Below are 121896 nucleotides of genomic sequence, written 5' to 3'. Positions count from 1 at the left end.
AGCCCAGATGAGCTCCAACAGGCCCACACCCACCTGTCAGGGTGACGGGTTTATGATGGAGAGCCCTCTCTCCTGATGGTAAACATATTGGGCTGCTGTCAGCTGAAACAGGAGTCTGAGCTTCTTCTGCTGCAGCAGTTAGGAGACCACTATGTTCTGTATGTGAGACACTTGACCCCCCCTCCCCTCCCTGTATCAGATTGTACTAGTACAAACATGAAGTGCGCACATGGAGCTGCATGAGGGAGGAGCTCTGCAGAGGCTATAAAGGTCTGCAGGAGGGAGCAAGAAGTTTGGACTGAGGAACAGGATGTCCATTGTTCCTCTGAAAGTGTCTCAGGGAGACACAGGCCGTCCTTTCCCGGTGATGCCGTGGCTGTCCTCCCCCCGGTGCCCCCCCCTGTCTCCGTGTCAGCGGGAGTGTGAGCGGACCGCCTTCTCCTTCTACTGCGCGGTTCGGGAACAGCTCCCGGTCTGGCTGCTGGAGGAGATGCGCAGCATGGAGGTGTTCTGCTGGGACAACGGGGGCCCCAGGGCCTTCCTGCCGTCTGAGGCGCTGCTCTACGCTATAGTGCACGACCACCATGACTATGCGCGCTACCTGCTCAACAGGTACTCCGTGGGCGCGCTCAGGGCGCCGAGCTGCAGCTTCTGCTGCTGCCCGGGCGGCGGCGCGCCGCACCTCACCGTGGCGGTGCGCTACAACCGGGTGGAGATCCTCAGCATGATGACGGAGGCGCTGAAGGACGGCGGCGGCCTGTGGAAGCGGACCGACTACCTGGACGGCTGCGCCGGCTGCGGCCACGCCGCGGACGCGGGAAAGACTGCGGTGCAGCTGGCCGTGGAGCTTTCCCACCCGGACTGCCTGCTGCAGCTGCTGATCCACGGCGCGCGGCCGGACGGCCTGGAGACGGCGCTGCAGCGGCTAGTGTCCTGCGCGCCTCCGGAGCGCCAGCAAGCGCAGCGCTGCTTGGACCTCCTGCTGCTCTTCCTGTCCGAGCCGCCGCGGCTGCCGTGGCTGCGGGCCGAGCCGCAGCGCTGGCAGGCGGTCCTGGGCAGCCGGGTGTTCAGCTGGCTCTGCGGCAGGGCCCCCTCCCCGCTGCTGCTGCAGGCGCTCAGGTGTCTGGCCCAGTCCGGGTCCGACCGCATCACTTCGCTGCCGGACTTCCTGCAGCCGCGCAGCTGACAGTGACGTCAGCTCCACAGGACTACTGCGATTGGACAGTTTGGATGTGACGTAAAAAACCTGTAAATATTCTGTAAATCTGTATATTGAAGTGAAAACTGTTTGGGTCCTGGTTGGGCTTTAACCCGGATCTAGTTATCTGATTGGTTGGAGGAAGATGGACTGGAACTCCTCACCTCTGGCCCATTCAGCCCCTTTACTCTGGTGCTCCCCAATAAACCACCTCAGATGTCACCTAACATCAGAGTCCAGATGGGATGAGTGATTCTGAATGCAGATGTTCGGTTCTGAGACCAACCAGCATCATGAAGTCCAGAGAAGCCTGCAGAGCCCTGATTGGTCAGGCTTCTGGACAGAGAGAGGTTGGACCACCTGTAGAACTAGAGCACCTAGAGAGCATGAATAGGACTAGGGCTGCAACTAACGATTCTTTTGCAATGCGATTAATCTGTCGATTATTTTTTTGATTAGTTGATTAATAATCGAATACCCAAAGGTTCCTTAAAGAAGACTTTTTATGAAATCTAACCAGGTGAAGCTAAAAATTTTCGACTTATCTGAAAAGAACAGATTGACAGAAAAATATTTATTTTCTTAAATGCAAAATGTTAATATTTTTTTAATTACAATTTTTATATAATTGCTGACCTAAGTGGGTCGCTCTGTTACCTAAATAATAATTAAATAAATATAATTGATTCCTAAATTAGTTGACGATTATTTCAATAATTGATTCATCTGATTGTTTCCGCCCTGATCAGGAAGTTCTGGCAGGATGACTCATCGACTGTCTGAATGAACGTAGCCGCTGTCTGTAAACCTGCTGTGTGAGCGCTTTAATCTGGGTCAGGTCCTTCACTGTGAACAATCCTGCTCCAATAAAGCTGATTGTAAAAGAAAGCCAGGAGAAGTCCTGTTTAGTGTGATTCATTTACTCAGCAGCTGAACACCACGCTTTGGTCTGGAACATGGAAACCCTCTAAAGCACATTCCAAAAGTTAAAGTTAAACAATCCACTGGACTTTGTTTTCCAAGTGTGATGATGTTTCGCTTCCACCCAGGAAGCTTTTTTAATTCAAAATGTCTGGATTAGTGTTTGAGTTCCAGGCTTTTATAGAGTAGCCCAACAAAGCCTTGTAATGGCCCGGGGGGTGGGGGTTTTATCTTTAGGATGCACTGAGTGGGGATGCTGAGCCTTTTGGATAGAAATGTTTCAAGTGTCAGAATAGTGGGAATAAACTAGTCAAAGTGAAGATTTCAGCTCAGAGATGCTCCAACAACAGATGTTCTGCACTCAGAACTGGAAGCTAAAGGCACCGTTGTCCGAAATGTGTTTACAATCAAATCAATTCAGCATTTCCAAAAAAGTTAAAAGACAATTCACTGGACTTTGTTTCCAAGTTTGAAGACGTTTCTCTTCCCATCCAGGAAGTTTTTTCAATCCAAAATATCAGAAATAGCGAATTGTGAACCTTCTGGTCCTGTTTTGGACAAAGAAGACAGGTGGTTTGAGAGGCGTGTGAAGGAAGCCATCTATGTTAGGAAAAACCAACCTTAAACACAGGGGTTGGACTGAGATTTCAGCTTTCAAAAACCTACAATGCAGCGAAAAATCTGATTCCTTCCCGTTATCATCGTAACCTCCAACCCCTTTACAGGAGAGCAGAAGACCTCGCCTGTTCAGCCGGGCCAACAATTCCCTTTAACGACCCCTTTCAGAGACATAGACAAGTATGGGGCATTGCAGGCTAACAAAGAACCCAAATAACCCCCATTCCAAAGGGGGGGGGACCCGTTCATCTGTTTCTATTTGCATGTTTTCTAAACAAAAATAAGGCTTTGTTGGGCTACTGTATAAAACCTGTAACTCAACACTATTGCTGACATTTTGAATTGAAAAAGCTTCCTGGGGCGTGCAGGTGGCGCAGTGGTTAGCTCTCACGACCTATGTATGGTGGCTTTAGTACTCGATGCGGCCGACTCGGCTTTGAATCCAACCTATGGTCCTTTGCCACATGTCTCTTCCCCTCTCTCATACCTGCTTTCCTGTCAGCCTACTGTCGAAAAAACAAGCCACTAGTGCCGTTAAAAAAATAAATAAAAATACAAATCTCCCTGGATGGGAAGAGAATTCAGTACCATCCCATTTTGCAAGAAATGATTGGCGGAGAACCATCAGATCAATACTGACTGTTCGTCTCCTTTACTTGAAGCCACAAACAAGAGGATTAAGGAGGAGTTTTCCCTGTAGTTGATTTAGTTGTAACAGTTTTCATCCTATAATACAGTTTTAATTTGTTTTATGAATGGATAGGCCAGTTTTTATTAGTTATTATCATTTTAATAATGCTGAGTTTCGGTGTAGTTATTTTTCCACTTTAATTCATTTTAAGGCCAGAATTCAAAAACCTTTGTTTTATTTATAAAATTATGTTTGAATAAATTCAACACAAGATACTGTTTTAAGAAACGTGTTCAATTTCTGCTGACTAACTCTTTTAAGCCATGTGTAAAGAAAACCTCTTTTCACAGCAGTATATATACACTATATTGCCAAAAGTATTTGCTCACCTGCCTTGACTCACATATGAGCTTAAGTGACATCCCGTTCCTAATCCATAGGGTTCAATATGACGTCGGTCCACCCTTTGCAGCTAGAACAGCTTCAACTCTTCTGGGAAGGCTGTCCACAAGGTTTAGGAGTGTGTTTATGGGAATTTTTGACCATTCTTCCAGAAGCGCATTTGTGAGGTCGCACACTGATGTTGGACGAGAAGGCCTGGCTCTCAGTCTCCGCTCTAATTCATCCCAAAGGTGTTCTATCGGGTTGAGGTCAGGACTCTGTGCAGGCCAGTCAAGTTCATCCACACCAGACTCTGTCATCCATGTCTTTATGGACCTTGCTTTGTGCACTGGTGCACAGTCATGTTGGAAGAGGAAGGGGCCAGCTCCAAACTGTTCCCACAAAGTTGGGAGCATGGAATTGTCCAAAATGTCTTGGTATGCTGAAGCATTCAGAGTTCCTTTCACTGGAACTAAGGGGCCAAGCCCAGCTCCTGAAAAACAACCCCACACCATAATCCCCCCTCCACCAAACTTTACACTTGGCACAATGCAGTCAGACAAGTACCGTTCTCCTGGCAACCGCCAAACCCAGACCCGTCCATCAGATTGCCAGATGGAGAAGCGCGATTCGTCACTCCAGAGAACGCGTCTCCACTGCTCTAGAGTCCAGTGGCGGCGTGCTTTACACCACCGCATCCGACGCTTTGCATTGCACTTGGTGATGTATGGCTTGGATGCAGCTGCTCGACCATGGAAACCCATTCCATGAAGCTCTCTGCGCACTGTTCTTGAGCTAATCTGAAGGCCACATGAAGTTTGGAGGTCTGTAGTGATTGACTCTGCAGAAAGTTGGCGACCTCTTCGCACTATGCGCGTCAGCATCCGCTGACCCCGCTCCGTCAGTTTACGTGGCCTACCACTTCGTGGCTGAGTTGCTGTCGTTCCCAAACACTTCCATTTTCTTATAATACAGCTGACAGTTGACTGTGGAATATTTAGGAGCGAGGAAATTTCACGACTGGATTTGTTGCACAGGTGGCATCCTATCACAGTTCCACGCTGGAATTCACTGAGCTCCTGAGAGCGACCCATTCTTTCACAAATGTTTGTAAAAACAGTCTGCATGCCTAGGTGCTTGAATTTATACACCTGTGGCCATGGAAGTGATTGGAACACCTGATTCCAATAATTTGGATGGGTGAGCAAATACTTTTGGCAATATAGTGTATATATATATATATATATATATATATATATATATATATATATATATATATATATATAGTTTTATCTTTTGGTTCTGGATAGTCTTGGTTTTTTGTTAGTTTTAGTGAACTATAATAACCCCACTCAGGGTGTCAGCATGAAAACCCCAGAATGTTAATGAATCTTAAAAGAGGACCTACATGAAGATCAAACTAAGAGGAACTTGATCTTTAATACTATTACTATCTACAGCAACCCGTTTAACAGAAACACTTATTTTCCCTTGGGATCAATAAAGTCGTTTTGAACAGAGATGCACATTCGTGGTGTATGTAAACTTCAGAGCGGTGCTGTAGGTACAGTGAGGAAAATAAGTATTTGAACACCTCTCTATCAGCTAATTCTGACCCTCACAGACCTGTTAGTCTGTCTTCAAAATGTCCACCTCCATTCCATTTATTATCCTGAGTTAGTTGCACCTGTTTGAGGTGGTTAGCTGCAGAGACACCTGTTCACCCCATACAATCAGGAAGAATCCTCCTGCCTAAACCAGCACACGTCAAGGCCCGTCTTTAGTTTGCCAATGACCATCTGGATGATCCCGAGGAGTCATGGGAGAAAGTCGTGTGATCAGATGAGACCTTTTTGTTCATAATTAGGGCTGGGTATTTTCATCCTGAATCGATTGGATTTTGATTCATACAGTTCTAAATCGATTAATTTTGATTCGATCAGTTTTTACAATAATGAAAGTGGTTCAACTGTGTTTCAAAACCCTCATGTATGAAACATGTCATATTAAACACAAAGTGCAAACTTGTAAATCGGACAGTTTAAACTTGAGACGTGAACAAAACTGTCTCAAAAGTGCAAACTTGTTTGTGAAAAGTGAAAAAGCCTCAATCGAGCAAGCAGACGTGACACAGTGGGGAAACAGCAGATATGCATGAGCTACATTATCTCCACTGCACAAACCATATTTGTAGCGTTGTCTGTAACAACTACAGGGTGTTTGCTGGTCAGCCTCCATTTGATAATGTCTTTAATCACCCTATTAGCTATATTTGCAGCTGTCTGGCTTGAAGTATTTGAATGCACCTTTCCTGCTCATCTGAATGTGAACGTCACGCAGGTCACTATAAAACGAATCGATCTAATTTCATAGACATTGATTTTGCAAAAATGTAAAGGAATCGATTCAAAATCAATTAAATCAATTTTTTACCTAGCCCTATTCATAATTCCACTAACTGAGTTTGGAAGAAGAAGAATGATGAGAACCATCCCAAGAACACCATCCCTACTGTGAAGCATGGGGGTGGTAGCATCATGCTTTGGGGCTGTTTTTCTGTACATTGAACAGGGCGACTGCACTGTATAAAGGAGAGGATGACTGGGGCCATGTATTGCCAACTTCTGGGGAACAACTTCCTTCCCTCAGTTAGAGCATTGAAAATGGGTGGAGGCTGGGTCTTCCAGCATCACAATGAGCCGAAACACACAGCCAGGATAACCAAGGAGCGGCTCTGGAAGAAGGTTCTGGTGTGGCCTAGCCAGTCTCCAGACCTAAACCCAATAGAGAATCTTTGGAGGGAGCTCAAACTCTGTGTTTCTCAGCCCAAAAACCTGACTGATATAAAGAAGATCTGTGTGGAGGAGTGGGCCAAAATCCCTCTTGCAGTGTGTGCAAAACCCGGTGAAAAACTACAGGAAATGTTTTTGACCGCTGGAACTGCAAACAAAAGCTACTGTACCAAATATTAACATTGATGCTCTCAGGTTTTCAAACACTTACTTGCAGCTGAATCATACAAATAAATAATTAAAAGATCATACATTGTGATTTCTGGATTTTTTTTTTAGATTATGTCTCTCACAGTGGACATGCACCTACAAGGACAATTTCAGACCCCCCCCCCCCCCCCCCCCCCCCCCCCCCATGATGATGTCTAAGTGGGAGAAGTTACAAAACAGCAGGGTGTTCAAATACTTATTTTCCTCACTGTAATTGGAGTTTTGGGGAGCAGCAGGATGTGCTGACCCAGTCAGACCTGTCAGAGCGATGAGGAAACAAACCGATTATCAGGTTACATTATATTTTACTCATATGTTCCCTAAATGGCTTTAGTTAAACAAGAACTACAGCAGAACCCCTTCAGGATGTAATACAGTGTCTGGAGGATCTGGGTTTTAGTTCTGGAACCGCCCAAGTTTATTTCATTTACAGAAAGTCTTAAACTCGTTCAGTGGTGATGCAACAAAAAAGGACAAACAGGCTTAAAGTCTGAGATTCAAAGTCTGAAAGACGAAAGAAAGGGAGCGTAGAAGTTCATCTCTGTGAGTAAGAGGGAGGCAGTAAGACTGGGAACCTGGTTTAGACTGGGAACCTGGTTCACGCTGGGATCCTGTTTCAGATTGGGAACCTGGTTCAGACTGGGAACCTGATTCACACTGGGATCCTGGTTTACACTGGGATCCTGGTTAAGACTGGGAACCTGGTTCAGATTAGGAGCCTGGTTCAGACTAGAAACCTGGTTCAGACTGGGATCCTGGTTCAGACTGGGGACCTGGTTCAGATTGGGGACCTGGTTCAGATTGGGGGCCTGGTTCAGACTGGGATCTTGGTTCAGATTGGGAACCTGGTTTAGACTGGGACCCTGGTTTAGACTGGGATCCTGGTTCAGATTGGGAACCTGGTTCAGACTGGGAACCTGGTTCAGACTGGGATCCTGGTTCAGATTGGGAACCTGGTTCAGACTGGGAACCTGGTTAAGACTAGGGTCCTGGTTCAGATTGGGAACCTGGTTCAGACTGGGAACCTGGTTTAGACTGGGATCCTGATTCAGATTGGGAACCTGGTTCAGACTGGGAACCTGGTTTAGACTAGGATCCTGGTTCAGATTGGGAACCTGGTTCAGACTGGGAACCTGGTTTAGACTGGGATCCTGATTCAGATTGGGAACCTGGTTCAGACTAGGAACCTGGTTCAGATTGGGAACCTGGTTCAGATTGGGAACCTGGTTCAGATTGGGAACCTGGTTTAGACTAGGATCTGGGTTTAGACTGGGAACCTGGTTCAGACTGGGAACCTGGTTTATTGTGCAGCTTAAACCAAGGATTGTTTCCCTCTCTAGAGTTAGAGGTTGAATGCAGCAGCAGCCAAGAAAGAAGGATTAGAAACAGTTTAAAAGGACTTAGTCAGGCTCCACTAAGCTAAACTTAACGATTTAATGTCTCATTCAACTCGCTTCATAAATCCTGGATAACTAAAAGAAACCAGCTGGAACTGGTCTGGAGTTAAATAAAGTTAAAGTGCTTCCTACTAGAAAAATAAAATTAACTTCCCTTCATGTAACACCTGTTTTTCCCCCCTGTGCAGCAGACATAACAGGATGTGATGTCATCTGCCTTCTCAGAGTTGGTCCACCAGTGAAGCAGGTCTGTTCCTTTCTGGCTGAGAGTAAAGGTTATCGATGGGAGGAGCCATAGCAGTGACATCACAGCATCCTTCTGAGCCGAGCCAGTCCGGATCCCAGCGGCAAACAGAGATGATGTCAGCGGTCAAATGAGCTCCCATTCATCTTCAACATCTTCGGGGCCTGAGGGTGGGGGGGCAGTGGGTAACTGAGGGAGGAGCTTAGTCAGCCGACGGCACAATCCTCCAGCGGGAGTCACCGCCCACAACTCCTCCTCTGGAGTCACTGTGAAGAGAGGCGGGAGACATCAGGCCGTTTTAGCTCCTGGCCGTTTTAGCACCGTCTGCACACCTCTCAGATTACATAACAACTTCTTACAGGTCAGTTTCATGTTATATAAGATACATCATAGGCTCATTAGCACACAGTGTATGCCCAGGGTGATTAGGTTTGGGGGGGTATTTATTTATTTTTTTTTACACAGAGCCCCATTGGTTTGAAAGGGTCACAGTGGCCTAGTATCTATTGATGATCACAGGATGAAGCAGTCTGTCACAGGCGGAAAATTTGCTCCCTGGCAGATTCAGCCGTCAAAAACTACACTGTTTGACATTTTCAATCGTAGCACGCAGCTACAGCTCACACTGTATGGCGAAACCGCAGGGTTTAAAAGTCCACGATGTATGTTCTCACACTATGCGACCCGATGCTCTGATGCGATCTACCTGCTCACACTGTACGTCGAAAAACCAGGTGGGACTCAGCTCCGCAGTGAGATGGTGCTGCTCGGACTCGTCTATCCGGAAGCCAATCCAGTAGAAGAGGAATATGAAGCTCGCTAGAGTGAAACGCGCTGCATTAGCAATTTGTGCAATTTTGTGCTAAAATCCCTAAAAAGAAAAGACAACAATGTATTTTAACAAAGATTTGGCTGAGCAAACGTGGCTACTACGGTCAATTTAACAGAAAGAACTCAGTTTCACTCATTGCATCGCCGCCAAGCTGCTGAATCCTTGTTTGCGCACTGAGGGATTTGTCCACGACCACCTTACGACGGCCAACTGAATTTCAAACATGTTTGATTTTCTCCCGACATCACGATTCCTGATGGGGAGGAGGTCGTTAGAGGCTGATCGCCCCTCGTTACCCCCTGTACACTACACCATACACCATCAGGCTGACAGTCGGCCACAAAAGGGCAAAAAATCGTACAGTGTATGCCCGGGTTAATGAGTTTAAAGGGGACCAGTCCACCTAGCAGTGATGTTTCTAGACTGTGGGGGATCAAGAGGACCTGGAAGCACCCAGGGATGCTCAGGAAGAACATGCAATCCCCACACAGAAGGGACCTAGGACTGTCTAGCTGTGGAAAAAAAGTGACGATAAAAAAAGGAACAGACTGAATCTGTCAGGGAGCAAATATTTTCCCCAGCCCTGCACAACGATTTGATCCTTTCACATTAAGTCCGGACACATGCCTGTTCTTTAGCCTGAGGAGCCAACGTTAATGCTGCACTCTGTATGTGGGGCGGCTGTCACAGAGAACAGATGCTTTTGTTTTCCTGAAATCTCTTATTTCTATAGCAGCTGTTCTGGTACCAAATTCTACTTCAGGCTATTCTACAGCTTTAGTTGTGTCTCATAAAATGTTCGAATGGTAGAAAGTGTGTTACCAGTAAACCAGTTAGTGTTTCCAGGAATCTTCTTCCAGTAATCTCCAGCGGGGTTCCGGTTGGATATTCCATAACGCCGAGCAAGCTCTCCGTTTACACACCGAACCCAGACGGTCTGACAGCTGACGACCAGCTGACTGACAGCCAGACCTGCCAAACAGACACAGACATATCCTAGAGACAGAACAAACAGATAACCCACCCGGAAGACAGCAGTCAGGGAGAGGAGTACCTGGTACCAGGTCCCAGTCGGTCCCAACAGGCATCTCCTCACTGAGCCCAGTTCTGACAAATACACTTCCCCTGTTGTCCAGAGCCCAAAGGAGACGATCATTCGGACTGGTCTGGATACTGACCAGCTGTACTCCTACTGGCTGCAAAAACATGACAGGTCACACATAGTCCAGCGCCGTCCTCACTGTAGATCTACATCTGATTCGGATGGATTAGCATGCTAACAGAGAAGAGCTCTCTGGGATGAAAATACAAACCAGGACCGGAAACAGCTGGAAATGTTAGGAGACTGGAGGAGAAGATTTACGATGCAGTCTAAGGATCCGACAGAAAATCACCATCTTTTCTATCAATCGATCCGAAAGGAGCGCCGCTAAAATCCAGACACCTCTCCTACCGCCTGGAACAAAGCAGCTCTGCTCATGGACACACGGCTTACCTGTGAGGGAGGTTCGATATAGATCCAGGCGGGCATCATCATGCTGGCGTTCAGCGGCTGAGTTCCCACTCTGAAGTAGACCAGTCCTCGACTGTCCACAGCCCAAACGTTCTGGCTGCCACAGCTGATGCTAACCAGGCGAACACTTCCTGAAAGTCAAACAGCAGCAGAAAACACTACCTAAGCAAACCTTCATCCTCAGCAGTTCAGCTGTAGTGGGACGTTTTACCATCTTTTACATTTATATAATAAACTTCAAGTTACATTAAGTTTTGTTCAGAGGCGTAAAAATTCAGGCAATAACCAATGTACACTGAGGGGTTGGGTGAAAATGGATCAGCGCCAGAACCTCAGGGTCACTCTACGCTATTCTAACAGGAAAATTAACGAGCACAAAGTCCATATTTTGGGACAAACTATACTTTCCTACAGCCTTTGCTAACAAATAAACACATACCGGTATATATAAAGCGGGTATCAGAGAGGGGGAGAGACATGCGGAAAAAGGACCACAGGCCAGATTTGAACCGAGGTCACGTCGAGGACAAAGGCATAAATATATGGGTTGTGTGCGCTAACCACTACACCACTTGCACGCCCACAAATAGACACATATATGTAAGAATCCATCTAGGTAAAAGGTATAGTGGATAAAATTCTTTCAGGTTTGAGTTCAGAGGCGAACATCTTTTCCATTGTCATTACTTACAAATTTTTATTAATAATCATTCTGCATAAAATTGATAATTACAAGAACTAAAATCTACATAAATGATTTTTATTAAAATAATTATTCATCTATGATTTCAATGAAGACTCCTAGATGACTTATAGAGACGCATAATTTTCTCTTTACCCCATAAAACACAAAATCTAGTTCTGAAAAGAGCATAAATTCTGTATTTATCATATTTAATGTTAGGATATTGATGATGTATAATTAACCAGTGTTTTTGTTGTCAAGTAATTGTTAATATATGAAAAATTAAAATGTTTTAAATATTCCACTTCAGAGTATTGCTGCTGCCACGGTCTGTATTAAGGGAAAAAATGGTGGGAGTGGCCAAAGGGCTGGCCAATGATTGGCTAAGGGTGGCCATGGCTACCCCTGGCCCACCCATCTAGCTCTGTCCCTGGTTCTGAGTGCTTTAAACACTAATGGTCTCTAATGTGAGCCATTTATCTGTGTTTCCCTTCCACCTTACATATTAAATATGTCCACATAGCCGCTACAAACAAGATCCATTACATCTCTGGTAATCTGTAATCTGCTAGACTAAAAGTTAAAACTGAAAACAGCTAATGCTAAGCCAGCAGCTGCCATTTATCTGATCAGATCGATTTAAAATTTTCTATCTACGGAAAACCAGCTGATTGCGTCGACTCATTGACTCTTCAGCAATCCCTCACACTAAGCATGCTTGTAGCGACAGTGGAGAGGAAAAACTCCCTTTGAACAGGAAGAAACCTCCAGCAGAACCGGGCTCAGTGTGAGCGGCCATCTGCTGAGGCCGACTGGGATTCAAGGAGACAGAAGCAGACATAGAAAAAGAAGCATAGATACATTCAGGAGGAGAGAATCCTACACAGTGTGTGACTGGATGCAATCAGCTGGATTACCTCACATAGAAAACTGTATTCATGTGTTAGAAAAGGTGAGACCAGACCTATATTTAAATATTGTTCGAAAATGAATTTAGAAAGAATGGGAAAAAAAAAAAATTCAGCCAGTAGTCGTGCAGAAGGCTCACAGGCCCATAGAGCCAAAGCCCTGCAGCTGAAGCTACAGCTGAACGTTGCTCTACTCATGGCCTGAGGGGCTGAATGCAGATGCACGCCATTCCAAATAAAAACCAGCATTGTTTTTTTCTTTCACTTTGTTCTGCACTTCCTTGTCTATGTCTCTGACATCACATCCATTTAAGAAATACCTCGAATTTTGGTTTTATTCTGACCAAATGTAAAAAGTAGAATCAAGTAATCGAAATATTTTTGCAACAAAATGAACATAATTCCATCCATTTTCCGTCACGCTTATCCCAGAGGCGGAATCCACCCTGGACAGGTCTCCAGTCTGTCGCAGGGCAACACAGAGACGAACAGGGCAAACAACCATTCACAAACACACTCACTTAAGGAGAAATTAGAGAAGCCATTTAACCTAACAGTTATGTTTTTGGACTGTGGGAGGAAGCCGGAGTACCCGGGGAGAACCCTTGCATGGAGACTCCATGCAGAAAGACCCTGGGCCGAGAAACAAACCCAGAACCTTCTTGCTGCAATGCAGAAGTGCTACCCACTGCTCCACTGAGCAGCCCGTTCGTATGGATCAGTCTGAATCAATGAGTTTTAACTTTATTTCTAAGAAAATCTTACTGCATCTGGTAGCAGATAGAAATGTTTGGCTGCCTGCAGACTGTGCAGCACAGGCTGTACAAACAGCCTGCAGCTCCGCTGACTGAGTGCTTGTTGTGTAATCTGATCATTAGGAGCTAATCAGCTGCTCTCTCATGGCTGAAGTGTCACCAGGCATGTTTCTGCATCTGCTGACAGGAGTTACAGATAGCTGCTAGTATGGAAACAGCAACAGAGTTCGGAGGTGATGGAAATGGAAATATCTGGTCCCTCTACACCCCTTTAGCTTTAGTCGGGATTAATTCAAAAAATGAGTGCAACACTGGAAAGCTTGTGTTTGAGTCGCTGATACATGGTGCAGCGAAGCAGTCAGACGCTCAGCCGTTCTAAGGTCGTGTAAACAGAGTTTTATCTCCTGCTCGTTGGACTCTGGTACGCTGCAGTCCTTCCATGCTTTCTACCTATATAGATACTGGTTCTCCCCCAGCTTTATGAACACCTTTCTAACCTTTACCTCCCGCTGATCAGATCATGTCCTGTTCAGTTAATCAAAAGGGACTGAGCTGTCCAAAAACATGAGCTCTGTAGCAGTAGAAATGGAGCCTCGCCATCTGGGATTCCATTCCTGACCTTTGACCCTTGCTGCAGGTCCCCCTGCCTCATCTCTCTACCTGCTAACTGATTACTGTGAAACAGCTTATTTAAATCATCAATTTAAAATGTGGTCTGATATGGGTCTCTGTTCTATGATCTAAACTGTATCTCTCCTAGGGGGTGAATACTTTTTTTCTCAGTACAGTCTGACTGATCGGACAGCTGGGTTTCTGATGGGGACACACCAGGCTGAGCGTCCACAACATGCAGTCGGAGAGGAGAGGTCAGGCCACCATGTGATCTCTGATAATGAGAAGAGCAGAGGGACTATAAACAGATCTGACCTTTCTGCTGTGTTATACTATCTCTGGCACAGCAGGACCACTTGACGGACGCCCACAGCTGAGTCTGAACGTAGCCGGCTCAGTCTGTGTCTCGCTGAGAGCTGAACAACTCCGCCAGAAAACAAAATAGTGATTATTTTTGACTAATATTGTGACTGCTATGTCATTTCGATTTTCCTTTGCACTGACCACCAGTTTGGAGATATTTGATGAACAAGGTTCAGTTTTTTGTGACCTTGAGAGCTGCATTGTAAGCTCCTGGTGAAAAATGGCTTACTTCTACTCACATGCATGGATCTGCATGCCAGCTGCAACTCTCTAGGTGGCGGGAAACTCACTGCAAGCATATTACTGCCCCCTAAAGGGCTGCAGCCACTAATTTACTGTATTTCTCTAGTTAAATGTTATGCGATCAAAATTGAGTGCCAACTTGATTTCAAAATTGCATTTTGTTTAATTGCGATTATATTGCAAATTCAATTAATTGCCCAGCCCTAGTCTCTGTGACAACGGTCCTTGGCTTAAGCTCAGCGGTGAAGCGTCCTGAAGTCAATCAGAGACCCAGGACTCATTTGTGTTGTAACATAACCACTGTTATTTTTCTCTTTTTGTATAAAGTGCATTAAAGTGTACCGATGAAAAACTGTCTTGTAGAACAGTTATGTCATTGGTAATATTTCAAATCTCCACTGGTTAAAAAAACGATGATGGGACTTAATTTCTGAATAAAAAGGGGCGTGTGTCGGCGTGCGCGCGGCTCGACAGGTGAGGAAGACGCGCACTGACAGGTCTGTGCAACGGGAGTTTTTGTCTGTTAAAAACAACTCAAAAAATAATGAAGAAAGATAAAACACAGAGTTTGTCCCAGCGCCGCAGATCACCGCAGATCATGTAGAAAACTGATGGGAGTTTGCACCCAGAGGACGCCGCCCGGTGCAAGGAGACACCGCCCAGGGGAAAGAAAGACGCCACGGTAGAGATCTGGACCTTATTTTTCTTTTTGGGGATTTTTGGTGGTAACACTCTTTTTCTAATCTTTTTTTTGGGGGGGTTTGTCGTTTGGACTTTTAGGCTTTAGGGTTGTTTTTGTTTGTTTTTTGCAGATATAAATTGAGACTTTGAGTTTACTTATAAATTGGTTGTGAAGGTTTTTGGGTTATAGATCTATTTATATTCGAATATTATTGAATGAAACTTTGGATTCTTGGTAGTAGGGCGATTTTTTTATTATTATTATTATCATTTTTTAAATAAATCTTTGTTTGCTAACAATTGTAACACTTTGCCTGTTTTCCTATGAAAAAACCTCCTTGAGTATTTGTGAGTTCTGCTTTTAATCAAGCTGAATTTTACAGTGTGGTCCAAAGACAGCGAGCCTGGAATTACGGTCCACTGTGATCACAGCAGATAAAACAGCCCAGACATAGAGCTGCCATCATCCATTCATGCATTTAAATAAGTAGAGGACTGCAGACCAGCTAACAGCCATGGCTGGGACAAAAGCTAAAGAATTGACGAGTGGGGGGGCCACTCAATTCATACAGTGTATGCAGTGTGTGCACGCCCGCCGACAGGGGGGGACAACCGGGCCATCTGTCCCGGGCCCAGAGTAGAGGGTAGGGGCTGAATCAGCACCCTACTTTTGCCGCAACCATGATTTTTTTTTTTTTTAAGATGTTTGTAAGGAAATTGTAGCTTTATTCTTACGTTTCATAAAATCTTTTCCTATTATTACTGTCTTTGGATTATCCACCACAGTATTAGGAAGTACCTCCACCAGCCATCCTAACGGTTTATGCCGCTGACGCAGGTGGAGACAGGAAAATACAGAACCTGAATCTTCCCCTCTGAACACAGTCAGGCAGCAGCTCCATCCCTTTAACATGAAGGGAACAGCGACTCTCACCTGAAGAAGAAACAGCTTTACATCGAACAGAACTTTAGATCGCCCTCAGCTGCAAAAGCCTGAAAAAGCGGCCATAGCTTATTTCTCACAGTTTCTGTCAAGAAGTTGTTCCCTATCTCTGCAAGATGAAGTTGTATTTAACACCGGACCAAAGGGTATTGCAAATAGGTTGAGAAGTTTCAATCAATCCAATTAATTTAAATATTACATATAATAACAGCAAAAGTTTCCAATGTGCTGTACATAACAAATAATAAACAATAACACAACACATACATAAACACAATACAACAATAAAATAAATAAACTAAAAAGGACACAGAGGACTACAAAAACTACACGTTGTTAAAAACCAAAGTGTAAAAGTGGGTCTTAAGACGAGACTTAAAACACTCCACCATAGAGGCAGTCTGTATATGGAGGGGTGAAGTATTCCAAAGTCTGGGGCCAACTACAGAAAAGGCTCTGTCCCCTCTGGTTTTAAGCCTCGTCTTAGGCACTATTAACTGAGGATGGCCCTCAGACCTCAGAGCACGTGTTGGAGATTAAATCTGGAGGAGGTCAGTGATGTATTGAGGTGGCATCCCATTCAGGGCTCTAAACACAAACAATAAAATCTTTAAATCAATTCTAAAACGAACAGGGAGCCAGTGCAAAGACGCAAAATGGTTTGTTTGACCATTGTTTGACCAAGTTGGACCAACGTGTGCATGCCGCATCCACGGCTGCAACAATGCTGCAGTGGCGGTGAATATAAAGACAATCTGTACAGCCTTAAAGGCTTGAGAAAATTTTTGAGCATAACATTTGCTGGTCCAAATTAAACATGTCACACATGTAGAAATCTATAAATGGGATTAATTGCGACTGGAACAGGTATGGAAAGCCAAATTTGCCGCAGATCTCATAAAATGAAAAATGGAAATATCTCTATTTGAAAATGTAAACATTTAAACGTTACCTGAGATTCTTGAATTAAATAAATAAGTATATATATTTTTTTATCCTTAATAAATAAATGACTTTAAACTCAGAATTCTGACTTTAATCTCAGAATTCTGACTTTAAACTCAGAATTCTGACTTTAATCTCAGAATTCTGACTTTAAACTCAGAATTCTGACTTTAAACTCAGAATTCTGACTTTAATCTCAGAATTCTGACAGCTAACAAACATGTTAGCATCAAGCCATAGGAATGTCTGTTTTAGAGACTAGCTCTCTTGTTTTAATGACGTGCTGCTCCTCCATTAATGAGGGGTCCCCTCGGGCACGTAAAAAGTTGCCTAATTCCGTCATTTTCCACCAACTTCTTCCTTCATAGTGCCCATCTACATCAAAATCGAAAATTCTGAGATTTAAGTTAGAATTCTGAGATTAAAGTCAGAATTCTGATTTTTTTCTCCCATACTACACTGAAATAAAATTTAAAAATCAGTTAACTTTTTTTTTTTTTTCAGTGGCCCTATTCCTCTTCCGTAGTATATACACTACATACAAAGTTTGAATTGATGGGCCTCGACTCGTCAACTCTGCCCAGCCAAGGCTGTCCTCCGTTGGCCTGAGGATATATATATATATATATATATATATATATATATATATATATATATATATATATGTCCTCAGGCCATATATATGGCCCGGTGGTCCCCCGCTGTTGGCGGGCATGGAGGACTGTACTACACTACACTATATAAAATTATTGAGGCGGTAAGTGAGACACTTTGCCAATAGAAATAGACAATTTACATTTAAAATAAGAAAAAAACGGGGTGTGCAGGAGGCACAGTGGTTAGCACGTGCGACCCATGTACGGAGGCCTTAGTTCTCGATGCAGCTGACCCGGGTTGCATTGCCTTATTTCAAGTGCATATTATCTAATCATCTTATTTTAGAATAAAAAAATACTCCATTGGCAAATCATCTTATTTACCAGCTCAAATGAAGGCTAAATAAACCTTATGTAAGGAAAATTTCCTTTTTTCTAGATCACTTTTGCAGTGTATACATTATTGTTCTAAAATGTCTCAGGTTGGCCTTTACTTAGAGCAGTCTAATAAGATGATCTGCTGATAGAGTATTTTTACCCTTAAGATAGGCTAATTAGATATTATGCTCTTGAAACAAGGTAGTGGATTTATTTTGTTCCAATTTTAAACATAAATGTCTCACTAAGCTGCTCCACTCAAGGGATTCAAGATAAGTGGACTTTCTTATATTCATTCTTTGCAGGGTAAACATCAGAGCAAAGGGTTTTTCAGTTGGGAGGCTGAGAAGCACCATGTGCCCAACAGGGCTGAATCTCTTTGAATGTGATCTAGATCGGTTCTTCTCAACTCGGCGTGTTACATCAGGACTGACATGGAGCGGAAAGTTACAGCTGAACCTCAGCTGTTAAGGCAGGAAGTACAGTTCTAAATTAAAACCAGTGAGGTGGTTCTCACTCACTAAAGACTGGCCTCCAGCTTTTCAGTAGAAGCTGGTATTTTATCAGACAGACCAACAAACAGAGCGTGTCTCTGAAGAGGAATGAAGATAAATGTTTTAAACATTTTATAAAAAATATCTTAAATAATGAGGCAGCGCCGTCCACAGCCATCTTTCACTGCAGCGACAGCTGGATGCGGCTCCGGAGAACAGGAGGATTAACCTCCAACCCAACCTCAGCTCCTCTACAGCCTCTAACAGGTTTTCTTCCATCCTTCCATCAGCATCCCCACAGCATGCTGCTGCCACTGTCATGTTTCACCATGATGAGGAGAATTTATGACTATTTTTGCATGAAAGCAGGAATATTTATTTTTAGTCTCATCTGAACTAAGCCACGTGTGATAGGAAGGAGGGCTAATGTTAGCACCTTGCTAGAAAGGAGGGCTAATGTTAGCACCTTGCTAGAAAGAAGGGCTAATGTTAGCATGGTGCTAGAAAGGAGGGCTAATGTTAGCACGGTGCTAGAAAGGAGGGCTAATGTTAGCACGGTGCTAGAAAAGGAGGGCTAATGTTAGCACGGTGCTAGAAAAGGAGGGCTAATGTTAGCACAGTGCTAGAAAGGAAGGCTAATGTTAACACGGTGCTAGAAAGGAGGGCTAATATTAGCATAGTGCTAGAAAAGGAGGGCTAATATTAGCACAGTGCTAGAAAAGGAGGGCTAATGTTAGCACGGTGCTAAAAAGGAGGGCTAATATTAGCACAGTGCTAGAAAAGGAGGGCTAATATTAGCACAGTGCTAGAAAAGGAGGGCTAATATTAGCACAGTGCTAGAAAAGGAGGGCTAATATTAGCACGGTGCTAGAAAAGGAGGGCTAATGTTAGCACGGTGCTAGAAAGGAGGGCTAATGTTAGCACGGTGCTAGAAAGGAGGGCTAATATTAGCACGGTGCTAGAAAAGGAGGGCTAATGTTAGCACGGTGCTAGAAAGGAGGGCTAATGTTAGCACGGTGCTAGAAAGGAGGGCTAATATTAGCACGGTGCTAGAAAAGGAGGGCTAATGTTAGCACGGTGCTAAAAAGGAGGGCTAATGTTAGCACGGTGCTAGAAAGGAGGGCTAATATTAGCACGGTGCTAGAAAAGGAGGGCTAATGTTAGTACGGTGCTAGAAAGGAGGGCTAAGGTTAGCACAGCGCTAGAAAGGAGGGCTAATGTTAGCACGGTGCTAGAAAGGAGGGCTAATATTAGCACGGTGCTAGAAAAGGAGGGCTAATGTTAGCACGGTGCTAGAAAGGAGGGCTAATGTTAGCACTTTGATAGCAAGGAGGGTTAATATTAGCACTGTGATAGAGGAAGGATATTGTTAGCATGGTGATAAAAAGGAGGGCTAATGTTAGCACTGTAAAACCAAGCAGGGCTAATGTTAGTAAGATAATAGCAAGGAAGGCTAATGTTAGCACGTTTATTCCAGGTGATGGACCCTTTAAAAAGTGGTAGAAAACATGAATCTATGGCTGATAAAATAAATGCAGTAAAGGTTTTGGCTCCAGCTGAACAAAGCGTTTAAAAGCAGGTGCAGAGCCTTGGAGAGGATGTGACCATATGGATGGAAACAACCTCCGTAAGGCCGGGCATACACTGTACCAGTATTTTGCCCTTTAGAGGCAGATTCACCAAACAATGTTTTGGATGGGGCCGAGTTTCAGCCTCTGTGTCGTGTCGTGTCGTGTCGTATACAGCAGGTAATGAGGGATGATCAGCCTCTCACGGCCACCTCCCCATCAGGAATCGTAAGGTCAGGAGAAAATGAAAGATGTTTGAAATATAGTCGGCCCTCCTGAGGTGTCCATGAGCAAATCCTGCTGTTGAAGCAGAGCTACGAGCCGATTTACCGGAACCTCACAAACTGTGCATGTGCAAACAAGGAGTGTGGCTTTTATACGTACAGTGTGAGCAGGTAGATCATCAGTAGATCTTATTAAAAAATAATTTATGTAGATTTTAGTTCTTGATCATCAGAGCGTCGGGTTGTACAGTGGAAGAACAGAGCTGTGAACTTTTAAACCCTGCGGTTTAGTCGTACAGTTTGAGCTGTAGCCAATCATAACGATTAAAAACATCGTACAGTGGATGCCCAGACTTAGGGGCCACAGTTCAGAAAACAAAGTGTTTGATCTAATCTGGAAATCAATAATCCATCAGAGGAGCTTAGCAGGCTTTCATACCCAGCTGGCTGAGGTCCAGGAGGGTCCAGTGCAAACCGACGGGGCAGGATGGGGACAGGGTCCGAATGCTCACCTGGCCATGGATGTCAAGCCCCCACAGGGCATCATGGCAGGCGGACAGGTGGGTCATCTCCACCTGAGCCCACAGAAGACAGGGAACATCAGAGTAGCAGGCGAGGAGAACATGAGAAGATATGGACCTGGAGAGCTGATGAACAGCTTTACCTCTGGAGGTAGAGGGACAGAGGAAGGACGGAGCTCTCCGTCTCGATCCCACACACAGAACAGATCCTTCCTGCTCTGGGCCAGCCACAGGAACGTACCTGAAGGACGGTTCACACAGAGGGCTGATCAGCTCTGGCATGGAGCGCTCCAGACCCGACCTGTCTTCTGTTAGCATCTACCTTCTTTATGCGGCACAGAGGAGGATGTGATGAAGGTCCATCTGGTGGCTGAAACAGTTCCCCTCGGGACCACGTTCTGCCAAAATGTTCCTTTTGGAAACAAAAGAAAGCCGTTTTCAGAACAGAGCTGAAGGCTGCTGGAGCGCTCTGCAGAACGTCACTGACCTATGAGGTTTCCACGGGCCAGATGCAGCTGGTTCCGCCCCGATGCCACCCACACCCCAGAGGGGTTGGCACTGACCAGGCTCGGCTGGCACTGGGAGTACTGCGACAGGAAGGCCACCACCCGCTCCACGGGGCCCCTGGTTACCGTGGCAACGCTCTGTGTGGCCTGAAGCAGGGTCTGGAAGAAACTGCCTTGATCGAAGACCACGTAGTCAGAAATGCTGATCTGGAGGAGAGATGGAGAATCAGGTGTGAAACCAGAACTCGAGACCGGGTTCCATTCCTGAATCCCAGAATCCCCTGAATCTCCTGTTGATGCCTTTCAGGCCAAACGTGTTCCTCAAAACTAAAACCATGAGTGTACCTGCCACCAGTGGTCGTCGTCGCCCTGCGGTTTGGACGGACGGATGCCGGTCCGGAACCAGAGGCTCCCGCTGGCATCTAAGGCCCAGGCTATTCCTCCGCCTCCGAGAGCAATGCAGATGAGCTCCAGCCCCTGAGCCTCGCTGCAGCACAGACAAACAACCATAATAATAACACGTCTCTTTTGTATTAAAAAACTCTTAAGTGGGTAAATTAACTCTTTAAACCAAGGGTCTCATATTTGATACATGTGTTTATGAGACCTCGCCTCATCAGTGTATTATTTTTGTTCTTCACATTCCTGATTTAGGAAATAAAACCATGAGCCGAGCTGGATTAGCACCACAGTCCCACTTCAGGCATCTTAAAGCAGGAGTGGTACCTGACGGTGTCATTCTTCCAGCCATCCCCCTCACTGCAGTAGCTGTTCAGTCCTTCTCTGTAGAACAAAGCCTTGTGTTCACTCAGGGCCCAGACCACACCTGCCCTCACGCACACCTGGCTGAACACACAGGGGGAGTCCACTTTGACAGAGCGAGCGCAGGGACGCTCTATGCTCAGACCTGAAAGACACAAACAGAAGATGATGGATGGATGGATGGATGGATGGATGGATGGATGGATGGATGGATGGATGGATGGATGGATGGATGGATGGATGGATGGATGGATGGATGGATGGATGGATGGATGGATGGATGGATGATGGATGGATGGATGAATGGAGGATGGATGGATGGATGGATGGATGGATGGATGGATGGATGGATGGATGGATGGATTAATGGATGGATGGATGGATGGATGGATGGATGGATGATGGATGGATGGATGAATGGATGATGGATGGATGGATGGATGGATGGATGGATGGATGGATGGATGGATGGATGGATGGATGGATGGATGGATGGATGGATGGATGATGGATGGATGGATGAATGGATGATGAATGGATGATGGATGGATGGATGGATGGATGGATGGATGGATGATGATGATTTAGATTTTTCCAGCAGAGCAGAGCAGCAGATGAACATGAAGCAATCGGTGCTGTTTGTTGCATTTGTTTGAAGAACTGCATGTTTCAGCCAGTAAAGAGTTAAATATTGTGGCCGTGTCTTAAGAAGTTGAGGTCATCTTAACCAAAGTCAGCTCAAGCCGATCGGATTCATCCGGCTGACTGAAGTCTGGACTTTGAGAAGGCCTTTATGAACCTTGCTTGTTCCTTGTGTTTAAGTTCTGCCGGCGGATGAATCAAGTCTCTGCTACCACCCCCCCCCCCAAGATGTGGGCGTCCAGTTCTAATCTGATCTGGGGAGGCAGCTAAAGATTAGGGTGATGAAAAGGAGGTTTTCCCATTCTGAGGACACCATCAGATCACCGTCAGAAACTTACCTGAAGGTCGACAGCAAATAACATTTTTCGGATTATTCAGTTTTTATATTATATGTAAATTTAACCGATAATTTTCCAATTGTATTTTCACCTCTGTGCTGGATAAAACCATTTCCCCCCAGAGGAAGGATCATTTGGGGTTAAACTGCAGTATAGTCAGAGTTTTGTTCCTCTGTTGTTCCTTTGTAGCAAATAATGATGAATTGATTGTTTCACAGGAGAACCCTGAAGCTGCATCTTGCCTTCTGCAGACAGATGTTTAGAGACGTTACCCGTCTGTAGGTAGAGATCTCCATTGGTCCTGATGATCCAAGCAGAGTCGTCGCTCAGAGCCACGAAGGCCGTCTGCTCTGCAGCTTTATACCAGTGGCGTTTTCCTTTAACCGCTACTTTAGCGCAGGCGAACGCCGTCATGGTTTTCTGCTCCACCTTCCACAGCAAGTTACCTACCAGCAGAAAACATCTGGATGGTAACACACCTCCTCTGCAGTCCAAACTAGACAAGAATTCAGAGATAAGAGCCAGTCAGAGGGTGTGAGGAGCCCACCTGAAGGGGATAACGCCACCTGGTGGACGCTGTCTTCAAAGCGCTGCCATCGGAGTCCGGTTTCAGGAAGAGGGCTGCAGAACAGTCCTCCTTTGAAGTCCAAACACCACACATGCCTGGAGCCACGGTCCAACAGTGAGACCACTGAGATCCAATCAGGAGGTCAGAGGAGAGATGGGGGAGACTCACCTGTCCGTCACCTGTAGACTCAGTATTCCACATCCTGGTCCGGAGTATCCCATCCAGCTTTCTGCCAACTACAGAGAGGAGAGGAGAGGAGAGGAGAGGAGAGGAGAGGAGAGGAGAGGAGAGGAGAGGAGAGGAGAGGAGAGGAGAGGAGAGGAGAGGAGAGGAGAGGAGAGGAGAGGAGAGGAGAGGAGAGGAGAGGAGAGGAGAGGAGAGGAGAGGAGAGGAGAGGAGAGGAGAGGAGAGGAGAGGAGAGGAGAGGAGAGGAGAGGAGAGGAGAGGAGAGGAGAGCATTAATTCTGCACTAATCCTGTCCTGTTACTCATTAAATGTAATCAACATTTAAAGGCGAGATAAAAAAAAATTGTAAACATCTTGATGTTTATAGGTTTAGATAATCAGATAATCAGCCCCTGACTTGGTTTAAACTCTAACAGGTCGATGTTCTCCACACATCATTTCATTAACTTGACAAAATCCTAAACATTGAGGAGAACTGGAAGATCCAAACCTTTAGAAATACTTCCTCCAGATTATATTACTAGTTCAGATTTAAGATTAAACATCTAAAAACCAGCTTCATCAAACTTAGACCCAAAACTGAAAGTATTTTAACAATGTGACTTCCTGCTGTTGGCGGCATATTGATCTGTCTACTGGAGAAAATCTGGAAAAAACAAAATGATATAAATATTCTGCTTCCAGTGTTTCTCACCGCGTAAGGCCTGCTCCTCTCCTGGCTCCCCTGCTCCCTGTCTGCGGTCCTCTCTGCCTCCTTTGAGGGATCGCTGAGGCTGTTTCCTCCGCTCACAGCAGGAACAGAGTGACGGTAGATGTCTCCCTCTTCGTCGCTGGACATGCTGGGCTTCCTGTGCGGATTGGCGTCGTCGAAGGAAATCATCTGCTCCGGCATCTCAGGTGGAAGAAGAGGGTGCTCCTCCTGCTCACACAAGCAGAGGAGGTGATATGAGGCGCCTGCTCCTCAGGAACAAGCTCATCAGTTTGAAGCCGTTTATTCACAGCCATGTTCAAAGTGTTATGGTCTTGTGAAAATTAAAAACACTGATTCAACCAACCATTAAAAGCCTAAACTGGTTTCCACCACGACTCACTGGTGACATAAACAACACAGAGGGAGAAAATCCAACTCTTTAAGATCAGTCTGCATTCAGCTCTGTGGGACTAAACAAATTTTGTGTCCGATTCAACTGAAAATCCTGCCTTAGAGGTTTATCTATGTAGATAACAAGTTTATGGAAACTTCTGACCTGCCCTCTCCATGTCTTTACATATGGGTCGAAGCAGGGATGACGTACTGTCTGGGCTCTGGATGCTGGAGGGCTGCAGGGAAACTTTCTATCTTCATCTGGCTGCTGCTCCGCTCCGTCATCTTCAGCCTTCATGTAGGAGAAGGTGCATTCCAGCAGTTCATCAACATCTGGGGTTGGTGGAAGATCGTCTTCCTCAGAAACACCTCTCTGAGCACGCTCTGGGTTCTGCTCGTCCTTGGGAGCCGACAGGAGCAGAGACCCTGGATTCGGAGTGGAGCTGAGGAGAAGAAAAGCCTGTAAGAAGAGCAGCAGTAGGATAGGAGTGAGGCTGTGGATCATCAGATACACACCTAGGTTCCGCCTCCTCGCCGTCTTTCAGACCCTTTCCTGATCTGGTGTCTTCCATCTCCTGAGACTTCTGGTCATTGATATGTTGGTCTTGGCTCTCAGCATCAGGACCAATGAGGAAGGCATGGTCACTTGAAGGCGTTCCACTTTCTCCATCACTGTCCTGGACTCCAAACACTGAATCTGAGCAGCTGCCCTGATCAACATGGCTTCCAGTGCTGCGGTCTAAGGAGAGGTCTGCAAACAGACGGAGGCAGATAACATGAGCCGGAAAGGGCTGCTAAATAGGTGGCTTTTAACTAATCAAAGTTAATGATCAAAGAAAAGCAGCAGATAATGTGCATCTGTCAGGTCGTACGGGCGTGAACTTCTACATCAGCAGTCAGAAGAACCTGCTGTCATTTCTGTGAGGATCTACTGGTGAAGATTCTCAGTAATCCAGGTCACAGTCATTCCAAAAATGTTAAAAAACAATTCACTACTGTTGGGCTACTGTACATAACTTTGAACTATTTCTGACGCTATTTCTGACATTCTGAATTTAAAAAGCTTACTAGGTGGGAAGCGAAACATCTTCATACTTAGAAATGAAGTCCAGTGGATTGTTTTTTTACTTTTTTGGAATTTCTGTGATGACATATCAGGGTATTTGGACACCTCTTGTAGCATGTTGCCGTCTGATTTCAGGTTACATTTGTTTTGAACAGCAGGACCTGAGCGAGTTAGCAGGCGTTCCGAATCTCCTCCACTTCTAAACAAATTTGATAAAAAATGTTTTGATTTTAATTTATTTTGAGACCTTTTTAAATCCCTTCACACACTCGTCAGCTCCTCTTTTTGGCCTGAGAACGGATCTGGGTCTCACAGGGTGTTCAATCAGTTCTACAGTCAGAGGCAGCAGTCTAAATGTCAGAGGTTTGAGAGAATAATCTCCTTCGACGTGCCAAGTTCATATCTTTCCTCCTGTCTGGGATTTTAGCTTTTTGTAAGAAATCCGAATTTATTCCTCAGCAGAAAAATCATTATTTACCACATTTAGAAGATTTAAAAATATATTTTTCAGCTTCCATTTCCAATTCAGTTGATTGACTGTCTGACTTTTGTTAAACTTGATCATTAATATGCAGACGAGCTGAAACCCCCAGTGACCTTTTTCACCTCACTGGTTCATTTTTAACCTCTGCTGACCTTTTAAAATCGGCCACTCTGGATGAGAACAGCTCCCATGTTGGTCTGAGTTCACTTGCCTTGGTGTCTTTTCTTCTTCTTCTTCACTCTGATGGGTTTCACCACCAGTTCCTGGCGCATCCTCTCCTGGTCTATGGGGGCGCTGTAGCGCCTGCATCCCAGCTCGTAGGATGTGCTGAGGGGAGTTGTTGCTGGAGCGGCTGAACTGGGGGCGTCCCAGGCCGTCACCGAGCTGCTGCGGAAACGGGAGCTACTGAACAAAGGGCTGGACTTCATCACCTGGGCAGATAGAGAAAATAAAATAAAGATACCCTGCAGAAGTATTCACACCCCCTCATCTTTTTCACGTTTGTCAAAACATAAACAGAGCTTACAATTTTGGACCTGTTGTCTATATTCTCTCTTGATTTTATATGACAGATCAACCATTAACCCTTAAAAATAGCAAAAACAGCAGCTTAGTCTGCTCAGGAACCAGGAGAGGATAACCTGGTATCTAGAACTGCTTCCATAGATCCAGAACTAGCAGTAGATTGGCTGCACAATATATTAGGGCTGGGCAATTAATAGCATTTGCAATATAATCACAATTTAGCAAAACGCAATTTACAAATCGCAGAGGCACTGATTTTAGAGATTATTTTTTCTATTTCGAGAATAAAGTCACAGTATGAGAATAAAGTCGTAAAATTATGAGAATAGAGTCGTAAAATATGGGAAAAGGGTTGGAACATTATGAGAATAAAGTTGAAACATTATGAAAATAAAGTCATAAAATTACGGTATTTTCACGACCATAAGGCGCACCGTACTAAAAGGCGCATTTTTTATATACAGGTACATGTCCTCTACTACCTTTAAATAGCTCTACTGCGTATTTTAAAAATACAGCGGGCCCAAAACTGAGTATGACTGTGCTTTATTCATGTATTTATTACAAATTAATCAAACCTGCGTGCTGGCCATGAGACAGACACATCGCAGATGACACAGCGCTGTGATCACTCCTAAATTAACTTAAAATCTGAAACCTGCCGACGGAATATGTCCGCTTTTATTGCCGGTATCCTGGTGCCTGCACTGTAAATTATTTAGATGAAAAACACCTGCCAGCTGCCGTGTGAGGCTGCTGTTGAAGGGATTTACTGTCGGTGCACCGCTGGTATGTGGGGGTCTGAGCGCCTCCGACAGAAATAGATAATCTGGATGAACTGACTGCAATTAAGTTTTCAGGTGGCCTTTCTCACTTAAAAACATATTAAAACTACTTTATTCCCACTGATCACAGCAAATATAGCTGCAAGATTTAGATTATTTAGATGAAAAAACACCTGCCAGCCACCGCGCTGAAGAGGAGGAGACCCGCCCAGAGGCTGCTGTTGAATTAAGTTTTCAGGTAGAAAAATAGAGCGGGAGCAAAACTGAGTATGTTTGTGCTTTATTCATGTATTTATTACAAAGTATTAATCAAACCCATCAAAGTCATCATCCTCTGTTTCTGAATTAAACAGCTGCGCTAAATCAGACATGCCAATTTCCCCTTCTTCGCTGTCAGTCACTTTCCGTGCAGCGCGGCTCCTCAGAAATAATGCCGGCTTTTGCGAAAGCTTGAACAATAGAGCCAGCAGACACGTTAGTCCAAGCATCAACAATCCATCCGCAAACGGTGGCGTAACTTGCCCGGCGCTGCCTTCCACTTATCCTGAAACTGTGCTCTCCGTCTGTCATCCATCGCTCCCACGCCGCTCACAGCCTTACTTTGAACGGCCTCTTTCACACCGATGTCGAGCGGTTGAAGTTCCTTTGTCAGACCCCCCGGGATAACGGCGAGCACAGCGTTCATTTGATTCATCTTTTTTTTTCACATCGGCTGTGAGATGGGAACGCAGCGATGGTGATGCGTGGAAAAAAGCACCTGGTCTCCTCACATACACCTGTCAGCTCCCAGATCAGCTTCTCTGATTGGTTGATGCGGCGCGTCCAGCAGCAAAACTTCCATTTTTCCATCTCGAGCAGCAGCAGCGCGTTGGCGGCGCGTTGGCGGCGCGCTCCCGACGCGCTGCACCTGCAGCTCAAAACGGGCTGCAGGACCTTTTGCTGCACCTGTACGCGCACCAACCATTGACTTTGCATGTAAACTCGCTGCTTCTGCTGCACCTGCTGGGTCCGGTTCACACCGATGTCCAGCGATTGAACAGCGAGCACAGGGTTAATTTGTTTCCCCATGTTTTTCACATCAGCTGTGAGATGAGCACGCATGGAGTTACATATTAACAGCGATGGTGATGAGTGGAAAAAAAACACCTGGTCTCCTTACATTCAGCCACTCTTTCATCATCTCCTCAATGAGGTGGTCTCAAAAGTCGCAGTTACAACACACATAGGGCACACCGCACCAAAGGGCGCACCGCACATTTTGAGGGAAAAAAAGACGTTTATGTGCGCCTTATAGTCGTGAAAATACGGTACGAGAATAGTCATCAAATTAAAAGAATAAAGTAATACATTTACAGGAATTAGGCCATAAAATTACGAGAATAAAGTTGCAAAATTACATGAATAATGTCGGCATAAAATTGTGAGAATAAAGTTGTCACATTATGAGAATAAATTCATAAAATTACGAGAAAACTCATAAAATGATGATAATACAGTCATAACATTATGAGAGTAAAGTCATAAAATTACGAGAATAAAGTCGTAAAATTCCGATAAAATTATGTCCAAACATAATGAGAATAAAGTCAGAACATTATGAGAGTAAAGTCATAAAATTAAGAGAATAAAGTCTTAAAATTACGAGAATAAAGTTGCAATGAGAATAACCATAAAATTAAAAGAATAAGGTTGTATTTTATGACAACTCTTACAAGAAGCGCTTTCTTCCCTAAAATGAGGAATGTGGAGCATTATGTGAAGTTATACTTTGGCATCGGTTTGACAAATAAGGAAACCTTTTAGCACCAGCATTGAAATTATGGAGGACCAACTCTGACATATTTAAAAATAAATATAGAAATAAATAAATAAATGCACAATAAATAAATAATTAAGCATACAATTAATTGCGTTAGGCGGAGCTACTCTATGCTTTCTTTGCCTGGAAAAAATGCAGCTATATTTGCTGTGATCCTAAAAAAGTAGTTTTAATGTTTTTAAGCGAGAAAGTCCACCTGAAAACTTCCTCTGTGCAGTCAGTTTCTGATGATTACCATCCTGCCTTTAAACATTATTTTGCTGTCGGCAGACATGTTCACAAGTCATTTTTTGCAAGTCCAAGTCAAGTCTCAAGTCTTGAGAGCTCAAGTCCAAGTCAAGTCTCAAGTCTTGAGAGCTCAAGTCCAAGTCAAGTCTCAAGTCTTGAGAAGGCCTGTCGCAATAATCAATTAATCGCACAAAAAATTCTAATCACTTGATTCATTAAAAAAAGTGCAATAATTTTTGTGCTTGCTTGTTTCTCCTTGTGTTTTCATCTCCGTCACTGAGATGGTATAGCTTCAAGGTCGCTATTATATCTATGGAATTATCATTATCTTGAACTGCTAAATGAAAAATACAATTAAAAAAAGCACACGCAAAATTTTTTCCAGATAAATTTTGCATTTTCTTACAGTATTTACTGACATTTGTGGTTACAACTTTTTCTAGTTTTAGCAATAAATGTCTGCTCTTTTATTGAAAATGAGGACTGTGGAGAAAAAAAACAATCACAATCCTGCCGTCCACGTACTGTTGCGTCAGTGACGTCAGTGTGTTGCACAGGGAAAAATATGGTTTATGGTTTTCTTTCATTTAAATGTTAGTTTTATGCTTTGCATGTTTGGAGAGGAAGATATGATTTGTTTTTCTTTGTATTTTCTTCTTGAGCTTTGCATGTTTTGATGTTTCTTTTTCATATGATTGTTTTCCTTTATTTTAGACTTTTGAATTTTTCCTGCATGTTGGGTTGTTTTGGTTTGTTTTTCCCTTGTGACAATGCATGCGCACTGGACTGAAGTAGTTGTCTGAGGAGGCGGAGTGCATTAATTGCGCTGCGTAATGCTGCGCTCAGGTGTGACCAAGGGCTGATTAAAGCCGACATAAAAGGAGTCTGAAGGAAAGGAGAAAGAGAACGGAATCTGCAGGTGACAGAGACGGACGCGCTGCTGGGGGAGATGCAGGTGGGATCCGTGGGCCAGGAGGGCGCACAGATGGCCCAGTAAGGAGTATTAGGGCAGAGGAGGAACCTCGCCTGTAAGTAGCGCTCCCCCTCGCTTAAAGCATAAACAGGAATATATCTTCCGACGGGGTTTTGGCGCGTGGATGCTGGCGTTCTCCTTGCTTCTCTTTTTAGCTGGATCGGTTTGGAAAGGGGTGTGGCACGCCAGGGAGTGGAACAGTGCTGGAGCGCCGCAGAGTCTGTGGATCAGTCAGTGGGCGTGCTGCGGGCTGATCACTCGCACCTGAAGCAGCATAACAAGCGGAGCCCAACTTCCAGCCTGTGATTTTTAAGGAAATTCTTGAATTTTAGCTTTTATCAGGAGAAGAAAAGGACTGTTTTATTATGGCACTTTTGCTGTGGCTTTTTGTATAAATAAAAAACTTGAACTTGAGTGCTTCATGGTTTGGGTTTTTGAGTTTTTTTTTAGTTTTTTTTTTTACCTCTTCTGTGTGCGGGTAAGGCGAGCGGCGATCAGTCAAGTTAGTAAAACAAAAAACACTTGAATAAGTGTTTTTACACTGGAATAAAATATTGTTCACAAGTCGGAAATCACAAGTCTCAGTAGAGTCTGAAGTCCTTTAAATGCAAGTCTAAGTCGAGTCTGAAGTCATTAAATATGCGACTTAAGTGCGACTCGAGTACGAGTCACAAACTCGAGTCCCCATCTCTGGCTGTCGGAGCCGCTTAGACCCCGAACACCAGCGGAGCTCTGTCACTAGGAACCCAGTTCAGGCCCGGTTGCCTTTTCACAGTCTTCCGCCACTGTTTACAGCGGCTGGAAGGCGTTTTTCACGTACATAATCCAAACTGCAGGTACCAGGATAATAAAAGCGAACATATGTAAACTAGCTGCTTCTGCTGTTTCCGGTGTGATAGGATATGGAAGTTATCATGCAGAATAGTACAAAAAATTTCCTTTAATAGGGTAGTGCAGTAAAGCTTCTGTCCTTAAAATTTTTTTCTGCATTACTTTTACTTTTAAAATTTAAGTCATTTTAAATGTTTTTACTTGAAAAAAGCTCAAGTTGATACTCTAATTTCTACAAACATGTTTTAAACAATAGGATTTATACTTCTACTGGAGTAATAAACATTAATAACTTTGACACCTCTGATTAATATAAAGAACATGCTTTCAGAGCAGAGACCAGTTTTAATGAGCAAATATTCTCATCAGTGATTAAATAGAACGACTGTTTATTTAACTTATTAGCTTCTTTCTTTGGTTCAACACTGTGAAGCAGATCAGGTGGATTTCTGTTGGGAAAAGTTTACCTTCAGTGGGCTCGCCTGCTCCAGAGCCTCTTCAACTTCTTCCACTCCCTCCTCCTCCTCGTCCTCTTCCTCATCTGTTCCTTCCTCAGGCCGCCTCTCACTCCGCCCGGCCTCCTCTTTAGCGCCCCCTTCTACGATGATGGCCATTGTTCTGATGGGTTGGACTGTTTCCACTGACCCGGTTGGCTGAACAATTGTGGGCGTGGTCAGAGGTGAAGACAGATGAGCTGAAAGCACTGATGATAAAGAAGCGCCGTCATTAGTTGGGGCTTCCGTTTGTGGTGCTATTATCTGCGGCAGCATCGGCAGCGCTCACTGTTGGTAGCGATCCCCTCTGGGTTGTTGGAGAGGCGGATGATCTCTCTGTCTCCTTTCAGGATGAAGATTTCATTGTCACAAGATGATACAGACACGATGTCTCCGCTGCTCTCCAGAGCACCGATTATAACCTTCAAGCATCAAAGACACAGCTTCCAGAGTTTTCAACTTAACAAAGATGAAGAGTCTCTAAGAATCACTGCATGGCAGCTTATTGGGTATTCATGTTAAAACATTTAGTTTAACTCTAGTTTTAGATATTTCCTCTTACATTGTCTTTGACTGACTATCATCTCAATTAGGTTAAGAAGGAGTAAAAGATGATGTAACCTATTAGAGTCAGATTCAGGGCTCTCAAATGTCTACATACTCAGATTATGGCGTTAGCAATGCTATGCTGAAGTCAGCTTTATTTTATTCCATTATAGTCACTTTGTGAGGCCTTCTACAACATCAGTGAAGCGGTAGGCCAGGATCTTCTTCAGCTCACACCTCAGATCGAGGGAAGAACAACATGAGGTCGATAAGTTCAAAATCAGTCTTAATTCTGAGGGAAGCAAGGAATGGACTCGATCTTGTTCATGTACTGAATTACCTCACTGGTTGAACACAATATGTGAGAATGCCGGGGCGTAGTGTCTCAGCAGCCCGTAAAAAGCTTGCCTCGCTCTCTCCGACTCCAGCCTCACTCTCTTTGACTCCAACCTCGCCCTCTTTGACTCCAGCCTCGCTCTCTTTGACTCCAGCCTCGCCCTCTCCGACTCCAGCCTCCCTCTCTATGACTCCAGCCTCCCTCTCTACGACTCCAGCCATACTCTCTACGACTCCAGCCTCCATCTCTACGATTCCAGCCTCGCCCTCTCTGACTCCAACCTCGCCCTCTTTGACTCCAACCTTGCTCTCTCTGACTCCAACCTCGCTCTCTACATCTCCAACCTCGCTCTCTCTGACTCCAACCTCCCCCTTTCTGACTCCAGCCTTGCTCTCTCCGACTCCAGCCTCGCCCTCTTTGACTCTAGACTCCCTCTCTCCGACTCCAACCACGCTCTCTCTGACTTCAGCCCTGCTCTCTCTGACTCCAGCCTTGCTCTCTGTGACTCCAGCCTCGCTCTCTACGACTCCAGCCTCTATCTCTATGACTCCAGCCTCGCCCTCTCTGACTCCAACCTTGCTCTCTCTGACTCCAACCTCGCCCTCTTTGACTCCAACCTTGCTCTCTCTGACTCCAACCTCCCTCTCTACGACTCCAACCTCGCTCTCTCTGACTCCAACCTCGCCCTCTCTGACTCCAACCTCCCTCTCTACGACTCCAATCTCGCTCTCTCTGACTCCAACCTCGCTCTCTACGACTCCAACCTCGCTCTCTCTGACTCCAACCTCGCCCTCTCTGACTCCAACCTCGCTCTCTCCGACTCCAACCTCGCTCTCTCCGACTCCAGCCTCGCCCTCTTTGACTCCAGACTCCCTCTCTCCGACTCCAACCACGCTCTCTCTGACTCCAGCCTTGCTCTCTCTGACTCCAGCCTCTGTCTCTATGACTCTGGCCTCGCTCTCTCTGACTCCAGCCTCGCTCTCTCCTACTCTGGCCTCGCTCTCTCTGACTCCAGACTCCCTCCCTCTGAATCCAGACTCCCTCTCTCCGACGCCAGACTCCCTCTCTCCGACGCCAGACTCCCTCTCTCCGACTCAAACCACGCTCTCTCTGACTCCAGCCTTGCTCTCTCTGACTCCAACCTGTTTCTATGACTCCGGCCTCGCTCTCTCTGACTCCAGCCTCTGTCTCTATGAATACGGCCTCGCTCTCTCTGACTCCAGCCTCGCTCTCTCTGACTCCAGCCTCTGTCTCTATGAATACGGCCTCGCTCTCTCTGACTCCAGCCCCGCTCTCTCTGACTCCAGCCTCTGTCTCTATGAATACGGCCTCGCTCTCTCTGACTCCAGCCTCGCTCTCTATTACCCCAGCCTCACTCTGAATGTATTCTGATTAGAATCCTAATCAAAATACTAATCAAAAGGCTGAGGTTATGTTGCTGTTGCACATCTTTCTTCCACATTTTGTCTTTCTAATTCTACAAATTTTGTTTTGCTACAGTTCTAAAAATCAAGCTTCTTTAGTGATGACCTTCAGTGGCTTCCCCTACTTGTGGACGATATCACTGAACACTTTATGGACAACTGTCAAGTTGGTAGTCTCCTACTGACCCAAGCAAAGGGATTGGAGGCTAGGAAACCTTTACTAAGTTCTGAGTTAACTCACTGATAAGGATTTGATACCAAAAATTCTAATTGGCCTTCTAGTTGGGTTCTCTACATGTTGGCCTTCTAACCGGGTTAATGTAGTAAAAGTGAAGCGCTTCAACTAAAGAATATGCTACTAATAAACGGCCCACCTCGTTAAGGCAGTCAAATACGTAGATGCTGTACTCGTTCCAGCTCAGGATCCAACCCTCTTTGAGAAAACAGCTGAGCAGGCCGAGCTGTCTGTCGGCTGGACGGTACGCTCCCATTGGACCAGGACGGGGAAACAGCTCAAACTGGGGAATCTGTAATGGACCAATAGACAGAAACATAATCAATCTCTAAAATAATTATCACACTGGTAATGTTTTGACTTCTGGTCCTATGTACAACCAGAACGTTAACTGCATTTTACTCAGAAGAAGATTCTGTTTTTACCTGTTTTTCAAAGAATGATCTGAGCAGTCGCGTGTGCTCCACCTCTCCTCTAACATTAGACCTCCACAGCCTGAGTCCGGGTCGGGCGGTGTACACCTGAAGATCGCTCTGTTTGCAGAGCGCTGGCAGGAAGCAAGCTCCAAACCTGCCGGTTCTGATAGAGCAGAGAAACTGTCAGGGCTGCAAACCTCTGCTGCCTTTAAATCAGGTTGTCGGGCTGCTGATGGGTTCATGTCGCAGGACAGTAGTGGACTGATGTTTGGTTTACCTCTTGCGTGGTTTGGTGCCCAGCTGCAGCACTTCCTGTGTCTGAGTACAGTAGAGCAGGGATCTCTGTTGAGTTGAGACCAGCAGCACCTGATGTCTATACTCCATCTGAACCACGCCTGATGGCTCCTCTAGCAGCAGCACAGGTTTACACACCCCCTGCATGCATTCAGGGTCAGTCAGCGTGTCTTCTAAAAAGTGCAAACAGTCACGCATCACACCGCGCTTACCTGGTCTAAGTCCAGAGCGGAAAACACGACCCGTCCTTTATCATCTCCAGAGAACAGCTTCATTCCATTGGCGCTCCAGGTCAGAGCTGTGATAGAGCCTTTATGGAGGCTGACCACGTCGAAACGCCTGAGCTGCAACAAAACCCAACAGATAAGCTCCAGCAGCAAGAAGAAGCAGAAAGCAGAGCGGACAGGTGTGGAGAGGCCAACCTGTTTGTTGCGTCCAGGAAGCGGGGACACCAGCTGGAAGACTACGACCCGACCCAAAGCTGTTCCAACAGCCACCAGATCATCGAAGCAGCTGAGCAGCTTTACTGCCGTGATGGCTTCACATTTTCCCTGTTAGACACATGGGAGGCCATCTCAATCCAGATCTAGATGTTCTGTTTCTGGACTCAGAGGCTCTTCAGAGAACAACCACCAACATGAAGACCATGGAACCCAGCAGATATGACAGCGAGGAGGTTCTGGTTCAGTTTAAAGCAGGTTTAGGTTCTAGTACATTCTCCAGGCCCTCTAATCAATCCTGCACCACCTACAGACCTACCAACACATGGAGGTCCTCCTAGACCCACAGGTTGGAGGAGGGGAATATTGATCAGAGAAGAAGGGGACCGTGGGGGCTCTGGAAGAGCTGCAGAGATCTACAGCTCAGGAGGAACAACTTTTGATTTGATAACTTCTAACTGATCACTCTACAAACCTCTATTCTATTGTGGAGCAGCTAGAACATAGCTGCTGCTAAATAGAGACCAGAAGAAGTCCTGTTTGCAGAGCCTTGTGGTGCAGGAGGAGACCTGGTGGTTCACCTTCTAGCAGCAGAACCACCATTAATTTTATAATGGCCTAGTCAAAGTCCAGAAATAAGAGCCATGAATTCTTTCTAATTCTTTAAAATTGCGTTTTTTTTTTCTTTTTTCTCTTTTGTTCTTTTTCAACTGACTGAGCTCTGAGCATAACCGTCCACCTCTGGATGAGATAAGCAGGTAGAAACAACCCAAACTCATCCTGCTGCTCAGCAAAGTAATCGAGTATTGATTCAGGGGGAATAAACACAGTTTGATACATTTTAATTCAATAAAAATGTTTAAACCCACGTCTATGCCATAAAATTCCAGTAGTTTCTTTAGTACAGTGGATTATTTCAATGGGTGGGAGTTCTTTCAGCCTCCTGCAGACGAACGTGAAGAACTGACCTTTAAAAAAACCTGAACAGCGTTAAACAATGCAGGAAGGTTGAAACAGCTCTGACCTCTACGCTGTACTTGTTCATCTGAGCAACCCGACGGCAGGACAGGTAGAGCATGCCGATGCTGCTTCCCACTGCCAGGAAGTCAGAGCTGCTGTCCAGGGCGGTCAGGTAGACCAGGACGGACCGGAAGCCCCGCTGGACCTACACACACACACACACACACCAATTAAACCCCATCCACAAACTGGATGACATGAAAACCCAAAACTTATATAAATAAATATCTGGATTTTCTAAATGCAAAACAATGATAAACATTTTTAAGGAGTTTTTTCAAACTTCATCATTTTAATCATTTTAACTATAAGATGATGATTTGGCCTTTGAACCTCTTTGGAAACGCCCAAATAATAATGGTGTCATGATTTTGTAAGCTTCTATCTCGTTAATTCATCACAGCTGCGTTAAATAGAGGCAAATCTTTTAAGAAAAACTTAATTCTTCCACTTCAATGTGGAAAATCTAAAGAAATCAGCCAAAGATATGAGGAGAGTTCCGGACCTCTACCAGTCTGGTTCTTCTTCCAGTCCAATTCCCAGAAACCTGAAGGTTTCACCTGTTCAAACAACTTCTCTGCAAGTGTAAACAGCATGTGAAGCATCTTAATAATTGTTTAATTTATTTGATTAATTGTTTCAGCCCTAATTATAACAAAGACTGATTAAAAGGCATCATAAAAAGAACAAGATGAAAATAATGTTAGACCGACGATCTCTGATACTCCTGATCAGAGTAGGTGAGTTCAGTGGTTCTATAGCAGGTTATGGAACAGAACCTTGGCAGGGATGGCATTCAGCAGATAGTACAGCGGACAGAACTCCCTCAGGATGGAAACTGAAGTTGGTTGTGTCGCCATGGTTTTTCGCTGGGATGACTTAGCAGCTTCTGGTTATCATTTCAGACCTAGTGAAAAAAACAAAAAGCAGAAATTAAAACTTTCCTTTTAAAAGACTGGGACATTTAATTAATTTGAATCAATTATAAGCTGCAATCAGTAATTCTTTGTGTCTCCAGTTGCCTCCTACAAACGTAGAACAATGGCTGTATGTCTTAGAATCTGCACAGGTGAGGCTATATCTAGCCTAGTACTAGGTGCTATAGCTAGCCTAGTACTAGGTGCTATAGCTAGCCTAGTACTAGGTGCTATATCTAGCCTAGTACTAGGTGCTATAGCTAGCCTAGTACTAGGTGCTATAGCTAGCCTAGTACTAGGTGCTATAGTGAGCCTAGTACTAGGTGGTTTATCTAGTCTAGTACTAGGTGCTATATCTAGCCTAGTACTAGGTGCTATATCTAGCCTAGTTCTAGGTGCTATATCTAGCCTAGTACTAGGTGCTATAGATAGCCTAGTACTAGGTGCTATATCGAGCGTAGTACTAGGTGCTATATCTAGCCTAGTACTAGGTGCTATAGCTAGCCTAGTACTAGGTGCTATATCTAGCCTAGTACTAGGTGCTATAGCTAGCCTAGTACTAGGTGCTATATCTAGCCTAGTACTAGGTGCTATAGATAGCCTAGTACTAGGTGCTATATCGAGCGTAGTACTAGGTGCTATATCTAGCCTAGTACTAGGTGCTATAGCTAGCCTAGTACTAAGTGCTATAGTGAGCATAGTACTAGGTGCTATAGTGAGCACAGTACTAGGTGCTATATCTAGCCTCGTACTAGGTGCTATAGCGAGCCTAGTACTAGGTTCTATAGCTAGCCTAGTACTAGGTGCTATAGTGAGCCTAGCACTAGGTGCTATATCTAGCCTCGTACTAGGTGCTATAGCGAGCATAGTACTAGGTAATATATCTAGCCTCGTACTAGGTGCTATAGCAAGCCTAGTACTAGGTGCTATAGCTAGCCTAGTACTAGGTGCTATAGTGAGCCTAGCACTAGGTGCTATATCTAGCCTCGTACTAGGTGCTATATCTAGCCTCGTACTAGGTGCTATTGCGAGCCTAGTACTAGGTGCTATAGCTAGCCTAGTACTAGGTGCTATAGTGAGCCTAGCACTAGGTGCTATATGTAGCCTCGTACTAGGTGCTATAGCGAGCCTAGTACTAGGTGCTATAGCTAGCCTAGTACTAGGTGCTATAGTGAGCCTAGCACTAGGTGCTATATCTAGCCTCGTACTAGGTGCTATAGCGAGCCTAGTACTAGGTGCTATATCTAGCCTCGTACTAGGTGCTATAGCGAGCCTAGCATTAGGTGCTATATCTAGCCTCGTACTAGGCGCTATAGCGAGCCTAGTACTAGGTGGTATATCTAGTTTAGTACTAGGTGCTATATCTAGCCTAGTACTAGGTGCTATAGCTAGCCTAGTACTAGGTGCTATAGTGAGCCTAGCACTAGGTGCTATATCTAGCCTCGTACTAGGTGCTATAGCGAGCCTAGTACTAGGTGCTATAGCTAGCCTAGTACTAGGTGCTATAGTGAGCCTAGCACTAGGTGCTATATCTAGCCTCGTACTAGGTGCTATAGCGAGCCTAGTACTAGGTGCTATATCTAGCCTCGTACTAGGTGCTATAGCGAGCCTAGCACTAGGTGCTATATCTAGCCTCGTACTAGGTGCTATAGCGAGCCTAGTACTAGGTGCTATAGTGAGCCTAGTACTAGGTGGTATATCTAGTCTAGTACTAGGTGCTATATCTAGCCTAGTACTAGGTGCTATATCTAGCCTAGTACTAGGTGCTATAGATAGCCTAGTACTAGGTGCTATATCGAGCGTAGTACTAGGTGCTATATCTAGCCTAGTACTAGGTGCTATAGCTAGCCTAGTACTAGGTGCTATAGCTAGCCTAGTACTAGGTGCTATATCTAGCCTAGTACTAGGTGCTATAGATAGCCTAGTACTAGGTGCTATATCGAGCGTAGTACTAGGTGCTATATCTAGCCTAGTACTAGGTGCTATAGCTAGCCTAGTACTAAGTGCTATAGTGAGCATAGTACTAGGTGCTATAGTGAGCCTAGTACTAGGTTCTATAGCTAGCCTAGTACTAGGTGCTATAGTGAGCCTAGCACTAGATGCTATATCTAGCCTCGTACTAGGTGCTATAGCGAGCATAGTACTAGGTGCTATATCTAGCCTCGTACTAGGTGCTATAGCGAGCCTAGTACTAGGTGCTATAGCTAACCTAGTACTAGGTGCTATAGTGAGCCTAGCACTAGGTGCTATATCTAGCCCCGTACTAGGTGCTATATCTAGCCTCGTACTAGGTGCTATAGCGAGCCTAGTACTAGGTGCTATAGCTAGCCTAGTACTAGGTGCTATAGTGAGCCTTGCACTAGGTGCTATATCTAGCCTCGTACTAGGTGCTATAGCGAGCCTAGTACTAGGTGCTATAGCTAGCCTAGTACTAGGTGCTATAGTGAGCCTCGTACTAGGTGCTATAGCGAGCCTAGCACTAGGTGCTATATCTAGCCTCGTACTAGGTGCTATAGCGAGCCTAGTACTAGGTGGTATATCTAGTCTAGTACTAGGTGCTATATCTAGCCTAGTACTAGGTGCTATAGCTAGCCTAGTACTAGGTGCTATAGCTAGCCTAGTACTAGGTGCTATAGTGAGCCTAGCACTAGGTGCTATATCTAGCCTCGTACTAGGTGCTATAGCAAGCCTAGTACTAGGTGCTATAGCTAGCCTAGTACTAGGTGCTATAGTGAGCCTAGCACTAGGTGCTATATCTAGCCTCGTACTAGGTGCTATAGCGAGCCTAGTACTAGGTGCTATATCTAGCCTCGTACTAGGTGCTATAGCGAGCCTAGCACTAGGTGCTATATCTAGCCTCGTACTAGGTGCTATAGCGAGCCTAGTACTAGGTGGTATATCTAGTCTAGTTCTAGGTGCTATATCTAGCCTAGTACTAGGTGCTATAGCTAGCCTGGTGAATAGTCACTGCTCTGTGTCTAGTGATTGGTGGATTATGGAGGATATCAAACACAGTCCATGTCAGATCTTTTACTTGACTTTCGGCTCCAGCAAAGCGGAATTTCTAGTGACGGTTTTCAGACCTGATCTCAGATTTCCGAGGTAAATGGAATGCATCATAACACAGGGGGGCGTTAACGAGCAGCCGGATGAAAATAAAACCCCGAAATGATCACGCCTCAATAAATGCAATCACTGATCCCCCTGGTTCACCGCGAATCGACCAGGAGCATTTCCTGAAAGCTGATAAATAAATGTCTCATCGTTGTGTTGTGTGTCAGGCTAAACATTAAAGTGTTTCCGTGTCCAATGGACGGTTCTCTGCGGCACAGAGTAATGTTAGCTCTAAGGGCTAGAGGACAATGTGACTTTTCACAGCAAACAAACTCAAAGTGACTCAACAGAACACATTAAAAACAACAAACATGGTGGTTCTCAGAGAGCTGCTCCTCCGGGCTAGCTAGCATCCTCTGGAGCAGCTTCTCCAGCAGGCAGAGCTGAATACCGGCCGCAGGAGGAGGAAGAGGCCGTTACCTACTGGGAGCCCAGTCTGGCGGAGGACGCATCCAGATGTTAACCCCTGGAGTTTTCGTGGAGTGGGTTTTAAATGCGGACAGGTGCCATCGCCCAGCATGTACAGTAGCTGTCTGAATCAGACCGTCAAACTGCGCCTCCTACCGGCCACACGTGGAAACATCCGTGTCTGCGCCTCATGTCTTTTTTTTTTTTTTGCAGATTCCTTCATTTAAATATATTAACAGGTTCTAACATTAATTGGACTTCTTTAGAAAATATGAACTTTTTTAGCTTTTTCTTTGTCTCTGTACCATGGTCTTTAGAAAATGAATGACTTCATTTGGATAGGCTAACTGGAAAACCAGGAAACTGGATTTATCCTCCCCTTTAAAATCATCTATTTTGATTCTTTGGGCATCCATCTACCAACCTTTGCTACGGCCTTACTCCTCTTCTTGGTTGATCTTTAGTCAAAACCATTTATCCAATTTAAATCCACTTTTCCATCCACTGTCCAGGGGCGGATTTAGGAAATGTGGGGCCCTAGGCAAAGACAGGCAGGGGGGCCTCTGAACTGAGAAGACAACACATAAATCAGCCCCGTTCTACAGATAGAGAAATGTTAATAGAATAGACATCCATTATTTGTTCTAGGTTTTGTCCCTCTCTTCTTGTTGTTTTCCTCTCTATGTTTTGTACTCAGCTGACTTTTCATGCTGTCTCTAAAGGAATGAAAGATTTTTCCAAGCTCTAAGCTCACTTAGCTGATTGCTCCTTCCTGTGTTTCCAAAAAGGCTAAAGTAAATAACCCAGTCCTTCTTTTCACTGTAGACAAGCCAAGATCTGCTTATCTGTTCTCCATTTTTCATTTGGATGAAATAATAGCTGCATGAATCATGACAGCAGACAAGATAGAGGAGAGCAGGAGGCAAGGTTACCAATCTACTGGCTCTGGAGAGCAGAGTTCGCTGCTTTTAGATGTTGTCGCCAAAGTCTCCAGTAGCAGGAAAAAGTCGCTAGATTTGGCGCTAGGAGCTTTTTTTGAAATCAAAGTGCTAGAGGGGTCTGAAAAGTCGCTAAATATAGCGACTAAAGTGCTAAGTTGGCAACACTGCTCTTTGCATGGTTTGTTTTCAAATGACAATTACCTAGTATTGCCTAATGGTAAATCCCCACCTCTGGTTTTAAAAATAAAACCCTGACTTTATTCTATCCCTCCACTGAACAATAAAGATATTATATTGGAAGTACATTAGATGGGAAAATTTAAATACTGTTTAAGAATACAGAAAGATCACCTTTAGTTATTGTAGACTGAATATGATGTAGTTTCTCTTATATTAACTTTCCAGTTTCCCAGTAATTCAGTGGTCTGCTGTGGTCTGCTCATCCTCCGCAGGAACAGTTAGTTATCAGGCTCCTCTCCTGTGGAACCAACTACCAGTTTTAGTCCGTGAGGCAGACACCCTGTCTACTTTTAAGGTTAGGCTTAAAACTTTCCTTTTTGATCAAGCTTATAGTTAGAGTGGCTCAGGTTATCCTGTGCTATTTTTATAGTTATGCTGCTATAGGCTTAGACTGCTGGAGGACATAGGGTCCCCCATTTCATCATTCTATCTCTGTTCTCCCACTCTGCAGAATCTGTTAGTTCAATCTTTAACGTTCTGCTCTTTCTGCTTTTTCTCATAGTAGCTTCATCTGGTCTGTTCCTGTTTGGCTGTGACTCCATCCTGGAGAGAAATATCAGCTGTGCTGCTGCCATCAACGCCTTTGTTTCTACATGTTGGAGCTTGGCCTGTTTTTCAGTGTAGTCCTGTTTCTCTGAATGTGACTGGCTGGATGTGCTCTCTTCATCCTCTGACATGGGAGCTGGCTCGGAGCTCGTCTGCCTGGCTGTGTGTTTCCTGGACGGGGCCGCCTGTGGAGCTGGTTGACAGTTGCCTTTTGTATCTATGCTTCTTTTTCTATGTCTGCTTCTGTCTCCTTGAACCCCAGTCGGCCTCAGCAGATGGCCGCTCACACTGAGCCTGGTTCTGCTGAAGGTTTCTTCCTGTTAAAAGGAAGTTTATCCTCTCCACTGTCGCTACAAGCATGCTTGGTGTGAGGGATTGCTGAAGAGTCAATGAGTCGATGCAATCAGCTGGTTTTCCTTAGATAGAAAACTTTGAATCAATTTAACTGAATGATCCGGTGAATTGGAAAGTGCCCCCAATTAATTCTAAATTTAAGTAAAGAAAAAGTTAAATTAGATTTATTTGAATTATTAAGACAGTAACATTTGCAGAATAATATTTCTATATCTAAAAGTAACACATTTTTATAATAGAATTTAGTTTCTGAGAGTCATTTCGGTCCACACTCCATTCCAGCAGATGGCGGAAATACATCTGTTGTTTGCCAACCGCAAAAAAAAAAAAAAAAATGTAAAGAAGAAGAAGAAGAAGCAGTTTGTCGTCGTGTTTTGGACCGCGGACTGAATCCGCTCCGTTGGTTCCGCTCCGGGAGTTCTACGCAACCGCTGCCGCGGAGGGTTAAGCTAGGCTAGTTCAAAACTCCTCCCGCTAACTCTCAGCTTCCAGAGATTCCAGCGCTTCCATCAATGCTGCCATTCATTCCCGCGCAGGGCTTTACCTACCAGCACAAGCCGGTTTTATAAAGGACTTTTTATTCAGCGATATTCTCTGAAGAAACGGCGAACAGCAGCAAGGCCCCCAGTGTAAGCTAACGGTTAACCCCAAAGCTAAAATGGCGGACAGAGAGGGTGATAGCGGAGCTATCGGAACAATAACAGTGGCGGAGCCGCCAGGGACAGAGGCTTCCCTGAGCAGCCAGTCTGCGGAGCCTACAGCAGGCCAGCCTGTCGCCCAGGTGCTACAGCCCCAGGAGAAGGTATCGACGTTTCTGGTGGCTGAGTGCGAGCAGCCCGCAGAGAGCTCAGAGCCCGGGTCCTGCGCGGATGGCAGCCAGCAGTCCCTGAGTGGAGCAGAAGGCTGTCAGGTGGAGCAGCGGGTGGTGGTGGGCGCAGAGTTCACAGACCTGGCTAACACCACCATCATCTACGTGCAGCCAGACGGCAGCCTGGTGGAGAGCTCCGGGCTAACGGTGGAGGAGCAGCAGGCGGTGCTCAGTCAGCTCAGCAAGCAGCAGATCGTTCAGGTTTCTGACACCGAGGCCGTCCAGCTGCTCCAGCACAGCCAGCTGGTCAAAGCCGCCCCGGTCCACAAGACCTCTCTGGATCCGAGTCAGCTGCAGCAGGTCATAAACCAGGTCACCAAGTCTCAGAACCAGGACAACCTGCAGCAAGTCAAGATCCAACAGGTTCCGACCCAGCAGAAGCAGGTCCAGGTTCCGACCCAGCAGAAGCAGGTCCAGGTTCCGACCCAGCAGAAGCCGGTCCAGGTTCCGACCCAGCAGAAGCCGGTCCAGGTTCCGACCCAGCAGAAGCAAGTCCAGGTTCCTCCACAGACCCTGAAGGTGTCTCCTCAGAAGAACGCCTCCACTCAGCTGAAAAGTGTGGCGCAGCAGGTGGCCCTGCAGTCCAGCACTGTGGTCCAGGTGAGTTCAGGCTCCATCAGGAAGTTCCCCTTTCCTCCCACAGGGCTGCAGGATCATCTCTCAGGTCTGAGCTGCTTTAGACTGATTTCACACTAGTGCAGGAATCCCCAAACTCAGCCCTGGAGGGCTGCTGTCCTGCAGGGTTTAGAGGTACAGCTGATTTCCATTGATAGCTGATCATCAGGCTTCTGCTGAACTACATTAATCAGAATCAGCTGTGCTGAGGCTGAGAAACCTCTAAAACCTGCAGGACAGCGGCCTTCCAGGACCGCCTTGGGGATGCCTTCACTAGTCCTTAAATTCCCTCAATACAGAAACGCAGGAGCAGGAAATGTTTGGAGGTTGGTCCACAGAGGAAAAGCTTTTTAATCCCGGTCTATGCATTAAAGTTTTAATGTCAAATAATTCTGGCTTGAACATCTATATAAATGTACTCTTTATCGGACCACGGTTTCCCAAAAGTTTGAAAATTTCTATAAAAAAAAAAATTCTGTCTTAAAATCTGAGTTTTTTTTTTTTTCGTTATCTTATGCAGACCAGTTAGTTCTACGTCAGCCTGAACATCTAAATTTATCCAATCATATATCAACGATCATCTGTCAATCAAATGTTTTCAGTCATAGCATCTTGATTCATATGTCGCAGCTAATATACGTAACGATTGAAATTAGAATAATTTCTTTTCCCATTGAGTTCCGTCCCAGTGTTCACGGGGATGGACGTCTGTGTCTTCAGCAGGCGTAGAGCTAACAGAACTGGCAGCGTTGTGAGGCAAGGGCTCAAACATGTATGGCTGTAAGCCTTCTACACCAAACCAAGCTTCTGCCGCCGTGGCGTCCTCTTCCACAACAACTATGTCCCCGCTTTCCTCCTCTAAATAAAAAAATGTGTGACGGAGGAGACCCATCCACGACCTCTGACACCAAACTCTCCTCCTCTTGCATGTTTCCGCTGTCCATAGTGTTCCTTGACAGTGTCGTTTCTAAGTCACCAATTTAATGCTACTTGCTCCCAATGGAATTTCCCATTGCTAACCTACTAGCACTAAGTTGCTAACTGGTTAGTAAGATGCTTCCGAAAAACCAGCTACAACCAAACTTGCTTGCGAACCTTCCGCCACAACAATCCCGCCCCCTTGATAAACGAACAATCACAATCAATTCGGAAATGCAACGGTTGAAACAGCCGCTTCCCTATGACTTTAAAGCAGGGTTTTATTATTTTTTTTATGAAATTCCAAAAAAGTTAAAATCCACTGGACTTTGTTTCCAAGTTTGAAGACGTTTCTCTTCCCATCCAGGAAGATTTTTCAATTCAAAATGTCAGAAATGGCGTTCAGAGTTCTAGGCTTTATACAGTAGCCCAACAAAGCCTTTTTTTTGTTCAGAAAACATGAAAATTGAAACGGACGATTGGCTCCACCCCTTTGGAATGGGGGTGATTTAGTATGAAACTCATTTAGCATCGGAGCGTCGGGTCGCACAGCGTGAGAACAAACATCGTGAGCTGTGAACTTTTAAAGCTTGTGGTTTAGTTGTACAGTTTGAGCTGTAGCTGCGTGCAACCATTGCAAATATCGCACAGTGTATGCCCGGCTTAATAACGGTAAAAGTAATACTCTCAAGTGGAATATTCAAAACGTTTTCATTTATTAACAATTACCTGACAACAAAAACACTGGTTAATTATGCATCATCAATATCCTAACATTAAAGATGATAAATCCAGAATTTATGCTCTTTTCAGAACTAGATTTTGTGTTTTATGGGATAAAGAGAAAATGATGTATCTCTGCAAGTCATCCAGCAGTCTTCAGTGAAATCATAGGTAAATAATTATTTTAATAAAAGCGTATTAAATAATCAATTTATGTAGATTTTAGTACTTGTAAATATCAATTTTATGCAGAATGATTATTGTTAAAAGTTGGTAAGTAATGACAATGGAAAAGATTTTCGCTGCAAAACTCAAACCTGAAAGAATTTTATCCATTATACCTTTTATCTAAATACATGTTTAAATATATGCTTCTATTTTGTTAGCAAAGTCTGTAGGTATAGTATATCTTGTCTTTATTTAGAAAATATGGACCTTGTTCTCGTTAATTTTCCTGTTGGAACAGTGTAGACTGACCCTGAGGTTCGGGATTCACTTTCAGCCACCCCTCAGTGTACATTGGTTATTACCTGGACACCCGTATAAACATTTTCTGGCTACGCCTCTGCATCAGTCTATCTTCAAGTTTTTTTATTATATTTTTTTTTGTGTCTGAAAACAGGTTTGAATTTAACATTGACAGTAGAGTAGGTTTCTTTTTCCCTTGCCTCATCCTGTCAGGCTGCAAATCACATGGAGGGTTTATGTGGCGTTATAAATCAATGAACCACCAACCAGTGTTCTGGGTTAAGTCAGCCTGCTTCATCTGCTAGCTGAAAAATGTCACCGATCGCCTGGAACAGGAGAGACCGGCAGCCCAATGAGAGCGGTGGTGACTGGAGTGCCTCGCCCTTAGGGGAAGATGGAGGCTGAGCAGCAGGAAGGGGTCACATTTGATTCTAAGATCCAGATAATCGCTTACATTCACGCTCCAAGGCATGAAGGGAATCTTTGATCTTCAGGATCATCACGACTAACAGCGAGACTTGTCAGAATCAGTTAAAGCTCAAAGGTCTGGCAGTGATGGAGCGTCTGTGTAGTTCCCTCTGCTCCTAAAGAAGTGAAACGTATTAAAATCCCTCTGATGATGGCATGGTGTCTCATTCAATGATCTCTATTTATTTAATGGACTGCTGATTGGCTGAAAAAAGTGAAGCCACCGTCCGCCATGCTGGTACTCCCCACTCAGACACTACAAGCTGAACCCACCCACAGAGACACGCAGTAGAAATGCCTCCCTGTGCAGCATCTACTCATTCACTCTTCAGCAATCCCTCACACTAAGCATGCTTGTAGCGACAGTGGAGAGGAAAAACTCCCTTTTAACAGGAAGAAACCTCCAGCAGAACCAGGCTCAGTGTGAGCGGCCATCTGCTGAGGCCGACTGGGATTCAAGGAGACAGAAGCAGACATAGAAAAAGAAGCATAGATACAAAAGGCAACTGTCAACCAGCTCCACAGGCGGCCCTGTTCAGGAAACACACAGCCAGGCAGACGAGCTCCGAGCCAGCTTCCATGTCAGAGGATGAAGAGAGCACATCCAGTTAGTCACAGTCAGAGAAACAGGACTACACTGGAAAACAGGCCAAGCTCCAACATCTAGAAACAAAGAGTTGATGGCAGCAACAGATCTGATATTTCTCTCCAGGATGGAGTCATAGCCAAACAGGAACAGACCAGATGAAGCTACTATGAGAAAAAGCAGAAAGAGCAGAACATTAGAGATTGAACTGAGAAATTCTGCAGAGTGGGAGAATAGAGATAGATTGATGAAAAAGTAAAATTCACCAACATCCCTTCATGGTTTCCTATGGTTGTGCTGTTCTACTATCAGCACAGTGACCAGGACCAGGGAGGATGACTGTTTTTATCTTTATTCAACCTGCAGTAACTGATCCAGACACATTCTGCTCCGTTTCCATCACATTAACTCTCTTCCTCGTGTTGATTGACTACTACTGCTGTAGTAGTCAAGGGTTATGGCAGGATAACCTCACATCTAGCATCTCAGTCTTTTACAAGCCCCCCCCTTCAGATGTTTCCATGGTTGCAATGATTTTCCATCATAACTTCAGCTCCAATAATCTCTTTCTTTGTGTTTTTGTCTTTCCAGTCGGAACCTACAAGGATTCAGATCCAAGTTCCTCTTAAGCAGGAGGTGAAAACACTGCAGCAGAAGACGGTGACCATCAGTCACCCTCAGGTGAAGCTGTCAGCCGGTCTGAGCAACGCGCAGATCATCCACATCCAGCCCATGGTGGGTCAGCAGGGTCAGCAGATCCTGCTGCAGCAGAACCCAGGGGAGCCCGCCATACAGCTGCTGCTGCAGAACGCCACCCCTGTGGTCGGGTCTCTGCTGCCCCTGGTCCACAAGGTGACAGGCCCGGCTGCCGTAGCAACCAGCTCCTCCAGTCCGGGTCAAAAGCTTTCCACCATCAGGGTGACCACGGCGTCCACTCTCAAAGATCTGCCGGCCTCCAGCTGTAAGGCGCCTCCTTCTGCTCCTGCTAAAACTGTTAGCGTTTCTCTGGTTAAGGCGCCACACAACGGCACGGAACCAGCTGCTGGGAAGGATCCGGTTAAAGCGGCTCCGGCGGCTCCTCAGCCCACCACCCTGACTGTGGCCCCCAAAGCGGCCCCGGTAACCCTAGCCTCTGGTGTCAAGGAGAGAGACAGAGAGAAAGAGAAGAAGAAGGCCAAGAAAAAGAGAAGAAGGCGTTGAAGGTCCAAACCCGGTCCGGTCGGGTTTCCAGGCCGCCCAAGTACAAAGCTAAGGACTACAAGTTCATAAAGACGGAGGACCTGGCTGAGAGCCACCAGTCGGACTCGGACGATTATTCTGACATGAGTGTAGAGGAGGAGGAGAATGGCAAACGGGCTGGGTCCGGTTCCGACAGCCCTTCGTCTGCCAGCTACAGCCTGAAGTCCCGGCGCCATCGGTGTCAGACCTGCGATAAGGCCTACATTGGTCCTGGAGGCCTGAACCGACACTACAAGCTGAACCCCACCCACGGAGAACCAGATTTTTCCAGTGTGCCGGAACCAGAGCAGAGCCGAGGGGATCCGAAGGCAGAGGAGGCCATGAAAGAGGAGGAGGACGACGGCGAGGAGGAGGAAGAGGAGGAGGAGGAGGAGGAGGAGGACAAACCTGCTGCTGTGGCAACAAACAATGTGAGACTCAGCCACCTATCAGAACTGAATGATTGCTCTTGTTCAGGTTGTTTTCAGAACATCGTGGGCCAGGTTCTGTTTACATGAGAAGAAACCGGTCAAACCCTGTGGTTCTGAAAGTTCTGGGCTCAGTAGAGGGTTAGGACACGGATGTTTGCTGGTTCAGAACCATGTTGTGAGTCAGTCTCTGCTAGAGGTCCAAAAAAGACAGAACCAGACAAAGTTTGTTAGAACTTTAACACTACGTTGACACAGCAAGCAGCAGAAGCAGCTGGTTTACATGCAAAGTCAATGGTTGATGCGCGTCAAGGAGCAGCAAAAGCTCCTGCAGCATCTAGAGCAGCAGGAGCAGCGCATCATGAGCTTCTGAGCATCTGAGGCACTTTAGAAGCAGCAGCTGCAGGAGTTGGAAATATGTAACTTTAACTGCTGGACGCGCCACATCAACCAATCAGAGAAGCTGATCTGGGAGCTGGCAGGGAGTCAGACACAGCACTGCTGATGAAGAGCACTATGATCACTCCTCTGAAACAGTTTAACGCCTAAATTCACTTAAAATGTAGAAACCTGCCGGCAGAATATGTTTGCTTTTATTATCCTGGTTCCTGCAGTTTGTAGCACATAACTGAAAAACGCTAACATCTACTTCCAGCCACCACGAATATTTGCAGAAAATCGCTTAGAGGCGAGCGGGCCTGAGGCAGCTGCTGCTGGGGATTCCCAGGGACGGCGCCCCGCCGGTATGTGTGGGTCTGAGCGGCTCCCACAGAGAAATAATATTTGAAGGCAGGATGGTAATCTGGATGAACTGACTGCACAGACCATGTTTTCAGATGGACTCAAAGGATTCAAACTACTTTTTACCCACTGATCACAGCAAATATAGCTGCCATTAAAGGCAAAGAAAGGATAGGGTAGCTCCGCCCAACGCGCATCAGACCCACTTTTCCACCGCGCAGCCAGAGCAGTTTTTTATTATTAACTTTTCAGAATCTGTCCAAATCAAATGTGGGGAATTGTTGTAATGTGCTGTAGCTGATTTTAGGAACATTATGATTGGAAGTCACAGAAATGCTGCAGGTTTTGGATGGTCCACTAAGCATTTCATGTTGAAACATGTTCAGAACGTCCCGGTTCTATCATCAGGTTCTGATCCTGTTAGCTGACCCGTTTGCTCTGCTTGTCCTCAGGGAGACCGCGGCCGTGTGGAAACCGAAGGACTCGGCATCCTTCAGCACCGCGGCCCCGGGCGCCCCAGGGGCCGGGGGAGAGGAAGAGGACGGGGGAGAGGAAGAGGCAGGGGCCGAGGCCGATCCCTGGGGCCTCCTCCTAAGGTTGGTCAGCTTTCAATGCGTCACTAAAACGTTTGCTCCAGATTCGTGCTGTGGATCAGCCTTTTGTTCCCTGAACGTCTCATCTACCAGGTTCTGCTTCCAGGTCTGATGAGGGATTTCTGTCTCAGTCTGATCAAAAATCAGCATTTAAAAAAACAAACACTTTAGGTCAGATTGAAACCTTCCAGAACCAGTGAGGGACCACCTGTGCCTTCTTCCAATCAGATTATGTTTGATGTTTCTTCTGTCATCTGATTGGTTGGTTCTGGCAGGTGACAGTTGGGCTGGTGGGTAGACCCGGTCGTCGAGGGCGTCCCCCGAAGCTCGGCGTCCTCCCAGTGACTGTCAAGCAGCTGGCAGAGAGGAGACAGCAAAGGCTGCAGGAGGTAAAAGGAAGCTCTGCTGGTCACCAGCGTTCTGTGATGTCAGGAGGTCACTGAGCTGCTGACCTCATGCCTGACCAGTGATCTGTGTCTCTGGCTGCCTACAGCTGGTGGAGCAGTGTGAGGATGAAGAACTGATGGAGGTCGTTCTTCCTCGTTTGACCAGTATGTTAAGTCTGTGGGAGCTGCTGCTGGCAAAGGTGAGTAAAACATTTACACAAGCATGAGACCAGCAGTGATCAACAATAAAGGCGTTAATGCTGAGGAAGAGATTTGGACACATTTGTGTTTATTCCAGCCTGGAATGGATTCGTTAGATTAGATTAGATGAGCTTTATTGATCTCACAGCGGAGAAATCCACTGGTCACATATTGGCATAATAATTAAAGAAGGTGCAAACAAGGAGGAAAAAGGTGCATTAAGAATAAATAATATACACTATATTGCCAAAAGTATTTGCTCACCCATCCAAATTATTGGAATCAGGTGTTCCAATCACTTCCATGGCCACAGGTGTATAAATTCAAGCACCTAGGCATGCAGACTGTTTTTACAAACATTTGTGAAAGAATGGGTCGCTCTCAGGAGCTCAGTGAATTCCAGCGTGGAACTGTGATAGGATGCCACCTGTGCAACAAATCCAGTCGTGAAATTTCCTCGCTCCTAAATATTCCACAGTCAACTGTCAGCTGTATTATAAGAAAATGGAAGTGTTTGGGAACGACAGCAACTCAGCTACGAAGTGGTAGGCCACGTAAACTGACGGAGCGGGGTCAGCGGATGCTGAAGCGCATAGTGCGAAGAGGTCGCCAACTTTCTGCAGAGTCAATCACTACAGACCTCCAAACTTCATGTGGCCTTCAGATTAGCTCAAGAACAGTGCGCAGAGAGCTTCATGGAATGGGTTTCCATGGTCGAGCAGCTGCATCCAAGCCATACATCACCAAGTGCAATGCAAAGCGTCGGATGCGGTGGTGTAAAGCACGCCGCCACTGGACTCTAGAGCAGTGGAGACGCGTTCTCTGGAGTGACGAATCGCGCTTCTCCATCTGGCAATCTGATGGACGGGTCTGGGTTTGGCGGTTGCCAGGAGAACGGTACTTGTCTGACTGCATTGTGCCAAGTGTAAAGTTTGGTGGAGGGGGGATTATGGTGTGAGGTTGTTTTTCAGGAGCTGGGCTTGGCCCCTTAGTTCCAGTGAAAGGAACTCTGAATGCTTCAGCATACCAAGACATTTTGGACAATTCCATGCTCCCAACTTTGTGGGAACAGTTTGGAGCTGGCCCCTTCCTCTTCCAACATGACTGTGCACCAGTGCACAAAGCAAGGTCCATAAAGACATGGATGACAGAGTCTGGTGTGGATGAACTTGACTGGCCTGCACAGAGTCCTGACCTCAACCCGATAGAACACCTTTGGGATGAATTAGAGCGGAGACTGAGAGCCAGGCCTTCTCGTCCAACATCAGTGTGCGACCTCACAAATGCGCTTCTGGAAGAATGGTCAAAAATTCCCATAAACACACTCCTAAACCTTGTGGACAGCCTTCCCAGAAGAGTTGAAGCTGTTCTAGCTGCAAAGGGTGGACCGACGTCATATTGAACCCTATGGATTAGGAACGGGATGTCACTTAAGCTCATATGTGAGTCAAGGCAGGTGAGCAAATACTTTTGGCAATATAGTGTATATACAGTATCTCAAGGATTAAGGTGCAAGTGTACATGTATGAAAAACAAAATAAAAATAAGAAAATAAAAAAATCCAAGGGAGTAACACAGAGGTTTGAGGTGACATATTTACAATCCGGATGGTTTATATACAGGTGGATTGACTTTTACGTTAAAGTGTAGTAGGTAAGGAACAACGGTGAGGTAGTGGTATGACTATTATATTCACATATATTGCATAGTCAGCATATTGCACAGAATATTGCACAGTCAATAAATAAAAAAAATACAATATAGCTGCACAGTGGTTTTTACAGGAGTTATTGTGGTGATAGTGCAGCATTATACACTCACCGGCCACTTTATTAGGTACCCCATACTAGTAACGGGTTGGACCCCCTTTTGCCTTCAGAACTGCCTCAATTCTTCGTGGCATAGATTCAATAAGGTGCTGGAAGCATTCCTCAGGGAGTTTGGTCCATATTGACATGATGGCATCACACAGTTGCCGCAGATTTGTCGGCTGCACATCCATGATGCAAATCTCCCGTTCCACCACATCCCAAAGATGCTCTATTGGATTGAAATCTGGTGACTGTGGAGGCCATTTGAGTGCAGTGAACTCATTGTCATGTTCAAGAAACCAGTCTGAGATGATTCCAGCTTTATGACATGGCGCATTATCCTGCTGAAAGTAGCCATCAGAAGTTGGGTACATTGTGGTCATAAAGGGATGGACATGGTCAGCAACAATACTCAGGTAGGCTGTGGCGTTGCAACGATGCTCAATTGGTACCAAGGGGCCCAAAGAGTGCCAAGAAAATATTCCCCACACCATGACACCACCACCACCAGCCTGAACCGTTGATACAAGGCAGGATGGATCCATGCTTTCATGTTGTAGACGCCAAATTCTGACCCTAACATCCGAATGTCGCAGCAGAAATCGAGACTCATCAGACCAGGCGACGTTTTTCCAATCTTCTATTGTCCAATTTCGATGAGCTTGTGCAAATTGTAGCCTCAGTTTCCTGTTCTTAGCTGAAAGGAGTGGCACCCGGTGTGGTCTTCTGCTGCTGTAGCCCATCTGCCTCAAAGTTCGACGTACTGTGCGCTCAGAGATGCTCTTCTGCCCACCTTGGTTGTAACGGGTGGTTATTTGAGTCACTGTTGCCCTTCTATCAACTCGAACCAGTCTGGCCATTCTCCTCTGACCTCTGGCACCAACAAGGCATTTCCGCCCACAGAACTGCCACTCACTGGATGTTTTTTCTTTTTCGGACCATTCTCTGTAAACCCTAGAGATGGTTGTGCGTGAAAATCCCAGTAGATCAGCAGTTTCTGAAATACTCAGACCAGCCCTTCTGGCACCAACAATCATGCCACGTTCAAAGTCACTCAAATCACCTTTCTTCCCCATACTGATGCTCGGTTTGAACTGCAGGAGATTGTCTTGACCATGTCTACATGCCTAAATGCACTGAGTTGCCGCCATGTGTTTGGCTGCTTAGAAATTAAGTGTTAACGAGCAGTTGGACAGGTGTACCTAATAAAGTGACCGGTGAGTGTAGAGTCTGGTGGCAGCCGGAATGCTGACCTCCTTCTTACAGACAGGGTGTCTAAGTCTCTGACTAAAGGAGCTGCTCAGCTCCTCTACAGTCTGGTGCAGGAGGTGAGAGGTGTTGTCCATGATGGATGTGAGTTTGGAGAGCATCCTCTTCTCAGCCACTTCCTCCAAGATTAATCTTAATTAAGATTAAGATGTAATAAGACGTTCAGTCGCAGCATATGGAGCTGAAATTCATTTGTTTCAATTGTTTACTTCTGTAGCTCCAATTCATCGTGTCAGCCCAGGTCTTTATAGATCTAGATCAACCAGAAAATCCAGTCAGATTCAAGTTTGTAAGGAAAAAGCAGCTGATTGCATCCAGTCACTGACTTTGCAGGATCCAGGCAGGAGAGATCAGGGCAGCTGGAAGTCATTTGGATCAGGGGGTGCTGTGAAACAGATTTATTAATTTTTTTTTTTTTTTGGACAAAATACCTATGAGCCTATAGGCTTATTTAAAATACAATAAATAAATAGGGCTAAGGCAAATTTATACTCAGAAACCAGATCGTCTGCGTAGGTGTAGCGGTGACGTCCCCCCCACACCCTACACCCTTCCACAGACAATCTGCTGCACCTCTCCAAAATTGACAGACAGGAGGCCTCTGATTGGTCAAATCTACATCCGATCTACACTATGCGTATTTCCTGTTTGGTTCCTTACCGGCTTGTTTTGTTTGTCCAACTGCCATTGTGTAAAACGACTGTTGAAGATGGACCAGCTAGAAGAGCGAGGTGCAGGAGAACGCTGGGACCCTTTTTCCACCTGGATCCCTGCTCTTTTTAATCCTCATGTCCTTCTGTTGCCCCCCACTTCCTCACTGCCTCGGCCGTATCTAGACCTACAGCTAGTTCCTGATTTTCCCCTTTTGCCTTGTGGCGTGGAATAACATAGCATCAAGCTCACTGAGACACACTGCTGCCGGGAGGATAACCAGCCCTTAACACACAGACATCATTTATCAGTTAATAAAATTTCACATTATAACATTTTCAGAGGCTTAGGCCAAGTTGAAAAGTCTGCATTTACGAAGGAGTTGTCTCTTTATCTCTATGAGTAAAATGGCCAAAACAGTCTAGGTGCAGAACCTGCACTGTGAGGTTCTCCTCCGCTGTCAGAACCAGTTTATTCAAAGCCTTTCCAAGTTAAAGCGAAGTAAAATAAAAGTTAGTATATTAGGAATATTTTACATTCTGTCTTCATTTCCTCGGTCTCCATAATAGAAATATTTTCTCTATTTATGTGTTCAATGATTTATATATAATCTCTGTCCAGTTCAACTGGATAAAGTAAAAAAATGCAAGAAAATGTCAAAATAACAATAATGTGTATTTGCCAGTGTTATATTCTATTTTTTTTATTCTTTCAGTATTGTTTGTGCTGTTGTACCACATAGATAAACCAATGGAGGCTGGGATTTCATATTAACTAAGCTTTGGGTTCTCAGTGAATTACTGAATACCTCCATAATGACCACAATAGACAATAACTTCAGTTTACTTTTCCACGACACCTGAGAAAACAGTGGAAATGAAACAAACTTTCAAATGTCTATTTTATTTAATTTATGGTGAAAAAAGCAGATTTCCCAGCATGACGCAGCGTTTAACTTTAGGTGAAGCTCCAGCAGGAGAAACATCCGTCTGTAAGAGACAGATCATGTTGGAATAAGTGAAAGAAAATCACTTAAAAATTATAAGAAAACATGATTTTCTTGGTTTTTAAGTGGTGAGACGGCAGATCTAAGTGAGCTCTCACCTCACAAAAAGAAAATGTCCTTCTAATAAAATGTGGCAGCTCATACAAACTACTCCTGAATGCTTCGATTGAAATATCTGGAATAATCTTGCAGTCCTGGCAGTGCAGAAGACCCTGCTGTGCAGGTCTGCAGATGCCTCTCAAAATGGCAGACCGTGAGGAGAACATCATGACTCAGCTCTGTCCTGTTAAAGCTCATCCATCCTGTGAAGCATGGAGGCGACGGTGTCATGGTTTAGGATCAGTTATAGCAGCATATCTGCAGCAAATCCCCCGTCTTTTAAAACAAACCTCAGCTCAAAATCAGCTGCTGTGGATCTGGTTCTGTTTGCTCCTTATAAGGTTCCCATCTCTTGTTTTCTTAGTTTATTGGACAGCCTTCACAGGGAGTAGGGAAGCAGACCAGTAGGTTATTAACGTTTGACGTCCTCCTCCTCCTTCAGCTGGACTGCAAGAGTTCAGCCTGCAGCAGTTTCCCAGACATCTACCACGAGTTTGAATCTCTGCATGGCCAAGTTAGACAGACTGCACAGGACTACATCTCCAGTCCTCTAGGTGGAGCCATGCCGGTGGAGGTCAGGAACATCGAGGTGAGCCCATCTTTCCTTTCCGAGTCCAGCAGCTGTGAGCAGCAGGTCATGTGACGCGGCGTCCGTTCTCCACTGTTGCAGGTGGCCAGGTCTCTGGGGATCCTGGATGAGGTGAACAAGATGAAAGTGGTTCCTGGAGCGGCCCCAGTCTCGGCTGTGAACAGTAAAAATGTGCGGTACATGGGGGTAAGCATAATGTCAGGAAGTTTGGGATATGTAAAACCATCACACATTTGACCAAAGAGCTGAACACCAGGAAAGCATTGCTAAAATGTAACAATCAGAACAAAATCAAGGAGCATTAAAACAGATTTAAAGCAAAGGAGAAGCTGGAAATAAGCCGTAAACTTTGTTTTAATGTAAATCTGCAGGAATCAGTGATGTTTCAGTCCTGATTTTAGAGACCAACAGTTTATGAACATAGCTACTGAGCATCTATAACCTGCCTTAGCCTGTTTAGTTCTGGTTCTGACCACACGGGGGCAGCAGGCCTCAGCTCTACGAAGGTCATTTTTAATTAAAACTATTTGTGCATTGTAACCAGAATGTTCCCATTTTGGACAAATAAGACAGGTGGTTTGAGAGGGGCTTGAAGGAAGCCATCTATGTTAAGAAAGAGAAACCAACCTTAAACAGAGGGGAGGGGACTCAGATTTCAGCTTTCAGAAACCTACAATGCAGCGATAGAGTTGATTCCTTCCCGCTATCATCTCAACCCCTTTACAGGGGAACAGAAGACCTCATCTATTCAGCCAGGCCAACAATTCCCTCTAACGACCCCCTTTCAGAGACATAGACAGGTATGGGGCATTGCAGGCTAACAAAGAAGCCAAACGACCTCCATTCCAAGGGGGTGGACCTGTCCATCCGTTTCTATTTGCATGTTTTCTAAACAAAAACAAGGTTTTGTTGGGCTGCTGGATAAAACCTGGAACTAAACGCTATTTCTGACATTTTGAATTGAAAAAGCTTCCTGGATGGGAAGAGAAACGTCTTCAAATTTGGAAACAAAGTTCAGTGGATTGTTTTTAACTTTTTTTGGAATCCATCCGTCTTCTGTGCTGCTTGTCCATCAGGGTGAATGCCACCTTTACCAACGCAGCTTCTACGCCATCAAAGACCGCCTCCCCAAACAGGATCAGTTAGACTGAAATTTATACAAATTTCAGTTTTTGAGGAAGATGATCTGAGTGAGAAGTCTTTAAACTCTGAGGGAACCAGATCCAGACAGTAAATACAGGTGCTGGTCATAAAATTAGAATATCATGAAAAAGTAGATTGATTTCAGTAATCAATTTCAGTAAAATCAAAGACCGCCTCCCCAAACAGGATCAGTTAGACTGAAATTTATACAAATTTCAGTTTTTGAGGAAGATGATCTGAGTGAGAAGTCTTTAAACTCTGAGGGAACCAGATCCAGACAGTAAATACAGGTGCTGGTCATAAAATTAGAATATCATGAAAAAGTAGATTGATTTCAGTAATTCCATTTAAAAAGTGAAACTTGTATATTATATTCATACATTACATACAAACTCATATATTTCAGATGTTTATTTTGTTTAATTTTGATGAATTCAAATGACAACAAATGAAAATCTCAAATTCATCATATCAGAAAATTAGAATATTACTGAAGACCAATAAAAACAAAGGATTTATAGAAATGTTGGCCAACTGAAAAGTATGAACATGAAAAGTATGAGCATGTACAGCACTCAGTATTTAGTTGGGCCTCCTTTGGCCTGTATTACTGCAGCAATGCGGCGTGGCATGGAGTCGATCAGTCTTTGGCACTGCTCAGGTGTTATGATAGCCCAGGTTGCTCTAATAGTGGCTTTTAGCTCTTCTGAATTGTTGGGTCTGGTGTATTGCATCTTCTTCTTCACAATACCCCATAGATTTTCTATGGGGTTAAGGTCAGGAGAGTTTGCTGGCCAATTAAGAACAGGGATACCATGGTCCTTCAACCAGGTACTGGTAGCTTTGGCACTGTGTGCAGGTGCCAAGTCCTGTTGGAAAATGAAATCTGCATCTCCAAAAAGTTGGTCAGCTGCAGGAAGCATGAAGTGCTCTAAAACTTCCTGGTATGTGGCTGCGTTGACCCTGGACCTCAGAAAACACAATGGACCAACACCAGCAGATGACATGGCACCCCAAACCATCACTGACTGTGGAAACTTTACACTGGACTTCAAGCAACGTGGATGAAGTGCCTCTCTTCTTTTCCTCCAGACTCTGGGACCTTGATTTCCAAAGGAAATGCAAAATTTACTTTCATCAGAGAACATGACTTTGGACCACTCACCAGCAGTCCAGTCCTGTTTCTCTTTAGCCCAGGCAAGACGCTTCTGACGCTGTCTGTGGTTCAAGAGTGGCTTGACACAAGGAATGCGACAGCAGAAACCCATGTCTTTCATACGTCTGTGTGTGGTGGTTCTTGAAGCACTCACTCCAGCTGCAGTCCACTCTTTGTGAATCTCCCCCACATTTTTGAATGGGTTTTGTTTCACAATCCTCTCCAGGGTGCGGTTATCTCTCTTGCTTGTACACTTTTTTCGACCACATCTTTTCCTTCCCTTCGCCTCTCTATTAATGTGCTTGGACACTGAGCTCTGTGAACAGCCAGCCTCTTTAGCGATGACCTTTTGTGTCTTGCCCTCCTTGTGCAAGGTGTCGATGGTCGTCTTTTGGACAACTGTCAAGTCAGCAGTCTTCCCCATGATTGTGTAGCCTATAGAACTAGACTGAAAGACCATTTAAAGGCTTTTGCAGGTGGTTTGAGTTAATTAGCTGATTAGAGTGTGGCACCAGGGGCCATCAATTTTGAACCTTTTCACAATATTCTAATTTTCTGATATGATGAATTTGAGATTTTCATTTGTTGTCATTTGTAATCATCAAAATTAAAAAAAATAAACATCTGAAATATATGAGTTTGTATGTAATGTATGAATATAATATACAAGTTTCACTTTTTAAATGGAATTACTGAAATCAATCTACTTTTTCATGATATTCTAATTTTATGACCAGCACCTGTAGTTATCAAAGTGACATCATTCAGTGGTTTGAAGTATCTAAAACATTTCTTTACCTGGAGTCAACCCTGCTCTGATAATCCTCACAGAAAAGCTAATTTCCAGATGATAACGGCTGGTTCATAAAGACCTTCAGAAACCCAGAAGAATGCGAGTAAAGACCCCGTAGAGAAGATTACAACTAAGAACAAATCAGTCAGGGTGGAAAACTCAGTCTGGACTAGAGCTGAAACTATTAATCTGATCGATTATTGAAATAATTGTTAACTAATTTAGTAATGGCTTAATCGTTAACTGGAGTATAGATCGAAATATGAGAGATTAATCTATTAGCAAAATAATGGCGTTGCAGGCCTAGGTTAGGCCAGGCTTCCTCCGTTACGCTCCTCCAGCTCTGCTGATGGAATCACATGACCAGGTCATCAGCAGGAGGAGGCGGTTGCAGGCTGAGGAGGGGATTCAGGTGTGGAAACAGAGAAGCATCTAGAGGCTGCAGAAAAGTAGATGCACCTTCAGTTTCACTTTAACGTAATCAAACGTCTTCTTGTTCTCCAGAACTCCAAGATGTTGCCGCCATCGAAGAGATTTAAGATGGAAAACAACATTGGAGATCACCAGAACGGCACCGAGGCGCCAAGAGCAGGTACCGATCCAAAGCATGTATTTATAATTCAGCCTGTTTGATGGACATGCGTGAGGCTCCGCCCTCTTTGCTGGTAGAGAGGCAGACGTGTAGGATGGCGGTTAACACGGGATTAATGAGGCGCTGCATGCAGAGCTTACATTTATTTGTTTCAATTGTTTACTTCTTTAGCTCCAATTCATCGTGTCAGCCCAGGTCTTTATAGATCTAGATCAACCAGAGCATCCAGTCAGATTCAAGTTTGTAAGGAAAAAGCAGCTGATTGCATCCAGTCACTGACTTTGCAGGATCTAGACAGGAGAGATCAGGGCCGCTGGAAGTCATTTGGATCAGGGGGTGCTGTGAAATTACTTTTCTTTTTTTTTGGACAAAATACCTATGAGCCTTAAGGCTTATTTAAAATACAATAAATAAAGAGATTGAGATTCACTACTTCATTGTCACTTCAGTGCATGCAACCAGGGCCTGTAACACACAGACATCATTAATCAAATTAATCATTTATCAGTTAATTAACTTCACAATGATACTTTTTAGTGGCTTTATGTCTATTTGAAAATTTTTATTTAAAATGGCCTTTGAACATTAGTTAGTATTTTATCTGTGTGGTTTTATGGTTATTTTACTGTTTTGTTTTTTCTTCGTATGTTATTTTATTGTAATGTCTCATTTTAACTATGTATGCTGTTTTTATTGTACGGTTTTGTTTTTAACTATGAATTTTGTAGCACTTTGAGATTTTTTTTAAATGTAAAGTGCAATACAAATAAAATGTATTATTATTATTATTATTATTGAAAAGCCGGCATTCACGAAGGGGTTGTCTTTCTAAGATTTGTGTCTAGGTATGACTTTTTTCTGACTGCTTTCAGACAAACAAAACACAAAATCTGATCCGTCTCTTCCACATCATGCAGCCACTGCCATCCAGCAAACCGAGCAGGAAGTGGATGTTGCCTTGTTTAATCCAGTCACGCTAGGGAGACTGTCTCCTCACTCCGGCTGCTCTCCGTTGTCGTGGTTGCGGTATCAGCGTTCTTCTTCACTGGTGGTGGTTTCAAAAAAAAAATCTAAAATGCATTCCTGTGCCATTTTTCCTCCTCGTTTCTGCCATTAGACTATGTACATTTAAAAGTCTGCCACCATAAGCGGGTTACCAAGCTCTAGCTTGCTTGATGTTGCCATGACAATGCAACTCCTGTGAACTTGTGTTGATTAGGCCTCAATATAATTACATTAACATCCAAATACACAGAATAGTAAAATAAAAAAAGTAAAAATAATTTCCCATAAATTCTTAAGTAATTTATAAAAAGTATTTTTAAAACATAAAAAAAAACTCCCTCGCCACTAGGGGAGATCTGCAGCACCCCCACTTCCCAGCGGCCATGGGAGAGATTGACTCTGCAGCAATTCCTCAGGTCTCTGTCTGAATGTGACATCATACTAATGCTACATTCTGACCACAAGCAGCAGGAGCAGCTAAAACACGTGTGCTGTTTAATTTTTTATGCTTTTACAATTGAAGACGTGCGGCTGAAGCATCTTTGCTGCTCTAGCTGCGCGGTGGAAAGGTGGGTCTGATGCACGGTGGGCGGAGCTACCCTATCTTTTCTTTGCCTTTAATGGCAGCTATATTTGCTGTGAAAATTAGTTTGAATCTAATTTGAAGTGAGAAAGTCCTCCTGAAAACATGGTCTGTGCAGTCAGCTCATCCAGATTACCATCCTGCCTTCAAAGATTATTTCTCTGTGGGAGAGGTGGCAACCTGGGGCCCCCAGGCCTTCATGGATCATGTTGCCTCAGCTCCCAGTTATGGAGCTGCTATGGGAAGAACCTCAGGATTAGGAGCTGTTTTCATATCTGTGATCATGTGTGTGTTTTCTCTCAAAGGTGCCGCTCCGGTGACCTCGGCCCCTTCCCCTCTGCTGAAGTCCTGTTCCGTCTCCATGTCTCCCCTGGATATTTCAGGTGGATCCAAAGTTCTGACCAGCTCTACTGAACCTACCTCCAGGTGAGTGGACCCTGATTCTAGTTCAACTGAGCTCCATCACCATGGAGACATTGTTTCCTTATAAAGCCGTCCAGGTAAACTAGGACTAGCCCTGACAGCTAGAAGCTCCTCAGTCTAAGAACTAATCTAAGAACAGACTGTTTCAGGACCGGCCCGGGCTATCGTTAGCCTTGGAGCTCTGCTTGTGTCCACTGTCTTCTCAACATCATAATACTTTTTTTTAATTTATGCACTAAATCATTAAATGTTCCATATAGTGAAGTTTAAATTATAATATTCTCGCCTCAAATGATCTTAAAACGTACTTTTATTGAACAACGGCAACAGAAAAGAGAACATTTAACTTAATCCTCTGAGCTCTGTGAGCGCTAACCTGGAAGCTGCAGCTGCCGCAGTGCATGCTGGGACAGTTGTCAGTACGGAGGATGGACAATTCTGCTCTGATGCATGCTGGGTAAAGAGGGAGGGGCCAGAACAACATCTGGGGACTTTGTCAGCTCTCTGCTGTTCTTGTGAATTGGAACAGTGCTATGGCTGAGGCTGATGACGGTCGAGGACACGAGAACGCACAAGAACACATAGTGAGAAACGGCCCGGGTTTAATTTCTGTTCTAAAACACTAGAATAGTTGAGTTTACGCTGATATTCTGTGGACCCATTTTGTCTTGATCTTCCAGCTCTTCTGCCACCTCCCCTGCTGCACCACCTCCCACACTGGTCCCACCTACTGCCAGCCCCCTGGAGGAGCAGAAGGAGGCGCCGGAGCCCTCAGTCCAGGACGAAGACATGGCCGACGCCTCTGACCAGATGACCCAACAAGACGGCGCTCCTAGTTCCAGCCCTAAGGGAACCACAGACACTCAGACGCTGGAGTCCAGCCCCCCCCAACCCTCAGCCTCCTCCAAGCCTGATCCTGGGTCTGCAGAGCCCAGGGAGCTGCAGGCGGGGCAGGAGATCTACATCCAGACCGAGGGGCTGACGGTCCAGCTGGCTGAGCCGGGGTCGGACGGGATCGTCATCGTCAACGGGCCAGACGGAACCACCATGCACATCCAGACCCCAGAAGGGGTTCCCCTGGAGGCGGTGCAGGCTCTGCTGGGCATCGAGGCTTCAGACGGAGACAAACCTCCTCAGCAGAGCCAAGACTGAGCTCAGCTCCCCCCGAACAGTACCGCTGATGAAGGGGCCTGAAAACGGGCGGGCGAGCGGGTGCTCTGGGTCAGCGCCAGCCAATGGGCGGCCGGGTCGAGTCCACAAACACCCGACTGTTGGCTGAGCAGGAGGCAGGGACAGAGAGGGCTGCAGCACCTCCTCCTACGACAGGTTGGAATCTAGAAGGAGGTCCAGCCGCTCTGAATGTTGGAACCATGGGGGGGGGGGGGGGGGCATATCCCACATGACAATCGTCCCTCAGAACCTTTCATTTCTCCTGTTTTACGTTGCTGGTCCGGCCCCTCCCCCTCTGACTGTCTGCACTTCATTTGTTCGTTTTTATTTTTCTGTTTCTGAAATAAATCTTTTTCAGAAATCAAACGCATGAAATGACGGATTAAATGGGGGGGCGCCTTGCTTTGGTCCGTATTTGGGTTCTGCAGAGGTCCGTCTGTCCCGTTTGGACCATTAAACCCTACAGATCCTCATACTGGGACCAGTTTGCTTCTGTCTCTGGTGTGGGCTGGGATCCCGGCCCCCAGCCTTTGTGTTTGTGTCAGGTGGGTGCGGGGCTCCAGAACATTCATTTCCTGGAGGATCAAGTGCGGAACGCTGAAGAGGAACCAGAGTTTTCCCGGAATGAGGCGGTTTTCTTAACGCCGTAGGATCTGGTGTTTCATCAGAGGAGAGAATCCTGACCCAGAAGCCTCTGCAGTGACGGCGAAGCGCTTGAGCTCTGCTGCTGCCAGGACCTTTGAACATCTCTACATCTCTTCCGTGTTTTTACCACATACGCATTTAAAACTAGAAGGTTGGATGTTTATATGTAGATAAAGACCATGAACAAAGTTAAAGAGTTTCACTATTTTATTACTTTTTATAAAGCATCAGTCATGTCTTTGAAGCGGGGGGGGTCAGTATCCACTACATGTTACCTTCTTCCAATAAAGCCCTGATAGAAACCGCCCTCAGTTTGGTGATTCAGTAGAAACAGGCAGGAGCCATCAAAGGAGGTCCACACAGTGAGACGCGGCTCCTCAGAGGATAGAGGATGTCAGGAGGAAGACTGTCTGCAGATGAGGACCCAAAATTCAGTCTAAATCATGAAAAAGTGAAACCTTTCACAATGTTCCCCCATCAGGTAAACACAGAACCCCTTCAAAGGTTTCATGAACATCCCTGGTCCAAACTGCCTTCAGGTCTGCAGAGTCCTGCTAATGACCTGATTATTTGGTTCTGGTGTGTGGAAGCAGCAGGAAGGTGTTCCTTCAAGACCTCTGCTGCAGATGGGTCCATCATGGGGAGGACAAACTGATCCATAGATTGAGTGGAAGGAGAAAATAAGGCCTGACAGTTCTTCTCAGAACAGCTGGATACAGATGTTCTAATTTAAGAGTCATAATCATTAACATGACAGGAAATTTGAATCTATGAGGCAAAGATATTTAAGTTTTTAATGTTTGAAATGAATTTTACAGCTGATAAAGGTTGGTTCAGCCCAGTCAGACGGGATCAATCCTTCCAGCAGCTTCAGGATCTTCATCTTCCCAATGTTTTATCAGTCTTTCAATCTCAGCAAATGACTGTAATCCATCAATTTTAAAGCTGCAGTCTGTAACATTGAGAAGAGAGCAGACTTCGACTGAAAATTTGAAGAAAAACAGGTTTCACGCCACTCCCCCACCCTCTCTGCTTCACTCATGCCCCACCCCTCTCACAGCACCTGCGCGGCTACCACATGCGACCAGAAGCGTCCAAGCAGCGTACGCGGCATGGAGTGTGAACCGGTAAGAGCGATAACACTCACCTCCAAGCAGCTAGATATAAGCCGTGTAAGCAGTTGTCGGCAGGGGCAGTAAGGGCAGTTTCTCTTTCGCTGGTGGCTGTCGCTCCGCCATGACTTCCACGCGCGTCCTCCTGACTGCGGCAGCCGGGCGCTGCGGCAGGTTAAGCGGTGAGGGGGGGGGAGCTGTGATTGACACTCCATCAGACGCTCCTCTGGCTGTGATTGGTTGTTTTGACTCGTCCCGAATTATTCTTTCCAGATTGAAATACAGGCAGTATGTGGGACCAATTGAAGCAGTTTTTTTCACAGGTTACATATCACATGTACTGCTGTCTGGGCATAGGGACAGTTTTAGCCAATATGACAAAAAAGTAATTTTTAAAAACTTACAGACTTCAGCTTTAATTCTTATCGGGACAATAGGCTCATTCAGATAGCTATGAGTCTGTGCTGGGGGAGGGGTCTAGGCATGCAGGATGCCATCTTTGACCTGGGATGATTTTAATAAGTGGATCAAATGTAAACTGAGTGAATCTCATCACTGAGGAGCTCGATCAGAATATAAAGAACGCTTCTGAGGAGGGGGCGGAGCTCTTAGATGCTATTGCAGGTTTAAAGTTCCTGTTTGCTCCTGTTGTTTAGTGCTTCTGGTCCCTGATAGATGTATAAGGGCCTAGATGTAAGGAAGTCCAGAATGTCCTCATAAGTCTGAACATTCAGAAAAATCCTACTGAAAGCCACACAGTGATAAATCGAAGCCCCGCCCCTAAAGAAACGAATAATGAAACCATCTAAAGGTGAAAACATTTATTTATTGCAGCAGTTTCAGTTTTATTTCCATATTCAGACATCCCAGTAAAAGATGCTGGTCCCAGTGATGTGGGGCCTCAGAGTGGGCGGTGCCCCGTCTCCAGCAGCAGCGCCTCCAGAGTCAGCCTGCTCTGGGGGGGGATGTAGGGCTGGTGGAGCCAACAGGACAGGTAGACCAGCTGCAGGTCGGCGGACGCGGTGTGGGCCAGCTCCTGCAGAACCACCTGCTTCAACTTCAGCTCCTGACTGAAGGCGGCCAACAGAACCTGAGCAGAATCCACTGAAACGACAGACAGCCAATCAGCTGGCAGGAAGCTGGATCCGCCAATCAGATGGGCCCGCCTGCGCTGCGCTAATACCTGCTAGCTGAGGGGCTCTTACAGCCGTTTGCTCATTAGACATTATATATGTAGACGCTTCATTGGACGCCGTCAGCAGCGAGGCCGACTTGCCTAGAGGGCGGCCATCTTGGATTAGACCAAAGTTCAGAAAGCTGCTGTATAGGAAAAGGAAACGCCTTAGATCTCATCTGCATATCTCATAAATATATTATATATGTCACACATTATGAGATTAAAGAACAAATGTTCACATATACAAAAATAATGACAGAAAAAAAACAGTTTATAAAAGAGTTTTGGACAAAAAGGCTTTAGTTGGACAACAAATTTACCATTCAATATGATTTGACAAAAAGTCTTGACAATAACAGAAAATAAATAAAAATTAACGTAAAATTATTTTTTTTAAAACAAAATAACTACTCTCTTTTGTAAATCACAAAACAATCTTTAAAATGCTGAATAACAATCATAATATACTATATAAATATATATATATTTGTAAAACATGACCCTATAACGTAAAACTTTAATATTTGATTGAAAAATATATAATGTATCTCATCCAGTTTAGGTTCAGTTTAAATAGTTTTTAATCTGAATAAATCTGTGTAATCTAAGGGAAAGGTAATGTTAGTTTGTTTGGTCTTTTAAGGGATTGTGACATGGAAGAGATTATTGTAATATTAACTCTGACTCGTCTTTCATGTAATTAAAATGAGATCTAAGGCGCCTCCTATTCATTCTGACAGCAGCTGTCTGAACTGTGGTCTGATCCAAGATGGCCGCCCTTTGGGCACGTAGGCCAGCGTCCAATGAGGTGTCTGCTCCAACTGTCACAACATGCCTAATAAAAACTTCCTACCTGAACATCTGGAGAGGAAGAAAACTCCAATCAGCCATTATTAAAACAGAGAATTTAAAAATGCTCGTTTCCATAAATGTGGAAAACTGGAGGATTAATTTACGGACAGAAATATCTAAAACCAATCTCTACAAAAACTAGAAATACTACCTATTTAAGATTAAAATCATCATATATATATATATATATATATATATATATATATATATATATATACATACATATATATACATATACATATATATATATATATATATACATATATATACATATACATATATATATATATATACATATATATACATATACATATATATATATATATATATATATACATGTATATATACATATACATATATATATATATACATATATATATATATACATGTATATATACATATACATATATATATATATATATACATATACATGTATATATACATATACATATATATATATATATATATATATATATATATATATATATATATATACATATACATATATATATATACACATGTATATATACATATATATATATATATATATATACATATATATATATATATATATATATATATATATATATATATATATATATGTATATATATATATATATATATATATATATATATATATAAAACATATATTTGACTTTAACAACAAAATATTACTAATCCTCTGCATGTGGATGAAGCAAACAGAAATACAGGCGGACTGACCGAACTCTCTAGTCCTCCAGCTGTGACAGAGAGGCGACGCTCTGCCTTCAGGACCAAACTGAAACTCCTCCAGATCCTGGAGTCCCTTCTGAACGGCCGTCAGGCGCTCCATCTTCTCCACGACGACCACCTGGACAAATAATCACATCAGTGTGGCCCCTACAGACGTCTTCAGGTTGGAGGTCTGGATGACCAGAGTCAGTATTAATGCTCTGGGGGAGTTTCCATTAAACTCTAATGATCATCAGTAATGTTCTTCACTGAGGAGCAGCCTTGGCCCACTCTGCGTCAATTTATGGTGCGGTTAGCTTAGTAGTGGACCATTAGACTCAGACTCAACTTTATTTATCCCTTGGGATTACTCCTTCAGGGAAATTCTGGTTCCAGTAGCTTATATAGAGTACAAAGAGTTAAAGCAAGATGCTTATGAGTAAAAATAAAACAGATAATATAACAAGAGTCTATATAGTACAAAAGAGGATTAAAAAAAGCAACTCGTCTGGTTCTCCGAGCCGTCCACAAGCCGACTAGCTGCTGATATTCGTACCACGGTCCATCCAATGGAGCTCCAGCTTCAGCCTGGATCCCAGGCGGAGGCTAACTTCCATCGGTCATGAAGCAGTAGAGCAGCCCAGATCATAACACTACTTCTACCATGTGCAACTGTAGGTTCCTCTGAAGGAGGATGTTAGTTTAGGACCAGCTCGAACAGACGCGTCCAAAAGGTTTTTCCCCTGAGTCTCTAAACACTGGAGCCTGATGTGGTTTTCTGTCTGAGATCTTTGGCCTACTTCGTGTCGTCGGATGGGTTGTGTTTCAGCTTAAGAGCTTAAGTTATTGCATCGACTGTAAATTCATTTATTTCTCTGTATTCCTTCCAGTGACGGCTGCCATAGAAATAAACCGTTACTAGTTTAGCCGTAGTTCATTTTAAATGTGGGTAGAAGCTGTTTAACGCATTTCTACATTTCTCTCCTCTGCTGCCGCTGTGTGAACACAGGGAGGCCTCCTTCCTCCCAGCTGCTGCCATATGTCTTCCTTCAGCATCCAGTCTTCCCATATAGCAAACATCAGCAGGTCTCAGCACCGTGCTGCGCCTGTCACAGCCATGGTGCTCCCTCAGAAAGCAAAACTCTTTGGAAAAGGGATAGACCTTTAAACCGCTAACTGGCCATCTATAAGGTTATTTTACAGGTCAGGTTTGGTCAGATCCTTCCCCACGGGAATGAAATTTACCCAGAGTTTCTTTATCTGACACTGATCTATGTTTGATTCGACTTATTTCAGTAAATCTGCAGGGAGGAAATAACTTTTCACAGAGCGTCTTATTTCTTCCATATCAGAGGCGGTTAGAGCTAAAGGAAGCATCACCATCTGGTCCACCACAGCCTGTATTTTGGAGCATTCTTCCTGGAGGTCTGCTGCTGCGGCTGTGTGCTGCTGCACCGCTGGAGGGAACGACTGAGATGTGGAAGCTGAAGGGACGTCATCCGGAGGCCGACGGTCAGTCTGAGATCTGGGGAGGGAAACATTTGATGAGCTCAGTAGGACTGAGGACAATCTCTGGGTTAGATCTCCCAACATCTCAGATTTACAGACGATCTGAGGGGGTTTCAAACCTTCAACTCACTTCCAGGAGAACCTAATACATGTTTTTTTTTCATGCCGCGAAAAACAGACCAATAAAATTGATGAGTGTGAAAACATCCAGTATCACCGGCGGGTTTCGGAAGGCTGGGCTGCTGCGGGATGAAGAGGACCGTGAGTGCTCAAGTGAGAGTTGACTAGGATGAGACTGAAGTCAGTGACAGCATCTTGAAGCTGTTCCATTCGGACACCGAGGAAGAGGACTTTGAGGGTTTTAGTGCGCAGGAGGAAGAAGAAAGTGATTAATGACTTTTCCTGGTCAGCTGCAATGTTCTGTGCGTTGTTTAATTAAAAGTACCAGTATTTGCAGCGTTATTTGCGTGTTACGACAAATAACGTATATTTAAATGTGTTACAGGTAGTTTGAAAAAAAAAGCATTCATAATATGTACCGTATTTGTTTGTTTTATCATACGGATTAAATCAAACGTTAAAAAAATGCTCTTTATTTGTAAATACCTCATACAATGTGGGAAACCTGCGGCTTAAAATCTGGTGCGGCTTAGAAAAGCACAAAATTGATTTTCTTTCTAAAATTAGAGCGTGCGGCTTGTAATCAGGTGCGCTCTATAGTCTGGAATTTACGGTACTTCTACTTGAGGAATATTACCAGGAAGCGCCCACATTAAACACCCACAATCCTTTGCTCCATCATTGTCACATGACCATGCAACCACCACGTGACCAGCCCCAAGATGGCCCCAGGTTTGCTCATGGGGCCGATTCCGTGGAAAATGTTGGTCCCTGGTTGAAGCTAAGGAGGTGAAGCTGCTTTCCGCTCAGGAAGGTTTCTGTCACTAAATGAAAAACAAACAGGTTTGAACCAAAAAGCTCCAGAAACTAATCTAAATTTAGAAGTTTCAGATCATTTATCTTGTTTTGAGATTTTAAATGTCCAACTTTTTCCCTGTAAAACGCCCCCTGCTGCATCTAAGATGACCTTGGAAAGGGTCTAATTTAGGGTCACATGAGCAGGAGGGAGACTCTGACCGGAACCAGCCTTTCTGTTGGAAGGCAGAGAAATCACCTCCTCATGTTGACGATGTTTGTTGCCAGCTGGAATCCACGGCCGTTCAGCTTGTCCCACCTCACCATCAGGTTGTGCCAGTCGGCCGCATTGTCTGCGACCTTTCGAGAACTTCCTGTGACGGCAGAGAACTTGCTGTTGGATGAGGTCATCGGTGCGTCAGCGGGGGTCACCTGGGGACACGTTGGTCACTTTTACTCATTGCATTCATCTAAATCTGTTAGTTCATAATCAGTGGGTCAGTCCTTCTCTTACCTGCTGATTTTCTGAGTGAAACCAGTTGATCAAACCAAATATTAATCCCACACTAATAAATAAGTATTAAAAGTGTCAGATTGTATCAGGTCAACATCGGGATCGGATCGGAAGCTCCACTGGGCTTTACTGACATTACATGGTGATGGCTGCGTAGACACAGTGAGGACACAGTTCGTAGTACTTCATGATGATCACCGTATTCTTGGTTGGTCCAGATGGATGGAGATCAAGGTCCACCCGTTGGCCCTGGCTTCACACACGCTGGGTTTGGGATTCCTAAGGAACAATGAAAATATAACAGGAAATACATCAATATGAATGTCCTGGAAAAATTTAGATAACAAGATTTAACATTTATTTATCTAAAACAATTATTAAATATCCCACTAAATAATGCAATTAACAATTAGGTAATTAATGAACTCATTAAATAGTACTTAAAATAAATAATGACATTTCATATTCGAAAATAAAAGTTATAAATCTACTAAGCTACTGGTGGACTTTAGCAGAAGCAGATCCACTCCACTGACACTGGTGAACATCCAGGGAACGGACATTGATGTAGAAGACTCTTCTAAGTGCTGAGGTGTTCACCTGAATAACAACTGGACTCCCAACACTGAGGCTCTGGATCAGAAAGGTCAGAGCAGACTCTTCCTGCTGAGGAGACTGAGGGGGCGCTCCTAAAGACCTCATATGACTCTGTTGTGGCATCAGCCATCTTCTATGGAGCTGTCTGTTGGAGCGGTGGCTTATCTGTAGCTGAGAGGAAGCGGCTGGATCAGCTGATCAGGAAGGCCAGCTGTGATTGGATTCCCATCTGGACTCAGTGCAGGAGGTGGGAAACAGACAGATCCTAACTAAATTAAAGGAAAAGTCCGCTCATATTCAGAATTCAAACTTCTGAAAGTACTTTAAATATGAAATTATTACATACTGTTCAATAAATGATCAGTGTTTTTAATTCAGAGTGATTTTCAATTGAATGTGCTTTACTGGAGGCATCCATGTTTGTCAAAGAACACTACTGCCACCTACTGGTTTGTGACGTCACGGTGTGGTATCGGCTGTTGATCAAGTCCCAATGCTGTATCTGGTGTTTGTCACAACGCGCTATTATCCAAGTCATCTTGAAAACATTCTTCTTCCAAATGTTGGCTACATATTACGTGTTTTTTCTCTGACCAGAAGTTCGATGGCAAATCCTCCCTCTTCAAGTTGGCGATCCAACGACCAACCCGTCTGTGGAGGATCAGGAATCAGAAAGGTGGAATAACTTTTATCACTTTTACCCGATGTATTCCAGCATCCAGCTGCCATGCACGTGGGCATTGTCAGTTTCACTATAGCTCTGGTGAATTTCAATGGTGAAGTCCTCTGGAAATCTTCAATAATTGTTGTTGATTGCAGATGTGTCTAGTAGTTCCCATTGATTTGCTTGTAAAGCAGGGAGAATGGCGCTAGGCTTACCGCACCATGATGTCACTGCCGGAAGATGGCAGGGGGGAGGGGTTACTATATTTGGGCAGAAATGGCCCCTCAGTGATCACAACGAAAATTATTATTTTTATATTTTTTCTGATTAATGCTATATTGTATTAGTTCTGGGTATAAATAATGATCCATTGATTATTCCTCGCTGACCAGACTTCTCCTTTAACATCTCTGGTGCTGAACTGGACAGCTCCTTCAGGGACAGACTGCTGCACCCTAAATGCACCAGGGAGCGTTATCACAGATCCTTCCTCCCAGCAGCTGGAAGACTCTAGAACCACCACTGTTGCCAACAACCTCGATAAATTGTTCCATTCATGCTGATTCTGCACAGTTTCTATCTTAGTCAGTTAAATTAGATGCTGCTGTCATTTTGCACATCTCTGATGTTGCTGCTAGTTTCAAATAACCATTAATGTAAAAATGTCCATAGCTGGATATTGGTTATTTGTTCTCCAGGTGCACAGTTTTATATTGTTAAAACACTTTACAGGACAGTATTTTATTGTTTATCTTTTAACTCTCCACTATTATGTTATTCTTATACATTTTTCTAAAATCCATATTTATGCGACCATTTTTTTCTTTTATCTTTTTGCTGCTGTAAATTTTCCAATTGTGGGACAATAAAGAGATTTTCTATTCCATAAAGTCATCATCTCTTCCCTTTATTTGTGTTAATAAGTAGAGTTTTGTGCTCAGCGGTGTGTTTTTGGTTATTTTTGGGTCAAAGGCTGAAATGTTTGAGGAACAGCAGCTGCTGATTTGGTCCTGGATGGTGCAGCTAACATTAGCATTAGCTACAGCCTGCTATCTTTTCTTTATAGTTTAAAGGACACATTATTAAGCATAATGTCTGGAAACTAATGTGATGCTCGGCGTTGATGAGCTGCTTCCAGGCGTTTTATTTAAGAGGAAACATTTCAAGGTGGGACCGGATGTTACCTTCTGTCTTCCGGTCCTCTTGCTCTTTCACGCAGCGACCCTTCAGTTGTTACACAGACATCCGCCCTCAAGCTGCAGCTAAGAGACACTAAAATGTCAGAGAAACTAGACTTTATGGACATTAGTTTGTTTAGTTTGTTCTTCTTCTACTACTTCCGGTGGTAGGTGGTGAGCGCCCCCTGCTGATCAGTAATCACAAACATTCTTCTTCTAATGTATTTTATTGGTGGGTGGTAACCAACTTAAGGTGCATTACCGCCACCTACCAGACTGCAGTGAGGTCATCAAAGATGTCAGAGGGCAGTTAATAATACATACCTATAAATTTTTCATTCACAAAAACAAATACATGAGGACAAAGCCAGGCATCAACGTTTTTCTTAAAGAACTTTGTTTGTATTTTCAATCACTTAAATTTATGAAGAAGAAAAATTGTATAAAATTATACACTTTTGTAAATGACCGTAAACTCAGTGTAAACATCTACCTATTATTATTTTAAGTTTATTTTATTTATTTGTTTATTTTATTTATCTCTTTGTTTATTTAAATTTTTTTTCTTACCTTTTATGTTAATACTTATTAGATTCTAATAATACATGTTCCGCTGTTTCCATCTGATTACAGTCATTATAAGTCCCTGTTTCATCTTTCTCTATTCTGAAAGAGAACTTTTAAGTCCAGTAGCACCAATTCTAAGTGGAGATATGACTGCCTCTTCTTTCTCCTTCCATTCGTACTAATATTACCCCCACAGTCTTTTGAACTTTTTTATAGCTCTCTACCAGTGATATGATTATCCCATAGTTCCTGCCAAACCTTACAGATTTTATTCTGAATTATAGATTTACTCTCACTTTTGCTTAAATGAATACTTAAGTTAAAGATATCTGATTCTAAGGGCTGTTTAGCGAATATATCTTCTTCTTCATTTCCTTCTATGCCTACATGAGCAGGAATCCAGACAAAACATTCTTATCATTTTTATCAACTAACCATTCTAAAGCTAACATAATGGCAATTAATTCAACTATAAAAACTGCTAGATGATCGGTTGTTTTCCTTTTAATCACAGCTTATGGTGTGGGATCCAATCCACTTTATTTATATAGCACGGTTTAAATAAACACAAGGTGTCCTAAGTGCTGCACAAAAGGATAAAATAACTAAAATAAATAAAAGTTAATAAAATAAAATAAAAGCACTGCCCGCACAGGATAAAAATATGCATGTGTATACATAAAATCAAGATGTGTACATAAAATCAATATTATTGACTTCGCAGCTGCTCCTGTTCTGCCACTATTTGGATCTTTAGATCCATCTGTACATGTAATTACATTATCTTTAAATCTTCCAAAATAGTTATTAACTATAATCCATCCTGGAGTCTTTCCCTTTTTAATAAGTTCCCCAAATTGCAGATCAACTTCTGGTGTGATAAATAACCATGGTGGAATTGGTGACTGTGGAACCGTAAAGCCGAACCGATAAAAGATTGTGAGATTTTATGTCTCCAATCCATCCAAAGCCATTCTAATCAGATTTATGATGTTCCCATCAGTCCTGTAGCACAGCCTTAGTTAGATTATCATAATTATGGCCCTGTAGGTTTACCCAATACATATACATTAGCTTCAATCTTCTTAATCTTAAAGCTCACCAGTTTCAACTTGTAAAGCAACTAAATGAGATGATCCGAAAGCTCCACAACATATTCGTAACCCTTGTGTTTGTTCACTATTGAGTTTTTTTCAAATGACAGTAAGCAGCTGCCATATATGCTATACACCCATAATCCAAGGAAGATCTCATGAGAGCCATCACAGACATTCATCTAAAATACTTTATGTTCAATATGCTGATAGGAATCCATTCACCAACAATGAGGAAAAGGGGTCATAACTCTTTAATTTCTGGTCATTCTAGTGATGGTTGATGAGGCGCCATGAAGCGTTTCGACACATTTCCAAACTGTATTGAGACTGCATTGAAATAATCTGAGAAAATAACCAAAAATAACATTCTTTGCAAATTGGAGAAAGAAATCTATGAAAACAGTGATCACTTTTTATCTAAAACTCCCCATACAAGCAAAAGCTAAAGAAACTACTCACTTTAAGATTTTAAATGTAATTTACCCCACAAAAGAACTACTAAGAATTGGTTTTAATATTGATGACAATAAATGCTCATTCTGTGAAAGTGATGTAAGACGATTGACCATGTCTTTTATAAATGCAATCAAACCAAAACATGTTGGAACGCCTTAAAAAATGGATCAAATTAAAATGTGCACTTCCTGAATCTATCTCTAAAGATGTAGTAACTATTGAAATAATGTTGAAAAGCAAAACAATAGAAATCTGCATTAACCTCATTTTGTGTTTAGCAAAATTCTTCATTCGTAAATAAAGAGTGTTAAGGTCTTCCCCAGTCTTTTACATTTTTTATCTGAATTCAAATTATATTTGAAATCTCTTAAAGGTGTCGAATCATAGCAATACCTGACTGAAATACTGATGGGATTGCCCACCAAATGTTCATCAAACCTAACATGAATCCCCTTGTTGCTTTTTTAAATTATTGCTTCATTATTATCATTTATTTATTCTTTTTTTTATTTTTGATTTTGTTCCTCATCAATGTTGTCTTATATTTCCATTTTGAAATCTGCCTCTACTATGCCTTTTACAGATTTGTGGTGTTGCTATTTCCTTACTTTTTTGTGCTCACTTTGTTTTTTAAAAGATACTTTGTCACTCAATGCTGCCACCTGCTGGACCTTTAAAGTCCCTACATGCAGCCTTTTTGACTCTAACACTTGATGACCTGCTGATACTATAATTTAAGCCATTCTATGTTACATTGCATTATTAGATATCCTTGTTTATATGAAAATATGTTTGATAGTTTTAGATGCGGTCCATAAATAACTTGGGTTATTTACTCTAATCTGGGTGAACAAGTGAATGAGGATGATTGCATTAAAAAAACAACAACATAAGTACAGTGAATCCGGTACACTAAATGTCAGTTTCAGTTTAATTAAATTCTAGATAACCTGGGTTATAACTGAGAGCAACAGGATGACTCGAGGAAATTCAAACTAATATGAAAATGATCCCAACAGGATGAAACCTTTCTTTCGCCTCCATATTTCCTCATGAATTGGAAAATTCACTGCAAAAGATCTGAGACTTTAGCCTGTCAATCAGTCAAACAGCGCCGGTTGCATAAGCAAAACGTATCCTTTTAGTCATTTACTAAAAAAAAAAAACTATTAAAGGTCAGACCTGAGGTCCTTCTGTTCAGGGGCCTATTCAGCCAGGCCTACAGTTCCCTTTAATGACCCCCCTTTCAGAGACATAGACAGGTATGGGGCCTTGCAGGCTAACAAAGAAGCCAAACGACCTCCATTCCAAAGGGTTGGACCCGTTCGTCTGTTTCTATTTGCAAAAACAAGGCTTTGTTGGTCTACTGTATAAAAAACTGGAACTTTTCAATTGAAAAATCTTCCTGGATGGGAAGAGAAACATCTTTAAACATGGAACCAAAGTCCAGTGGATCGTTTTCTAACTTTTTTTGGGAACATATGCAGATTAAATTGACCCTTCTTTTTTTATTTAAAATACTAAAATATTTCACCATCACATACACAGCTTTATCACCCATCGGCTGAACTCATCCAACATTTCTGTCCATAATCCATGTTTTCGTTTCACACCATGCATTATCTCCCCAGACATAAAGACAATGCTTGGAGTAGTTTAGCTACTGAAATATGTTATAAATAAATGTTCAGAATCAGAATCAGAAATACTTTAATAATCCCAGAGGGAAATTACTTTTGTTACACGCTCCAGTTACAGTTTTATTTATTTATATACACACAGCCAACTACACAATATGATAAAGATAAAAAATAAGAATAAAAATAGATAAAAATATATACACATATAGCTCTTCTGTATATATATATATATATATATATATATATATATATATATATATATATATATATATATATATATATATGTACGTATATCTATGCATATGTAAAAACTAAATCCAAATAAAGTGAACATCCAACTAAAGTGATAAATCCAAGTAAAGTGATACGTGGTGTGCAAAAATAGTGCATAATGTCAATTATGGGGGGGGGGGGGGGGGGGTCTGAATCACTTGAGGGAGGCGTTATAGAGGTTAATGACCACAGGCAGGAATGATTTCCTGTGGCGCTCTGTGGTGCATCTGGGTAGGAGGAGTCTTCTGCTGAAGGAGCTCGTCTGCCCATCAGCTTTTTAAAAAAAAAAACAACAAAAAATTTTTAATATTACTGTACTAATTATTTAGTTACAGGAACAAATAATTTTTTCTTTAAGCATTTCTTACCACTAATAATTTCATATCTTATTTCACTTGATTCTTTTTTGTAAAATCTGCAGGTTTTTTTTTTTTTTTTATAAAATCCTAAACCTAATTAAAACGTCCTCTATTGTCTTTTAAAATATTTTATTATAAATGTCATTCACCTTTAAGTATTATTAGTTATCAGAAATTAGAGAAGCTAAACAGTTTGTCCAAAATGTTCTGTTGTTCATGTAAACACAGACATTATTCACATTCAAACAGAAACTCAGTTTAGGATTAAACCTCATTACTCACTAGTGAACTTTGCTCCTTAAGAAAAGGATGTCCTCTTTTTCTGAGACTACTCCACACACACCTGAAGTTATAATAATTAACTACAGATATTATAGTTTAGCTGTTCTTATTTTGGACGGCTAGTTCTGGTAAAATAGTATTTGTTTACTTTTTTTAAAGTACTTAGCAGTATTCTTGCACTCCAGTATTTTTTTTGCTAATTGAGTTTGTATGTTAATCAGTCATGTAGCTCCTTGTATATCAGCAGTGGTCTGATCTGTATTTATGTTCCCCTCATGTTTTGTTTGTTAGATCAGTTTGTTATTGTGTTCTTTGGTTGGCTGATCCCTGTCACTTTATCAGCTTTTTTTTTTTTTTTTTTTTTATAAATTAAGACTATTTGAAACCATGCACTTGTTTTCCAAGTGGTTTGTCCCTGACCAAAAAAATGGCAACATACAACTCATAGACGTAGACAAACTTTCTTTAACATTTTGAATGCGCAGAGTATACAAAAGGAAAATTTGCTCCATACAGCTTTTCAAGTGTAATGATATTACAGTTGGAGTAGATAAACATCACAAATATAAAATGCAGCAGTGATCAGAATATACACAATGTTGGAGAAAAAAAAGAGAACATTTTAAAGTTTTTAAATTCATGGTGCAAAAGGCATTAATATGGAAAAGTTCAGTGCAGTGCAAATAAATAAATATTGTGCAAAATACAGCAGGACATTAGAAATGATAAAAGTTGATCATAATATTCTTTTAAAAAGACTTGAATAGTTTGTAGGAATTAAACGAACAGCTTTAGACTGGTTTAAATCTTATATATCTGATCGATTTCAGTTTGTTCATGTTAACGATAAATCTTCCTCATGCTGAAAGGTTACCTCTGGAGTACCACAGGGATCAGTGCTAGGACCAATTCTCTTTACTATATATATGCTCCCGATCGGTAGAGTTATTAGACAGCATGGGGGCCGCCTGTGGAGCTGGTTGACTGTTGCCTTTTGTATCTATGCTTCTTTTTCTATGTCTGCTTCTGTCGCCTTGAAGCCCAGTCGGCCTCAGCAGATGGCCGCTCACACTGACTGGGGTTCAAAGAGACAGAAGCAGACATAGAAAAGGAAGCATAGATACAAAAGGCAACTGTCAACCACAGTGGCGTTACGGCACAACAATAGACCCGTAAGCAACAATATCTGGGTGGGCCCCATATGAAGTACAATAGACAACCAACCTAAAATGTGCCCCATACATACTCACTTTATCATTTCATCATTCTTTACCTTTGCTAGACATGGATATACTTTAGTATATTCTGCTTTAAAATAAGTCTTATTGGGCTACCTTTGTCCTCATCTTCACGTCTTGATCTTTATTCACTGCAGCAGCAGCGTCCACCTCTACCTCTGCGGTTCTTTGAAAGAACGTGTTTATTTTGGGAAGTTTTTTCCGTTCTTCCAGCAGCTCTTTGCTTTTTCTTTTCTGGAATCCGCTTAAGTACCTCTTTTTGGTATCCATCGTCGCTAACACATTGTACATAACGGTAATGGTTTTAATCTAGATTACCCATAATTCTAAGTCCTATTGTAAAAAATAAAATACTCAAATACATTGTTCTTTTAAGATCTTTATTCTGGTTTGAAACATATTATATGAATATTTTTTTACCAACCGTCTAATGAACTATACACAATTTTTAACATAGTAATTAAAAGTACCACTGTCTGCTTTGCTATTGGTGTCGTGTTTAAACGGCTCACCATCATGTTGAAATCTGCCATGTGTTGCAGTATAAATACTGTCCATTGTGGTTATTTACTTCAGTATCAGGTGGGTTTAAGGGGGATTTTTGCACAATTATATCTGCAAAGAGACATCCTAGTCCACAATAGGATAGGGGGCCAACCAGGTGTCAGTGTCGGGACCCCTAAGCAACAGTAGCCTCTGCTTACCCATAGTTACGCCATTGGTCAACCAGCTTCACAGGCAGCCCCATTCAGGAAACACACAGAAGAGCTCCGAGCCAGCTCCCATGTCAGAGGATGAAGAGAGCACATCCAGTTAGTCACAGTCAGAGAAACAGGACAACACTGAAAAACAGGCCAATCTCAAACATCTAGAAACAAATGTGTTGATGGCAGCAGCACAGCTGATATTTCTCTCCAGGATGGCGTCACAGCCAAACAGGAACAGACCAGATGAAGCTACTATGAGAAAAAGCAGAGAGAGCAGAACGATAGAGATTGAACTAACAGATTCTGCAGAGTGGGAGAATAGGGATAGAATGATGAAAAAGGGGTCCCTATGTCCTCCAGCAGTCTAAGCCTATAGACCTATAGATATAGAAAGACTCAGAACCTGATTGGCTTCAGGTCCTTAAATTAGATAATAATTATCAGATTGCAAACAGGCTTCCAGGTCAGAGGTCATCTTTTCAAAGGGACACTTCATGAACTGACCAAACCTACCTGAGCAATCCCTCCTATTATTAAAACCTGGACGCTCCCCTGTAGGATGACGTAGGCTTTCCTCAATGACGCAAGCAGGAAGCTGCCAGGAGACCTGCTGCCATCTTTATCCCTCAGGACGGAGTGAAACCGCCTCCGGTTGCCCACGAAGAAGAAACGTCGGAGGTGGAAGGCCGGAAAGATTGCATGTGGATGGTCGTTTGGTGCATGGCGCGTGTTTTGAAGCTGCTTATGGAGAAATGTCTTGGGCCGTGAGTAGTGAGGAAACAGGAAGCGATTCTTGTGGGATGGAAGAGGGAAATAGTGACAATGAAGGTTGGAAGATAGCAACATCAAAAAATGAGAAAAAGCGGAAAAAACAGAGATCAGTTCAAGGGGAATCTAGTTCAGAACAATCCAGTGATGATCATTCCATACATTCCACAGCACAACAAAATGAATTCAAAGTCATATTCAAAGTCGTTAATCAGGCAGACTCTTTTACAAATTGGAATCCGGTTCACTTAACAAAAACCATCAATAAACTTGTCGGAGAAGTCAGAGGTGCCAGAATTCTGTACAGTGGAGACCTGCTAATTATCTGCAGAGACAGCGCCCAGCAAGGCAAAGCAATACGGATCAACAAAATTGACGGGATAAGAGTTCAGTGCAGCTTAATGGAGAACAAAAAGTTCAGCAGGGGAGTCATTGGAGGAGTTCCTCTAAAAATTTCTGAAAAAGAGATTCTGGAAAACATAAGAGGTGCAAAAGTAAAAGAAGTAAAACGGTTAAAAACAACAAGAAACGGAGAAAGATCTGACAGTTTATCTGTGCTAATTAAATTCGAAGAAGAGCAATTACCAAGCAAAGTATTCATCGGTTACATAAGCTATAATGTCAAAATCTACAATCCTCCACCATTGAGATGTTTCAAATGCCAAAAATTCGGTCACATTGCAGCAGTTTGTAAAGGGAAACAGAGGTGTGGAAGGTGTGCAGGAGAACATGAGTACGGAAAATGTGGAAAAGAAGCTAAAATAAAATGCTGTAATTGTGGTGGAGAACATACTGCTGCCTATCGCGGCTGTGAAGCAAGCAAAAGGTCTGAGGAAATTAAAAAAATGAAATTTGAGCTCGGAATAACCTACGCTGAAGCTGCAAAAAGGATCCCATCTCAGTCAGAAAAACCCAAACCTACAGTTCAACACACAGCAAATTCCAAACCTCTAGAGAAATCTCTAAAAATTGATGAAGACTCACTTATTGTTAAAAAGACAAATTTTGTTCTTTTCATGGTAGAAGTTATTAATTGTACTGCACAGACAACAAAAAAAACGGAAAAAATCAAAATAATAGTGAAGGCTGCAGAAAAATATCTGGACATTAAAGATTTGAACTGGGAGATGGTTGGAAGTATGATGGGAGGACCGATGGGACCATCAGAAACTGGCAGAGTTAAGATGACCTAGAGTAAATTAAAATTATATGGGCAAATGTGATTTAGTATTATGTTGGTTTAAGTTACACAGGTTTTTTTTTTTTTTTTTTTTTTTTTTTTTTTTTTTTTTTGGGGGGGTGAATCGTTTCCTGTTTTCTTGCTTTACTCCATATCAGTTGGTGGCGGTAATGCACAATTCACAAGTCTGCCAACCGCCATAAAATCCCATAAGAAGAAGAAGAAGAAGAACCGCCTCCGGTTTGTCGACGGGAAAACAACAGGAGCAGGACGGTTGGTCTCGCGAGCGGTTGAGCACGTGTGGTGAACGTTTGTGTTGGACGCGGAAAAATTCAAAACATCACTTGTGAGAAGGCGGATTGGCATAAACTGGTATGTGAATGGTTCGGATGGAAATGGAGATAGGAAATGAGGAAGACGAGGATTTTGATGGGTGGACGCCTGCGGGAAGAGGGAGAGGGAGAGGTCGTGGAAGAAATAAAACTGATGAAGGAAGGGGAAAAGGTGACAGTCAAGGTAATAAACGGGAGTTGGAAGGAAGTAGCTCAGAAGAAGAAAGAGTGGTTAGGAGGAAAGTTGTGAGGGAGGAATTTAAAGTAATATTAAAACTTAAAAATGAGGAAGAAAAGGATAAAATCAGTCCCATTGTGGTATCAAGAGAAATAAAAAAGAAAATTGGAGATGTTGAAATGGTAAAGATTTTGAGAGACGGAAACCTATTGGTGATATGTAAAGATATAGAACAAAAGAATAAGGCTTTAAATGTGGAGAGTATCTGCAAAAGAACTGTTCTGGAGAAAAAAATCATGGGAGAAAATAAAAAAATTAGAGGAGTGATTTATGGGATCCCTCTTGATGAAGATCTTGATAAAATCAAGAGAAGTGTTGTGGGTGCAAAGGTGAACAACTTGAAAAGATTATCAAAAACAGTGAATGGGGAAAGAGTAGGAAGCTTGTCAATCCTTATTGAATTTGAAGATGAAGAGCTGCCAAAAAACATCAAAATAGGATACCTCAATTTTCAGGTCAGACCATATGTACCTCCACCACTTCGGTGTTTTAAATGCCAAAGATATGGACACATAGCAGCAGTCTGCAAAGGGAGGCAAAGATGCCCAAAATGTGGAGAAGATCACAAATTAGAAGAGTGTAAAGAAGAACAAGAAAAATGTTGTAACTGTGGAGGGAACCATAGAGTCACGTTTGGAGGATGCGAAGTAAGGAAAAGGGCAAAAGAAATCGTACAGATTAAAACAACTAAAAACATAAGCTATGCAGAAGCAGTTAAGAATGTGAAGGAACAGGAAACAAGAGAGATTAAACAAACAGTGAGACAAACTACACAACAAAGCAAAGTACAGACAGAAGAAAAAGCCACAATTCCAGTGGAAAAACTAATATTATTCATAGCTTATGTTGTCAACTGCACTGACCAAGCCAAACACAAAACTGAGAAGATTAAAATAATAGTGAGAGGAGCTGAAAAGTTTTTGGGATTTAAAGAGGGATCATGGGAGAACATAAATAAAAAGTTGGAGGAAGATGGGAGACCAGGACCTTCGGGTGAAAACGGTTCATGTTAATACTACAATGGAACGCTAGAAGTTTAATCGCTAATGGACAGGAACTTAAAGGTTATATTGATGAGCTGGAAGAACAACCGGAAATTGTTTGTGTTCAGGAAACATGGTTAAAAACAACATTAGATTTTGTGATCAAAGGATATGATAGTGTAAGAAGAGATCGACCAGAGGGAAGTGGAGGAGGATGTGCAATATTTATCAAAAAAGGAATACAATATCAGATATTGGGGAAAGGGAAAGAACTAGAATATGTAGTAATTGAGATATGGGAAAAAGAAGGTAAATTAAAAATAATAAATTTTTATAATCCATGTAAAACATTATCGATTGAAATAATGGAGGAGTTAACTGAATATTTGGAAGGGAAGGTAATTTGGTGTGGAGATTTTAATGCAAATAGTACAGTGTGGGGTAAATGTAATGATAAAAACGGACAAGTTATAGAAGAAATAATGGAAATGAAAAATCTAGTATGTATTAATGATGGAAAGGGAACAAGAATCAATATAAGAACGGGGATGGAATCAGTTATTGATTTAACAATTGTCTCAAATGTTTTAGCTGGTATTTGTGATTGGTTTATTGATAAAAAATCTACAATAGGTAGCGATCATTACCCCATAATAGTAAGAGTAGGGCTAAATTTAAATAATAGGAATATTAAAATTGGGAAAAAGTATAATTTTAATAAGGCTGACTGGACTAAATTTAGATATTTGAGTCAAATAAACTTAGAAAAAGTAGACATGAGTATGGATATAAATGATTTAAATTTAATAATTGGTAAAATAATAATGGAAGCAGCAGATAATTCTATAAAGAAATCAGGGAGTAAAAATGATAAGAAAATGGTTCCATGGTGGACAAATGAGTGTAAAGAAGCAATAAAGTTAAGAAATAAAGCATTTAAGACACTCAAACATAATCCAATTTATAAAAATTTAATTGATTATAAAAGAAAACAAGCAATAGTAAGGAGAACTATAAAGTATGCAAAAAGAGAATATTGGAAAAAATTCTGTAATACGATAGGGAAAGAAATAAAAATTGAAAAAATTTGGAAGGTAATCAAAATAATGAATGGTATAAAAAGAGAGTTTGACTATCCTGTTCTAAAAATAGATGATACAAACATAATAAGAGATGAAGATAAAGTTGAAATATTGGCAAGAACATTTAGTAAAATTCATAGTTCAAATAATATTAGTGAAAATGGAAGAAAAGGTAGAGAAAATACAAAAATTAAATATAAAGATTTTATACAGAGCGTTGAAGAAACAAATAATTTGTTAAATGTTGAGTTTACAAAAACGGAATTGAACAATGCACTTAAAAAGACAAAAAACACAGCACCAGGTAAAGACCAAATCTGGTATAGAATGATAGGGCAACTTAGTGAAAAATCTAAAGATATAATATTACAACTATATAATAAAATTTGGGAGGAGGGAAAATTACCGTTGAACTGGAAGGAATCAATTATAATACCGATAGCCAAACCAGGAAAAGATCATTCAAACCCAGAAAACTACAGACCAATAGCCTTAACGTCTAATTTATGTAAAATAATGGAAAAAATGATTAATAATAGACTAGTATATTATCTAAATAGTAAAGGATATATATCAAAATATCAAAGTGGTTTTCGAAAAGGGAGGAGCACTAACGATCCAACGCTCTGTTTAGAGCACGAAATTAGAAGAGCACAAGTAAATAAAGAAAGTGTAGTGGCTATATTCTTTGATATAGAAAAGGCATATGACATGATGTGGGTGGATGGATTATTAATTAAATTATACAAGTTTGGTATTAAAGGGAGAATATTTAAATGGATTAAAGACTTTTTAACAGGTAGGAAAATACAAGTTAGAATAGGAGAAACTACCTCAGGAAAATATAAAGTAGAAAATGGAACTCCACAGGGGAGTATTATAAGTCCACTATTATTCTCAATTATGATAAATGATGTATTTAAAGATATTGAAAAAGATATAGGGTGTTCACTATTTGCAGATGATGGAGCTGTTTGGAAACGAGGGAAAAATGTTGATTTTATTGTTAAAAAATTACTAAAGGTTATTATTGAAATAGAGAAATGGGCGTTGCAATGGGGATTTAAATTCTCAGTTGATAAAACGAAAGTAATGTTATTTACTCAGAAAAAAATAAACAAGGAAATAAAATTAAAATTATATAAACAAGAGTTAGAGCAGGTAAAGTGTATAAAATTTTTGGGATTATGGTTTGATGAGAAATTAAAATGGCATATACATATACAAAAAGTTGTTGATAAATGTAAGAAAATCTTGAATATTTTGAGATGTTTGGCTGGCAGTGACTGGGGAGCAGATAGGAAATCACTAAAACAGATTTACACAAGTATGATAAGATCCAACATAGACTTTGGTTGTTTAGTTTACGGTTCAGCAGCTAAAACACATCTAACCAAATTAGACATTATCCAACATCAGGCACTAAGATTATGTACTGGAGCATTTAAAACCACACCAACAGCAGCATTAGAAATAGAAATGGGAGAAATGCCATTAGATTTAAGAAGAACAAAATTAGAAATCAATTACTGGTTAAATTTACAAGGAAATAAAGGGGATCACCCAACTTTGGACATTTTAAATCCATGCTGGGAAAAAGAAAAGAAAGAAATGAGGAGTTTTGGATGGACAATTGAAAATAAAATTAAAAAATTTAAAATGAATAGTTTAGAAATGAGTCAAACAACACCAATATCAATTATACCTCCCTGGATTCTACCAGAAGCAACAGTAGATATGTCACTAATGGAAAAGAAACAAGATAAATCGTACACGGTAGATATCAATTTAGTACAGTTACATTTAGACAGTTATTATCAATATATTCAAATTTATACCGATGCATCAAAAATAACTGAGAAACTATGAATAGCATTTTTAGTACCAGAATTCAATATAAAAATAGGAAAACGGATTACAGATGGATTATCAGTATACACAGGAGAAATGTTGGCAATATTATTAGCATTACAATGGGTAGAAGATATAAAACCGTTAAAATCAGTCATTTGTTCAGATTCAAGCTCTGCATTGTTAAGTTTAAAAAATAACCAAACAGATAGTAGGATGGACATTTTATTAGAAATAAATCATACACTGTTCAGAATACGAAACATGGGGCTGATAGTTACATTTGTGTGGGTTCCAGCACATATTGGGGTAGAAGGAAACGAGAGGGCAGATAAAATGGCAAAAAGGGCAATTAAACATTCTATTAGTTTTATAGTTAAAATAAGTAAATCAGAAGGAAAGAGTATTATTAAAGAGAAACTTATGGAAATTTGGCAAAAAAGGTGGGATGAAGATAAAACAGGAAGATGGTTTTATAAAATTCAGAAGATGGTAGGAGAAAGAAGAAATGGAAGAAGAAATAGAAAGGAGGAAAGAGTGATAACAAGGTTAAGATTTGGTCATACAGGACTTAATTATACACTTTTTAAAATACAAAAACATAAAACGGGCAAATGTGATTTCTGTGATAAATATGAAACCATAGAACATGTTATATTAGAATGTCATAAATATGAAAGAGAGAGAAGATATATGAGAAGAGAGTTTGAAGACATTAAGGAGAAGGTTAATTTATTAGATATACTGAGGAAAAATTTAGGGAGTAAACACATACAAATAATTATTCGATTTCTAAAGAAAACAAAATTATTCCATAGAATTTAATTATAGTAAGTGTGTTTGTGAGTGAAGGAATGATATACAAAGCTGTGCACAAATTTGTTTATATTTTTAAGTGTGAATGTGTGAATGTATGTTTAGAAGAAGTTAGGGTAGAATATATCAGGATAAATATTTAAACCATCACGAACCACACTCCATACCAGTAAGTGGCGGTAATGCTACTAACAGTTTGTTGCCAACCGCCATAAAACTCGAGAAGAAGAAGAAGAAGAAGAAGAAGAAGAACCGCCTCCGGTTCCTGTCCGCTCAGAGTTTGAGGCTGTTTTTGTTTATTATTATTAAATGAGCTGATGATGACGTCAGCGCTCGTGCTTCCGAACGAGCTGTGGTTGAAGGTGTTCAGCTTCCTGTCCTGGAAGGACAAGCTCAGTATGCGCTCTACCTGCTCACATTTCCGGCAGCTGATGGACGAGTCCCGGCCTCTGTGGCGGGGCTTCAGCGTGGCGCTGCGGGATCTCTCCCGCTACAACAGCTCCTTCTGGCGGAGCCTTGCTCAGAGGCAGCTGGGCAGCGTGGCGCTGCGGGGGGGAAAGAAGAGGGACCTGAAGCTGCTCTCCGTCTGGCTCCCTCTGCTCCGGGCTCTCCGGTTGGACAGCTGGTGGGGGAAAGACTTCCAGGTCCAGGAGCTGAAGCGGTTCCGCCACCTGCAGCGTCTGACCCTGAGCGCAGGCTGCACGCCGCTCATCAACCTGGACTTCCTCCTGGTTCTGAAGCAGCAGCTGACCCACCTGAGCCTGTGCAGCGTGCAGCTCCGCTGCCCCGCCCCCCAGCTGCTGGCCTGCATCTCCCAGCTTAGCGGCCTGAGGGCTCTGGTGCTGCACCATGATGGCAGCCTGCTGATGCCCTCCCTCAGAGGACTCCTCTCCAACCTGCCTCACCTCACCTCTCTGTCCTGGACCATGATCAGCCACAAGAGGCTGAACCACGACTTCTTCCATCCTACAGGTGCTGGTACAGAAAGATTCCCCCAACACATCTGGATCTGTCTAACCTATATCTATACCTTGTTATCAGTTATTTAAACAATTCATGTTAATGCATTCATGCTTACCTTTTCTTGGCAACACCCTGTCCACCTCTAATTCAGTGGACAGTAACTGGACATGGTATACAGGCTGCAGTATTACTTTCAGAAAAACTGTGGCGATGTGTTTCCTGGACAGGTTGACAGTTGCCTTTTGTATCTATGCTTCTTTTTCTATGTCTGCTTCTGTCTCCTTGAACCCCAGTCGGCCTCAGCAGATCGCCGCTCACACTGAGCCTGGTTCTGCTGGAGGGTTCTTCCTGTTAAAAAGGAATTTTTCCTCTCCACTGTCGCTACAAGCCTGCTTAGTGTAAGGGATTGCCTTCATGTCAATGAGTCGATGCAATCAGCTGGTTTTCCTTAGATAGAAAACTTTGAATCAATCTGACTGGATAATCTGGCGACCTGTGAAGTGCCCAGAGATGACAGGTTGTGAATTGGTGCTATAGAAATAGACTGGTTTGAAATGAATAGCTGAACAGCATGATGGACATTAACTCTGGATCATGTTCTGTTTATGGTGTTTTTTCTCTGTGTAGCATGCTACTTCCTCCTTTGCTGTATTTTCTGGAATGACACAGAAGAAAGAAACAGCATGGATGTTTAAAATGTCAGCATGCGCTAAGTGTGCGCCCTCTGCGTTGTTTTCCTCACAGATGCTGGCGGCTCTCTGCAGCTGTCTGACTTGCAGCTGCTGAATTACGACGCGGCAGTAACACAGGAAGCTCTGCAGCCTTTGGCCAATCTCCGCAGCCTCTCAGTCTTCCACCTGTACTCCGTACCTGGACCCACCTGTCACCTGCAGACATGGCTGTCATCACTGCATCAGCTCTGCAGCCTGAGTGTGCATGGTAACTATGACCTCACTGTTTACCAGCTGCTAAATGATAAAGAACCTTGAAGGGAACCCATAACTGTAGAACCGATAGCAATACTCCGATCTGCCAGTAGAGGCACTGCAGAAAATCACAGTTCTCTAGCTGTGGTGAAGCTGGTTTCATATGTAGATAAGATACAAGAGAAACTTTCCCTTTTCAACCATGGTCAAACAGAACATATCTTCGTTTTAATATCTTGAAATAACTGCGGCAGCTTAACTTGAATTCCGCCAATAAAATGTTCCATCTACAAGAGATAACAGATCACCATGACCTTTTTAATTAAATCTAAATCCAGCTGCTTCTCATTAAAATGCTCTGGAGACGGCTTCACATGCAGATGTAGTTCAGTAAAATGTGACATCATAAGAACCAACATGGCTGCAAGTCTCTGTAGCAGCCATGTTGGATTTACACGTTTTCCATCCGTAAGAAACAGCTAACCTCCCAAATTAAAACTATAACTTTTGTAGCCTCGTGAGACCATCCTGATCTCGCGAGCTTTCAAGATTTCACTCGCTAATCAGTCTGGAGACTCTCCGCTGAAGAAAATTTGGAGCCGTTCACCAAACGAACGTCCAATCAGTGTTGGCTTTGAGGCGGGTTGAGGTGTGATGCAACGAGAAGCGCAACAGTTCAGTCTAAATAACATGGTGGCTTCAGCCGATGAACCTAGCGTTAGCGTGGCTATCGAGCAAGTTTTATCGGAATTACAGAGTATTTCTTCACTGAAAGAAGAGCAAAACGCTGCTCTGGAGGATTTTCTCAGAGGAAAAGATGTTTTTGCTCTTCTCCCGACTGGTTTCGACAAGAGTTAGTACGTCATATGCTTCGTTGATCTGATTGGTTTATTTGGCCCGTCTATCACCAACATAGGCCAATCAGCTAACCAGTATTTTCGCCCCTTCCCAAAATTACTTCAACGGAAGGTTTCCAGATGGAAATGCGGAGCAAATCCATCTGGCGGAGTCAGGTTATAACTTTTGGGGATCTTCCATTAAATTTAATTTTTAATGGAAATATCTCACATTAAAAAAGGTCAATATAAAAAAAAAGCCTCTTTGCTATTTCTAAAGCTGTATTTTGAGAGAAGCTGTGTTCAGATCTTAAGTATTACATCCCATGGTGTGGTTAAGCCCAGCAGGTTTAATCTATAATACTATTAATAAGACTCACTTTATGAATCTGTTACTCCTGGTATTCAAGTGAAATATTATTAGTAGTAGTTTTGCTGTTATACACTTATTCCAAAAAAGTTAAACAATCCACTGGACTTTGTTTCCAAGTTTGAAGACATTTCTCTTCCATCCAGGCAGCTTTTTCAATTCAAAATGTCAGAAATAGCGTCGAGTTCCAGGTTTTAAAAAAGTAGACCAACAAAGCCTTGATTTTATTTAGAAAACATGTAAATAGAAACGGACGAACGGGTCCCACCCTTTGGAATGGGGGTCGTTTGGCTTCTTTGTTATCCTGTAATCCCCCATACCTGTCTATGTCTCTGAAAGGGGGGTCGTTAGAGGGAATTGTTGGCCTGGTTGAACAGGCGAGGTCCTCTGTGTCCCTCTAAAGGGGTTGGGGTTGAGATGATAGCGGGAAGGAAGCGACTCAATGGCTGCATTGTAGAAGAGAATAGATTTAAAAGAAAGCAGAAGTTCTGATTACGAGGATTAAAAGTTTTCAATGCAGGGAGAGTAAATCCCCCATAAGCAGGAAATCAGAACAGATTCATTCATGTTTCTTTTTTTTTCCATCATGTTTATTTTAGTTTTCAAATTGAAGCAATGGAAAATAACAAGAAACAAATGTTTTTTTTTTTCCTAAATCATTTAATTAAATAAAAAAAATTACAAATATCAGCTTTTATTATTATTATTTTTTATTTCTTAGTTCTCTACTAAAACTAACACTAACACATTAAAATGGCTAAAAAGCATTTAAATTTTGTTTTTTTTTTCCCTTTTGGACTACCATAGAATCTCACCTTTATAAATGATGTTATAAAAACATCAGTCTGCTGGACACAACCAAACAATTATAACTAGTTATCTCAGAGCCCAAAATTAAATCAGAAAAAAAAAAAATGAATTAATTTGTTTGTTTTTTTCATATTTGATTAACGAGAAATTCTCAATCAAAAGAGGAACTGTTTTCCCATAATATTTATGGAAACCATTCAGGAGAAAACGGTTGCTTGACGTATTTCCATGCTTGGTTTCACTGTAAGAACTGAAGAGCCTCTACTCCTCTTCCTCATGTGGTGCGGCTCCCTTCTCTCTGCCACCAGGCGGCCATCCCCTGGAGGTGTACGCAGACTTCCTCCCATCCTCCCTCCTCAGCCTGATTCTCTGTGTGGACCTTCAGCCTGAAGATCTCCATGTGGTTTCCCTCCGAGCTCCGAACCTGCAACACCTGCACCTGGAACCATGGAGCTCCTCCTCCAACTTGGTCAGGTTGATCCCACAGCTTTTTCCTCATCTGAGGACTCTGGCCATCAGGTGAGATGCACAAACACCAGCATTTCAGAATCCTGAGGTTCTGAGACCCACTCCCACAGACTGCTCCCCGGGCGCCACACAGTGGCAGCCCACTGCTCCCTAAGGGGATTTGTTAAATGCAGAGTTAAATGTGACAAAAAGACAAACTTGGTGAAAGGTTTCCTTGGTAACCTGTGGTTTCTCACCTCAGACATCATCACGTCTCGGATGAAGACTTCCTGGGTCTCCACCAGCTTCAGCATCTAACCACCCTGGAGGTTCTGGATTCGTTTTACAGGCCCGACCCAAAGGATCCGAGCTGGGTCGTTAACCAGCCGAGTCCTCGTCTGCTGCAGCTCATCTCCGTCCTGCAGCAACGGACCAATAACCAAGTCCGAGTCACGACCAGCTCCAACAGAGACCTTCTGTCCTGCGGCTGTATCTGACTTTGGATCAGAGCCGTCAGAAGATGACGTCCTCTTTCACCTCCCTCACCACTTCATTTTGGTTCTGTTTGGTTTTTAAGGCGGACCTACAGCTTTACCCTGCTGTCTAACCCCAGCCTGCTGGGCTAAAGCTCATAGACTGCAGCTGGTGAAATGTCAGACGGTTCTGTATGCTGCTCTGGCTCTGCAGGGGGGTTTGGTCTTGGACTCTCCCAGGATCCCACATTTGACACAAAACCTCCATCTTTGCTGAATCAAAGTAGTGCTAAAGAGGAGGAGGAAAATGCACAGTGAGGAAAAGCTTGACTAGCTGTCTTTTCTCCATGGGGGCAGCTTGGTTATCATTTTACAGCATTAGCATTTTCTCTGATTGTCCTTCAGGAGGAAATCTGAAACCAATCGGTTCCAGTATTAATCCAGATGGCTTTAAATTAATCTAATTAAATCTACAAACATTATACCTCATTATGAAGGAAAACATATTTTAGATTTTTGATAATTTCTTACATGGTAAACTAAGAAATCCCATGTCTGAGGGGTCACAGCCTTTACCAGGAACCTCCTCCCCATCATCCTTACAGTGAAGCACGATGCTGGCAGCATCAGGCTACGGGATGTGCCACGTTCTGGATGCTCTACCCAGCTCTGATGGGATCAGAATGGTTCTGTTAATGCTGCTCCTCTGTGGCCAGTATAACCAGCAAACCTGGAGACTTCCCAGTTGGACTCAAACCAAAGCTTTCCGGTTTCTGCTAGTGCCTTAAATTTGGGGTTAATTAAGTTTTGCTGTTTTTTGCAAATGATTATCTTTGTAATGAAGAACCTTTATATGGATGTGTTTTATATTGGAGATCAGTCACTAGTTTTCTAATTTTGTTTTTAAAAAGTGGGATTTGTGTTTGGTGATGTTTATATTTTATATATTTGTTTTTCTGCTGAAAGCCTCTTTCCAAGGGTTTTAACGAAATCAGATTCAAATCTGCAAGTTTATATCGATGCTGACCAGTAATTTTAGGAATATGGAATGCTGAAATTAATTTATAGACATCTTGAATGTTTATTGTAGATGTGGAGAATGCCATTTTGTCTCTTTCGGATCTCAGGAAACATATTTAGTGAAACTAGAACATATCAAAACTGCAATAATATTACAGGATTATTTCTTGAACGTTAGTAGATCAATCAGGGGGTGATTTATTATTAGGCAATACTAGGCAGGTGCCTAGGGCCCCAAGTTCCTGAGGGCCCCATAAAACTCTGTCTACATGTATGGTTAATAAAACTATTCCTTATTTGTGCACATTGTGTGTTTTATAAAAAAATCCTTTGGCTAAAATGCCATCAGAACGCTGATAATATTAAGTGTGTCTCAGCCCCCCCATTCAGTGTCCACCATATTGGATCAGTCCATTTGCTGCACATGTTCAGAAAGGTCCAAACAGACAGCATCAAACCATTTGAAAACAAACGATGCAAAGAGCAGTGTTGCCAACTTAGCGCTTTAGTCGCTATATTTAGCGACTTTTCAGACCCTCTAGCACTTTGATTTAAAAAAAACTCCTAGCGCCAAATCTAGCGACCTTTTTCTGCTACTGGAGACTTTGGCGACATCTAAAAGCAGCGAACTCTGCTCTCCAGAGCAAGTAGATTGGTAACCCCACCTCCTGCTCTCTCTATATACAGGTGCTGGTCATAAAATTAGAATATCATGAAAAAGTAGATTGATTTCAGTAATTCCATTTAAAAAGTGAAACTTGTATATTATATTCATACATTACATACAAACTCATATATTTCAGATGTTTATTTTGTTTAATTTTGATGATTACAAATGACAACAAATGAAAATCTCAAATTCATCATATCAGAAAATTAGAATATTACTGAAGACCAATAAAAACAAAGGATTTATAGAAATGTTGGCCAACTGAAAAGTATGAACATGAAAAGTATGAGCATGTACAGCACTCAGTATTTAGTTGGGCCTCCTTTGGCCTGTATTACTGCAGCAATGCGGCGTGGCATGGAGTCGATCAGTCTGTGGCACTGCTCAGGTGTTATGATAGCCCAGGTTGCTCTAATAGTGGCTTTTAGCTCTTCTGAATTGTTGGGTCTGGTGTATTGCATCTTCTTCTTCACAATACCCCATAGATTTTCTATGGGGTTAAGGTCAGGAGAGTTTGCTGGCCAATTAAGAACAGGGATACCATGGTCCTTCAACCAGGTACTGGTAGCTTTGGCACTGTGTGCAGGTGCCAAGTCCTGTTGGAAAATGAAATCTGCATCTCCAAAAAGTTGGTCAGCTGCAGGAAGCATGAAGTGCTCTAAAACTTCCTGGTATGTGGCTGCGTTGACCCTGGACCTCAGAAAACACAATGGACCAACACCAGCAGATGACATGGCACCCCAAACCATCACTGACTGTGGAAACTTTACACTGGACTTCAAGCAACGTGGATGAAGTGCCTCTCTTCTTTTCCTCCAGACTCTGGGACCTTGATTTCCAAAGGAAATGCAAAATTTACTTTCATCAGAGAACATGACTTTGGACCACTCACCAGCAGTCCAGTCCTGTTTCTCTTTAGCCCAGGCAAGACGCTTCTGACGCTGTCTGTGGTTCAAGAGTGGCTTGACACAAGGAATGCGACAGCAGAAACCCATGTCTTTCATACGTCTGTGTGTGGTGGTTCTTGAAGCACTCACTCCAGCTGCAGTCCACTCTTTGTGAATCTCCCCCACATTTTTGAATGGGTTTTGTTTCACAATCCTCTCCAGGGTGCGGTTATCTCTCTTGCTTGTACACTTTTTTCGACCACATCTTTTCCTTCCCTTCGCCTCTCTATTAATGTGCTTGGACACTGAGCTCTGTGAACAGCCAGCCTCTTTAGCGATGACCTTTTGTGTCTTGCCCTCCTTGTGCAAGGTGTCGATGGTCGTCTTTTGGACAACTGTCAAGTCAGCAGTCTTCCCCATGATTGTGTAGCCTATAGAACTAGACTGAAAGATCATTTAAAGGCTTTTACAGGTGGTTTGAGTTAATTAGCTGATTAGAGTGTGGCACCAGAGGCCATCAATTTTGAACCTTTTCACAATATTCTAATTTTCTGATATGATGAATTTGAGATTTTCATTTGTTGTCATTTGTAATCATCAAAATTAAACAAAATAAACATCTGAAATATATGAGTTTGTATGTAATGTATGAATATAATATACAAGTTTCACTTTTTAAATGGAATTACTGAAATCAATCTACTTTTTCATGATATTCTAATTTTATGACCAGCACCTGTAATGGGTCTGTTTTATATGTTGTCTTCTCCATTCAGAGGGCCCCCTGCCTGTCTTTGCCTAGGGTGAAAAATTTCCTAAGTCCACCCCTGAGATCAATGTATCTGTTCAGGTGAAATCTTTTTTCAGCAGGCTAAAAAAGGTAGACTTAACAGGTTCAAATATATAGAACCTGTGGATTGTCTCATGGGTTTCTCCTCATATTGATTCTGTCTTATTTTGCACAGTTAAGTGGCTGCTTGCCGAAAAAATGTCCGTTATTAGAGGCTATCAGGCCCATAGAAAGGCATTAGATTGTGGCAGTTTACTCATTAGGTTGAGTGAATCCTAACCTTAAATTCCTTTTCCCCTGCGGAATTAAATCTACAGGTGCTGGTCATAAAATTAGAATATCATGAAAAAGTAGATTGATTTCAGTAATTCCATTTAAAAAGTGAAACTTGTATATTATATTCATACATTACATACAAACTCATATATTTCAGATGTTTATTTTGTTTAATTTTGATGATTACAAATGACAACAAATGAAAATCTCAAATTCATCATATCAGAAAATTAGAATATTACTGAAGACCAATAAAAACAAAGGATTTATAGAAATGTTGGCCAACTGAAAAGTATGAACATGAAAAGTATGAGCATGTACAGCACTCAGTATTTAGTTGGGCCTCCTTTGGCCTGTATTACTGCAGCAATGCGGCGTGGCATGGAGTCGATCAGTCTGTGGCACTGCTCAGGTGTTATGATAGCCCAGGTTGCTCTAATAGTGGCTTTTAGCTCTTCTGAATTGTTGGGTCTGGTGTATTGCATCTTCTTCTTCACAATACCCCATAGATTTTCTATGGGGTTAAGGTCAGGAGAGTTTGCTGGCCAATTAAGAACAGGGATACCATGGTCCTTCAACCAGGTACTGGTAGCTTTGGCACTGTGTGCAGGTGCCAAGTCCTGTTGGAAAATGAAATCTGCATCTCCAAAAAGTTGGTCAGCTGCAGGAAGCATGAAGTGCTCTAAAACTTCCTGGTATGTGGCTGCGTTGACCCTGGACCTCAGAAAACACAATGGACCAACACCAGCAGATGACATGGCACCCCAAACCATCACTGACTGTGGAAACTTTACACTGGACTTCAAGCAACGTGGATGAAGTGCCTCTCTTCTTTTCCTCCAGACTCTGGGACCTTGATTTCCAAAGGAAATGCAAAATTTACTTTCATCAGAGAACATGACTTTGGACCACTCACCAGCAGTCCAGTCCTGTTTCTCTTTAGCCCAGGCAAGACGCTTCTGACGCTGTCTGTGGTTTAAGAGTGGCTTGACACAAGGAATGCGACAGCAGAAACCCATGTCTTTCATACGTCTGTGTGTGGTGGTTCTTGAAGCACTCACTCCAGCTGCAGTCCACTCTTTGTGAATCTCCCCCACATTTTTGAATGGGTTTTGTTTCACAATCCTCTCCAGGGTGCGGTTATCTCTCTTGCTTTTACACTTTTTTCGACCACATCTTTTCCTTCCCTTCGCCTCTCTATTAATGTGCTTGGACACTGAGCTCTGTGAACAGCCAGCCTCTTTAGCGATGACCTTTTGTGTCTTGCCCTCCTTGTGCAAGGTGTCGATGGTCGTCTTTTGGACAACTGTCAAGTCAGCAGTCTTCCCCATGATTGTGTAGCCTATAGAACTAGACTGAAAGACCATTTAAAGGCTTTTGCAGGTGGTTTGAGTTAATTAGCTGATTAGAGTGTGGCACCAGGGGCCATCAATTTTGAACCTTTTCACAATATTCTAATTTTCTGATATGATGAATTTGAGATTTTCATTTGTTGTCATTTGTAATCATCAAAATTAAACAAAACAAACATCTGAAATATATGAGTTTGTATGTAATGTATGAATATAATATACAAGTTTCACTTTTTAAATGGAATTACTGAAATCAATCCACTTTTTCATGATATTCTAATTTTATGACCAGCACCTGTATGTGTAACCTGAAAATAATTTCAGCAGTTCATGTACTGAAAATATAACTAAAAAGATCTGCATCTCCCACATATTGAACAAACCAAAAACCAGTAATCCATCCTGTTACTGAGTTGTAGAATCCTCTCCCTATTAATATTTAATTCTCTGTGAAAAAGTGCTGATCATTCTTTAATAGGATCCTCAAACGGACATGAAATGTTTGTTTTTAAGACCTAATGTGTCTAACCTAGTGAATGATATATGTATATATATTATGCACACAGCTGACAAAAATCTGACGGAGTTTACTGTTGGAAACCTGCTGCTGACCAGGTTAGCTCTGGGAGGATGTTACTATGGCAACAGATACAGAGGAAACTCCGTTTCCTTGATTTTAGGTTTAGAAAACGAGGTTGTCACATTTTAGTCTGAAGAGGACACATCTCGAGAGGCATTTCGATTGTAAATTTTACAAAACATTTTAAACTGGTTTCATCTGTTCAGGTTGCCTGATAACCAGCACCTCTATGATAATGTTCTACTGTAGGAATCAACAAAAAGCAAGGAGTCAAAGGGCTTCACTGAATTCAGACCATGAGCAGCTGAGGACGGCCTGTTGTGTTCACACAAAAAAAAAAAAAAAACTTAATTATCCTGTTGCAAAAGATTTGAGGCAGAGCAGTTTTCTGGCAGCCAAATCAAAGTTAGGGGAAGGAACCATTTCAGCAGCTACTTTGTTTTTTTTTCTACATCAAGATTTATCTTTGATCTGTCGCTTTGCTGATTTAAGCAGAAAACTTGGAGATTTAAAGGTTTTTGAAGTATTCAGTAAAGCACTAAAAGGTCCAGAGGGACAAACAGACATCAGGTTCTGCAGAACCAGGCGGGTCAGACAGAAGAAAAATACAGAACACATTTTTTATTTCAAAATAAAAAAGTAAAATATTTACAGATTGAAATAAATTGATCAGTTTTATACACAAAGATGTTCTTTCATCTTCCTCAATAAGCCCCGCCCCCCTGCTCATGGCCAGGGGTGCTGTCCTCCAGGTATCTGGTCTGAGGGGACGGAGGCAACAGAGTGAACCCAGAGACGGCTGCTCCACCAAAGGCGGCGATGGGACTTCCTGTTTCCTACCGGTTAGAAACTGTGGTCAAATGTTGAAGCCGGCGGTCCGTCCTGGACATAAGTTTCAGTCCGTTAGCACCGTGTGCTGACGCTCAGCGGATGAGGCGGGGGTCACTCTGACGGGTCGCCCTCCTTCTGTTTCTTTTTCTTCTTCTTGGGCTTTTCAACCACCTGGAAGACAAAGCTCACAATCAACCATCTGCAGCGTTTCCAGGAGGGAGAAGTGATGCGATGTGGGACTGACCGGCGTGTCCGGCTCCTCCTCCGTTTTTTCCGCCTCCGCCTCCTCCAGTTTGGCTTTCTTCTCCTTTTTTTTCTTCTTCTTCTCCTTCTTGATTTCGTCTGCAGACGGCGTGCTGGGCTGGGCCGTTTCTCCGTCACTCTCCGCTGCCTCCCTCTTCCTCTGGAGATCAAAGGGACAAACGATCAATGATCCAAACATGGTCGCTATTTTACCAGGCATTAAATCAGCTCATGCAGAAATTCCCAGTTAATCCTCTTAATATCCACCTTGTCTTAAATAATCTTCACCTTTTTGCATAAACATGTAGAAAAGCAAATAACTGAGGAACTTTAAGCCCAAATTAAACACATGATACATAATTTGAAAGCTAATTTGTTTCTAAAAATATAAATGAAAATAGTGCGACTAAAACACAGGCTAAACTGCATCAGTTCAAACATGACTCAGTTTTTTTTTATATAGCAGTAAGAAGGATATGTTTGACAGGCATGTTGTTGTTTTACAATTATTCTGCATCATGTCAACAACTGCAGAACATTCCAGACTTCTAGGTGTAACGGTCCTAGAGATAAGGGACGTACTTCCGGAGTCAGCGTCTCCAAAATATGACAAATTATTCCAAATTGTGCTTATTGCTTTTTTAACAATTTTACCCATTTTAGCATTAGATTTTATGGATTACTTTTAATCCGTGGACGCTAACGGACAAATGGAATATCAATAAGGATTGGATTTATAATACAACTTCAGGATCGCTTCAAAGGGAGGAAGTCAAAGCTTTATTAAACATGCTGCTATATCTTTATTAATTTTTCTTTGGTGCTTGCTGTGTTCTTTTAATGGATAATCTAAACTGTAAGGATTTATAACACATCTATATCGGTAAAAGTTTAACCAGTGTTATATTAAAGCGTACTGATGGCTGGACATGCGTTAAGTTAAACAAACTTTCTCGATTAAAATTTTCTCTGATCAGGAGAATGGAATCAAAAACAATGTTCCTGAAAAGAGGAGCATTACCTTCGCTGAAGCGTCGCCTGAGGCTGCGGCTCCAGAAACGCTGCAAAGAGAAAAACATTTAGGTTAGACGTGTTTAGAGACGGTCAGAGCCGTCCGTAGAACCATCTGTTCTCTGCTGGGCTGAACCCTCAGCTGATTGCTGAGCGCAGACGCCCAGCAGAGCGTTGCTTTAGCAGAGTGACTCCCTGAAAGAGCACGTCAGCTCAGACTGGGATAACTCTCTGCAGAGAACCGGGGCTCGCCAGCATTACGCCTACCTGTAGTCCACGTACTGCTCCTTCCAGTCCTGTGGCGTGCTGCCGTTGGGTTTCCCATGCTTGTCCAGGAGCCCCTTCTGGATCATCATCTTCTTCTGGCTCGCCTGATTCAAAGAAAACGTAATCCATCAGACCACAGCACAAACAGACTGAAAACAGAACAACCTGGAGCTCCAGCCGTACCTTAGGACCCAGGCCCCACTTGCGAGGATACGTGTCCCTCTCCATGATGACCCTCTTGATCTTTGCAACGACGCCGTGATCGCATGTAGAAATGACAGCGGTCGTCATCAGAGCTACGGCTGTGAGAAAAGAGGAGGAGCTTCAGTCTGATTGGCCGATCTGTCCGTCAGGTTAGACGTCCTGATGAACGCCATCAGGTAAGGGTGATAGATAGCAGGTCACCACTGCTCGAAAGCTGCTGCATCTATTCAACTCATCATGTGGCCTCCACTCCTCGGCCCGCTGGGACCAACCCTCACCTGTGCAGATGGCCTCGCCCTTGGTCGTTATGACGACGATGTCCTGGTTGACCTCAATGCCGTCTTCGTAGCGGAGGACCCCAGGAAGCATGATCTTTGCGCCGTAGCAGATGGCGTTCACCTGCAGACGGATGAAAAGGTTAGAACCTCTGAGGCAGCAGCAGAGCGACGCGCATCTACCGTCCTGAGGAAGACTCACCGCGCTGTCCTTCATCACTAGCCGCTTGTACGACACCAGCAGCTTTTCTAGGGGGAAGATGACTCTCCTCAGATACGTCTCATCTTTATTGTGATCAAACTGCCACTGGGCATCTAGAACATCGTGCATTGTCACCATGTTGTCCTGAAAGCACAGACGGGTCGTTTGTTAGCAGCACTGAGGCTCAAAGGTCAGGAATCTCTGACCATCGCGTCTCCGCTGCTTTCTGCTCTTCCAAAGTCTAATTAACAACTCGGCACTGAACAGCAGAGCTGGACTCAACGCTTTGGACCTGGAAACAGGAAGTCCTTCTCACCTTCTCTCCCAGGACTCCGGAGCGAACTCTGCGGAGCTCCTGCATCTGACCTCCCACACCTAGCAGCAGGCCCAGGTGGACACACAGGGTCCGGATGTAGGTCCCAGCCTCACAGCTGACCCAGAAGATGCCTGTAAATAAATAAAATGAGGATGGAGTCTGAGCCACTGCAGCCGACCCTGGTTCTAACTGGAAAGGGACTGATTGGACCTCAGGCAGAACTAGTTGTGTTCCAAGACCAAAAAGGTTCACATTAAAAAACCTAAAGTACCATTAAAAACTTTGGATCAGCGTTCTGATGAAAAAAATTGAATCAAATAAGTCGATTTGGACGAAACTAGATTGATGAAAACTTATTGGTCCCTTCCCTGAACTACAGACGACATCAGATAAACAAATCTTCCTTTTTTACAGCCGATAAATGGATAAGGTTCAGGGTGGAGTGGGAGTAAAAACGGCTCCAATCTCAGCCTGACAGAGCTGCTGATGAGAACCTTCTCTAAATGCAGAAAGACCAAGTGGTTCCTCACCAAGCCTCCTCTCTGGATCATATTCTATCAGCTTGCTCTCATAGATGGTCCGGACCCTCAGCTGGCGTTTGACGGCAGCGATCAGCGGCGGCCGCTGGAACAGCGCTCCGGTCAGCGTCTCCATGGCCTGCAGACATCAGGAGAACATCAGATGTTTCACCGCTGTGGGGCAGAAATCTGCAGCAGATTGTAGCACCCAGAAGAACCTACCCGGGCCAGAGTGTGCTCATTCTCGATGGCGTTGTGCAGCCGAACGATTCCCACGTACTCTTTACCTGCAACCCAGAGCAGAGAAGGCGTGACTCTTCATGCTGTTCCCATCCCCGTCTGAACACAGGCTTACAGATGGGGCATTTCTGGCGCCCGCCACCAGTCAGATTCAGTCATTGAGGAGAACCCACCAGCGCTCTGCTGGGACTTGACCAGCCGTGTGGCGCGGTCTATGCAGACGATCAGACAGCCGGTGACCTTGGGGTCCAACGTCCCACTGTGACCCGTCTTCTCCACCCGTAGAATCCTTCGGATCCACGCCACCACCTCATGAGACGACGGGTTGGCCGGTTTGTCCAGGTTAATGAAGCCGGACCTGATGGGACCAGAAACCAGCCGATCAGAACCACTCGTGACCAGGCACAGGCGGCGAGTCGGCACCGACTTACTTGACGTAGTTGGTGATGTCCCTCTTCAGGGGGTTGCTCCCGCATGGTATCGGTGTGTAATGGGCCGTTCGAATGTTCAACTTATGGAAGTTCTGCAGGAAACAGATCAGACGTTTTAACCATATTTGGAACAGACAGGAAACGGCTCCCAAACATTAACCAACCCCAACCTGTGAAACTGAACCTTTCTGCTTTCTATCCGATTCTAATTGATTAAATGAGCCGTCTGATTTCCTGATCTGCAGCCGACGGGAGCAGAACCGCCTACAGCTGCCCCCCACTGGAGGCCCTGATCTGACCCTTCAACCGATTCAATGTGATCAGAGCAGAAAGTCGTCTTGGCCGCAGCCTGGTTGAGTCACACCCCCCGTGGGGCTTCTGGCGGTCGTCTGGCAGAACGCCATGATACCGCCAGCACCCCGGTGGAGAGGCCCCGCCCCCAGAACGGAAGCAGAGGCAAGGACTGCAACAGGACGGCGGCACTCAGCGAATGGATAAACTGCTTCATCATTTCACATCATCCTGCTGGTTCTAACCCCCAAACACCCCCCCACTCTGTGGCCTCTGACCTTTAACAGCAGGGGCCACTGTGACGTCTCTAGAGAAGCCGCCGTCGACTCTGGCTTGATGAAGAAGTCTCCGCTCTGTTGGATCTCCTGAGAAGCAGAAGCAAACGGTTAAACATCCAGAGAAGAAAGTCGGCACACCGTAAAGCTTCAGGTCAAGTTTCCACAAACCCCGACTACTCCTTCGCTGATTCTCTTCGACTTCTTCTTCTTCTTTACGGATGCTGAAACCACAGAAGGAAAACATGGTTGGATCAAAGTAACTCTTTAACATTAGCTCCATGTAGAAATAATGGCTGCAGACTGATCGGCAAAACGTGGAGCTGAAGATCAGAGACTGTTGGTCTCTTCGGTTTCTACATATTTGCTTGTGGTTCAGGTTAAACGGTTCATCCATTTCTATAAACTGGGTTTATACAGGAATAAATAACTCAAATTTAATGCTTTTTAATGCTCTTAGAAATTATTTTAATGCCGCCGTCAGGCTGCATCCTCGTTTTCCAACCACTTTAGTTGAAATTTGCTCTCTTTCTCAGACTCAAGCTTCTTTTCTGAACATACAGCTTTGCGATCCGCCGGCAGCAGTTCCATGCAAATATACCGTGATATAATATGTCTAATATGTCTAACATTTTTAATAAAGCATTTTAAATGCCACAATAAACACGTTTAATAAATTTTAATGCCAATTAAGGCCATAATTTAAAATGACCCGCTGAAACCCTGGGTTTCCTCTGGTTAAGGAGCAAATCTGGGAGCTAAGGTCAGAGCCTCTGAAATAAACTTCAACACTTGGTTGTGTTGGCAATTCCAGTTCCTGAGGGTTGGCATCCTGCAGCTTTTAGATTCACTCTTGGTCCGACACACCTGATGCATATGGCTGCTACCTCCTCAGTATTCATCCAGATTCTTCCATCAAATTCAGGCATCCCCAAGGCGGTCCTGGAGGGCCGCTGTCCTGCAGGTTTTAGAGGTTTCTGAGCTTCAGCACAGCTGATTCTGATTAATGTAGTTCAGCAGAAGCCTGATAATCAGCTATCAATGGAAATCAGATGTGCTGAAGCAAAGAAACCTCTAAAACAGGCATCCCCAAACTTTGTCTTCAAGGGCCGCTGTCCTGCAGGTTTTAGAGGTTTCTCTGCTGTAGCACAGCTGATTATAATGATTGCAGTAGATCAAAAGCCTGTTAATCGGCTTTCAATTAAAATCAGCTGTGCTGGAGCAAGGAAACCTCTAATACCTGCAGCCATAGAGGACAGACTTTGGGGATTCCTGATATGGACACTCTGCAGGTTTAGCTGCAGAGTAGGGGAGGAGGGGCCACACATTCTTCTTCATGCGTTCCCACTGAAGGACCACGTGCTGAAAACAGCACGTGTTGCCCCGCGCAGCAGCTAGCTCTGCAGCTAGCAGGCCACTGAGGTTTAAAATCCGCCAAATAAAGAGAAGCTTAACGTCGATTACTGACAGACTGGCTGATCCACCGGCATAGAATAGAATAAAATAGATTAGACACAGATCGGTTCAACTATGTCTATATTAAAGCTGTTCTACAGTGATGCGGGTTAAAATCTGAACAAACTTTTCAGCCATGACAGCGCTTCGTTTTTAGTTTTCCTGTAATCATCATTTCACTGGTTGATTTGGTGAGTGGGATCCGGTGGATCACAGGTCCGATTCTCACCACGTGTTTCCCCACTCCACGCAGGCATAGTTCACGCGCCTGGTGCTCCACCATTAAAAAATAAAATGTTTACCCTAAGTCACTTACCTAAATGCGTAAAGTTTGGATCTAAGCATGTTTTTTTGCAGAATAGCTTTAAAATAACAAATAATCTGAGCTACACTTTAGACTAGCAGCTTAATGGCTGCGATAAAATAACCCAGATTATATATTTAGATCATTTTCTAGAGAGAAATTCCTCCAAATGACGAGAGGAAGTTTAAAGTTTATCATTATTTGATGAGAAATGACTAAAATGTGACCCGCGTGCCGCACACTCACCTTCTGTGTCCGCCATCTTCTCCGAAAAGACTGAACCTTCACCGGAAGACGAGATGAGGAGGACTGTTGCTTCTTCTTCTTCTGTTAGCTTCAATGTGGGCCACAATGTGCGCACTGCTGCCCCCCTCAGGTGGAGTGTCTCCCCTGTTCTCCAACCTGCAGGTGTGTTTCACTGAATCAGGACCCTTCATTATTTCAGTAAGCTGAATTTATAGACCTAGATCACACAGAGCAGGATTTATCTCAGGCAGTTATGGTTGATTATCTAGAATAAGGAGAATTTGTTGAAAACCAAAATGCAAATTCAAATTTTTCAAAAAAAGTTATAAAACAATCCACTGGACTTTGTTTCCAAGTTTGAAGATGTTTCTCTTCTCTGTAATTCAATTCAAAATGTCAGAAATAGCGTTGAGTTACAGGCCTTATAGAGTGGACCAACAAACAAAAACAAAAAGCCTGGAACTCAAGGCTATTTCTGACATTTTGAATTGAATTACAGAGAAGAGAAAAATCTTCAAACTTGGAAACAAAGTCCAGAGGATTGTTTTATAACTTTTTTTGGAACCAGTGAGACTGAGAATCTTCACCGGCACAATTAAAATTTTACATGAAACCATGTCAAATAGATTTTAGTACAGAAATAGAAAGAGAATATTAATCTATTTTTGAAAATACTAGAAGAAACCATCCATCCATCCATCCATCCATCCATCCATCCATCCATCCATCCATCTTCCTCTGCTTATCCGGGGTCGGGTCGCGGGGGCAGCAGCTTAAGAAGGGAGGCAGACTTCCCTCTCCCCAGCCACTTCTTCTAGCCCCTCAGGAGGAACCCCAAGGCGTTCCCAGGCCAGTCTCTCCAGCGTGTCCTGGGTCTTCCCCGGGGCCTCCCCCCGGTGGGACGTGCCCGGAACACCTCACCAAGGAGGTGTCCATGAGGCATCCTAACCAGATGCCCGATCTACCTCAACTGGCTCCTCTCGACGTGGAGGAGCAGCGGCTCTACTCCGAGTACCTCCCTCTCAAATTAAGAGTGAATACAGTTGATTAAAGAAATTTATGCTTATTTCTATATCGTTCTAGAAGTGCTCCACATAGGGGTCTGTGGTCTGATGGCCTGAGCATGTTAAAGCTCTGTTAGCACCCTTTCCTAATGCCACTCAGCAGCCTGGGGTTTCTGAAAGCCTGGCTGGTGTTTCCAACACATTTATCTGGATATTTTCATACAGATCCAAGACTTTCTAGCTTCCCTTGAGCTTGTTGAGGGACGTTTTTTTTTTTTTATATACAGCTGTAGTGCTTAGCTCTGACAGCAGCAGCTGATGGAGAGTGTACAAATGTTGTTTTCATACATTAAGTTTTAAGTGAGGAAGTACACCTCTAAACTTTATCTATGTGTGGTCAGTTTATCAAGAAATTACCACTCTTAATCCATTAATCCATTAAGCAAATTCCGCCTGAAATGACATCTTTGAATTAAAGCAAGTTCAACTCCCAAACTATAAATTGGAAATACAATTGTTTGTATTTGAATGACAGAAAAGCATTGGGGTGAGCCAGTCGACCCCAGCAGGGCAGCAACCTGTGCAGCTAGGCGTTCGTACGAAACCCAACAGACTCTGCCAGTGGCAACCGCCACTCGCCATTTATGCCAAACTTCAAAGGAAAATCTTTCACCCAATCAGGAAAAGTGATCGCTCCCTCTCACGCCTGGAGCGCATGAATACAGAAACAAAAATATGGAACGGGCACCCCCCGAACCAACCCAGGGCTCATGGACAGCCGAAAAACAACAACAAATTACATCATGGTCAGCATGGTCAGAGCATGGCACCAAGAGCTTGTAAGTACAAAAAGCAAATTATATCATGCTCTCAACAGAAACTTACAAAACTCGTATGATTGTCAAAGAACATAAAATATAAAACCCATATTTATTTTATTTAACCTTTATTTAACCAGGAAGTCCCTTGAGATTTAAATCTCTTTTTCGAGAAAGACCTGGCCAAGACAGCACACCAGATAAAATACAAACAGAAATACAGCATAGACAAAATCTCACGTAGAGGAAAAGACAGGTCACATAGGGCAGTTACATTTTTGAATTACATGACATTTTAACATGGCCTTAAATTCATTCAATGGGACTAGATCATTTAAATGGAGCAAGTTTTGCAAATTATTCCAGGACCATGGAGCAAAGTAAGAGAAGGATTTCTTCCCCAGCTCAGTAAAAACCATTGGAACCTGGTAAGAGCGCCACCTGGTGGAACGGAGATGAAAATGGCTGGAATTTAGCTTGAGGAGATTACATAAATTTGCCGGCAGTTTACCCAACATGGCCTTGTATAGAAAAATATACAAATGAAGTTGTCTACGTAGACTTAGTGACGGCCAGCCTACCAGTTCATACAGCGTACAATGATGAGTACGGGAATAGGAGTTAGTTAAGAAGCGCAAAGCACTATGGTACACAGAATCTAACAGAAGGAGAGTACTAGAAGCAGCATGCATGTTGACAACATCACCATAGTCCAAAACACTTTAAAAAATAGCCTGCACAATTCTCTGGCTGACATGTTAAAACAAGTTTTATTTCTAAAATGAAACCCCAGCCGTAGTTTCAGCTTTTTTACAAATATATTAGAGATGTTTAGTCATACTGCAAAAAAATGAAATATAAACAAACCATTTTTTTCTTAAAATAAGTGCATTTGTTCCTCAATTGACGTGGTAAGTGAGACACTTAAATAAGGGTTAATACCCTAAATATAAGAATTTATTTACTTATTTCCAGATGGTTTTTGCAGTTGGGTCGGATTTTCACATCCTATGTGACAAAGGACATCTTCCAGAAGAAGGATCTTCCATGTTTGTCTAATCTAAATCCATCTGAAAACATTCAGACATGGACAGCGGGTAAAGTTAGCAAAAATGGTCATTAGTGCCAAACTGTGGAAGAAGCCATCGGCACTTATCTTCTAACCGGGCTGGTTATCGAATCCTTCTTCGCTATGACTTCAAAATTACAACCTGGTATTGTTCCACTTTGGGAATATTTGGGTTTAATCCTTCTTAAGCTTCAGTTAGAAGTTTAATTGCAAATGAAAAGAAGGAGTTCCCGTATTTTAATAATAACACCGTCCCCTCCAGATGGTTCTTGTTCTGATGACAGGATACGAGCAGGGCTGAAATGAAACGTTTACCCAGAAGCCTTTGGTGTCCAAACTTTGGTGTAGACGTCAGCGTTGATCAGGTTATTTTTTTCATTTATGCCTGCTGAGCTTCTCCTGCCATTGTGTCTCTCCACAGTCTGACTTCCTCCTCTCACACTCTGGAAAACTGACAGAGATCTGGTTTAATTTTATGAACTGAAAAACACCAAACTTTGTGTTCCAGAAGGTGGAGAGTTGAAGGGAAAACGTCTGCAGACGGTATCAGGCCTGAGAGCAGAGCAAAAAACTGAAATCTAAATAAGACATTTTTTCTTAAAATAAATGCATTTGTTCTTGAATTGAGGATGGAAGTTAAACACTTTGCCACACTGCAAAAATGATCTAAAACTGAGCAATAATTTCTCAAAATAAGAGTATCTAACCTTAATATGAGTAGTTAAATAAGATGATCTGCCAATGGAATGAGTATTTTTAGCCTTAAAATAAGACGATTAGATATTATGCGCTTTAAATAAGAGACTGCGGTTGTTTTTTCTTATTTTAAATATAAATTGTCTTATTCCATTGGCAAAGTGTCGACCTTATCTGTTCAATTCAAGAAAAAATATACTTATTTTAAGACAGATTGACTTATTTAGATTTCTATTTTTTGCAGTGCAATAGAACCAGACAACATTACATTTGAAATAAGAAAAAACAATTGCATTGTCTTATTTCAAGTGCATATTATCTAAATATCTTATTTTAAGTGTAAAAATTCTCATTCCATTGGCAAACTATCTCATTTACCAAATCAAATTAAGGGCAAATACACTTAATTTGAGAGATTTTTTACTTATTTCTAGATTTTTTTTGCAGAGCGAGGTTATTTCTCTGTAGTTTATATCAATATATGTTGCAGCTGTCAGGTCAGCAGCAATCCTCCAGCTTCCTCTCCCTTGTGCTTTATGTGGGCGGCAGTGAGACATGGTAACTATGGTTACAGAAATAGTGAGGCTGGGGATTGGAAAATTTCTAAGCTGATTTTCAAAAAAAAAAAAAAAAAACTAAAAACTTTTTGATAAAAACATAATCAGCAGTGAGGACCTGTTCTTCTAAAATTAAATCACCTTCAACCTATTTGTGCTTGAATTACAGCCACATCCAATGACAGGGAACATTTGAACGGCAAATGTAGATTTAAATAATTTCTGGAATATGATTTTTAACTTGTTAGGAAGGAGCTGAGGATCCTCTGGTTTTGTGGAGCAGACAGGTGGCTGGAGGTGTTCTGCATTCCTGACTGCAGAGGGAGATCTTAGGGGACGTCCTGCCTGGAGCACAGGCTCTCCTCTACATTTATGCAGCAGCACTGCTTTTCTTTAAATATGTTTTCATTCGGTGCAGACTGGAGCCTAAAATGACACCTGAAGTTACAGCAGGAGGTGGATTTATACAGGAAATCAATGGGTTCTAAACACAGCTTACCCTCCAGCAAGTTAGGGAATGCTGTTGGATTATATACACGTATAAGGCGGATTTACTGTAACTGAGTGTGTTTTATTTCTGTCTAGGATATAAAGATCCACCCTGTTATCAAGCACAAAAGACATAATTCTGGTCTGAAGGTCCAACATAAACACTTTCCGGCTGGGGGATCAGTTTGTGAAGGTCTCGAGATAAAGGAGCGTTTCTGTGTGAGTGTTGATGGTTGGTGTGTATGTGAGGTGCTGAAGGACACTCAAGGATTCGCAGCGTTTCCTGTAACACAGCCATGATTTATTCCTCTTCCCCCTAAGCTGACAGCCTGCATGACTTTTGCATGTCTGCTTGCTTGCAGATTCTCTTTTTTTCCTTCAACAGGACCAAAGGACTGAGCAGAGCTGCAGCTTGGTCTTCACCCTCTGAACAAAAGGTGTCGCTTTGAAATGAGTCAGTTCAGTTATGGCTCTCTGCAGAATGTGCTCCACTCATTTAGAAATGATTGATTCTGTTCAATCTGAACTACTTTAATCAGTATTTGAAAACTGTCTGCAGTGTTTAGGCAGATTCTCAGTAGTTCTTTGTGTTTAGATGAAGGGTGATGTCATGTTAAAGCATGCAGGAGCAGGGGCGGATCTAGAAAATATTTATGGGGTGGCAAGAGGGGGGCAGGAATTTTTTAGGGGTGGCAACATATGGCATTTGTTTACACTGAATTTAATCACAGTTATCACAGTTTGGTGAGAATAGTATGTACAGTACTAGTGTTTCATGTGAAACAGTTCATATTAATAATACATCGTACAATGTGATCTCACTTAATAGGAGATAGAAGAATGATAACACTACTTCTAGAGGGGCCTTATGACAGGAAAGATATTAAGGTAAGACACAGGTGCTGAGTAGTAGATGTGTGAGATTGACTGTCAGAGAGGCAGCTTTGCAGCATTTGCACAAGAAGAAACTATAGAAAGAAAAAGTTTCCCATCAGAGATCTATGGACTGAGCTGGAATAAAGTGAGCAGAACTACACAGTAGAAATAAATGGGTCAAGGCACCCAAACAAGGTACTGGACATCTATGTAATGTTTACTCTGAACACACATTTACCCCATTTGTTCCTCAGTAACTTGACATACAGCAGTTACGGCAACATGAAAGGGACATTTCATGCATGTAAATATGCTGTAGATAGAGCTGTATATGGAGGACCAACTCTGCCATATTTAAAAATAAATACAGAAATAAATAAATGCTCAATAAATAAATAAGCATACAATTAATTGCCACCAAAAATACAACCAACAAATAAATGTAATTAGAAATTATATTATAATGGCAGGCAGAAATGTTAAAAGGGCAGGCAGAAAGAAATAGCGGCGAAGAAATAACTAGGGTAAAAAAATACAAAGGAAGAATAAAACAGACAAAAATATTATAACATGCACATAAATAAATACTTAAAAATATAAGTAATTAAAAAATGAAGTTGAAGATAATAAATGACAAAAAAAATAAATAGGGTAAATATTAAAAAGGCAAAGAAATAAAAAAGAGTTATATACCTTTATGACTAGCTGTATAATTTAATTTCTACTTACATTTATTTGTTGTTTGTATTTTTGGTGGCAATTAATCGTATGCTTATTTATTTATTGAGCATTTATTTATTTATGTATTTATTTTTAAACATGGCAGAGTTGGTCCTCCATACTGCTGTATCAACAAATCAACAAAAAGGCGGGTTCTGTATGTTACATCAAAATCTCCACAAATCTGAAAAGAAGCAACATAAAAATACATTTTGCTTGTGAGTAGGTTCATACGGGTCATTTCTGGATAGTTTCATACTATATATACAAAAAAGAAACAACAACACTGCTTCATATTAAGCAGGATTTACACCAGTATCACATTTTTAACTTTTAACACTTTTGGTTTTATTAAAGGAAATATCAGATTTTCTCAGGTGCCAAAACAAAATGTAACAGCCCTGTAAAGGTTCACCAGAGACCATAACATAAAGTTAACATGACTATAACAGCTGAATGCAGTGATTTCCATGTTGCTCAGCAAAACGCTTCACAACTTTATTTTGATCCAATGCCTTTGTGCGTTTTGATTTGAGTACAACCAAACTTGATCGTCTCTTTTCTGTCATAGTTGACCGCAAATATGTCTTTATGAGCCTGAGACGTCAGGCCTAACTAACATCATAGTTAGAGAAATAACGTTCTAAAACCTGATTTTTATCATCTCAAAATCAGCATTGCAGCTATGCTAGCAACATTGTGCTTTCATTATGATTTAATTTCTCTATAGATAGTTAATCAATTTTTACCTGTTTCATCCCGTTTCTCCTCTCCCCATGACCCCTGGCTCCCTCGCTTTGCCCCATTCGGTTTTCAAAACAATCAGTCTCAGTTGCTCTCGCGTCATCTCGTGCTGCATTCACTGCAGTCCGACATTAGAAATTAGCGGTCGTAATTCTCAAATGATCCATAATTTATAAGCCTCGCCACCCCTACCGCCAACTGGGGTGGCAGCTGGGGTGGCAAGGCTGTTATTTAGGGTGGCATTTGCCACCCTATGCCACCCCAGTAGATCCGCCTATGTGCAGGAGGCAGGACCAAGAGAGCAGGCGGCTGTCATGGACTCAGCTCCTTATTTGGCCCTTCCAGCTTATTGTTGATGAAGCTTTTATAAGGGCTTTTTTTAGATGATCAAATATAAATATCAAATAAATCAAATCTGGTTTTATAGTGAGTCGTTAAAGTATTCACACCCCTGGAACATTTTCCTATTTTGTTACAGCCAGGCCAGTTACAGCCTGAATTCAGTGTTTATGATATGACACAAAGTAGGGTTTTATATTTGAATTTCTACAATAAAAATGTTGAAATGTGTGTTTGCATTCAGGTGCTGCGAGGATGGCTCATGGACACACCTTTTGGTTTATTTTCAGCTGAGAGTTGTTTCCATTTTCCCTCTACAAGCTGTTCACATCTAACAACCAAACATTCTGGATGTCATGATCTGGCCTGTTTGCTCCCCCTTAATTGGTTATTTCTCTCACCTCTCTCAATACAATGAGATAGTATCTCATTATAATGAAATAGTAACTCAATATAATGAGATAGTACCTCATTATAATGAGATAGTAACTCAATATAATGAGATAGTATCTCATTATAATGAAATAGTAACTCAATATAATGAGATAGTACCTCATTATAATGAGATAGTAACTCAATATAATGAGATAGTATCTCATTATTTTGAGTTAGTATCTCATTATATTGAGTTAGTATCTCATTATATTGAGTTAGTATCTCATTATATTGAGTTAGTATCTCATTATATTGAGTTAGTATCTCATTATATTGAGTTACTATCTCATTATAATGAGATAGTATCTCATTATATTGAGATAGTTTTTTTTTTTTTTTTTTAACCAATTTTTTAAGTTAAAATTGAGTATTTTTGGTCAATAGCTCCCAGGTCATGTGACCTATTGACCCAAAATCAGTGTGAAATTGTTCTACTAGTCTCTGTAGATGGGGCACACTTATTTGTTTTTCATTTTAACTCTTTTTCTATTTTTTACCACACATGGACACCCTTATGCTTGAACATGGTGTTCGTTATGGACAATCCATGACGAGCACAGAAGTCCAACAACAGAACACCACTCGAGTTCAGATCGGGGTGACCATTCCTCCCAACCATGCCCCTCCAGGTCTCACTGTCATTGCCCACGTGAGCATTGAAGTCTCCCAGCAGAACAAGGGAGTCCCCAGGAGGGGCACCCTCCAGTTCTCCCTCTAAGGACTCCAAGAAGGGTGGGTAATCTTAACTGTTGTTCGGCCCGTTAGCACAGACAACAGTCAGAACCCGTCCCCCCACCCTTAGGCGGAGCCCTCTCGTTCACCGGGATGAACCCCAACGTACAGGCGCCGAGATGGGGGGGCAACAAGTATGCCCACTCCTGCCCAGCGCCTCTCACTGTGGGCAACTCCACAGTGGAAGTATGTCCAGCCCCTCTCAAGGAGACTGGTTCCAGAACCAGAACCATACGTCGAGGTGAGACAGACTATTTCTAGCCGGAACCTCTCAGCCTCACACGATAGCTCCGGTCCCTTCCCACCAGCGAGGTGACATTCCACATCCCAAGAGCCAGCTTCTGCAGCCGAGGATCGGACCACCAGGGTCCCCTCCCCCGGCCAACACACATTGCATACGACCCTTATGGCCCCTCTCACGGGTGGTGGGCCCATGTAAGGGGGGACCCAACAATTCACACTGATTTTGGGTCAATAGGTCACATGACCTGGGAGCTATTGACCAAAAATACTCAATTTTACCTAAAAAAATTGGTAAAAAAATAAAAAAAGAGTTAAAATGCAAAACAAATGAGTGTGCCCCATCTACAGAGACTAGTAGAACAATTTCACACTGATTTTGGGTCAATAGGTCACATGACCTGGGAGCTATTGACCAAAAATACTAAATTTTAACTAAAAAAATTGGTAAAAAATAAAAAAAAAGAGTTAAAATGAAAAACAAATGAGTGTGCCCCATCTACAGAGATTAGTAGAACAATTTTACACTGATTTTGGGTCAATAGGTCACATGACCTGGGAGTTATTGAAGAAAAATACTAAATTTTAACTTAAAAAATTGCTAAAAAATAAAAAATGAGTTAAAATGAAAAATAAATGAGTGTGCCCCATCTACAGAGACTAGTAGAACAATTTCACACTGATTTTGGGTCAATAGGTCACATGACCTGGGAGCTATTGACCAAAAATACTCAATTTTAACTAAAAAAATTGGTAAAAAAATAAAAAAAGAGTTAAAATGCAAAACAAATGAGTGTGCCCCATCTACAGAGACTAGTAGAACAATTTCACACTGATTTTGGGTCAATAGGTCACATGACCTGGGAGTTATTGAAGAAAAATACTAAATTTTAACTTAAAAAATTGCTAAAAAATAAAAAATGAGTTAAAATGAAAAATAAATGAGTGTGCCCCATCTACAGAGACTAGTAGAACAATTTCACACTGATTTTGGGTCAATAGGTCACATGACCTGGGAGCTATTGACCAAAAATACTCAATTTTAACTAAAAAAATTGGTAAAAAAATAAAAAAAGAGTTAAAATGCAAAACAAATGAGTGTGCCCCATCTACAGAGACTAGTAGAACAATTTCACACTGATTTTGGGTCAATAGGTCACATGACCTGGGAGCTATTGACCAAAAATACTCAATTTTAACTAAAAAAATTGGTAAAAAAAAAAAAAAAATGAGTTAAAATGAAAAACAAATGAGTGTGCCCCATCTACAGAGATTAGTAGAACAATTTTACACTGATTTTGGGTCAATAGGTCACATGACCTGGGAGCTATTGAAGAAAAATACTCAATTTTAACTTAAAAAATTGCTAAAAAATAAAAAATGAGTTCAAATGAAAAATAAATGAGTGTGCCCCATCTACAGAGACTAGTAGAACAATTTCACACTGATTTTGGGTCAATAGGTCACATGACCTGGGAGCTATTGACCAAAAATACTAAATTTTAACTAAAAAAATTGGTAAAAAAAATAAAAAAAAAAGAGTTAAAATGAAAATCAAATGAGTGTGCCCCATCTACAGAGACTAGCAGAACAATTTCCAAGTGATTTTGCGTCAATAGGTCACATGATCTGGGAGCTATTGACCAAAAATACTCAATTTTAACTTAAAAAATTGCTAAAAAATAAAAAAAGAGTTAAAATGAAAAACAAATGAGTGTGCCCCATCTACAGAGACTAGTAGAACAATTTCACACTGATCACACTGACCAAAAATACTCAATTTTAACTTAAAAAAAATAGTAAAAAAAAACAAACTATCTCAATATAATGAGATACTATCTCATTATAATGAGATAGTATCTCATTATAATGAGATACTATCTCATTATATTGAGTTACTATCTCATTATATTGAGATACTATCTCATTATAATGAGATACTATCTCATTATATTGAGATAGTTTTTTTTTTTTTTACAGAGTGGCGGAAACGGGCTTCCATATGCAACAAACAATTGTTTTGCAAAACAATTAATCTTCTGATAATTTTGTATTTTGATTGTTATATTTATTTGATTAATTATCGGAGAGCCAAAGGTTGTTTAAAATTTTTTTTTGATGAAATTAAACCAGGTGAAACTGAAACGTTTCCACCTGAGGAGTTCTGGAAAGAGCAGACTGAAAACTTTTTATCCTAAATGCAAAATGTTTATCGTTTTATAATTGTGATATAATTCCTGCTCTCAGTGGGTCTCTCTGTTCGCTAAAAGCATGTTTTAGAGTCTCTATACTCCAGTTAATGATTTATCGATGACTAAACTAGTAGACAATTATTACAATAATCGATTAATCCGATTAATTGTTTCTGGCATACTCCGGATCATTACAAGATTTCTGTCCAAATGAAATGTTGATAAAAGTAGATGTAGGGACCCCTATTAAACATAATTCTCCTTAAGTCAACCTTTGGATTTTTCCTCTTCTGAGAACATCTCTGTGCTCACTTAGAGGGAATAGACTGTTCCCGACGGGAATGCTATTATCTGGCATTTTATGGATTCTCTGTTATCTCATTTAAGTAGAAACATGTTTGGAAAAAAACTGTAGCTAGTTTGTTTTATTGCTAACATTTGTAGATGTGGCAAAAGGATATGATCTGTTCTTCTGAGAAATGAATCCCGGTGTAGCAGAGTGATGAAGAGTAATGATGAAGAGATGCCCGGAAAAGCAGAAGGAATAAACCCAGTTAACCAAAACAACATAAATCTGTTCCCAATAAATCCAACCAGTTTAATCCATCTACTGAAATTAGGTTGTTTTTATTCACTGATAGATTTTTTTCGATATTTCCTGAAGAATTTGAATCTAGTTGTGAGTCTTAAGGGTGAAGCATCCAGACGTCCAGCAGCCAAACTCTCCAGTTTCCGGTTGATAATCTTCTCCGGCCAAGAGAAACAATGCTGGGAGAGCCGATGGAAGCTGGAGAATAACACCAGGCTGGTTCCAAACCAAAAAAGGACGTACTTCATGTCCCGTCATATTTATATTATCGTTTTCTGGCACCTCCAGCTTTCTTCTCTTATTAAATGTTCAATGTTTTTCTCTCAGACTCCAATCAGGCATTTAAGGATTCAAATAGTTCCCATAAACCTTGAGTTTATCTTTCCAGAGATGATTTGATCAAACGAATCTTCATCAGCTACAGAAGACCTGAACATTCAGTCTGAAGTCGGTCAGAAATCCCTTTAGATTTGTGTTGGTAGCTAATTACAATTTAATCCCTATATACTTTAAATGACTAGAGGCCATGTGATGAATGATTTGCTCCCAGTTCCTCCCACAGCTGCAGGTTGGAGCTCCTCTCATTCTGATTTAGCCTGTTTTTAATCATCCTTTTCAAGTTGAATCCATCCTTTCTGAACTCACTTAAAAAAGCATCTAGAAATAAGTAAAAATTTCTTAAATTAAATGTATTTACCCATCATTTTAGTAGATAAAATGATGGGTAAATACAATCAGGAAAAAAAGCACTTATTTTAAGAAAAGAAAATTGCTTATTTAGATTTACATTTTTTGCAGTGCTCTGGTATTTTATGGGAATTAGCAGGAAGGATATTTGGTGATTTGGCCATTTTCAATTTGGATATTTTTTGTAATGTGTAGCCATGTGAGCAGCTTCAAACCTTTAGTAATTGTTGGAGTACGACCCACATTTCCAAGTTATTTAAAAGAGGTGGAAGTTTAAATCATTTCTGTATTTCAATCTTAATTGGTAGCAAAAGGTCTTTGACAAAACTGGATAAACTCCGAGTGGCAACAATGACACATCCAGACTATTGGGGGATGCAGTATTTTGTTGAGATAAGGCTACAGGCTAATCTCCTACTTCAGCATCTCTCCATGTTACTAAGCTTCACACTGCAAAAAATGTAAAACTAAATAAGTCATTTTTCTTAAAATTACTGTATTTTTTTTCTTAAAATAAGGCAATTTCTCTTGAATGTGTAGATAAGTGAGACACTTTGCCAATGGAACAAGATAATTTATTTGAAAAAGAAAAATACAATTGCATTGTCATATTTCAAGTGCATATTATTTAATTATCCTATTTTAAGAGTAAAAATACTTATTTCATTGATAAATCATCCTATTTACTTACTCAAATTAAGGGTAAATACAGTTAATTTAAGGATTTTTCATATATGTTGCAGTGTTCAAGTTAAACTGCAACATTTACCGTGAGACAGTATCTGCAGTGCAGAGACGATGCCTCCATGTGTTTGCGGTATTTTTTTAATTTTAATCATGTCTCACTCTCTACGTCATTTCTAACCTTTCAGCCATTTGTCCGTGGCTCTTTCATTCCTTTCTACATGTATTGTTTTATATGGTGTTATTCAGAGGTGGAAAGAGTACTAAGAAATTGTAATTGAGTAAATGTATCTTTACTTTGCCTAAATTTAACTCAGAGTAAAAGTAAAATTACCCATCTCAAAATTTACTCAAGTATAAGTACAAAATTACTTCATTTAAAATGTAATTTGAGTAAAAGTTACTTAGTTACTTTGAGTTGTTTAATGCAAAAAAAAAGGATAAGTCATGAATCGAATTGAGCACAAGGTGTTTTAATCGATTTCAAGGCGCATTTCAGTGGACATCCACGCTTGCAAAAGATCAGTTGGGCTAAGGAACATACTTCCTCTCAGCACAAGGACAGTCACAACCTGTACCATAAAGTGCAAACTATTTTCAATCCTACTGTCCAACAGACAACACCATGATAACTAACTTACCGCCACATGTTTAAAAGCCTAAAGCTCCATTTTGCCGGCCAGGCACATGCTGCACTGCATTATCACATTGTTCCCTTTTGTGCATTTGAAAACAAATAATCCGTCCAAATATGGCAAGGGGTTTTTCTGGCTTTCGTCTCCAGAATATGTTTCCTCTTCAGGCCTTTCCTCATCCATACTCCCTAAGTTGTGATTAGCAACTGCCATCTTCCAAAGCGCAGCACTGGATTATGAGACAATACAAAGGGTAAATGCAAGGCAGGGCCACATTTAATTTTTTCACCAATTTTTGTTACTCAGTAACGTGAGGGGGTTTTAAATCTAGCAAAGTAAAACTACTTAGGTTAGAATTTACTCGAGTAAAAGTAAAAATTACATATTTCAAAAACTACTCAGAAAATTACAAATTACTCATAAAAAGTACTCAATTACAGTAACTTGAGTAAATGTAATTCATTACTTTCCACTCCTGGTGTTAATCAACTAAGAAGATCAAAGTTTACATCCACCAGTGTTTGCACCGCAGACCCCTTTATGGAGCTGCTAAAACAATTTAGAAAGAAGTTAAATTTCTTAAACTTAGCAAATTTAGCCTTAATTTGAGAAGATAATTAGGATAATTTACCAAAGGAATTATTATATTTTCTCTTAACCTCTCAGAACCTGTTTAAAGCATTTACAAATAGTTACTCACAATGCATGAAAATACACCAGTAAAATGTTTACCAATATAGACATGTTGGACATCATTGAAAAGCTTAGATTCTCCACAATTCAACCACCAAGTTTACTTGATGGACATAGCGAGCACCAAAGCACAATTAACACAGATATAGTAGCACGTCAAAATGTAAACATGACAAAGCAGCCACAGAAACTAAGCATGTCTTTATTCCTGCTGTTCAAAAAAAGACCTATTATTTTACAGAATAAAAAAACAACAACTATGAGTTATGTTTGAACTGATGCAGTTTGGGTGTTTTACTCACCCAATTTTCATGTATATACAAACTAGAAGGTGTTAGCTTTCAAATAATGTATCACTCATGTAATTTGGGCTTACAGTTTCTAAGTTATTTGCTTTTCCACGTGGGTATGCAAAATAGGCGAGAATTTCCCAAAATGAGGTGGATATTAAGAGGTTAAAATAAGATAATTAGATAAAATCCACTTAAATTAAGACAGAGGAATTGTTTTTTTTTTCTTATTTTTGATTTAAATTGTCTGGTTCTATTGGCAAAGGTGTCTCACTTCGCTCCTCAATTCGAGAACAAATGCACTAATTTTAGGAAAAAATTTCTCATTTATATGTAGATTTTTTGCAGTGTGGATTCTCCCAGCATCAGGGATTAAATAAGGTCAATAAGCCACCCAGAAGCCTGGTTCTGTTCTAGGTCTGGATCCTCTGGAGATGATGCCGTACTGATAGATTCTTTATAGCATAAAGAAAATGACAGAGCATCTTATTAACGAGCTTCAGAATCAATAACAGGATCTTTGGAGGAACAATCTTCCCACAGAAACAAACAGATTCTTTCTCCCCACAGTCTTCTATCCTCCACTCAAACTTTTCTTCCAAACAAAACGCGCTCTGTGACCATGTGGTGGAGAGAGAAGATCTGAACTCTGACTGAACTGGAAGAACATCTGCATCATGATTTGTGGTCTAAGTAATTACGGCTATCAGTCATCTCCTTTAAAATACAGCCAGACAGAAAACTTTAGATAGCCTCAATATTTCCTGCAACTCTGAAATCATCACATAAAATCAGATTTGAAGAAAATAAAACCAGTTGAAGGCAGAAGAAGGAACTACGGTAACTGGACTCCGCTGCAGGGACTCAGAGAACAGGCCAACATATGAGTTAAATCCACATTTAATCAGACGTTAAAGCCTCATTATTGGAATACATGGACATTACATACAGACACATATTAATAACAAATCTGGTACAGCAGAGGCATGAAGAAAAAACATGAATACAATCGATTGACCTGAAGGTTATTTGCAGGCGAGATGTTTAAAACATTTTAAAACCAGATAAATGATCAGCAAAGAAAACCTTAAACGGAAAGGCAGCGTGTGACATCAGGCAGTCCTGAACAGTTCAGGGCCGGTTCAAGGCTGCATGAGGCCTGAAGCAACATTTGACTCATCATCCTCATCCTGACATCAGGCAAATTCAACATTCTGCTTATTCTCAAATGACGGAGACTGATGGTTTGTAGGAATCATCATTTTTTAAAAGGAATTTGCAAACATAAACTAATTGCAGCTCTGATTAGAGCTCCCTATTTAACCATCATCCCACCGTCAAAGCTACAGACATCCGTTATCATCCTAAACACCATCACAGAAAGAGACGTTCAAGTTCTTCCTCATATTAAACTACAGCTCAAATTAATTCATAGGCAGTAAAAAAAAAAAAAAAGGCCAAACGAATGTCCATCTGCCTGCTTACTCTTTAATGGCTTTCGGTTACTTTCTACAGCAAATATATTAGGTATAAATAGCTTTAAAAATATCTTATAAAACTGAATTTACAGAAAATTCTAAACTAAACGATGCCGACCAACTAAAGGATATAAAACAAGGCAATAAGTAAAGACGTCCTGTCCACTGATGGCTTATTTCAAAGTGCAGGATATAAAAATGCTAATTCTACAAAACATACATAACTACCTACATTCAATAGAAAATGGCCTCCAAATAAACCTTAGGAAAAGCCTTTGTTTTTTAAAAGCTGAAAAATCTCCATGGAGAACTTGTAAAAACGAACATCACAGAACGTTTCTGTTGGAGGCTGGAGAAGTTCCACCCTTCTCCAGCAGAGTCCGCCGTGGATCCTCCTGAGCAGAGCCTCCTGCACAGCTGCTGCTCGTTACCATCACCAGAGGATCCACTACTTAAGCTGTCTTCAGACCTTGCCTCAACGCCGCAGTGTTGATCCAGTTGGTTAGCACCTAAGCCTAGAACCTCTGAGAACCTTTGTTGACCTTTTGAATCCAAGCTGGATTCTAACGTTGTCTCTGTCTTTCCAGGAAACCAGTTTTTCTCCCGCGAAGCTCTGGAAGAGCTAACCTGCCGAGCCTGCCCTCTGAGCCAAACCTGAAGACTCCCTCTGGTTTCCCATGCAGCTCTGGACCAAGAGCTGGAAACTCAAACCCAAGGTCTGCTCCCTCCTGAGAAGCAAGACGCTGAAACAGCTTGCGGACTCTGCAACCAAACCTTCTCCAGTTTCAACAACCTTCCTCTCCAAGCCTTATTCAAGGACCCTCAAGGTACATGCCAGAAACAATCCAAAAGACAAGTTCCAAAGTGCTCCGCTAACTAAACTGTCCCCCACAGACTCCGGTGTACCAGTCTCCCAGGATCAGAACCAGAACTCGTTTCATTGTGCTTGATATAAATAAACTCTGTTAAACCTTTCAACCTGTTTCCGTCTAGTG

General features: G+C 42.4%; 7 protein-coding genes and 1 non-coding gene across 11 annotated transcripts; 4 read left to right on the top strand and 4 right to left on the bottom strand.

The window, feature by feature from the left end:
• The first annotated feature begins 267 nt into the window (after positions 1-267).
• Positions 268-2093, top strand: ankrd9 (ankyrin repeat domain 9). Its single transcript, XM_038300905.1, has one exon. It carries the CDS (start codon positions 311-313, stop codon positions 1184-1186), a length of 876 nt encoding a protein of 291 aa, XP_038156833.1. The 5' UTR covers positions 268-310; the 3' UTR covers positions 1187-2093.
• Positions 2094-7141: 5048 nt separating this feature from the next.
• On the bottom strand, positions 7142-41264 carry tecpr2 (tectonin beta-propeller repeat containing 2). Of its 3 annotated transcripts, XR_005282117.1 has the most exons (28): positions 41108-41264; positions 37436-37563; positions 36661-36801; positions 35619-35747; positions 35409-35540; positions 35180-35337; positions 34912-35065; positions 34626-34778; positions 32234-32366; positions 31918-32153; positions 26501-26720; positions 25256-25490; positions 24951-25182; positions 24350-24574; positions 23638-23705; positions 23449-23564; positions 23174-23347; positions 21886-22066; positions 21505-21646; positions 21141-21366; positions 20976-21065; positions 20797-20894; positions 20572-20707; positions 10720-10868; positions 10279-10420; positions 10047-10196; positions 8029-8658; positions 7142-7686 (listed from the first exon to the last, which is right to left on the bottom strand). XR_005282117.1 is itself a non-coding variant. In XM_038300884.1 (27 exons), the coding sequence occupies exons 2-27, from the start codon at positions 37514-37516 to the stop codon at positions 8519-8521; spliced, it is 4041 nt and encodes a 1346-aa protein (XP_038156812.1). In that variant the 5' UTR covers positions 37517-37563; positions 41108-41264; the 3' UTR covers positions 7142-8518. The 3 variants fall into 3 exon arrangements, 2 of the variants coding, with proteins under 2 accessions (XP_038156812.1, XP_038156813.1); XM_038300884.1 differs by having other exon boundaries at positions 7142-8658; XM_038300885.1 differs by having other exon boundaries at positions 7142-8658; positions 41112-41256.
• Positions 41265-43554: 2290 nt separating this feature from the next.
• Positions 43555-49057, top strand: LOC119793663 (integrator complex subunit 3 homolog). The gene is made up of 2 exons (XM_038300874.1): positions 43555-44644; positions 48414-49057. Exons 1-2 carry the CDS (start codon positions 43835-43837, stop codon positions 49020-49022), a joined length of 1419 nt encoding a protein of 472 aa, XP_038156802.1. The 5' UTR covers positions 43555-43834; the 3' UTR covers positions 49023-49057.
• On the top strand, positions 49011-64630 carry LOC119793662. The gene is made up of 9 exons (XM_038300873.1): positions 49011-49471; positions 50662-50805; positions 51078-51191; positions 51296-51388; positions 56668-56814; positions 56896-57000; positions 60411-60498; positions 62392-62512; positions 63190-64630. Exons 1-9 carry the CDS (start codon positions 49145-49147, stop codon positions 63659-63661), a joined length of 1611 nt encoding a protein of 536 aa, XP_038156801.1. The 5' UTR covers positions 49011-49144; the 3' UTR covers positions 63662-64630.
• Positions 64631-66242: 1612 nt separating this feature from the next.
• LOC119793654 (cyclin-dependent kinase 2 interacting protein) lies at positions 66243-73736 on the bottom strand. Of its 2 annotated transcripts, XM_038300863.1 has the most exons (7): positions 73563-73736; positions 71252-71396; positions 71118-71169; positions 70863-71035; positions 69560-69704; positions 68189-68318; positions 66243-66540 (listed from the first exon to the last, which is right to left on the bottom strand). In XM_038300863.1, exons 4-7 carry the CDS (start codon positions 71012-71014, stop codon positions 66338-66340), a joined length of 630 nt encoding a protein of 209 aa, XP_038156791.1. In that variant the 5' UTR covers positions 71015-71035; positions 71118-71169; positions 71252-71396; positions 73563-73736; the 3' UTR covers positions 66243-66337. The 2 variants fall into 2 exon arrangements, with proteins under 2 accessions (XP_038156791.1, XP_038156790.1); XM_038300862.1 differs by having other exon boundaries at positions 71118-71396.
• A 6984-nt stretch (positions 73737-80720) lies between these two features.
• LOC119793677 lies at positions 80721-93571 on the top strand. Its single transcript, XM_038300896.1, has 5 exons — positions 80721-80815; positions 87676-88397; positions 89133-89327; positions 91639-91849; positions 92040-93571. The coding sequence occupies exons 2-5, from the start codon at positions 87743-87745 to the stop codon at positions 92272-92274; spliced, it is 1296 nt and encodes a 431-aa protein (XP_038156824.1). The 5' UTR covers positions 80721-80815; positions 87676-87742; the 3' UTR covers positions 92275-93571.
• A 5110-nt stretch (positions 93572-98681) lies between these two features.
• Positions 98682-105036, bottom strand: dkc1 (dyskeratosis congenita 1, dyskerin). The gene is made up of 15 exons (XM_038300906.1): positions 104935-105036; positions 103101-103153; positions 102933-103019; positions 102364-102455; positions 102106-102290; positions 101915-101979; positions 101705-101831; positions 101175-101305; positions 100859-101002; positions 100660-100780; positions 100361-100479; positions 100178-100281; positions 99921-99960; positions 98901-99059; positions 98682-98827 (listed from the first exon to the last, which is right to left on the bottom strand). The coding sequence occupies exons 1-15, from the start codon at positions 104948-104950 to the stop codon at positions 98768-98770; spliced, it is 1503 nt and encodes a 500-aa protein (XP_038156834.1). The 5' UTR covers positions 104951-105036; the 3' UTR covers positions 98682-98767.
• LOC119793687 lies at positions 100549-100625 on the bottom strand. The gene has a single exon (XR_005282118.1). It is a non-coding gene; the product is annotated as a small nucleolar RNA SNORD83 (small nucleolar RNA).
• Positions 105037-121896: the final 16860 nt, after the last annotated feature.

The sequence above is a fragment of the Cyprinodon tularosa genome, unplaced genomic scaffold (genome assembly GCF_016077235.1).
Source record: "Cyprinodon tularosa strain WSP-4 unplaced genomic scaffold, ASM1607723v1 ctg459, whole genome shotgun sequence".
Classification (NCBI taxonomy): domain Eukaryota; kingdom Metazoa; phylum Chordata; class Actinopteri; order Cyprinodontiformes; family Cyprinodontidae; genus Cyprinodon; species Cyprinodon tularosa.
Note: the sequence above shows the minus strand (reverse complement) of the source record. Positions and strands in the feature narration are given on the sequence as shown.

Bases quoted from the DNA above. Each gene is read 5' to 3' on its own strand.
- LOC119793662 (XM_038300873.1), top strand. From the start codon at position 49,145: ATGAGTGTAGAGGAGGAGGAGAATGGCAAACGGGCTGGGTCCGGTTCC. The intron at 49,472-50,661 runs GTGAGACTCAGC...GCTTGTCCTCAG, and splicing joins CTGCTGTGGCAACAAACAAT to GGAGACCGCGGCCGTGTGGA. The intron at 51,389-56,667 runs GTGAGTAAAACA...CTCCTCCTTCAG, and splicing joins GGGAGCTGCTGCTGGCAAAG to CTGGACTGCAAGAGTTCAGC.
- tecpr2 (XM_038300884.1), bottom strand. From the start codon at position 37,516: ATGGCGACACAACCAACTTCAGTTTCCATCCTGAGGGAGTTCTGTCCG. The intron at 36,802-37,435 runs GTTCTGTTCCAT...GTGTGTGTGTAG, and splicing joins TGAATGCCATCCCTGCCAAG to GTCCAGCGGGGCTTCCGGTC. The intron at 10,869-20,571 runs GTATGAAAGCCT...TTTGACTTTCAG, and splicing joins CCTGGACCTCAGCCAGCTGG to GAAGTGTTCGCCTGGTTAGC.
- dkc1 (XM_038300906.1), bottom strand. The intron at 101,980-102,105 runs GTGGGTTCTCCT...TCTGGGTTGCAG, and splicing joins CAAGTCCCAGCAGAGCGCTG to GTAAAGAGTACGTGGGAATC. The intron at 100,781-100,858 runs GTGAGTCTTCCT...ATCCGTCTGCAG, and splicing joins TAGTGATGAAGGACAGCGCG to GTGAACGCCATCTGCTACGG.
- ankrd9 (XM_038300905.1), top strand. From the start codon at position 311: ATGTCCATTGTTCCTCTGAAAGTGTCTCAGGGAGACACAGGCCGTCCT.
- LOC119793677 (XM_038300896.1), top strand. From the start codon at position 87,743: ATGATGACGTCAGCGCTCGTGCTTCCGAACGAGCTGTGGTTGAAGGTG. The intron at 89,328-91,638 runs GTAACTATGACC...CTCTGCCACCAG, and splicing joins CTGCAGCCTGAGTGTGCATG to GCGGCCATCCCCTGGAGGTG. The intron at 91,850-92,039 runs GTGAGATGCACA...TTCTCACCTCAG, and splicing joins CTGAGGACTCTGGCCATCAG to ACATCATCACGTCTCGGATG.
- LOC119793654 (XM_038300862.1), bottom strand. From the start codon at position 71,014: ATGACCTCATCCAACAGCAAGTTCTCTGCCGTCACAGGAAGTTCTCGA. The intron at 69,705-70,862 runs GTGATTTCTCTG...TTCCCTCCCCAG, and splicing joins AACATCGTCAACATGAGGAG to ATCTCAGACTGACCGTCGGC. The intron at 68,319-69,559 runs GTGATGCTTCCT...TTATTTGTCCAG, and splicing joins AGGCTGTGGTGGACCAGATG to GTGGTCGTCGTGGAGAAGAT.
- LOC119793663 (XM_038300874.1), top strand. From the start codon at position 43,835: ATGGCGGACAGAGAGGGTGATAGCGGAGCTATCGGAACAATAACAGTG. The intron at 44,645-48,413 runs GTGAGTTCAGGC...TTGTCTTTCCAG, and splicing joins AGTCCAGCACTGTGGTCCAG to TCGGAACCTACAAGGATTCA.